The sequence below is a fragment of the Oncorhynchus nerka genome, linkage group LG16 (assembly GCF_034236695.1).
Source record: "Oncorhynchus nerka isolate Pitt River linkage group LG16, Oner_Uvic_2.0, whole genome shotgun sequence".
NCBI lineage: Eukaryota > Metazoa > Chordata > Actinopteri > Salmoniformes > Salmonidae > Oncorhynchus > Oncorhynchus nerka.
In genome coordinates this window covers 33,943,054-34,061,150 of record NC_088411.1, presented here as the reverse complement: position 1 = coordinate 34,061,150, position 118,097 = coordinate 33,943,054, and the positions used below count along the sequence as shown (strand labels likewise).

At 41.4% G+C, this 118,097-nt stretch overlaps 2 protein-coding genes across 4 annotated transcripts; both read right to left on the bottom strand.

Annotated features, from left to right (window-relative positions):
* Positions 1 to 14,822: 14,822 nt before the first annotated feature.
* LOC115144395 (bone morphogenetic protein 5-like) lies at positions 14,823 to 51,247 on the bottom strand. Its single transcript, XM_029685419.2, has 7 exons — positions 50,199 to 51,247; positions 44,823 to 45,015; positions 26,605 to 26,753; positions 18,525 to 18,722; positions 17,850 to 17,926; positions 17,331 to 17,441; positions 14,823 to 17,117 (listed from the first exon to the last, which is right to left on the bottom strand). Exons 1-7 carry the CDS (start codon positions 50,692 to 50,694, stop codon positions 16,968 to 16,970), a joined length of 1,374 nt encoding a protein of 457 aa, XP_029541279.1. The 5' UTR covers positions 50,695 to 51,247; the 3' UTR covers positions 14,823 to 16,967.
* Positions 51,248 to 55,466: 4,219 nt separating this feature from the next.
* Positions 55,467 to 103,319, bottom strand: col21a1 (collagen, type XXI, alpha 1). Of its 3 annotated transcripts, none has more exons than XM_029685416.2 (29): positions 103,090 to 103,316; positions 98,704 to 98,834; positions 97,925 to 98,485; positions 96,564 to 96,729; positions 91,876 to 92,104; positions 90,172 to 90,345; positions 89,278 to 89,355; positions 86,700 to 86,789; positions 85,402 to 85,464; positions 74,696 to 74,749; positions 74,548 to 74,601; positions 74,297 to 74,350; positions 73,662 to 73,715; positions 73,202 to 73,255; positions 73,056 to 73,109; positions 71,845 to 71,898; positions 67,623 to 67,667; positions 66,883 to 66,936; positions 66,623 to 66,676; positions 64,644 to 64,697; positions 64,281 to 64,352; positions 63,230 to 63,265; positions 62,180 to 62,224; positions 61,627 to 61,659; positions 61,372 to 61,518; positions 61,142 to 61,196; positions 60,863 to 61,057; positions 58,398 to 58,475; positions 55,467 to 57,674 (listed from the first exon to the last, which is right to left on the bottom strand). In XM_029685416.2, exons 2-29 carry the CDS (start codon positions 98,801 to 98,803, stop codon positions 57,484 to 57,486), a joined length of 2,898 nt encoding a protein of 965 aa, XP_029541276.1. In that variant the 5' UTR covers positions 98,804 to 98,834; positions 103,090 to 103,316; the 3' UTR covers positions 55,467 to 57,483. The 3 variants fall into 3 exon arrangements, with proteins under 3 accessions (XP_029541276.1, XP_064858710.1, XP_064858711.1); XM_065002638.1 differs by lacking the exon at positions 103,090 to 103,316 and adding an exon at positions 102,970 to 103,077; XM_065002639.1 differs by lacking the exons at positions 55,467 to 57,674; positions 58,398 to 58,475 and having other exon boundaries at positions 60,968 to 61,057; positions 61,372 to 61,522; positions 103,090 to 103,319.
* Positions 103,320 to 118,097: the final 14,778 nt, after the last annotated feature.

The following is a 118,097-nucleotide window of genomic DNA, read 5'->3' as shown; positions in this document are numbered from 1 at the left end:
CTTATCCAGAGCGACTTACAAATTGGTGCTTTCACCTTATGACATCCAGTGGAACAGCCACTTTACAATAGTGCATCTAGGTCTTTTAAGGGGGAGGGGAGAAGGATTACTTTATCCTATCCTAGGTATTCCTTAAAGAGGTGGGGTTTCAGGTGTCTCCGGAAGGTGGTGATTGACTCCGCTGTCCTGGCGTCGTGAGGGAGTTTGTTCCACCATTGGGGGCCAGAGCAGCGAACAGTTTTGACTGGGCTGAGCGGGAACTGTACTTCCTCAGTGGTAGGGAGGCGAGCAGGCCAGAGGTGGATGAGCACCGTGCCTTGACTGGTGAGGGCCTGATCAGAGCCTGGAGGTAGTGAGGTGCCGTTCCCTCACAGCTCCGTGAAGCAAGCACCATGGTCTTGTAGCGGATCGAGCTTCAACTGGAAAGCCAGTGGAGAGAGCGGAGGAGCGGGTGACGTGAAGGGCTTGGGAAGGTTGAACACCCAGACGGGCTGCGGCGTTCTGGATGAGTTGTAGGGGTTTAATGGCACAGGCAGGGAGCCCAGCCAACAGCGAGTTGCAGTAATCCAGACGGAGATGACAAGTGCCTGGATTAGGACCTGCGCCGCTTCCTGTGTGAGGCAATTCGTACTCTGCGGATGTTGTAGAGCATGAACCTACAGGAACGGGCCACCGCCTTGATGTTATTTGAGAACGACAGGGTGTTGTCCAGGATCACGCCAAGGTTCTTAGCGCTCTGGGACGAGGACACAATGGAGTTGTCAACCGTGATGGCGAGATCATGGAACGGGCAGTCCTTCCCGGGAGGAAGAGCAGCTCCCGTCTTGCCGAGGTTCAGCTTGAGGTGATGATCCGTCATCCACACTGATATGTCTGCCAGACATGCAGAGATGCGATTCGCCACCTGGTCATCAGAAGGGGGAAAGGAGAAGATTAATTGTGTGTCGTCTGCATAGCAATGATAGGAGAGACCATGTGAGGTTATGACAGAGCCAAGTGACTTGGTGTATAGCGAGAATAGGAGAGGGCCTAGAACAGAGCCCTGGGGGACACCAGTGGTGAGAGCACGTGGTGAGGAGACGGATTCTCGCCACGCCACCTGGTAGGAGCGACCTGTCAGGTAGGACGCAATCCAAGCGTGGGCCGCGCCGGAGATGCCCAACTCCTCGGAGAGGGTGGAGAGGAGGATCTGATGGTTCACAGTATCGAAGGCAGCCGATAGGTCTAGAAGGATGAGAGCAGAGGAGAGAGAGTTAGCTTTAGCAGTGCGGAGCGCTCCGTGATACAGAGAAGAGCAGTCTCAGTTGAATGACTAGTCTTGAAACCTGACTGATTTGGATCAAGAAGGTCATTCTGAGAGAGATAGCGGGAGAGCTGGCCAAGGACGGCACGTTCAAGAGTTTTGGAGAGAAAAGAAAGAAGGGATACTGGTCTGTAGTTGTTGACATCGGAGGGATCGAGTGTAGGTTTTTTTCAGAAGGGGTGCAACTCTCGCTCTCTTGAAGACGGGAGGGACGAGGCCAGCGGTCAGGGATGAGTTGATGAGCGAGGTGAGGTAAGGGAGAAGGTCACCGGAGATGGTCTGGAGAAGAGAGGAGGGATAGGGTCAAGCGGGCAGGTTGTTGGGCGGCCGGCCGTCACAAGACGCGAGATGTCATCTGGAGAGAGAGGGGAGAAAGAGGTCAGAGCACAGGGTAGGGCAGTGTGAGCAGAACCAGCGGTGTCGCTTGACTTAGCAAACGAGGATCGGATGTCGTCGACCTTCTTTTCAAAATGGTTGACGAAGTCATCTGCAGAGAGGGAGGAGGGGGAGGGGGAGGAGGATTCAGGAGGGAGGAGAAGGTGGCAAAGAGCTTCCTAGGGTTAGAGGCAGATGCTTGGAATTTAGAGTGGTAGAAAGTGGCTTTAGCAGCAGAGACAGAAGAGGAAAATGTAGAGAGGAGGGAGGAAAGGATGCCAGGTCCGCAGGGGAGGCGAGTTTTCCTCCATTTCCGCCGGCTGCCCGGAGCCCTGTTCTGTGAGCTCGCAATGAGTCGTCGAGCCACGGAGCGGGAGGGGAGGACCGAGCCGGCCTGGAGGATAGGGGACATAGAGAGTCAAAGGATGCAGAAAGGGAGGAGAGGAGGGTTGAGGAGGCAGAATCAGGGAGATAGGTTGGAGAAGGTTTGAGCAGAGGGAAGAGATGATAGGATGGAAGAGGAGAGAGTAGCGGGGAGAGAGAGCGAAGGTTGGGACGGCGCGATACCATCCGAGTAGGGGCAGTGGGAAGTGTTGGATGAGAGCGAGAGGGAAAGGATACAAGGTAGTGGTCGGAGACTTGGAGGGGAGTTGCAATGAGGTTAGTGGAGGAACAGCATCTAGTAAAGATGAGGTCGAGCGTATTGCCTGCCTTGTGAGTAGGGGGAAGGTGAGAGGGTGAGGTCAAAAGAGGAGAGGAGTGGAAAGAAGGAGGCAGAGAGGAATGAGTCAAAGGTAGACGTGGGGAGGTTAAAGTCGCCCAGAACTGTGAGAGGTGAGCCGTCCTCAGGAAAGGAGCTTATCAAGGCATCAAGCTCATTGATGAACTCTCCGAGGGAACCTGGAGGGCGATAAATGATAAGGATGTTAAGCTTGAAAGGGCTGGTAACTGTGACAGCATGGAATTCAAAGGAGGCGATAGACAGATGGGTAAGGGGAGAAAGAGAGAATGACCACTTGGGAGAGATGAGGATCCCGGTGCCACCACCCCGCTGACCAGAAGCTCTCGGGGTGTGCGAGAGCACGTGGGCGGACGAAGAGAGAGCAGTAGGAGTAGCGGTGTTGTCTGTGGTGATCCATGTTTCCGTCAGAGCCAAGAAGTCGAGGGACTGGAGGGAGGCATAGGCTGAGATGAACTCTGCCTTGTTGGCCGCAGATCGGCAGTTCCAGAGGCTACCGGAGACCTGGAACTCCACGTGGGTCGTGCACGCTGGGACCAATATCTATCAATTTCACAACAATACACACAATAGACACAAATCTAAAGTAAGGAATTTAATTAAGAATATATACTGTTATGTATGCCATTGCCCCAACTGTAGACCAGGCATTGTTAGAGCTGCAATCTGACCTTGTTACCTTACAGAAAGCCCTGGTTTATTAATAATGTGCACATAATGTGGCCACGACTACATATATGTTGTTCTCTAATTCTCAAGAAAATGTTTCAGATGGACTAAATATTTATTAATTGAATGGTTCTCCCATCGATCGGGTTCCCGTCTCTATAAATATCTGAGCTTCTGGTTTGGCAAGGATTTAAAAAACATACTAATGAGTTAGTTAAAAAGCTAAGATTTAAGTGGGCTTCATTTTTAGAAATTGATCTAGCCTCTCCCTAAACAGCAGGAAGCAGATCGTATAGTTCACTTTCCTGGAAGTTCTTGATTATGGTGACACAATTTACCAGAATGCAGCAACCACTACAGTTAAACCTTTGGATGCCATCTTCCATAGCACCCTTCACTTTATCACAGGTGAGAGCTTTAATACTCATCACTGTATCCTTTATGAAAAACTCTTGAGGTTCCTCGAGTCTCCACCAAATGAGGCAAATCCCCTTTCAGTTTCAGTTTCCTCACCACTGGAACAATTTCCACAAGTCATTAGAGTTAGATGTTCTGGTGTCGCTCGGACAGCTTAGGGTGTTAATTGAGGACCTGAGGACTGTGACTGTTTTTCATACATTTTGTGTGTCCTGTTGATTCCTGTTTTATTTTTAATTGTATTGGTTTTTGTATTTTTTTCCCAAGGTGGTGTAGCAGTGCAGACGTGTTTTGTTCGTCCCCTCGTGTACTTTTGTATTTTTTCATCTTTTTTGTATATATTTCAATTTTATTTTCAATCTCTTCTCCATTTTAGTTCAATTATACCTTCCAGTAACCTACCTCACCCAATGTGATACGGAACCGCTATTATTTGTCATTTTTAGACTTTTAGCAAGAACCACAGCCATCAGAAGCTAACCATTAGCTATTTAGTCATTGTTAGCCACTGCAAGCGGCCTTTACCTTCTGCACAGGTACCAGCCCCTTTAAAAAAAAATATATATATACATATATACATATATATATATATATATATATATATATATACAGTGGGGCAAAAGTTTTAAAAAATGAGATGAGAGAGGCCTGTAATTTTCATCATAGGTACACTTCAATGACAGACAAAATGAGAATGAAAAATCCAGAAAATCACATTGTAGGATTTTTAATGAATTTATCTGCAAATTATGGTGGAAAATAAGTATTTGGTCACCTACAAACAAGCAAGATTTCTGGCTCTCACAGACCTGGCTCTCACAGACCCCTTCTTTAAGAGGTTCCTCTGTCCTCCACTCGTTACCTGTATTAATGTCACCTGTTTGAACTTGTTATCAGTATAAAAGACACCTGTCCACAACCTCAAACAGTCACACTCCAAACTCCACTATGGCCAAGACCAAAGAGCTGTGAAAGGACACCAGAAACAAAATTGTAGACCTGCACCAGGCTGGGAAGACTGAATCTGCAATAGGTAAGCAGCTTGGTTTGAAGAAATCAACTATGGGAGCAATTATTAGAAAATGGAAGACATACAAGACCACTGATAATCTCCCTCGATCTGGGGCCCCACGCAAGACCCCCGTGGGGTCAAAATGATCACAAGAGCGGTGAGCAAAAATCCCAGAACCACACGGGATGACCTAGTGAATGACCTGCAGAGAGCTGGGACCAAAGTAACAAAGCCTACCATCAGTAACACACTACGCCGCCAGGGACTCAAGTCCTTCAGTGCCAGACATTTAAAAAAAATATATTTTTATTTTTTTCCACCTTTATTTAACCAGGTAGGCTAGTTGAGAACAAGTTCTCATTTGCAACTGCGACCTGGCCAAGATAAAGCATAGCAGTGTGAGCAGACAACACAGAATTACACATGGAGTAAACAATTAACAAGTCAATAACACAAAAGGAAGAAAGAAAAGGGGAGTCTATATACATTGTGTGCAAAAGGCATGAGGTAGGCGAATAATTACAATTTTGCAGATTAACACTGGAGTGATAAATGATCAGATGGTCATGTACAGGTAGAGATATTGGTGTGCAAAAGAGCAGGAAAGTAAATAAATAAAAACAGTATGGGGATGAGGTAGGTAAAAATGGGTGGGCTATTTGCCGATAGACTATGTACAGCTGCAGCGATCGGTTAGCTGCTCAGATAGCAGATGTTTGAAGTTGGTGAGGGAGATAAAAGCTTCCAACTTCAGCGATTTTTGCAATTCGTTCCAGTCACAGGCAGCAGAGAACTGGAACGAAAGGCGGCCAAATGAGGTGTTGGCTTTAGGGATGATCAGTGAGATACACCTGCTGGAGCGCGTGCTACGGATGGGTGTTGCCATCGTGACCAGTGAACTGAGGTAAGGCGGAGCTTTACCTAGCATGGACTTGTAGATGACCTGGAGCCAGTGGGTCTGGCGACGAATATGTAGTGAGGGCCAGCCGACTAGAGCGTACAAGTCGCAGTGGTGGGTGGTATAAGGTGCTTTAGTGACAAAACGGATGGCACTGTGATAAACTGCATCCAGTTTGCTGAGTAGAGTGTTGGAAGCAATTTTGTAGATGACAAGTCGAGGATCAGTAGGATAGTCAGTTTTACTAGGGTAAGTTTGGCGGCGTGAGTGAAGGAGGCTTTGTTGCGGAATAGAAAGCCGACTCTTGATTTGATTTTTGATTGGAGATGTTTGATATGAGTCTGGAAGGAGAGTTTACAGTCTAGCCAGACACCTAGGTACTTATAGATGTCCACATATTCAAGGTTGGAACCATCCAGGGTGGTGATGCTGGTCAGGCGTGCGGGTGCAGGCAGCGAACGGTTGAAAAGCATGCATTTGGTTTTACTAGCGTTTAAGAGCAGTTGGAGGCCACGGAAGGAGTGTTGTATGGCATTGAAGCTCGTTTGGAGGTTAGATAGCACAGTGTCCAAGGACGGGCCGGAAGTATATAGAATGGTGTCGTCTGCGTAGAGGTGGATCAGGGAATCGCCCGCAGCAAGAGCAACATCATTGATATATACAGAAAAAAGAGTCGGCCCGAGGATTGAACCCTGTGGCACCCCCATAGAGACTTCCAGAGGACCGGACAGCATGCCCTCCGATTTGACACACTGAACTCTGTCTGCAAAGTAATTGGTGAACCAGGCAAGGCAGTCATCCGAAAAACCGAGGCTGCTGAGTCTGCCGATAAGAATATGGTGATTGACCGAGTCGAAAGCCTTGGCAAGGTCGATGAAGACGGCTGCACAGTACTGTCTTTTATCGATGGCGGTTATGATATCGTTTAGTACCTTGGCTGAGGTGCACCCGTGACCGGCTCGGAAACCAGATTGCACAGCGGAGAAGGTACGGTGGGATTCGAGATGGTCAGTGACCTGTTTGTTGACTTGGCTTTCGAAGACCTTAGATAGGCAGGGCAGGATGGATATAGGTCTGTAACAGTTTGGGCCCAGGGTGTCTCCCCCTTTGAAGAGGGGAATGACTGCGGCAGCTTTCCAGTCCTTGGGGATCTCAGACGACATGAAAGAGAGGTTGAACAGGCTGGTAATAGGGGTTGTGACAATGGCGGCAGATAGTTTCAGAAATAGAGGGTCCAGATTGTCAAGCCCAGCTGATTTGTACGGGTCCAGGTTTTGCAGCTCTTTCAGAACATCTGCTATCTGGATTTGGGTAAAGGAGAACCTGGAGAGGCTTGGGCGAGTAGCTGCGGGGGGGGGTTGGCCGAGGTTGGAATAGCCAGGCGGAAGGCATGGCCAGCCGTTGAGAAATGCTTGTTGAAGTTTTCGATAATCATGGATTTATCGGTGGTGACCGTGTTACCTAGCCTCAGTGCAGTGGGCAGCTGGGAGGAGGTGCTCTTGTTCTCGATGGACTTCACAGTGTCCCAGAACTTTTTGGAGTTGGAGCTACAGGATGCAAACTTCTGCCTGAAGAAGCTGGCCTTAGCTTTCCTGACTGACTGCGTGTATTGGTTCCTGACTTCCCTGAACAGTTGCATATCGCAGGGACTGTTCGATGCTATTGCAGTCCGCCACAGGATGTTTTTGTGCTGGTCGAGGGCAGTCAGGTCTGGAGTGAACCAAGGGCTATATCTGTTCTTAGTTCTGCATTTTTTGAACGGAGCATGCTTATCTAAAATGGTGAGGAAGTTACTTTTAAAGAATGACCAGGCATCCTCAACTGACGGGATGAGGTCAATGTCCTTCCAGGATACCCGGGCCAGGTCGATTAGAAAGGCCTGCTCACAGAAGTGTTTTAGGGAGCGTTTGACAGTGATGAGGGGTGGTCGTTTGACTGCGGCTCCGTAGCGGATACAGGCAATGAGGCAGTGATCGCTGAGATCCTGGTTGAAGACAGCGGAGGTGTATTTGGAGGGCCAGTTGGTCAGGATGACGTCTATGAGGGTGCCTTTGTTTACAGATTTAGGGTTGTACCTGGTGGGTTCCTTGATGATTTGTGTGAGATTGAGGGCATCTAGATTAGATTGTAGGACTGCCGGGGTGTTAAGCATATCCCAGTTTAGGTCACCTAACAGAACAAACTCTGAAGCTAGATGGGGGCAATCAATTCACAAATGGTGTCCAGGGCACAGCTGCGTGCTGAGGGGGGTCGGTAGCAGGCGGCAACAGTGAGAGACTTATTTCTGGAGAGAGTCATTTTCAAAATTAGTAGTTCGAACTGTTTGGGTATGGACCTGGAAAGTATGACATTACTTTGCAGGCTATCTCTGCAGTAGACTGCAACTCCTCCCCCTTTGGCAGTTCTATCTTGACGGAAGATGTTATAGTTGGGTATGGAAATCTCAGAATTTTTGGTGGCCTTCCTGAGCCAGGATTCAGACACGGCAAGGACATCAGGGTTAGCAGAGTGTGCTAAAGCAGTGAGTAAAACAAACTTAGGGAGAAGGCTTCTGATGTTGACATGCATGAAACCAAGGCTTTTTCGATCACAGAAGTCAACATATGAGGGTGCCTGGGGACATGTAGGGCCTGCCGTAATCCCTGGACCATTCTCCTGATCTTCACAGCTAGCTAGCACCCACCGTGTTACCCAGTACTGAAGCTATCCCTGAGACCCACCTCCCGGCCGACTGAGTTGTTCACCCGGACTCCAACCAAACACGGCTAGAACACACTACTCCACCGGATCCTTGCCGTAACCTCTGGACCTTGGCACCGCTGCTACCGAGTGGCTATAGTGGCTAAAGCCTCTGCCCTGAAGCTAGCACCAGTTAGCCGTGAGCCAGGCGTATCTACCGTATAGAAAACTAAATTACTACAACTACAATACCTCTTTTGCCACCTGGCTTGGATCCTTAGTCGACACGGCGCCCCGCCGCACCACCACGACAAGTCTGCCGACGAATACTCCATCCGCTGTGCCTTCAATTGGCCTCCGTCGGAGCAGACGCTTCTACTAGCCCCAGGCTATTAACTTTAAACGCCGCGTCGCCCGCGTGCTAGCGTGGTAACGACTACTCCGCGGCCTCCCTGTTCCATCTATTGCTACCCCTGGACCCTACGATCACTTGGCTACATAGCTGATGCCCGCTGGACTGTCCATTAATCACAGTACTCCATTGTGTTTATACTGTATATACTGTATATACTGTATATATATTTATTCATTATTATTTCTTTATTTTTTTATTTCTTAATCTGCCGGCCCCAGCCGCAAACTCAGGCTCTGTGTGTAGTTAACCGACCCCCTGCCCATTCATCGCCATTTTACCTGTTGTTGTCTTAGCTAGCTCTCCAAATCAACACCTGTGATTACTTTATGCCTCGCTGTATGTCTCTCTCATACATCAATATGCCTTGCATACTGTTGTTTAGGTTAGTTATCATTGTTTTAGTTTACAATGGATCCCCTAGTTCCACTTATTATACCTCTGATACCTCCTTTGTCCCACCTCCCACACATGCGGTGACCTCACCCATTATAACCAGCTTATCCAGAGATACAACCTCTCTTATCATCACTCAGTGCCTGGGCTTACCCCCGCTGTACCCGCACCCCACCATACCCTTGTCTGCATATTATGCCCTGAATCTCTTCTACCACGCCCAGAAATCTGCTCCTTTTATTCTTTGTCCCCAACGCTCTAGGCGACCAGTTTTGATAGCCTTTAGCCGTACCCTCATCCTACTCCTCCTTTGTTCCTCGGGTGATGTGAAGGTAAACCCAGGCCCTGCGTGTCCCCAGGCACCTTCATTTGTTCGCTTCTGTGATCGAAAAAACCTTGGTTTCATGCATGTCAACATCAGAAACCCCCTCCCTAAGTTTGTTTTACTCACTGCTTTAGTACACTCCGCCAACCCTGATGTCCTTGCCGTGCAGAGAGAGAACCTGCAAAGTTCTGTCATACTTTCCAGGTCTATACCCAAACAGTTTGAACTTCTAATTTTAAAAATGAACCACTCCAGAAATAAGTCTCTCAATGTTGCTGCCTGGTATTGACCCCCCTCCGCTCCCAGCTGTGCCCTGGACACCATTTGTGAATTGATCGCCTCCCATCTTGCTTCAGAGTTCCTTCTGTTAGGTGACCTAAACTGGGATATGCTAAACAACCCGGCAGTCCTACAATCTAAGCTAGATGCCCCAAATCTCACACAAATCATCAAGGAACCCACCAGGTACAACCCTAAATCGGTAAACATGGGCACCCTCATAGACATTATCCTGACCAACTTGTCCAACTTTCAACCGTTCGCTGCCCGCACCCGCCCGCCCGACTAGCATCACCACCCTGGACGGTTCCGACCTAGAATATGTGGACAACTATAAATACCTAGGTGTCTGGCTACACTGTAAACTCTCCTTCCAGACTCATATTAAACATCTCCAATCCAAAATCATATCTAGAATCGGCTTTCTATTTCACAACAAAGCCTCCTTCACTCATGCTGCCAAACTTACCCTAGTAAAACTGATTATCCTACCGATCCTCGACTTCAGCGATGTCATCTACAAAATAGCTTCCAACACTCTACTCAGCAAACTGGATGCAGTCTATCACAGTGCCATCCATTTTGTTACCAAATCACCTTATACCACCCACCTCTGCGACCTGTATGCTCTAGTCGGCTGGCCCTCGCTACATATCCGTCGCCAGACCCACTGGCTCCAGGTCATCTATAAGTCTGTGCTAGGTAAATCTCCGCCTTATCTCAGTTCACTGGTCACGATAACAACACGTAGCACACGTTCCAGCAGGTATATCTCACTGATCATCCCCAAAGCAACACCTCATTTGACAGCCTTTCCTTCCAGTTCTCTGCTTCCAGTGACTGGAACGAATTGCAAAAATCGCTGAAGTTGGAGACTTTTATTTCCCTCACCAACTTTAAACATCAACTATCTGAGCAGCTAACTGATCACTGCAGCTGTACATAGTCCATCTGTAAATAGCCCACCCAATCTACCTACCTCATCCCCATACTGTTTTTATTTAATTTAATTTTCTGCTCTTTTGCACACCAGTATCTCTACTTGCACATCATCATCTGTTCATTTATCACTCCAGTGTTAATCTGCTAAATTGTAATTATTCACTCCTATAGCCTATTTATTGCTTACCTCCTCATGCCTTTTGCACACACTGTATATAGACTTTCTTTTCTCCACTGTGTCATTGACTTGTTTGTGTCATTGGCTTGTTTATTTTTTACTCCATGTGTAACTCTGTGTTGTTGTCTGTTTTACACTGCTTTGCTTTATCTTGGCCAGGACGCAGTTTCAAATGAGAACTTTTTCTTAACTAGCCTACCTGGTTAAATAAAGGTAAAATAAAAATAAATAAATAAAAATATTGTTGTGATGAGGGCTCCCTTTGGAAAGAGACCATGGTCTCAAGGAGTTTTCTCTGAATAAATAAAGAATAATACAAAAAAATACATAATAGTACTCGCTAAAATAAAAAATACATCTGTTCAAGGTACAAGAACTAGTAACACTCAAGCAAAGAAAGACATAAAGAATGAAAGAAAGAGAGAGAGAAAGATAAAAAGAGAGAAAGAAAGAAAAACACCCTACACAAACTTTAGCGGATTGTCATGGGTTGTTTTACTGCTGTTTTCAGAGCAGCCATTTTGTGGTGTGCCTCAGAAGTAAGGGGCTGTTGATGTGATGGGATTCAGAGCACCTCTGACTCACTGTGGGCTGTAATTCAGCAGGAGGCCCTCCCGAGGGGAAGGAGGCAGTGTATCAATCTGCCCTCAGTATTGCAACTCCTTTCATGTGGTCAGGGGGTTTACGCTAAGAGGCCTCTATACTTGCTGAGAGTTCCTGAAAGTACGAGTTTATTCATGCTAGCCCCGTACGTTATAGAGAGGGAGAAATGTAGCTGGATTGGAAAGAATCCATGATATTAAACAGTAGATGGGATTGTAAGTGCTAGAAGTAATCATGCCAGGCAACAGGCCACAGGAATGCAAATCATCCTCCACGCCAAGAGTTAAGTTAGCAGGTGGCCTCTTCTATTCATTGAACATCAACACTTTACGATGGGAGCGCACATAACATCTGGGCAGACTGGTCACTGCTTTAAATTAAGTGAAATATAGTCACTCAATGTTCTGCCATTTGGGGAAAAAAAGCTATAAAAAGGGGTGACTGAGGGAAGAAAAAGTATAACTGAATACATGTCCTGTGTTTGGTGAAGGTCAATACAGTTGTGGCAATAAATATTCATCTTTAACCTAATCCCTTTGGTTATCTACCTTTCCAAGTGTACTGTACATCCCTGGGCAACCAAAGGACTTCAGGAAGCCCTACTTGGACTGATTTGTTAGACCAGGGGTGAATGCAAGAGCTATTCATCCCAGGTCCCTGCTCTCATTTCATAAATGAGCTGCTATGGTGAGATATTGCATTAGTTAGGACAGCGCATGCTCCTGTTGATAGAACCTTCTTCTGATTCGACTTAAGCCTGCTCATTTCATAGGTAGATGCTTACAGCTTTCAGAATAGAATGTGTGTGAGAAGTAGGTTAATATCACTTTTTTCATACACATGATCACCTTATTCATACACAAGATCACTTTATTCATACACAAGATCACCTTATTCATACACAAGATCACCTTATTCATACACAAGATCACTTTATTCATACACAAGATCACCTTATTCATACACAAGATCACTTTATTCATACACAAGATCACTTTATTCATACACAAGATCACTTTATTCATACACAAGATCACCTTATTCATACACAAGATCACTTTATTCATACACAAGATCACTTTATTCATACACAAGATCACCTTATTCATACACAAGATCACTTTATTCATACACAAGATCACTTTATTCATACACAAGATCACTTTATTCATACACAAGATCACTTTATTCATACACAAGATCACCTTATTCATACACAAGATCACTGTATTTGTACACAATATTGTACACAATATTATTTATTTATTTATTTGTACACGCAAGATGCAATGGAAGAAAGACACACATACACAGGTTGGAAAGGTTGGTGCGGGGGGCTGTTGTTGTTGTCGTGGAGTAGTTGTTGTTGGTATTTAAGTGCCTTGCTCAAGGGCACAACGGCATGCAATGGCATCTATGATTTGATACCAGCAACCCTCCGGTTGCCAGCTCACTTCCCGACAGATTTTTCCCATCAGACCCGGGATTCAATCTTGCAACCCTCCGGTTGCTTGCTCGCCTCTCTAACTGCTAGGCTCCCTGTTGCTAGGCTACTCTATAAACATTTTCTTTAAACTTTATGTACAGTGGCGTTTATTCATGGATGCCAAGGGAACACAGGCTTCCCCCAAAAATGAACGTAAAAAAACTATATAAAATAATGTATATTTCGTCTCTCTGTGTTTCATAATTTTGATTCCATTCGCAAGAGACTCAATGTATCTCACCGGAGAAAGCATCTGCGCAAGCGAAACAGTGCCCCTCTCTCTGTCTCTGTATATGTAGCCCATGCTGTCTGGTCAAAAAGAGTATGACATTGTTGCCGCCCGCAGAATTGAATGCAAAGGAAGCCAGAGAGCATTTGGCCTCTGTTGATAAAAACATAAAAGTAATAAAAGCCAATCAACATTGAGCTAAACTGAGTGAGCTCAACTGTGAAATTAGCCATGGATGGAGACACGGATTTGGACTTAATTATCCATACTGGCCAATGATTATAACATCGATTCTGATCCAACCATTAATTCATATTGTGCCCATGGCCTGAGGATGGTAGTTCAATATGCTGCTATATGTAGTAGGCTAACATTAACTAACTGGCTCATCATTGCCCATGAAAGGAAGTCAGGCTAGTGAGCAAGCATTTGAGCTCGGTAGTCTAGGAAAATATATATTGTGGTAACTCTCCGTGGTTCTAAATCATCAGTTATTTAGTAGTTCGAAAATGTTGGAAACATGAACTTGCTTGACTATGCTGTAGGTGATGTAACTGTTCGTATGCTTTGTGGACTTCACAGGACACATGTTGCTCCCTGGTTTTGTAATGAAACAAAGGTGTAGTTGAATTTATTCTGCCACTGTCTTCTTATTGTCTGGGCCTTAGGCCTATATGTCACAGTGGCAAGGCATTACAGGTTATAGAGCAAACAATGCAAATATCACAACAAAAAGGTTGTAATATGGGTTTTTCCTGGCCTGGCTTCCTCAGTGATTTTACCCATGCACCGCTACTGTTTATGTATATTGCATAAACAAGAAGTTTGACTGAATCCTACTCTTGGTGTGTTAGTGGTTATTAGGGACAAATTCCTCAATGGTTAACTATCTGTTCTTCATCCCATTTGAGCCAAGTGGGAGCTGGAATAGCAACTATGGCAAATAGCATTGCTTCTCTTTTTATCTCGAAGGATAGGACGCAATGTCAGTGGTCAAAAAAGTAAGTAGAACTGTCTTGAACTGAATTGTGTCTCCAAAGTGTTTGTGTGTCACAGAGAAAACTGAATCCATTTAGATATTCTCCCTCTTGGCAGTTGTCGTTCTAATAGCGTGGATTTCCTAGCTAGTTGATTAAAAAGGTCTTTTCTCTATGGAAACCCCATGCACAACGGTGCTTTACCAACAGCTGCTTGGCGGGAATCATGATTAAGTGCTAGCAGAGATGAAAAAAGCCTTACAACCATTGTGATCACACCACCGTAATTCAAACCCTGATGCTACTCATATACTTTGCATTAAACAATAATGTAGCAGTAGAACATTTGGTCAATGTATGGTCTAACCCGTACATTTATTTTATATTCTCCAAAATAGGAGGGATGCCTCTTTGGTGCCTAGTGACTATAGATCACCGCACACAGCAACAATATGATGGTGTAATCCTCCCTGTCAGGAGTCAGGAGAGAGCTCTGCTGAAGCTCACAAAACAACTAAACACTAGCAGTCTGTCACTACGCAGCAGATGTACAGGCTCCCTGGGTGGACCCCTATGTTTATATCATACTTGTCAAACATTTATAAATCTCAGACGGTAGTCCGGCAACAGTGCATAAAACATCCATAGAATTCCAAACACTAATACACGAAGACAACTTGGATTTGAAAAACCTGAAGGCCTGCAGCTGGAGGACAAAAGAGAGTGTTTGTCAATGGAGTTTCTTTAAGGTGGGATTGGTGTTTTAAGCCTTTGGGGGTGGGGAAAATGGTTATTTTCATGTTTAAACTGAACATCTTTTAATTAAGGGATGTAAATTGTCTGTTTATTTTTTAATATGTATTGGTTGAGTTAATAATAAATTGAAAGTATTTGGAAGCAATATTTTCAACAAGATCATTTAATAATATGTAAACAACACTAACAATACAGTAACCTGTATTTTTCCCAAACATATATTACTCAAATTACTATGAAGCATAACAACATGACAATAATAATATAACATCCATAATAATACAAAAATAACAGTGATATAACCACAATTGGGCAAACAATGTATTTTCTCACACCTTGACCAAACCTGTCCCAAGCATGCATGCGTGCGCCATCGTGTGCATTTTGATTTAGTTTATCTCCGCCATATGCGTTCATGACACGCAGGTTAAAATGCCAAAACCAACTGTGAACCAACTATATTAATTTGTGGACAAGATGAAACACAAATGAAACATTCATGGACATTTAGCTAGCTTGCTGTTGCTAGATAATTTGTCCTGGGAGATAAACATTGGCTTGCTATTTTATCTGAAATGCTAATGGTCCTATTTTTTTGCTGGATCTTTGTAGAATTTTCTTTGAGTCATACAAAATTGTGTGTCCTCTACTCCGACAATTAATTTTGTTGTCAGTTTGTCAGTTTTCTTTGATTAATCTCTCCTTGTTAATTATTCAATCACCCGTGTGGTTTAGTATGGTCATGAAAACAAAAGAGTAGATGGGAGAGGCAGGACATGGAACCAAGTTCTGGCTACGCAGACGATCGTTGAAACATGCAAGCAGTTTGGATGAAATGATTGAATAACGTGTACATGATGTGTACATTTATTTTGCAACACTCGCGCACACAACGTGGCCGGTCTAGTCAGCATGTTAGGGATGTTTCATCCATTACGTATTGAATATGTAAAATATGAAAATATATACTGGCCATAAAGTACTTTTAAGAGAGCTACTGCACAACTTTTGCCTAATTTTCATATATCCCTACTATTATTGAACTATGACATTTCAAGGGTCTGAGAATATAGCAGGCCAGTCCTCATGTTTTTTCAGTGAATGACCTGGAAATATGTATTCAACAGAATGTAGCTATGGGATACTCTGGCATAGAGGAAGTACCTTTCAGCAGAACTTATTTGATATAAAACATGATATATACATATATTTTATAGCCAGAAGTCTAAGGATACCATATAAACAACCACACGTTTTTCCAAACCCATTTTCATGATAGACTGAAGCCTGTGCACAGTGTAAATATGATTAACTTCAAGCCTGGAGAAAAAACTCAGAGTGTTATTCAAGGGGACCTATTTGAAATACTTCCTTTGCTCTTTTACGGCATACCTTTAATGTGATTTATGTTGTGCCAGGCTCTTACTCAGTCAATGACATCAATACGGATTCTGCTTTAACACGTCTGATGGATAAATCAAATACATTTTTTTGCAAGTTGCATAGGCTAGTATAGGTTATAATGTGCTTCATAATACAATGTCGATGCAATAATTGACACTATTTCTAGGTAAGATACTGTAGCTACGCAAACTATTTTCAACTGCGATGTCATAAGTTTTGACCTCATTTTACTGTAGCAGCATCTTGTAAATCTTTTTTGAGTGGTTAGAATGGTTTAAAACAATGGTTTGAAAATGAAACCTAATGTAACAGTTTGAAAAACAGTGCTTTACACTCTTAGAAAACGGGTTCCAAAACGGTTCTTCCGCCGTCCCCATAGAAGCACCATTTTGGGTTCAATGTAGAACCGTATGTGGAAAGGCTTCTATATGGAACCCCAAAAGGTTCTACCTGGGAAGAAAAGGGTCTCTTCAAATGGTTCTCCTATGGGGACAGCCGAAGAACCATGTTGGTAAAATGTGTATACTTAGTTGAACCGTATTCAATAACAATACGTCCAATAGATCCATATTGGATCGAGAAGTTTCCTTTTGCGAAGATGTACAACAAAATCCTACAACTATAACAACATACCTGCTGTACCTATATGTTTGCTATGGCCTATAGGAGAGAGTGCCAAGTCATGTCTAATATACATGCACTCTAATTTCATATTCTAAGTCATATTCATTGTACAATGTTGAGTGTTTCCTCAAAAATAGGGGAAATAAATAAGTTAATACAACTAATATATACATAATACTGTACATCACACCTCCAACCTATCTAAATCGATATTGTACTTTTTCCAGCAATACCACATATGTGAAATATAACGCTGCTTGCCCGTTAATGGCAACCACATGACCTGACGACCATGTTTCTGTATTTCTTGAGGATGACATTTGAGCTGTCATCAAAGTAAAGCACAGATATAGCGTTCAGCTTGGTCGGTGCACAGCATGGCTTTGGCACATTGTCAGGGAACATCAGATGGACCTGTGGAAGTGAACAGAAAGGACCGAGTAAAATATAAATGAAAATGACTGAAAGAAAGAAAGAAAGAAAGGACTGAGTATAGAAAGGAGATAGCATCAAAGCAGCAGTTTGAGAAGCTCATAAAATCTATATGGTGAGGGAATAAATATCACCATATTGTTAAAGAAATTCAATATGAATTCAAATAAGTCACTTTTGAGGCTTTGCACTTACCAGAGTTTGCACAATGGCGTGATTTGTCGCATTCATATGTGCATTGAGTGGAAAAGAACATTCCCCATCGCAGTAAAAAGCAGCATAGCCTTCAGGTGCAATAATCCAGTCCTTCAAATAGAATTAAAAAAGACTAAATAAGCCTCAACGTGCTCCTCATTGAATATTGAAGACACTTCATTCACACTTCATGTGTTTTCTTTAGTCAGTCATCTGTCTGTTTATCGTGCACTGCATTGAATACCCTAAATAACAGTGTTGAAACTAAAATAGGTGTTTTTACAAACACACACATATTTGTAACACACATGTAACACACATGTTATGATTCTGAAATGTTGTTTTACTAATTGGTCTTTTGACCAATCAAATCAGCCATGAAAAAGAGCTGATGTTATTGGTCAGAAGACCAATTATTGGAGAAGACAAAAAATTGGGCTGTGTGCCTTCTGCTCTGACATGCTTATGACAGTGTAGAATAGACATGGTAAGGTTGAAATGGTATTCCATCTTTCTTACCTGCCATCCTAAGTCTCGGAAGCTGACGTAAAGTTCATGCTTCTTGCAGGCTTGTTTCTGTTCACTGGTGTTATGATCTGAAAACAAGAAACATTAAATGAATCTGCAAGTTTAACGGTTTTTCATGCATCATTAGGCTTTTATTTTATTTTATTGAGCACCTGTGAGCACTATTATTATTTTGGACAATAGGAAACTAGAAAATTATTAGTGAAATGTTAACAAACTGTTAACAGCAAATGGCAGCACCAACTCATTTCTAGTTATTACAGTAAAGCGGCCACTGAAAGGGTGTTGACTGGGTGTCCCTAACGCACTGAACCATATCAGTTCTAAACAGCTGTGGAGCTGAAGCAAGTGCACATAGACTTCTATAAAATGACAGCCAAATTAAACTAATTTATTGAGGGTCATTGGGGACGTTTTGTGTACTTTAGCTAGAGTATTTATTTAAGGTGAGCATTACATGTTAATATCCATGGACCATCCTGAGTTGAAGGAAGGGTAAAATATTCAGCAGGTAGGTTAATTATTTTGAAAAGCTATGTGTTTTATATGGATCTATAGTACACGTGTAACTGCCAAAACAAGGCTAATTGGCAACAAGAAGCTGCTTGAGTAGACATAACATCCTGGAGGGTAGACATAACAATTATGATCGTTTAATATGCCCACCTCCACTTTTCGGTGCCTGTGATGATTCCTGTTGACCACCTGATTTGTTACGATTGTGATTCTTTTTCTTTCCACCAGCGGCCCTGACAGAGCGCAGCAATACCTCACTGGCCTTGAAGAATGAGACTAGGAACGGCTGTTTGGATTGTGGTCCATTCCTACCAACGATGCCAGCAGACTTCATGTTGATACTCCGTCCTTTAAAACAACAAGCAGTGTGAATAGCAGCAAACAGAAGCATACTTACATTCCTATCCAATCAAATGCAATGATCGGGGCACAACATAAGAGTTTATTTCCAAAAGGCAATATCCACCAATCCTTCACATTTGTGTTTTTAGGATTGCATATGGATACTTTCATGTGTGTGTAAAATATTACTGTTCTCAGATGTTTCATTCATAGATATTAGATGTATAGTTGAAGTTAGAAGTTTACATACACCTTAGCCAAATACATTTGAACTCAGTTTTTCACATTTAATCTTAGTAAAAAATTCCCTGTCTTAGGTCAGTTAGTATCACCACTTTATTTTAAGAATGTGAAATGTCAGAATAATAGTAGAGCGAATGATTTATTTCAGATTTTATTTCTTTCGATCACATTCGAATTGGGTCAGAAGTTTACATACACTCAATTTGTATTTGGTAGCATTGCCTTTAAATAGTTTAACTTGGGTCAAATGTTTCACGTAGCCTTCCACAAGCTTCCCACAATAAGTTGGGTGAATTTTGGCCCATTCCTCCTGACAGAGCTGGTGTAACAGAATATTGTAGGCCTCCTTTCTGGCGTACGCTTTTTCAGTTCTGCCCACACATTTTCTATAGAATTGAGGTCAGGGTTTTGTGATGGCCACTCCAATACCTTGACTTTGTTGTCCTTAAGCCATTTCGCCACAACTTTGGAATTATGCTTTGGGTCATTGCCCATTTGGAAGACCCATTTGCGACCAAGCTTTAACTTCCTGACTGATGTCTTGAGATGTTACTTCAATATATCCACATAATTTTCCTACCTCATGACACCATCTATTTTGTGAAGTGCACCAGTACCTCCTGCAGCAAAGCACCCCCACAACATGACGCTGCCACCCCCTTGCTTCATGGTTAGGATGGTGTTCTTCGGCTTGCTAGCCTCTCCCTTTTTCCTCTAAACATAACAATGGTCATTATGGCCAAACAGTTCTATTTTTGCTTCATCAGACCAGAGGACATTTCTCCAAAAAGTACGATCTTTGTCCCCATGTGCAATTGCAAACCGTAGTCTGGCTTTTTTATGGTGGTTTTGGAGCAGTGGCTTCTTCCTTGCTGAGCGGCCTTTCAGGTTATGTCGATATAGGACTCGTTTTACTGTGGATATATATACTTTTGTAACTGTTTCCTCCAGCATCTTCACACGGTCCTTTGCAATTGTTCTGGGATTGATTTGCACTTTCCGCACCAAAGTACGTTCATCTCTAGGGGACAGAACGCGTCTCCTTCCTGAGCGGTATGATGGCTGCGTGGTCCCATGGTGTTTATACTTGCGTACTATTGTTTGTACAGATGAACGGGGCACCTTCAGGCATTTGGAAATTGCTCCCAAGGATGAACCAGACTTGTGGAGGTCTGCAATTTTTTTTTCTGAGTTCTCGGTTGATTTCTTTTGATTTTCCAATGATGTCAAGCAAAGAGGCACTGAGTTTGAAGGTAGGCCTTGAAATACATCCACATGTACACCTCCAATTGACTCAAATGATGTCAATTAGCCTATCAGACGCTTCTAAAGCAATGACATCATTTTCTGGATTTTTCCAAGCTGTTTAAAGGCACAGTCAATTTAGTGATCCACTGGAATTTTGAGACAGTGAATTATAAGTGAAATAATCTCTCTGTAAACACTTGTTGGGAAAATTACTTGTGTCATGCACAAAGTAAATGTCCTAACCGACTTGGCAAAACTATAGTTTGTGAACAAGAAATTTGTGGAGAGGTTGAGAAACGAGTTTTAATGACTCCAACCTAAGTGCATGTAAACTTCCAACTTCAACTGTATATTTTGATTTTGTTTTGCAAAACGCTACAAAATGTATACGTTGTTTAGCTGGAATTTTTTATTTTTTATTTTACCTTTATTTAACTAGGCAAGTCAGTTAAGAGCAAATTCTTATTTGCATTGACAGCCTACCAAAAGGCAAAAGGCCTCCTGTGGGGATGGGGACTGGAATTAAAAATAAACATGTATTAAATCAAAATATAGAACAAAACACACAACACGACAAGAGAGACAACACAGCACTATATAAAGAGAGACTTAAGACAACAACATAGTATGGCAGCAACACATAACAGCACAGCATGTTAGCAACACAATATGACAACAACATGGTTGCAACACAACATGGCAGCAGCACAACATGGTAGCAGCACAAAACAGGGTACAAACATTATTGGGCAAAGACAACAGCACAAAGGGCCGGAAGGTAGAGACAACAATACATCACTTAAAGCAGCCACATCTGTCAGTAAGAGTGTACATGATTGAGTATTTGAATGAAGAGATTGAGATAAAACTGTCCAGTTTGAGTTTTTGTTGCAGCTTGTTCCAGTCGCTAGTTGCAGTGAACTGAAAAGACGAGAAACCCAGGGATGTGTGTGCTTTGGGGACCTTTAACAGAATGTGACTGGCAGAACGGGTGTTGAAAGTGGAGGATGAGGGCTGCAGTAGATATCTCAGATAGGGGGGAGTGAGCACTAAGAGGGTTTTATAAATAAGCATCAACCAGTGGGTCTTGCGATGGGTATACAGAGTGATGTGTCCTACAAGCAGCATTGGTTGCAAATCTGATGGCCGAATGGTAAAGAACATCCAGCTGCTCGAGAGCACCCTTACCTGCCAATCTATGAATTACATCTCCGTATACTAGCATGGGTAGGATGGTCATCTGAATCAGGGTTAGTTTGGTAGCAGGGGTGAAAGAGGAGCTATTACGATAGAGGAAACCAAGTCTAGATTTAACTTTAAGCCTGTAGTTTTGATATGTGCTGAGACAAGGACAGTGTACCATCTAGCTATACTCCCAAGTACTTGTATGTGGTGACTACTTCAAGCTCTAAACCCTCAGAGGTTGTAATCACACCTGGGGGGAGAGGGGATTTCTTTTTACCAAACCACAGGACCTTTGTTTTAAGGGCAGATTAAGCTTTTTGGACACTAAGAAAGCCTTGTTGTAGAGCATTTAACACAAAATCTGGGGAGGGGCCAGCTGAGCATAAGACTGTATCCTCTGCATATAATTGGATGAGAGAGCTTCCTACTACCTGAGCTATGTTGTTGATGTAAATTGATAAGAGCATGGGGCCTAGGATCGAGCTTTGGGGTGTACCTTGGTGACAGGCAGTGGCTGAGACAGCAGATATTCTGATTTTATACACTGCACTCTTTGAGAGAGGTAGGTAGCAAACCAGGACAAAGACCTTCTTGTCTACACCCATTCAGCATAATTCACACCCTCTTCAGTTTTAGCCCCACCCAGCTCTTAAGGGTTGTTCCGAATGTACTAACAGCAGCAGTCAAGCACCCGAGCTAACTTGTTAGCTACTTAAGTGAGAGAGAACAGCTCACTGAACATTACTCACCCTAGCAGAGCTAATTAGGCTGTAATGTTATCCATAACATTGGTGACTGCAACTGTGTTGTCAGACTGTCCGTTAGTAAATTCAGAGCATTTCGCGTTCAGACTGCACATCGGAAGCTTTGGCCAATTAGTAGGGCTGATCCGAACATTCTGATGGCTCTTTCTGTCAAAATTAGACATTTGTAATATCTGAAAATATGGCTAGCTAGAATATCTTAATGTCTTATCTTACATTATTCATGGATGGAAGCGTCTCCTGTCGGATGCCATGGTTGCTCTTAGGTTGAAGATGTAATCCGGAGACATATTATATTCCACTGATTTCAAAACTCAGTCCTCCAGAAAGTGGAGAGCCACACTTATGCAGTTTTAATACACAATACACTTTAAAAAAAGCCACGCTAGACAGGATTACTTAGACATATTGACCAGCTCAAATAGACAGAAGCGCACTAAACTCAGCAAAAAAAGAAACGTCCCTTTTTCAGTCTTTCAAAGACCATTTGTAAAAATCCAAATAACTTCACAGATCTTCACTGTAAAGGGTTTAAACACTGTTTCCCATGCGTGTTCAATTAACCATAAGCACTAACAGCTTACAAACGGTAGGCAATTAAGTTCAAAGTTATTAAAATTTAGGGCACCAATGAGGCCTTTCTACTGACTCTTAAAAACACCAAAAGAAAGATGCCCAGGGTCCTTGCTCATCTGCATGAACGTGCCTTAGGCATGCTGCAAGGAGGCATGAGGACTGCAGATGTGGCCAGGGCTATAAATTGTAATGTCCGTACTGTGAGACGCCTAAGACAGCGCTACAGGGAGACAGGATGGACAGCTGATCATCCTCGCAACAACATGTAACAACATCTGCACAGGACCGGTACATCCGAACAGCACACCTGCAGGACAGGTATAGGATGGCAACAATAACTGCCTGAGTTACACGAGGAACGCACAATCCCTCCATCAGTGTTCAGACTGTCCACAGTAGGCTGAGAGAGGCTGGACTGAGGACTTGTAGGCCTGTTGTAAAGGCAGCTCCTCACCAGACATCACCGGCAACAAAGTCTCCTATGGGCACAAACCCACCGTCGCTGGACTAGACAGGATTGGCAAAAAGTGCTCTTCACTGACAAGCCACGGTTTTGTCTCATCTGGGGTGATACACTGAGGTGTTACACTGAGGTCTGCACTCTGGAGCGGAATCGATTTGGAGGTGGAGGGTCCGTCATTGTCACGTTCTGAATTTATTTCCTTTGTTTTGTCTTTTTTTAGTATGGTCAGGGCGTGAGTTGGGGTGGGCAGTCTATGTTTGTTTTTCTATGTTTGGTTTCTGTTTCGGCCTAGTATGGTTCTCAATCAGAGGCAGGTGTCGTTAGTTGTCTCTGATTGAGAATCATACTTAGGTAGCCTGGGTTTCACTGTTGGTTTGTGGGTGTTTGTTTCCGTGTTTGTGTTTGTCGCCACACGGTACTGTTTAGTTTTTGTAGATTTCACATTATCGTTTATTGTTTTTGCTCGAGTGTTCATTTGTCTTTATTAAAATATCGCCATGAACACTTACCACGCTGCATCTTGGTCCGATCCTTACTCCTGTTCAGACGAAGATCTGCCGTTACAGTCATGGTCTGGGGCGATGTGTCACAGCATCATCGGACTGAGCTTGTAGTCATTGCAGGCAATCTCAATGCTGTGCATTACAGGGAAGACATCCTCCTCCCTCATGTGGTACACTTCCTGAAAGCTCATCCTGACATGACCCTCTAGCATGACAATGCCACCAGCCATACTGCTCGTTCTGTGTGTGATTTCCTGCAAGACAGGAATGTGTCTTGCATGGCCAGCGTAGAGCCCGGAACTCAATCCCTTTGAGCACATATGGGACCTGTTGGATCGGAGGGTGAGGGCTTGGGCCATTCCCCCCAGAAATGTCCGGGAACTTGCAGGTGCCTTGGTGGAAGAGTGGGGTAACATATCACAGTAAGAACTGGCAAATATTTTGCAGTCCATGAGGAGGAGATGCACTGCGGTACTGTTGATGGAATTTATAGCTTTAAAGGAATGATTAGAATACTCCTCTCAGAAACCATATAATTGTATAAATTGACTAGAATCATAAAGTTATAATTAATGATTTAGTGTGAGCGACTTAGTTTTTCACCTTATGACCTCATTAATGATGTGTGTAGTTTTAGTCAGTCAAACAATATGTCTATTATAGCGTCTTGAGCACAGACTGTCTGAGCAATATTCGGTGCCGACCTGACTAGAGATTTGGGAGAGAATGGGACGTCTCAAGGACAAGGTCTCCCTAATCTCTGTCGGCTGGGTAGTGAGACAGTATGTGCGTCGGATACCTTCTGTTTTGTGTGGATGTATGTGTGTGCATATGTTTGCGTGAATGTGTGTGCGTATGTTTGTGTGAATGTGTGTGCATATGTTTGTGTGAAGGTGTGCGTGAAAAGCCAGTATAAAATTAATTGTTTTGTACAACAGGCTAGCGTGCTCTCGTATATACATTTTCTGACTATTGTAGCTGGGCCTCCGTCTGATTAATTTCATCCAGTTTCTTACAAATTCTGGGTTTCAGGCTGAGTAATTAATTCAATTGGGTTTATGAACATTGAGAACATAATTCTCGTGACAGGTACTTAATGCAGCTGGTGGCCACACCAGATACTGACTGTTACTTTTGATTTTTAGCCCCCCAACTTTGTTCAGGGACACATTATTCCATTTCTGTTAGTCACATGTCTGTAGAACTTGTTCAGTTTATGTCTCAGTTGTTGAATCTTGTTATGTTCATACAAATATTTACACGTTAAATTTGCTGAAAATAAATTTTGTTGAAGGTGAGAGGACGTTTCTTTTTTTGCTGAGTTCATATGGCAGAACAATCCCAACTCATCTCTCGGCAAGTCCAGCCCACTCATTATCTCAGCCAATCATGGCTAGTGGGAGGTTTGCTCACTATTTCTGTGGCTCAACCAACTAGGCTCGTAATTTAACAATTTTATTTGTATTTACAGATTGCAGACACGTTTGTTATTAAGGCAAATGAAAGCTCACATGTTCGAGAAGGTATTTCTGCCAAGAACGCATTTTGATAAAAATGTTTACGTTCAAACGGCTGTCCTGTGAAGTAGTGACCTGCGACATATGCCTAGTTTCCTGAAATGAGTCACATTTTACTGTGATATGTGGCTGTCTTACCTAGCTATCTTAAGATGAATGCACTAACTGTAAGTTGCTGTGGATAAGAGCAACTTGCGTTCTTGGCAGAAATGTCTTCTCGAACATGTGAGCTTTCATGTGCCTTAATAACAAACATGTATGCCATCTGTAAATACAAATAAAATTGTTAACCTCTAGGAGGAATGGGCTTCTCAGGATGATCACCACAAACACATGAAGAGGATCTATCCTTAACTTTTATTTATTATTAGGAAAGTCAGTTAAGAACTAATTTTTATTTACAATGACAGCCTACCCGAGCCAAACACAGACTACACTGGGCCAATTGTGCACCACCCCATGGGACTCCCAATCACAGCCAGATGTGATAGAACCTGTATTTGAACCAGGGACTGCAGTTATATCTCTTGCATTGAGACAGAGTGCCTTAGACCACTGCACCACTTGGGAGCCCATGAAGCCAAGCAACACGTGTTGGGTTAAATGCGGAAGACACATTTCAGTTAAAGGTATTCAGTTGTGCAACTGACTAGGTATCCCCCTTTCCCCTTTCCCCAGGGCTCAGTTCTCCTCCCCTGTTCTCTCTGTAGACCACGACCAAGTCACAGGGCTCAGTTCTCCTCCCCTGTTCTCTCTGTAGACCACGACCAAGTCACAGGGCTCAGTTCTCCTCCCCTGTTCTCTCTGTAGACCACGACCAAGTCACAGGGCTCAGTTCTCCTCCCCTGTTCTCTCTGTAGACCACGACCAAGTCACAGGGCTCAGTTCTCCTCCCCTGTTCTCTCTGTAGACCACGACCAAGTCACAGGGCTCAGTTCTCTCCTCCCTGTTCTCTCTGTAGACTCCCCTGTTCTCTCTGTAGACCACGACCAAGTCACAGGGCTCAGTTCTCCTCCCCTGTTCTCTCTGTAGACCACGACCAAGTCACAGGGCTCAGTTTTCTCTTCACAGGGCGTATCCTACATTTGCTATGCAGAAGGCAAACAGCTCTGTCTGTCCTTCTCTCATCTGACATACAGGTTATGATATGGTACAGTATGTATCTCTTCATGGTAAACATCAACATCAACATCACAACCTCAAACCTTGACAATAAAGACCTAAACTCTCCTCTATGAACAGCTGTGTCTACCTACAAGATGGCAAAGAACTTGGGTGTGACTTTGGAAGACCAGTTTTGGGGTAACTACAAAGTTTAACTGCCATTTGCTTTTCTATATGTAATTCCCAGCAACAACAAAGGCTGAAGAAAAGTAATGCTTCCATTACCATCCATAGTTTCAACAGAGAGCTGCAGACCCATGTTCTGCAGTGGATTCAGCACCCAGTGGTTACTGGTAGCTGTGATATCAAAGACCAGCCAACCCCCATCAGAGGCCTTGATCTTTTTGGAATCCAACAAGAACGTCTCTGCATCCCTGTTGAGGAAAAAATACATAGAAAATCAATAAGAAATAACAGGTGAATGCATGTGATCACTTGACACGCAAAGCAATGCACATATTATGTGTAATAGTTTGATTTATTGAATAAAAAAGATTTGGCACAGTGGTGATATAATTGATGGGCCTTCCTCTCCTCTTTAAGCTCTGGAACTAATCATGAAATTCCTGTCATTCCACGTTAATTTTGTTAAAACTTGCACGGGGCCACACAAAGAGAGAACATGCTTCCTCTGTGTCGTTTAGACTTGGAAGCAGAAGAACAGTTAAGGAGGCCCTGACACATCATATTGGAAATTATTATAGAAACAAAGTACCATTGAATAATCCCTACTGGATGCAATTTATTCCATCTTTCTCTCTCAGATCTGAGCCAAAAACATCCTTTGACAAACATGTATCTTGCTAGTTACATTTATTGATCCCATTTGCTCTGTCCTTTGAGCCCCTTACTTTGAAGTAAATTCTTCTGAAATACAGGCACACAACTTTCACTGGGGACTGGGGGTCATGTCGTCCCTACATTCTGAAATTACATTTCAAACTCAAATAAAATCGAATCAATTTTATTGGTCACAATCATGTGTTTAGCAGATGTTATTGCGAGTGTAGCGAAATGCTTGTGCTTCTAGTACTGACCGTGCAGCAATAACAATATCTAACAATTCCACAATAAATACCTAATGGAATCATTTACATTCTGAAATTACATCTCTGTCCCCTCCCAGTTTTATCATTGCAATATGATACAAAAAAGCGGCAACGGTGTGCTTTAGGACGACGTGGACGCCTCGGAGAAGTCCACTAGGCTGTTTGGAGTGTTCAGCAGGCTGGATTTAGGACCATCCGGACACCACAGAGGGGGCGGACAGGCTGTGTAAAAGGCAAAGGAACTGGAAAGCTGGTTGGACCAACACCAGAGAGTTGAACAGAGGCAGCTGCTGTCAGTGTGTTACACCTTTTTTCCAAGTTGTAAAAGCAAGCAAAGCAGAAACTGGCTACTCTTTAGTTGACTGATGTAGCTGGTAAAGGTAACTGCTGTTTAACTTAACAGAATAAAACAAAACTAGTGTTTATTCGCAGTGATGAGCTATTAGCTAGTGTGACTGACATATAACATTTGCTAAAGTTTCATCCTCTCTCGACTGAGGTGAATGAATTAGCTGCACTAGCTAGTAGCTATCATAGCCAGGTCAGCTCTAGCCTCTAGCTGTCTGTCAGATTGCGATATGAGGTCCCTATTATAACTATATAACAGCAGTTGCTTGTATGTACAGTATTTTTGGGCCTACCTGTAAGGAACGGGAAGATTTTCAGACCAAGAAATATATAGCAGCAAGAATGATGACAGCGACACTTGCTATTTTTTTGCAGAGTCCTATAGGATATAGCCTACCTTTTAGGAGGACCATTTGCAGGCATTGACAAATAAATGGGTAATCAATGCTTATTGAAAAAGAAAAGGCGCAACCGTCGCTCACCATAGTAGCCTAACCAATGTGCGTATTGTGCCCTTTTCTTTTCAGTGATGATTATATTTTTGGATTGCACTTCAACTCACGTTGGTGGAGCACCCTCCACTTTGTTCCATTACCAATATTTATTTACAGACACTGTGGTAAACTACAGTCTAATCATATTTAAGTTAACAGCCACGTGATTCTCTGCCCATGTATGCAGCTTAGTTTATTTCAATGAGACCACACATTCTAGATGCACTTGAACTCTCACGCCCAACTAGGAGAGGTAGGCTACTAAAGTTGAAGCACCATATTCTGAGTGTGTGAGTAATGCGGAAAAATATGTGCTTTTAAACCTCTCTTGGGTAGGGGGCAGTATTTTGACATCCGGATGAAAAGCATGCCCAAAGTAAACTACTTGTTACTCTGCCCCAGAAGCTAGGATATGCATGTAATTGGTATATTTGGATAAAAAACACTCTAAAGTTTCTGAAACTGTTAAAATAATGTCTGTGGGTATAACAGAACTGATTTGGCAGGCGAAACCCCGATGACAAACCATCCAGGGGAAAAAACAATTGAGGTCATAGGATTTTCCAATGGATTTCTATGGGATACCCTTATTATTAGGAACCTGGTTGCAGTTCCTATGGCTTCCACTAGATGTCAGCAGTCTTTAGAAATTGTTCAATGTTTTTCTTTTGAGAAATGAAGAAGTAGTCCTATTCATTGTATGTGTCACTCCAGGTGGACTCGACTGTTTTGGTGCGCGTGAACTGGAGCGCGCTTCACATTGTATTTATCCGGTATTAGAAACCGTTTATTCCGTCTTAAATTTGATTGATTATTTACATTTTAGGCTACCTGAGGTTGGATTAGGAACGTTGTTTGAAATGTTTGGACCAAGTTTACAGGTAACTTATTAGATACTGCGTAGGCATGTTGGGCGAGTTGAAACCGGTGTATTTCTGAATCAAGCGCACCAAATAAATTGACATTTTTGGGACATAAAGAAGGACATTATCGAACAAAAGGACAATTTGTGATGTTTCTGGGACATGATGTTTCTTGGAGTGCCAACAGAAGAAGATCTTCAAAGGTAAGGCATTAATTATATCGCTATTACTGACTTATGTGTCGCACATTCCTGGTTGAAAAATGATTTTCATGTGTTTCTATGTGGGGCGCTGTCCTCAGATAATCGCATGGTGTGCTTTTGCCATAAAGCCTTTTTGAAATCTGACACAGCAGCTGGAGTAACAAGAAGTTAAGCTTTTTTTTAATGTATAACATATATTTTCAAGAATGTTAAAAATGAGAATTTAGTATTTTTGAATTTCGCGCTCTGCAATTTCACCAGATGTTGGCCAGGTGGGACGGTAGCATCCCACCTGGCCAACAAGAAGTTAATACAATACAATAGGCTAACGCATAGAAAGCAGAAAGAGGACCGTTTTCAAATAATCTGTGGGACAAGAAAAATATTTTCATCATTTGTCTGACCGCCTACAGCATGAATAATGCAGACCGCACCGCAATGATCTCTGTCAGGTCCTGTAGGCATCCCCAGGGAATGCAGCCCTCTAGTGCACAGACAGTACACAATATTGCTCATCATGTCTTAGCAGGATCAGATGGTGACATGGGTCAGGGAAGACTAATCTACAGAGCTCAGGTGAATTTTGCAGTATATTAACAATATCAGTGAATGATATAAAGTTCCATCTTGAATTGATGGGTAGACCTACAGTAGCCACAGGACAGCAACTTAAAGCTACAGTCTGAGATCTGGGAATGATGGTCATTTCAATTATTGAACAATTGATTATATTCTTGGATAACATCATGTATAAATATACACCAAGGTAATTCGTTGTCATGCCTCATCCTAGGAGGATCAGATGGTGACAGGGGTCTCAGCAGAGTCAGGCAGCCTGGGAAAACCAGTCTGTGACGGAGCTGAGGTGAAGTTTTGCAGATACACCACGTTATTCTCTCTGTGCAGCAAACACTGGACAAGCCACATACGGTTTCCAAACTGTATAAAGGGTTGAAAGAGGCTTTGTCTGATGTCACAAAACATTCTGAAACAAAAATGTGAAGAAGACCCATGGGCAGGATTCACAAAACCTTCTTAAGAAGAAATTTCTTCGTAACAGCCATTTTTTCCCCTTAACGTTAGACTTAAGAATAAAGTTAAGAAAAATTGCTATTCCTCAATAAAGTTATTGGAAATGTTCTTATAGGTTTTTCCTAAATGTCTTTTTAAGAAACAAGTTGAAAAGAAATGTGATTCTTGAAAATAATGCTTTAGAATTTTTTCTTGGAAGTGTACTTAAGTGTACTTAACAGTTTAAACCCTTGAGACAAATGGATACTTTTGTAACCATAAACGTTTTCTTGCGCCACAGACACAGTTGGCTAACGGATACAAATTAAACATGCATTATCTAGCTAGCTAGTAATTAACAACATATTAAAATATTCTAGAAGTGTTAAATAGCTAGTGCTATCTCGTCAATTTTCAAAGAAGAACACGGCTAACTTAGCTAACGTTAACGTTGTTAGCTATGTTGGCTATAATGTCTTTACACGTTAGCTAGCTAACATATCTAACTAATTTACCGGTTGCGCAGTCCGTCTACCACCATCTCTATGATGGACGACACCTTCTCCTCCAGCTGGTCCACATGAATGGTCTCTCAGCTCCCTTCTTCTTAGCAGCCGACTTGATGTCGGGCCACTTCTTCTTTAAGGCGTCACTGTCCCTTGCCATACCCCCGACGGCAGAGACAGACTCGGCCACTCTCGCCCATCCTTTCTTTTTAGTCTCTGCAGTGACCACACAGTTATCAAGTCTCACCAATAGCAACCTTTTCCTGGCTGCTATTTCCTCCACCATCACTTCAATCTCTTTTTTTGGTTATCAATTTTTGATTTTGATATAGTTAGTCTGATGGCTATAATGTGTGAAAAATAACCAAATAACCAAATCTGATCATCCCTGTCACATAGACTGGTGTCAAGCACGTCACTAATGTCAAAGCCCTCAAATTAATTACTTAAAAATCATACAATGTGATTTTCTGGATTTTTGAAATTACAGACCTCTACATGCTTTGTCAGTAGGAAAACCTGCAAAATCGGCAGTGAATCAAATACTTGTTCTCCCCACTGTATATACAAAACATTAAGATCACTTGCTCTTTCTGTGACATAGGTGACCAGGTGAATCCAGGTGAAAGCTATGATCCCTTATTGACGTCACTTGTCAAAGTTAATGAGCTCTTCAGTAAGACCATTGTACTGCCAATGTTTGTCTATGGAGATTGCATGATTGTGTGCTCGAATTTATACACCTGTCAGCAACGGGTGTGGATGAAATAGCCAAATCCATTCATTTGAAGGGGTTTCGATATGCTTTTGACAGAATTAGATTACTTCCCAAAAAATGCTTTTTTTTTGTCTTTGGCAATAGCAGGTTGTAACTCAGCCTCTGAATATCAACTAAACAAAACAATGATATCAATATGCATCTGAGTAACGTCTTTCCCGGGTATTTTACACTTTGTTTCTAGCATAAAGCATCGCAGACCAAAGCGCTGTTATAGATCACTTTATATAATCGGATCAGTTTTATTTGAATCAAAATCTTAAGCTAACAAAGGGTAGGCTTTTAGACATTTTCTTTAATAAAAGGTCAGCCTATGGGATACCCTCTCATACCCCCTCAATTCAAGTCTTGGTTTAAACTTAACAGCCCTTCACTGGCACAGAGGTAGGCTTTTTAAAGAGTACAATATGGGTGGAGGAATTTACCAACAACTCTATGGATATAGCAGCATATAGCCTAATTTAGTTTGTTTCTTATTTCTTAAATAGGAAGAAATAGGGTCAACACAAAGCCCTCTTGTTGTTAGTAAAGTCTAATTTAAATGAAGACGGTTGAAATTAATTATGCTTACTTGAATTTGCCTACTTTCAGCACCCTGAGCTGTCCATTTCTGATTGATTGTGGCATGGCTGCTAATTCGAAGTTTAAGCACCACAATGTAAGTTACTCCAATCTGGCTTATTGTCAATAACTCTGATAAATACAGTACTGGTCAAAAGTTTGGGGTCACTTAGAAATGTTTTTATAAGAAAAGCATTTCTTGTCCATTAAAATAACATCAAATTGATAAGAAATACAGAGTAGACTTTGTTAATGCTACCCACCATTGCGACCTGTACGCTCTCGTTGGCTGGCCCTCGCTTCATACTCGTCGCCAAACCCACTGGCTCCATGTCATCTACAAGACCCTGCTAGGTAAAGTCCCCCCTTATCTCAGCTCGCTGGTCACCATAGCATCACCCACCTGTAGCACACGCTCCAGCAGGTATATCTCTCTAGTCACCCCCAAAACCAATTCTTTCTTTGGCCGCCTCTCCTTCCAGTTCTCTGCTGCCAATGACTGGAACGAACTACAAAAATCTCTGAAACTGGAAACACTTATCTCCCTCACTAGCATTAAGCACCAACTGTCAGAGCAGCTCACGGATTACTGCACCTGTACATAGCCCACCTATAATTTAGCCCAAACAACTACCTCTTTCCCTACTGTATTTATTTATTTATTTTGCTCCTTTGCACCCCATTATTTTTATTTCTACTTTGCACATTCTTCCACTGCAAATCTACCATTCCAGTGTTTTACTTGTTATTTTGTATTTACTTTGCCACCCTTATCTCACCTCATTTGCTCACATCGTATATAGACTTGTTTATACTGTATTATTGACTGTATGTTTGTTTTACTCCATGTGTAACTGTGTCGTTGTTTGTGTCGAACTGCTTTGCTTTATCTTGGCCAGGTCGCAATTGTAAATGAGAACTTGTTCTCAACTTGTCTACCTGGTTAAATAAAGGTGAAATAAAATAAAATAAAAAATGTTGTAGATGACTATTGTAGCTGGAAATGGCAGATTTTTTATGGAATATCTACATAGGCGTATAGAGGCACATTATCAGCAACCATCACTCCTGTGTTCCAATGACACGTTTTGTTAGCTAATCCAAGTTTATCATTTTAAAAGACTAATTTATCATTAGAAAACCCTTTTGCAATTATGTTAGCACAGCTGAAAACTGTTGTGCTTATTAAAGAAGCAATGAAACTGGCCTCCTTTAGACTAGTTGAGTATCTGGAACATCAGCATTTTTGGGTTCGATTACAGGCAAATGGCCAGAAACAAAGCACTTTCTTCTGAAACTCGTCAGTCTATTATTGTTCTGAGAAATGAAGGCTAATCCATGTGAGAAATTTCCAAGAAACTGATGATGTCGTACAACGCTGTGTACTACTCCCTTCCCAAAATAGCACAAACTGGCCCTAACCAGAATAGAAAGAGGAGTGGGAGGCTCTGAGCAAAATGACAAGTACATTAGAGTGTCTAGCTGAGAATCAGACGCCTCACAAGTCCTCAACTGGCAGCTTCATTAAATAGTACCCGCAAAACATCAGTCTCAACGTCAACAGTGAAGAGGCGACTCCGGGATGCTGACCTAGGCAGAGGTGCAAAGAAAAAGCCATATCTCAGACTGGCCAATAAAAAAAAGATTAAGATGGGCAAAAGAACACAGCATCCCGGAGTCGCCTCTTCACTGTTGACGGTGAGACTGGTGTATTGCGGGTGCTATTTAATGAAGCTGCCAGTTGAGGACTTGTGAGGTATCTTCTTCTCAAACTAGACACTCTAATGTACTTGTCCTCTTGCTCAGTTGTGCACCCGGGCCTCCCACTCCTTTTTCTATTCTGGTTAGAGCCAGTTTGCTCTGTTCTGTGAAGGGAGTAGGACACAACGTAAGGTAGTCATTTACAACATTAACAATGTCTACACTGTATTTCTGTTCAATATGATGTTATTTTAATGGATAAGAAATGTGATTTTCTTTCAAAAACAAGAACATTTCTAAGTGACCCCAAACTTCTGAACAGTAGTGTACATCATGGGCAGGAAACATACTGTTTTTTATAAAACCAACTATATTAGTAGCAAGCTGTCAAAGTTGATCTTCATTCATCCTAATCTTCACACTCTCCTTCAACTGATGAGAACATAGGCTATAGGCTAGTCCATGCGCAAGAAGTGCGTTTTTGTGACTAGCCTAATCCTTTCCCAAAAATCAGAAGAAGCCTTTGACTCTTCTTCTGAACTGCCACCTACACAGCACAGCCACTGGCCAGGCAGCACATAAACACGTTTTTGATCAGCAAGAGCAGAGCAGGCAGGGGCTCAGGGTTGGAATATCCATTGCGGTGTGTAATGCAGCCTAGTTTAATTACACCGTCACAGCAGCTATTTTCGAAATGTAACTTTACTCTGTGATTCTCCGAGCGTGCACTTCGTAGAATACAGCCTATATGGAAAATCTGATTGAGACCACAGTAAATAGCCTATAGGCGCAATTGATATTGCACGCCCAGCGGAGAATCATAGATGAGGGGTGGCATCGGGCACACATCGATATATAACCTAATAAGCAACTAATTGTAAAAATATGTTTTTTTAACCAATTACAAATTACTCTGACTAGATTTAAAAAAAGACTAAACCTTCTCATGTCTAGACTTAAAAAAGACTAAACCCTCCTCTGACTATATTCAAAAAAGACTAAACCCTCCCCTTGACTGAAATTGAAAAAGTATGGCCCTCTCCATTTTCCTCCAGGTAACCGTTCTGTAACTTTCGATTCATGCCTCATGACTCTTTGGCCAGATTAGAGACAATCTTTTTTCACAACCGCACAATGTATGGACAGGCAGGATATTAATCAACCAGTCACATACTCAAGGCCATAATTTCCAAGTAGTGAAAAAAACATTAAAGTTACAAATGTGTCTTTGTTCTACCACACATTTAAAGTCCGATGTGTCTGAGCTGTTGAGCAGTTTAGAGCCATCTTTATGAGTGCTTCTTGGGGGAGGAGCAGAGAAAGGAGGTGCTGAACTGTGAAACTCGGAATAAGTTTTATCCAGCAGAAAAATAACAGTTAGGACCTAAGAAGCTAAATGTGTGGTGTGTGATGGCTCCAGACCTGGGTGAGCTATAAAGGTGACCGTGATGACTGGGGCCCAGGGCTTCAGATGGGAGAGTTTATTGACTAGGACCTCCAGAAAAGCCCAAGAGGGCCATATCTCCCCTTCAATCACCCGCACACATATTTGGCCAGTGAATGTGGGCCCTGCTTTAAGTAGACCCCTGTGTGTTCAGCTATGTCACTGCTTCCCACTTCCAGAACAGCTTTAAGAGAAGCAGGTAGGCATAAGGGTTACCATGGGAACCCCCTAGGCAGCTCCTATTGGGCCAATATGGCTTCAACTGAACGGGAATGCAACAAGTCGCCTGATAGTTAACACAGAGCAGGAGGACTGATAACTGATGGATTTCTGAGGCTTCACAAGTGGTGAACTTGCTAATGGAAAAGCTTTATCCAAGAACTATATTTGTGAGCCCCTGGTGTGGTGAGAATGAGACAGAACAGGGTTTGAGATACAATGATGAGGTTCACAAACTGTATCTAGTCAGTCAACTGAAAGGAGAACAATGTAGAACACTTTTAGACCAGGCAAAGATCAACTGTAGAATTCATACATAACATTGACATATTTACTTAACATGCAAATGTATGTTTGTTCTAAAGTTTCAGTAACTTATTAAAACCTATTTTTCATGTCCAAATACACATAAAGTCAAAATGTATGTTTGGTCTTAATTAATTAAAAGAAAAACCTTATTGGGCCAGAATGTTTGCGTAACCATGTCCATTAAGCTGTGTTTACACAAGCAGTCCAATCAGATCTTTTGCCAATAATTGGTCATTTGAACAATCAGATCTTTAGCCCATATTTGGTCATTTTAACAATCAGATCTTTAGCCCATATTTGGTCATTTTAACAATCAGATATTTTGCCCATAATTGGGTAAAAGATCAGAATTGGTCTGCCTGTGTCAACCCAGCCTTATTGCCTCCTTTGTTGTTTGCTTCATCTTCATTGGATTGTTTCATGACTCACCACACTGTGTAGGCTACTGATTGCATTTACCACAGCTAAAACTCTCTTTCCATGGAAGACGTATAATATAAATACCACAATGGATGTTTCTAGTCAATAAAATAACCTTAATCTAGATCCTCCATTTGGAATCAAAGTTAAGATAAAACAAAAGTATAGTCAAGCACCTAATGATAATATATTTGTGACAAGCTTCATTTCGTGGCATTTCTTATTACTTTGTGCCACTTAATGCTCTGCAATATCCATCTATTGCCTAAATGTTTGTATCAGGTCATGATTTGATATTTCAAAGGAGAAAAATAAAAAGTTTGAAGATACTCAAAACAAGCTGATTAATCAAGGAAAATACCCTCTAAACTTTAGAAATGGGCTAGTGTAAACAATGCCCTTTATTTTCTGTCTGATTGCCTGACACAAGTGTTTCACAGTATCGTACAGGTGTTAAAGGGACATTTGAAAGCCTCCCTTGGAGTTGATTGATTGACTGATTAAGAGCACAAGATTGGATAGTGCTAGAGGTTCCAAGGGTGGCTTCCGATTTAAGGCCAATTTATGCTTGATCTCCAAATGCGGTTGGAGGTTCCGTATGGACGGTGTGACACAATTGTGGAGCCGCTGGAGGTCCGTACCGCATTGCCGTGCGCCTCCCAAATTTTGCAACAATGAGGAGGGCTCTGTATTGCTCCGTATAGCTCCGCATTGACATGATTGATTAAAGAATGGTAGGGGCGGGAGGTCCTGTGTCAACACAAACTCACTTCATTAACAACTTCCTTCACAACAACTCTGCTTCATAAAGCACAATACGTATGAATGCCCTGACTTCTGCGGAATCTGCATCACATTAAACGCTGTAAAGCCACTGCAGACGTCAGATTGACCATGCATAGCCTTTTAGGGAGAGCCGCTCATAGATGTTATGCTCTACAGATGTAGAATATGTTGCAAGGAAAGCTCAGGCCTGAATGCCTCGTGCCCTTTAGGGAATGTACAGCATTAGTGGGGGATGCTCTAATGGAAGATTGTGTTTGTTTTTTATGATTATGTCTTGTAATTTAGTATTTGTATTGTGTTTTGTATAGATGTGTGTGTTTGTATTGTGCAGGGCTCATTTGTAAAAGAGACTTGGTCTAAATATGACACCCTGTTAAAATAAAGGTGAAGAAAAAGTATAAAATGTGATTGATTGGATTTATTGATTCATGAATTAGTTAATTAATTAATGCATTTATTCATTCATCCATTCATTTGAAAATACATTTACATCCATATCACTGAGGTATTACATCTCACATATGATAAAGTCATGTTTTCCATTCTCAAACTTTCCAATTTAAAAACCCAAATCAGCAACCATTTTGGATCTCTAACTGGCAAAAAGACCAGGGCAGAACAAGGCAAACTGGTTTGTAAACTCACATGGCTGCATCTTTTATGTACAGTGATTCAGGATGCCTATAAACAGTAATAGGGGACATTTGAGATGGCTGTTTCCTCTCAGTTATACCGAATAAAATGTGCTTTCACTTCCCTTCGTATAGGCGTTTGATTGAGGAATCCACCACTCTAAACCATAGAATGATCAATTACATGCAGTAGCAAATTCAGTTCATAACATAGTTTGATTTAGACCAAATGTACAGTGACCGTCTAAAGAGGTATAAAACTGGATGTCAAGGATACTCTACTGTGCATAGTACTGTTTTAGAAAAAAAAGATTGTGGAACTTATTCCAAAGGTGGCATTCAATATAATCTGTTTCTGTGGAGGGACTTTTAAATGCCCATGACTGAATGTATATTCCATTTCACAAGAATTTACAAGGTAATGATATACTTCATATAAAAACATTTTTATAGGATGGATGATTTACAGAGTCAAATTGAAAAGCAGCTGGTCATGATTTGATATTTCAAAGGAGACAAATTACCTTCTTGAAGCTACTCGGAACAAGCTGATTAATCAAGAAAAAATACCCTCTAAACTTCAGCGATGTACTTCTATAAACAGGATGTCCTTTATTTTATGCCTGATTGCCTGACACAAGTGTTTCACAGAACCGTGCAGGTTTTAAAGGGCCATTTAAAATCCTCCCTTGGAGTAAGCTGTCACAAGCATGTCCCCAAACCTGGATGCTCAGCTTTAGATAATGATCTAAAGATATCCACGCCCAAAATTCCAAACTTTCAAATGCATTCACATCAAATCAAATCAAATGTTGTTTTTCACATGCGTCGAATACAACAGGTGTAAACGTTACTGTGAAATGCTTACTTGCAAGCCCTTAACCAACAATGCCATTTTAAGAAAATAGAGTTAAGAAAATGTGAAAATGTGCAGATGTGTTCTTGCCTACCCTTACCACCGGGAGACGACTCATCAGGAAGTCCAGGATCCAATTGCAGAGGGAGGTGTTTAGTACCAGGGTTCTTAGCTTAGTGATGAGCTTTGTGGGCACTATGGTGTTGAACGCTGAGCTGCAGTCAATGAACAGCATTCTCACATACTGTAGGTGTTCCTTTTGTCCAGGTGGAAAAGGGCAGTGTTGTGTGCGATTGAGATTGTGTCATCTGTGGATCTGTTAGGTTGGTATGTGATTTGGAGTGGGTCTAGGGTTTCCGGGATGATGGTGTTGATGTGAGTCATGGCTAGCCTTTCAAAGCCCTTCATAGCTTCCGTCCTGAGTGGTACAGGGAGGTAGTCATTTAGGCAGGTTACCTTCGCTTCCTTGGGCACAGGGACAATGGTGGTCTGCTTGAAACATGTAGGTATTACAGATCCGGTCAGGGAGAAGTTGAAAATGTCAGTAAAGACACTTGCCAGTTGGTCAGCGTATGCTCTGAGACAAGTCCTGGTAATCCGTCTGGCCCCGCGGTCTTGTGAATGTTGAACTGTTTAAAGGTATTGGTCACATCGGCTACGGAGAGCATGATCACTGATCACAGTGTCCGGAATAGCTGGTGCTCTCATACATGCTTCAGTTTTGCTTGCCTCGAACAGACCATAAAAGGGATTTAGACTGTTTGATAGGCTCGCGTCACTGGGCAGCTCGAGGCTGTTTTCGCTTTGTAGTCCGTAATAGTTTGCAAGCCCTGCCGAGCGTCAGAGCCGGTGTACTAGGATTCCATCTTAGTCCTGTATTGACACTTTGCCTGTTTGATGGTTCATCTGAGGGCTGTCATGACGTTGGCATGTGGGTAAGGTTTATGACCCCCCCATAAATACCTTTCTCCCTTCCCTCTCTCTTGACTCTACAGAGGGACTCTTGAATAGCCTTTGTTAAACAGAGATTCTGGGAACATCAGAAGTTGGGGGGAAATGAACCATATTTTGGTAATCCAACCAGTTGAACATATGCGTTGGTACTTAATGAATATGATGTCAGTTCAGTTGTCATCTGAGACATTCCCATCAATGATATGATGACATAAACGGTACAGTGGAAAGTCTACACATTATAGTTATCAGATTCACATGGAATTGTGTGCAATTTAAATGTTTGAATATTAAATTATTTGGGAGGGGATGAAATGTGATTTTATATTCTAAAATGTGAGAATTGGGTTTTCATGAATGAATTAGGCCCGACTCAGTGGCCCGCCCACGTGAAGAGACACTGGTTATAAACTATGAAACACGCCTCCTCTCCCTTCCTATATAAAACCTTGACAACAATATAACTTTCTGTTCCGGGTACATTAGGATGACATTCCGATGTCAGAAGGGTTCAGATAATAACTACAGAACGAAGCCAACCTCAGTGTGAGCATTGGTTGCGAATGGTATGAACTTTGAACTCTTATTCACTACAGAAGTGATACCTCCTAGCTGTTGAATTAGCAACAGCAGCTGCAAACGTGGGCTAGGAAAGAACAGACAGAGTATCCCATCTACCACATAACAACGTTATTACAATGTATCCATTTACCACCAGAGACATTCTTCAAAGGACAAAGGACTCTGTTGGGCAACACGGCCTTCTATCTACCACCAGCCTACCGAAGTGCAGCTCTGAGTAAATATTTATTGCATTTTCCTTTTCCAAATGGGCGGTAATTTAGAATGCATAAGATACTGTATTTCCGAGACATCACTTCTCCCTTTTTCTTCAGTCTTTCCGCTCTTTCACTCAAACCCAACCCCCTTTTCTTTGGATAACCAGCTGTCATATATGTTCTGTCCGCTAGGTACGCTTTCCTTTATGACATAATTTGTAATCAAGGTATGATTCATTCTGTGTATATGTAATTCTGTGTGATTAGTTAGGTATTTAGTAAATAAATAATTAAACCCAATTTTGTATTGCTGATTCAACTTGTTTGCCAGGGTGTTTGTGAAGATAACCAAGAATTTAGAACTTTCATATGAGACTGAAATAAGATGACGGTATTGATATTGACTGCTATTGATGTAAAATATTACTAGGTCTTTAAGAATTTATTCGGAATATAACTGCTCTATAAATATTATTTCGTGGTGCCTCGACTTTCTAGTTAATTACATTTACATGATTAGCTCAATCAAGTAATATTAATTACAGAGAAATTATTTTTATAGAATAGCATGTCATATCACTTAATCCGGCATAGCCAAAGACATGACAGGGCATAGCAGGATTTCTTATAAGATTAGTCTCCCGCTCCTTCAAAACGGCAGCTCTAGCCTTTAGCTCTGTGCTAATGTTGCCGGTTATCCATGGCTTCTGGTTGGGATATGAACGATCTGTGACTGTGGGGATGATGTCGTCGATACACTTATTGATGAAACCGATTACTGAGGTGGTATACTCCTCTATGCCATTGGATGAATCCCAGAACATATTCCAGTCTGTGCAAGCAAAACAGTCCTGTTGCGTAGCATCTGCGTCATCTGACCGATTCCATATTGATCGAGTCACTGGTACTTGTATAATTATTGTCAAATTTGCCAAATGGAGGTTGAGGGAGTACGTGTACGTGTCTCTTTGTGTGGAGTAAAGGTGGTCTACAGTTTTTTTCTCCCTCTGGTTGCATATGACATGCTGGTAGAAATGAGGTATAACAGATTTAAGTTTGTCTGTATTAAAGTCCCCAAACACTAGGAGCGCTGCTTCTGGATTAGCATTTTCTTGTTTTCTTATGGCCTTATACATCTTGTTGAGTGCAGTCTTTGTGCGAGCGTCGGTTTGTGGTGGTAAATAGATGGCTATGAAAAATATAGATGAAAACTCTCTTGGTAGATAGTGTTCTCTACAGCTTATCATGAGGTACTCTACCTCAGACAAGCAATACCCAGAAACTACCTTAATATTAGACATTGCACACTAGCTGTTATTGACAGGTAGACACACAACCCCGCCCATCATTTTACCGCACATACAGTGCCTTGCGAAAGTATTCGGCCCCCTTGAACCTTTGCGACCTTTTGCCACATTTCAGGCTTCAAACATAAAGATATAAAACTGTATTTTTTTGTGAAGAATCAACAACAAGTGGGACACAATCATGAAGTGGAATGACATTTATTGGATATTTCAAACTTTTTTAACAAATCATTCAGCCCCCTTAAGTTAATACTTTGTAGCGCCACCTTTTGCTGCGATTACAGCTGTAAGTCGCTTGGGGTATGTCTCTATCAGTTTTGCACATCGAGAGACTGACATTTTTTCCCATTCCTCCTTGCAAAACAGCTCGAGCTCAGTGAGGTTGGATGGAGAGCATTTGTGAACAGCAGTTTTCAGTTCTTTCCACAGATTCTCGATTGGATTCAGGTCTGGACTTTGACTTGGCCATTCTAACACCTGGATATGTTTATTTTTGAACCATTCCATTGTAGATTTTGCTTTATGTTTTGGATCATTGTCTTGTTGGAAGACAAATCTCCGTCCCAGTCTCAGGTCTTTTGCAGACTCCATCAGGTTTTCTTCCAGAATGGTCCTGTATTTGGCTCCATCCATCTTCCCATCAATTTTAACCATCTTCCCTGTCCCTGCTGAAGAAAAGCAGGCCCAAACCATGATGCTGCCACCACCATGTTTGACAGTGGGGATGGTGTGTTCAGGGTGATGAGCTGTGTTGCTTTTACGCCAAACATAACGTTTTGCATTGTTGCCAAAAAGTTCAATTTTGGTTTCATCTGACCAGAGCACCTTCTTCCACATGTTTGGTGTGTCTCCCAGGTGGCTTGTATCAAACTTTAAACGACACTTTTTATGGATATCTTTAAGAAATGGCTTTCTTCTTGCCACTCTTCCATAAAGGCCAGATTTGTGCAATATACGACTGATTGTTGTCCTATGGACAGAGTCTCCCACCTCAGCTGTAGATCTCTGCAGTTCATCCAGAGTGATCATGGGCCTCTTGGCTGCATCTCTGATCAGTCTTCTCCTTGTATGAGTTGAAAGTTTAGAGGGACGGACAGGTCTTGGTAGATTTGCAGTGGTCTGATACTCCTTCCATTTCAATATTATCGCTTGCACAGTGCTCCTTGGGATGTTTAAAGCTTGGGAAATCTTTTTGTATCCAAATCCGGCTTTAAACTTCTTCACAACAGTATCTCGGACCTGCCTGGTGTGTTCCTTGTTCTTCATGATGCTCTCTGCGCTTTTAACGGACCTCTGAGACTATCACAGTGCAGGTGAATTTATACGGAGACTTGATTACACACAGGTGGATTGTATTTATCATCATTAGTCATTTAGGTCAACATTGGATCATTCAGAGATCCTCACTGAACTTCTGGAGAGAGTTTGCTGCACTGAAAGTAAAGGGGCTGAATAATTTTGCACGCCCAATTTGTCAGTTTTTGATTTGTTAAAAAAGTTTGAAATATCCAATAAATGTCGTTCCACTTCATGATTGTGTCCCACTTGTTGTTGATTCTTCACAAAAAAATACAGTTTTATATCTTTATGTTTGAAGCCTGAAATGTGGCAAAAGGTCGCAAAGTTCAAGGGGGCCGAATACTTTCACAAGGCACTGTAGCTGTTCTGTCCTGCCGATGCATGGAAAACCCAGTCAACTGTATATATTATCTGTGACGTCGTTCAGCCACGACTCGGTGAAACCTAAGATATTACAGTTTTTAATGTCCATTGGTAGGATAGTCTCGAACGGAGCTCATCCTGTTTATTCTCCAGTAAATGCACGTTGGCTAATATAACAGATGGTAGAGGGGGCTTACACACTCATTGACAAATTCTTACAAGGCACCCTAATCTGTGCCCCCTATATTTCCGTCTTTTCTTCATAAGAATGACGGGATTTGGGATCCGCCATAAGAGATGGTAGCATCAACATTATGTACAAAAAAGTTACAAACAATGCGGAAAAAACACAAAATAGCACAATTGGTTAGGACCCCGTAAAACGGCAGCCATCCCCGTCAGCGCCATTATCAGTTTCAAAGCTGATTCAAAACTAATTTAAGCTGTGTTCAATTTCATAAAATGTTAGGTTCACTCTAAGACCAATGTGATTGGAAGATTGGGTGATTGGGTGATTGGTCGATTGGAAGATTGGAAGATTGCTGGTAGATTGGTTGATTGGTAGATTGGTAGATTGATTGACTGGTTGATTGGTAGATTGGTAGATTAGTAGATTGGAAGATTGTTTGATTGGTTGTTTGGTGGATTGGAAGATTGGTGGGTTGATTGATTGATTGATTGATTGATTGGTTGGTTGGTTGATTGGTAAATTAGAAGACTGAAATATTGACTGATCTGTTTGGAAGATTAGTTGATCGATAGATTGGATGATTGGTTGATTGATAGATTGATTGATTGGAAGATTGCTTAATTGGTAGATTAAACGATTGGTTGGTTGATTGGTAGGTTGATTGAATTATTGATTGAATGTTTAATTGATTGGATTTATCAATGAATTCATTTGAACATACATTTACAGCCATGTCACTTAGATATTACATCAGACATGTGATAAAGACAGTTCTTCCATTCTCAAAATATCCAATATAAAACCCAAATCAGCAACCATTTTGGTTCTCTAACCGGCAAAAAGGCCAAGGCAGAACAAGGCAAACTGGTTTGTAAACTCACATGGCTGCATCTTTTATGTACAGTGATTCAGGATGCCTATAAACAGTTATAGGGGACATTTGAGATGGCTGTTTCCTCTCAGTTAAACAGAATAAAATGTGCTTTCACTTCCCTTCGTATAGGCGTTTGATTGGGGAATCCACCACTCTAAACCATAGAATGATCAATTACATGCAGTAGCAAATTCAGTTCATAACATAGTTTGATTTAGACCAAATGTACAGTGACCGTCTAAAGAGGTATAAAACTGGATGTCAAGGATACTCTACTGTGCACAGTACTGTTTTAGAAAAAAAAGATTGTGGAACTTAGGAATCATAAATATACAGTTCACCCTATTCCAAAGGTAGCAGTCAATATAATCTGTTTCTGTTTCTGTTTCCATAACTGAATTTATATACCATTTCAGAAGAATTGAAAAGGTAATGATATACCTCATATTTAATTGGGATGATTTGGGGTGGTAAAATGAAGAGCAGCTGGAGCTTACTTGTTTTGATATTCCTTGATGACCTGGTGGATGGTGACCTTCAGGGTAATGTTCTCATAGCGAGGAGGACTGCCATCTTTGTAGATCCGAAACTCAGCAGCAGTCACCGCCTCCCCCTCTGGGATCTGAGTCAAGTCAAAACGGAACTCCTTGTAGTGTCTTCGCTGATGGGAGAAATCTTTGTCTTTCTCCACTGAAAAAGAAGACAGTATGGTCCATGAAGACTAAATAGAGGACTCGCATAACTGCATAACATGCTGAGAGGAAATGTATAAACCTTATTCAGATCAGTGATTATTATTACCGATATCTTCCTCCCTGATACACAATAGATCCGAAATGTGTTGCAAAGCGACAGAATGTGGTGTGACAGCAGTAACCTACCTAACTGAAAAAAAGTAATTTATCAAAACTTTTCACATTCCAAAAGCCAATCCAAACATTTTGGCTCCCAACAAAAGCACTCTCTAGTCCATTCAATCAGTCAACTGAGTACAAGTAGAAGTTTCCAGACAGGCCCTACACTGTGTGCCGCACAGCATTCTCTGCCGATGATGAATGGGCTGTCAGTTATGAAAAACAGGGTGATTTCAATAATTGAAAGTTACTTTCGTCTGCCCCTCCACGTGAGAAAAAGAGATCAGCCAGACTTTTTTTTACATGATTTGAGTGACTGCTTTGACCTCATTTACCAACCTAATATTGATCTCCTGTAGTTACTATATAACATATTGGCTATGTTTGATAAAAGAAACCCATATTAAGATACAAGGAACCCATATTAATCTTTGTCTGATATATTTGTTTAAACTTCTTTTATAGGAGGACATTAGAAAATGTGCACATTTCCAATTTACAAAAATTATAAATGCATTTAACTAATATTGTCACCACTGGCGGTCGTGCCTTTTAAGATTAGGGAGGACAAATTGTTTTAATGAGCATGGTTTTATTTCTATTACAGCATTATTGGATGATACTCTAATTTGCCCTATTCCCATCATGAGGTTGTTACAACTTAGCATGCAAATTAAAGTTTATAACGTTGGTGCACAGGTCGAGAGACAAATTGGAGTAATCAAGATGACAGACAGTGACACATTCAATACTGCCTTGCACACTCTTGACTGCATCTAGCTGATCTGGGGTGTAATCATTAGTCCAAATAGTTTCAAAATGTTTCTCCTCCTCTCAACCTTCACTCTTTGCTTGTGGACTTCAGTGCACAACACAATAGCTGTGACCAAGGGCAAAAAACTCTCCAAGCCAAACCTTCATACCATAACCGCTAACCGCTACACAGCTTACATCGTTGTCACTATATTAACATTATAGTCAACAAACTAGAACTAACGCGTTAGTAAACCCACAATCTAATCCATATATATAATTGCGAAGTAAGCAGTTTAGCAGTTACACCAGTGGGCCCTGGTGGCAATACATTTATAAAACTGAATGTTTACCTGGACTTTCAGAGTTTCAGTGTTTCATAGCCTCACAGCAGTGTTATAGAATATTGGACCTTTGACTTTCATTCTTTTCTCATTCTCAGCTCAAGCTATTTCTCCAACTGTCAATAAGTTCAAATGAACAGAGGACGCGTATCAGAGCTGCGTAGCAATGTCACAATGGGATGCCGGACTATCACGTCTCAGCATACGTGGACTATGATTTACTCTTTAGCCAGCTAGCTAACACACAATAAATAGCTATCTAGCATTCCTCAATGTTGGAGTCAGGTTGTTGAGCAGGCTAAATGAGCTGCATTACCCAAGTAAGTGAAAGGTAAAACAATAACAACAACAAAATACCATGAAATATCTCTCTCTCTCTCTCTCTCTCTCTCTCTTTGCTGCTTCTCCTTCATTTTTGAAGAAATTAATTTATTCAAAACTGTTCCAACTATTGTCTTTCTCTCTCTTCGAGTCAATTACTCACCACATTTTATGCACTGTAGTGCTAGCTAGCTATATCTTAGGCTTTCAGTAGGCTACTAGATAAATTATCTGATTCTTTGATTGGATGGCCAACGTGCCAGTTCATACTGCAAGAGCACTGCTAGGTAATTATGAAGTCGTCATAATTACTGTGTAAGTCTATGAAAGCGGGTGAGAACCATGAGCCTCCTATGTTTTATATTGAAGTCAATGTACCCAGAGGAAGAAGGAAAATAGCTGTCCTCCGGTTACAGCATGGTGCTACAGTAGAGGGTTCTGTTAAGGCCACTGTAGACCTTCATTGCAAAACTGAGTAGAATGGTCCTCGCCTTCCTCCTCTGAGGAGCCTCCACTGATACTCACAGCAAAATATTCCTGCAGCAACATGATTTGAACATTTAGTCAATAATGTTGCTTTATCAGTGGTTAGGCTATTAGCTGGCCAAATGTAAGCTACATGAAATAGCGAATTTATGTCAATCACGAAGCTCATCTGCATTTCCTGCGGTACAGGAAAATTATCAGCAACAAAATATTGATCAAATTAAGATTGTACATTTGTACTATATTATGACTGAGAGTTACACTTGACAAACAAAGAAGAGCAGACCTCATTTTGAACCCTGTCTGCAATCAAAGGCATGCCATAATGCAGTCAAGAAGACACAAAGTGACAGCTAACCATCCAACACTTGCTAAATAGCAGCAGAAAAGCATTGATGTTGAGGTGTGTTAGTGTTCTGGCACAGCAAGTGAAATCATACAGCCAGTGAGTCCATTTCACTGATAGTTTATCTACAGTGAAAGTCTGTGGTTACTTAACACAAACAGGCCAGGGGTCAGGCCGTCCTGTTATAGATTGGACTTGCTCCATGATTAGCTTTGGTCAGTAATCGGAAGCAGAAGTGAGGTTGAGTATATAGTATTTCAAGCGTCAGATAGCTGCAGATCAATTCAGAGGGTGGTTTGACTCACTAAAAAGGGTCGGCAACTTAGGCTACCAGACATGTAGCAGTTTCAGTGAATAAACTTTGATGATAATTTGGAAGAGGAACTAGGCAAATTATACATATTTTGCACAATTGCTCATCATAATGTCTCCTGAGTGGCGCAGTGGTGTGAGGCATCACTGTAGTGCATGAGGCATCACTGCAGTTCCTGGTTCGAAACCAGCTGCGTCACATCCGACTGTGATTGGGAGTCCCATAGGCCAGTGCACAATTGGCCCAGTGTTGTCTGGGGTAGGCTGTCATTGTACGTAAGAAATTGCTCTTGCCTGATAAAAATGAATGTTGACAAGAGTGAATATGCATTTTTGTGAATACCTCACTTAAATGGCCTAATAATCATTCATAGTAGTAGTATTATAATAGGCGTTAGTAGTAGCATTAGTGTAGTTAAATCCATTATAGCTGTAGTAGTAATACTTGCGTAAATAGTCTCATTGAACACTTTACCACTGACTGTCCCATGAATGAGAGCACAGAGCATTAAAGGCTGACAGTGAACATGCCATACAGCTCTAAGTGCAAACAGATGGGACTGGCCAAGGTGAGGGATTTTACATCCAACAGCGTTCACACAAATACCTTTTACATGCTTTCGCTATACCGCACTTATAAGAGCTATATCTCGTATAAGCCTCTTTGTTGTTAAATGTGTTCTCTGTAACTGTAGTTACTGTGCTGTATCGTTGTAGGATCATAATTTGACCTGTATTGTTACAGCAAAAATAATCCTGCAGCAACAGGATTTGAACTGTTTAGTCCATAATGTTGCTTAATCAGTATCTGGTCAAAAGTAGGCTACATGAAAAGTGCAGTACAGTTAATATAACCTGTGTTAGTGTGGGTTTTCAGTGAATTTCTGTAATCACAAAGCTCCTCTGTATTTCTTGCAGTCCAGGAAAATTCTCAGCAACAAAATAGTGATTTAATTAAGATCCTACATCTGTAAGTGTAGTTTGTGTTTTATCATAGTGGCACATGTGAACAAGTATAACATTTCACTAGCTCCTTTTTTGCCGCTGTTGTACTATTCCTTAAATGCGATATACATTACATTTCACTCTCCTTTGGGATGTAATGTTTAATGAAAAATGACACAAAGACGAATTAACAACGCTACTGCTTTCACATCTTACTTCCCAAATCCACTGCCACGATGAATAAGTGGCGAAAATGTGCAGCCCTCATTCGATCGCTTTCCTTTCTTTAACAACAGGACGTAATTAAGGCCAATTTAACCAAGGCCAGACAGTCATCTGATAAGTTTGTATGAACTGCGGGTATAAAGGTCAGCGCTACTGAAGAAACAGTGTTAATCATATTTACCAGAACGCCTTTCCTTAGGCTACAATGCGTTTTCACAATTTCAAAAAATACAAATATTCCAATGTGGGCCTTATGAAGTACTTTGATAAACATCTATTCATTCAAAATGTATGTGCTGGATATCTAACATGTGCTGAATGCTTTTGATGTCCCCTTGTCAAATAACCATTGTCCTAGGTTATTCAAATATGAAGGTTTAAGAGAAAAGTCATGCATTTTAAGGGAAGCAAGACTTAGAATGAAATTGCAGTTGAATATTTCAAGATCTCCATAGAGATGAGAATTTGAAGAATGTCCATACAAACAGCTTGTTTGATCAAACCTTATTCAAAGAGCATGGATAAGGTCTTTAAAATATGGGTCGTTTGTGCTTTTACCACTGTTTTACCTTGTAAATATGGTCTGACATTAATATCAGGCATCTCAAAGTCTGAAATAGAAACTGATATTGACATCGAAATAGACTTGGGACATCAACAACAGTATAATGAAAAGTACATCATTAAGACAAACAGCACAGTGACCTTGAAGAGAACTTGGGAACACTTCTAAGCAGTGTGCCACACTGTTCCTGCTACAGGTGACAAAGGGGAAATGAGTGCCTGATACTACAGGAATAGCCTATAACTTATATTAATTGGAAATCTAACTGAATATCATAATTCTCTGCAACAAAATGAATAGCATTGCATATGCTACTGTGGGAGGAACATTTGTTTAACATGTTTAGGGTTTTTATTTTCCTCTAATGAATCCAATCAAATTCAATAAAAATAAACACAGATTCGTGTTAATTTAATCAATGTTGTTAAGTTAGAATTTGTATGAATCTATGTGGTATTTTAAATGTAAAATGAAAACAGGGTTTAAAGAGTACGTTTCCAGCATGGAAGGACATATGGACAATATAAGAAAAAGAATAAGCCTATAATATATTAACAAATCTAAATATTAAAATATTAGTAGTGAGAAGGCCATGTGACATTGTTCTAAGGATTAAAAAATACTGTGGTTAATCAGTTACCGCAATATTTGCCATTATTGTGTGTTGGAGGGCACGGAACAAATCAGCAAGCTTGAAACCTTTCTCAATTCAATTCGCTTACCTAAGTTGACAAAGCTCATAACCATATCAGCATCGTTTAGAAAGTTGGTGTCGTGAGATGTAGTGAGTGGAGGGCTTTGGCTCGTCAGAGGAGCCGCGCGGTAAGGTTGCGAAACACGAGAGTGTCCCTGCGGAGAGCCGTGGTACCCTTTACGCGAGTTTCCATGAGCCTTCGCGCTGAATCCTTTCCCTGTAACCTCTTGTGTTCTCAACCCTTCTTCCTCCTCAGTAGTCATGGCATTGTACAGGTCAAGCATGAACAGGGGTGCTGAAGATGCTTGTTTTCCTGGAGAAAAGGGCCTTGGACGATGTGGTAAACCCAAAATAGAGAGAATCTCTCTCTGAATCTCTCTCCGTTCATGGTTACGCAATCTCCTGTAAATAAAACTAGAATGCACATGGTTGTCGCCTAAACCACAATGAGCGCAGTATAGAAAACTCAAGCAGCTCCAGAAAAGTCCAAACGTTGCCCGGTTCAAAGAAATGAAAGCTCTCATCTTGCACAATTATGTTTTTGATGATGATGTTACACAAGTATACAGTTGTTACCAATGTATAAAGATGATCTCCATTTCAATGCAAATATCACAATTTCTAAATGTTTTTTTTTACATCCAGCATAACATAAAGGTTATTATGTCACAAAACTTTTAAGGAGAACGTCTGCCTGCAATGATGTTCTTGTAAGTCTCACATGAACGTATGCTGTGGAGCTGTCCCTTCTCTTCGGCAAAAATAAACACGTTTTTGTTGAAGTTCTTTCCAGTGCTCCGCTTAAATCCAAAGTCCCACTGTCACATGTTTCAAAATAGGCGCATCACATGTGGAATTGTTACTTTCTATCGCACCTACACAATAACATGCAGGTACGCCCATAAAAGTCGAAAAGGCCCAACGCTTTCATTGAATAGGAACATAAAAGCCCCTTTGAGTGGAAATCAGTAGACTATATACAGTAATAGCACCCGTTGCCACTAGTTGCCACCGCGCGTAAAGTTTTGGGGAAAATGTGTTGAAGCTTGTTGTCTATCCAATGAGTCCATCCCATCCAGGAACACGTTGTTGCATCCACCTCTAGCGGCCACAATAAAACTTAACCGACATGAAGATGAATGTGACAACTCAGATGTGCAAGGGGAGACACTTGAAATCTGAAACCTGTCTTAACAAGTCAAAGAATAACGACACGGCCATTTAATTACCCCTTCAGGGTTGGCCATATCAGTGCGTTTAAGGAGAGGACATTTGGACAAATGAGTAATTATAGTTTCCAAAATCAAATCTGTACATTCATTGAATCTAGAAGTATATCAATCAACGTATATTTTTGACCACCTACAATATTATGTCGATGGTCTTTTAGGACAGGCCCATCTATATTGAACAAAAATTTGATATGAATGCAACATGTAAAGTGTTGGTCTCATGTTTTGTGAGATGAAATACAAGATCTCAGAAATGTTCCATACACTTCTTTTTCTCAAATTTTGTGGCCAAGTTTGTTTACATCCTTGTTAGCGAGCATATCTCATTTGCCAAGATAATCCCTCTACCTGACAGGTGTGGCATATCAAAAAGCTGATTAAACAGCATGATCATTACACAGGTGCACCTTGTGCTGTGGAATATAAAAGGCCACTCTAAAATGTACAGTTTTGTCACATAACACAATGCCACAGATATCTCAAGTTTTGATGGAGCGTGCAACTGGCATGCTGACTGAAGGAATTTTCACCAGAGCTGTTGCTAGTGAATTTAATGTTAATTTCTCTGCCATAGAGAATTTGGCAGTACGTCCTACCGGCCTCACAACCACAGACCACGTGTAACCACGCCAGCCCAGGACCTCCACATCTGGCTTCTTCCCCGGCGGGATCGTCTGAGACCAGCCACCTGGACAACTGATGAAACTGAGGAGCATTTCTGTCAGTAATAAAGGCCTTTTTTGAGAGAAAAAACCCTATTCTGATTGGCTGGGCTTGCCTCCCCAGTGGGGGAGGTAATGTGTAATAAATAGAGTAGGGCCTAATTAATTTATTTCAATTGGCTTTTTTCCATCTATGAACTGAAATTGTCACATGTTGAGTTTATTGTTTTTGTTAATTATTATTTCCTTTTAGCTCCACAAAGTTGCAAATAATTTTTTTCTTAATGAGCAGACTGTAGGCTGGTGAGGTGTGACATGTGCGCGAGTTACCCTCACATGGGGCTGTATGGTCATCATCATTGGACATAGTTAAATAATGGGGTTAGTGCATACATTTTCTTTCGTACTGGTGCCCTGTGGGAATCAAACATAAGACCCTGGCATTGCAGCAACTACGCTCTATCAACTGAACCACACAAGCCCCAGGCATGTGTAAGCATATGTATGTATACAGGAACGTAATATGCTATTCATATGGCTGCTAAGATCTCTTGCCAGGTTTGCAATAGTGTATTGATTGGGTATATCATGATATACATATCCTAACATTAATTTACATCAAAGGCAACACGATTACTTTTCCAATTATGTTCAGACCTACAGTATGTATACACTATTAAAATGTTAACTTTTGAAGGGATTGATAGCAATAGTTACAGGTAAGAACAACCTGTAACCATGCAGTAGGCCTACCTCAGCTTTAATATTACTGATGTACTATCATAGTGTCCAAGCTATCAGTCATTGGTTGGCTCAGGTGCAGCTTAGCAGTGCTGTCAATATTATCCCCAAGACATATACAGTAGCAGCATAAATTGTCCTTCTCCACATTTTCTCCATCAAAGTCTTGGCCTCTATTGGTTGGTTTCGCTATAGCTAGGCTACTCAGGGTGATGTATTGGTTGACCTCGCTAACTATAGCTAGGCTACTCATGGTGATGTATTGGTTGACCTCGCTAACTATAGCTAGGCTACTCATGGTGATGTATTGGTTGACCTCGCCAACTATAGTTAGCTAGGTCAACCAATACATCATCATGACTAGCCTAGCTATAGTTAGCTAGGTCAACCAATACATCACCATGAGTAGCCTAGCTATAGTTACAATGCCTTACGAAAGTATTCGGCCCCCTTGAACTTTGCGACCTTTTGCCACATTTCAGGCTTCAAACATAAAGATATAAAACTGTATTTTTTTGTGAAGAATCAACAACAAGTGGGACAGAATCATGAAGTGGAATGACATTTATTGGATATTTCAAACTTTTTTAACAAATCAAAAACTGAAAAATTGGGCGTGCAAAATTATTCAGGCCCTTTACTTTCAGTGCAGCAAACTCTCTCCAGAAGTTCAGTGAGGATCTCTGAATGATCCAATGTTGACCTAAATGACTAATGATGATAAATACAATCCACCTGTGTGTAATCAAGTCTCCGTATAAATGCACCTGCACTGTGATAGTCTCAGAGGTCCGTTAAAAGCGCAGAGAGCATCATGAAGAACAAGGAACACGTCAGGCAGGTCCGAGATACTGTTGTGAAGAAGTTTAAAGCCGGATTTGGATACAAAAAGATTTCCCAAGCTTTAAACATTCCAAGGAGCACTGTGCAAGCGATAATATTGAAATGGAAGGAGTATCAGACCACTGCAAATCTACCAAGACCTGTCCGTCCCTCTAAACTTTTAGCTCATACAAGGAGAAGACTGATCAGAGATGCAGCCAAGAGGCCCATGATCACTCTGGATGAACTGCAGAGATCTACAGCTGAGGTGGGAGACTCTGTCCATAGGACAACAATCAGTCGTATATTGCACAAATCTGGCCTTTATGGAAGAGTGGCAAGAAGAAAGCCATTTCTTAAAGATATCCATAAAAAGTGTTGTTTAAAGACTGCCACAAACCACCTGGGAGACACACCAAACATGTGGAAGAAGGTGCTCTGGTCAGATGAAACCAAAATTGAACTTTTTGGCAACAATGCAAAACGTTATGTTTGGCGTAAAAGCAACACAGCTCATCACCCTGAACACACCATCCCCACTGTCAAACATGGTGGTGGCAGCATCATGGTTTGGGCCTGATTTTCTTCAGCAGGGACAGGGAAGATGGTTAAAATTGATGGGAAGATGGATGGAGCTAAATACAGGACCATTCTGGAAGAAAACCTGATGGAGTCTGCAAAAGACCTGAGACTGGGACGGAGATTTGTCTTCCAACAAGACAATGATCCAAAACATAAAGCAAAATCTACAATGGAATGGTTCAAAAATAAACATATCCAGGTGTTAGAATGGCCAAGTCAAAGTCCAGACCTGAATCCAATCGAGAATCTGTGGAAAGAACTGAAAACTGCTGTTCACAAATGCTCTCCATCCAACCTCACTGAGCTCGAGCTGTTTTGCAAGGAGGAATGGGAAAAAATGTCAGTTTCTCGATGTGCAAAACTGATAGAGACATACCCCAAGCGACTTACAGCTGTAATCGCAGCAAAAGGTGGCGCTACAAAGTATTAACTTAAGGGGGCTGAATAATTTTGCACGCCCAATTTTTAAGTTTTCGATTTGTTAAAAAAGTTTGAAATATCCAATAAATGTCGTTCCACTTCATGATTGTGTCCCACTTGTTGTTGATTCTTCACAAAAAAATACAGTTTTATATCTTTATGTTTGAAGCCTGAAATGTGGCAAAAGGTCGCAAAGTTCAAGGGGGCCGAATACTTTCTCAAGGCACTGTAGCTAGGTCAACCAATACATCATCATGACTAGCCTAGCTATAGTTAGCTAGGTCAACCAATACATCATCATGAGTAGCCTAACTATAGTGAAGTCAACCAATACATTATCATGAGTAGCCTAGCTATAGCTAGGCTGCTCATTAAGATCTATTGGCTGTTTGTTCTATGCCTTTGAAGCTGAGTTTCTTTTGAAAAGAGATAGAAATGGTAAATTATTATTATTATTAGCAATCTATAAAGTATTTAATTTTCATTCAATTGACTAAGCATCCCCAATGATTAAGTTATTTCACAGTTTAGTTGCAGAGTTGTAATCCCATTGCGCCATCTAGTGTAGGATGTGTACGTCACCTGTTATTGCAGACAGACAGCCATAGACAGACACACAGATACACACACACATGCGAGCACACACACAACTTCAGGCTGAGTCATCTGGCAACTGTGATGTGACAGTTGATCAAGATCGTACAAAGATGTAAAAGTGTGAGAGTGTTAGGACCATCATTTATCATCCCCAATTACCACCAGTGAGAATTCTGTACTTAAAAGGAAATTCCAACTGTGATTTTGAAACAGAAGGAAATTAATAATATAAGGTAAAAGTGGTGGAATTAATTTTTTTATTTGCATAACACACACAAAACACCAAAAAAATTCACGTCATAAAAAAGTTTTAATTAATGATACCAAAAGTCAATACAAAAGTCACCATTACACATACAAAATTAGACACAGCAAAAAAACGACCATGCTCTCACAGGTAAAGCCCATCAATACACAGTAAATTAGTTCAGTTTTATAAATAACCAAAAATACTTCAACTTGATAGGCTAAGGTAAGACAAGGTACGGTAAGGTAAGGTACTCAGGCACATAAATGTCATATATGCACGAACAGTAAAACATTTGCAACAGAGCAAACTTCAGATTAAGTCAAGATGTCAACATGTTTCATTTATCCCGCACTCTTTTGGCAGAAAGTAGCTAGGATTTCCCAGGTTTACATTTGTTATAGTAGGTAGGCCTATCCTCTACTCAAGTTTAAAAAAATACTTGTTAATGTATTTTTCATACAATACATAAACTAGTTTTTGTTAAAAAAAATGTTTTAAAAGGAATATAAACTGAAATAGCATCGCTGTAATGCACACAGGTTTTTAGATTATGGCTTGTATATGTTAATTCATCAAAATGTTTCATAAACATAGCAGCCTCCATTATAGAGATAGTAAGCTCACAGATTTGCCCTGAAACTATGTAATAATTATTTAGATGTTGTTTACAACAACTTTATTTGTCAAATTACAAATTATAATACATTACAGGGTCTTTAAACATTTCATTAAAAAATACAAACAAATTTGCTAAACAAATTGAGGGGTGACCATGAAAAAGAAATGGTGCAAAAACACAATTTTTTTGGGGGTGACCAATCAGAATGTATGGTACAAAAAACAAAAACGTTTTGGGGTGACCAATCAGAAAGTCTGGTGCAAAAAATGCATAATTTTGCGGTGACCCATCAAAAAGTATAGTGCAAAAACACCAACACCAGGGGGCAGTATATGGCAAGAAAATGTACCATCAGCATTGTCCAAGTGGAGTACCAACCCTTTATTCCTGTGTACTTCTGTGAGCAATGTAGAATTCTTTACATTGGATTTTTTGTATTGCTATTTGGCTCAGAATCTAACCAATGCCAACCAAAGCCATCCAAATGTAGGAGCAATTACTATCATTCTTTTAAAGGGATAGTGAAACATTTTTTCATGCTAGCTGTTCCTGTAGACTTCCAGTCATTGTGCTAATGCTAGATAGCAATGGCTCCAGAAACTACCTTCAAACTGCCTGCAGAGACAAATGGTATCCATGAGTTCATCTGACTCTGGGCAAGTACAAAAAGGAAAAAATGTTGTACTATCCCTTTAAAGCAAAATGGAGCCCATGACATAACAAGCAGAATGTGACAAGGACAGAATGAATATGTTTTTTCCCCCTCTAAAGCCGGTTTATACCTGCTACTAATATGGGTCCCGTGTCCTGATCTTGTCCACATTGTGATTGTTCCCAAATTTTCAGAAATGTAATCTCTTATCTGTCCACTGTGCATGCATTGTGACCAGATTTCCTGGCCCACCCCTGTATGCAAATTATTTCACAGTTATTCTTTCAAAATAATCTTTATTTGTTTTAAGACACATATTGATGACATAAGTCAATGGTGCCATCTGTCCAGATTCGTCTACACAGATATTTCCAAACCCAACGTGTGCCTGACTACCTAAGAAGCTGGTCAGGAAGATTCGATCACAATCAGATCACAGATCACAATCTTATAATTGTCTACACCTGTCTAAAAATGTGGGCACAGTCAAAATGTGGACAAGATCAGGTAAAGGACCAGGTTAGAACCAGGTATAAACTGGGCTTGATAAAGGTCATGAAAGGATGCACATGAGTATCTTTGCTATATACATGTTAAGAGGTACTTCCTGTTTCCGTGACTAATGGGAAACACTGTAAAATGTGATCTTCCTGAGATTGGAAAGATTTGCTGTTTTTCTTTGAGATGTATGCATCAACTCCAGACTGTTTGATTGCCTGTCTGCTGCCATGTTGGGTCAATAGTTTGGTCCTTTACTAAAAGGATCCCTGCTCCTCATCATGACACCGTAACACATGGATAGATGACACACCCCCGGCTGGCCCGGGACCCCAGGGTTACCTCTCTTCCCCTCCTCCCCGTTTAAGCCAGGGGGTCCTGGCTTCCCTGGATGGCCTGGTTTACTGTACCCCTGGGGACCCATTTGACCTAGGAAAGTAGACAATTACAAATTAGATGTTTCTCTTGTGGTTCCAAAACATGTCTTACTGGTTTGCCAAGAATTCCTAATCCTGTTATTTGATCACTTTTGATTGAAAAAGGGTAGCTAAGGTCCCAGAAGTCTTACAATGTGTTTATCTGCAGAAGAGGGGAAAAGGGTCATAATAGATTTGAAATGAATCCCAGAAAGTACTCTCCAACAGCTTGGACTGAGGACATGATTGGACACTATGCAGTGACTCAGATGCATAAATCTTAAGAACATTCTCCTGATTCCATTTCTATCTTAACTAAATAACTGAATATACATAACTACACTGAGTGAACAAAACATACAGAACACCTTCCTAATATTGAGTTGCACCCTTCCTTTTTCCCTCAGAACTGCCTACATTTTTTGACACAAACCGGTGCACCTGGCACCTACTACCATACCCCGTTCGTTCAAAGGCACTTACATCTTTTGTTTTGCCCATTCCATTTCTCAATTGTCTCAAGGCTTAAAAATACTTCTTTAACCTGTCTCCTTGTCTTCATCTACACTGATTGAAGTGGATTTAACAGGTGACACCAATAAGGGATCTTAGTCTATGTCATGGAAAGAGTAGGTGGTCATAATGTTTTGTATACTCAGTGTATATTGTATTTATCTGGTTGGATGTACAGTAGCGTACCATACATAGTAAACATGTATTATATTCCTATTATTACCTGGAGGCCCTGGTGTTCCCGGATCTCCAATCTCTGTTCTTCCTTGACTGCCCTTCTCACCCTTTAATCCAGGATCTCCTGGAAACACAAATAGAATGCAATGTGTTCCAGACAATACAAATAGAATGCAATGTGTTCCAGACAGTACAAATATAATGCAATGTGTCCGAGACAGTACAAATAGAATGCAATGTGTTCCAGACAGTACAAATAGAATGCAATGTGTTCCAGACAGTACAAATAGAATGCAATGTGTTCCAGACAGTACAAATAGAATGCAATGTGTTCCAGACAATACAAATAAAATGCAATGTGTTCCAGACAGTACGAATAGAATGCAATGTGTTCCAGATAGAACAAATAGAATGCAATGTGTTCCAGATAGAACAAATAGAATGCAGTGTGTTCCGGACAGTACAAATAGAATGCAATGTGTTCCGGACAATACAAATAGAATGCAATGTGTTCCAGACAGTACAAATAGAATACAATGTGTTCCAGACAGTACAAATAGAATACAATGTGTTCCAGACAATACAAATAGAATGCAATGTGTTCCAGACAGTACAAATATAATGCAATGTGTTCCAGATAGAACAAATAGAATGCAATGTGTTCCAGACAATACAAATAGAATGCAATGTGTTCCAGACAGTACAAATAGAATGCAATGTGTCCCAGACAGTACAAATAGAATGCAATGTGTTCCAGACAGTACAAATAGACTGCAATGTGTTTCAGACAATACAAATAGAATGCAATGTGTTCCAGACAGTACAAACAGAATGCAATGTGTTCCGGACAGTACAAATAGAATGCAATGTGTTCCAGACAAATAGAATGCAATGTGATAGAACAAATAGAATGCAATGTGTTCCAGATAGAACAAATAGACAAAGATAGAACAAATAGCAATGTGTTCCAGACAGTACAAATAGAATACAATGTGTTCCAGACAGTACAAATAGAATACAATGTGTTCCAGACAATACAAATAGAATGCAATGTGTTCCAGACAGTACAAATAGAATGCAATGTGTTCCAGATAGAACAAATAGACTGCAATGTGTTCCAGATAGAACAAATAGAATGCAGTGTGTTCCGGACAGTACAAATAGAATGCAATGTGTTCCGGACAATACAAATAGAATGCAATGTGTTCCAGACAGTACAAATAGAATACAATGTGTTCCAGACAGTACAAGTAGAATGCAATGTGTTCCAGACAGTACAAATAGAATGCAATGTGTTCCAGATAGAACAAATAGAATGCAATGTGTTCCGGACAGTACAAATAGAATGCAATGTGTCCCATACAGTACAAATAGAATACAATGTGTTCCAGACAGTACAAATAGAATGCAATGTGTTCCAGACAGTATAAATATAATTAAATGTGTTCCAGATAGAACACATAGAATGCAATGTGTTCCAGGCAGCACAAATAGAATGCAATGTGTTCCAGACAATACAAATAGAATGCAATGTGTTCCAGACAGTACAAATAGAATGCAATGTGTTCCAGATAGAACAAATAGACTGCAATGTGTTCCAGATAGAACAAATAGAATGCAGTGTGTTCCGGACAGTACAAATAGAATGCAATGTGTTCCGGACAATACAAATAGAATGCAATGTGTTCCAGACAGTACAAATAGAATACAATGTGTTCCAGACAGTACAAATATAATTAAATGTGTTCCAGATAGAACACATAGAATGCAATGTGTTCCAGGCAGCACAAATAGAATGCAATGTGTTCCAGACAATACAAATAGAATGCAATGTGTTCCAGACAGTACAAATAGAATGCAATGTGTTCCAGATAGAACAAATAGACTGCAATGTGTTCCAGATAGAACAAATAGAATGCAGTGTGTTCCGGACAGTACAAATAGAATGCAATGTGTTCCGGACAATACAAATAGAATGCAATGTGTTCCAGACAGTACAAATAGAATACAATGTGTTCCAGACAGTACAAATAGAATGCAATGTGTTCCAGATAGAACGCATAGAATGCAATGTGTTCCAGGCAGTACAAATAGAATGCAATGTGTTCCAGACAATACACATAGAATGCAATGTGTTCCAGATAGAACACATAGAATGTAATGTGTTCCAGGCAGTACAAATAGAATGCAATGTGTTCCAGACAATACAAATAGAATGCAATGTGTTCCAGATAGAACAAATAGACTGCAATGTGTTCCAGATAGAACACATAGAATGCAATGTGTTCCAGGCAGTACAAATGGAATGCAATGTGTTCCAGGCAGTACAAATGGAATGCAATGTGTTCCAGGCAGTACAAATGGAATGCAATGTGTTCCAGACAGTACAAACACATTTTGAAATCTTATTTGAATAAAGGAAAAAGCTAGGCCTATGTTTATATTCTACTCTACTGTTTACCTGTACATGCTGCACAGATGAATTGAGTCCTCTGTAAGCCTATGTATTACCTTTCAAGCCAAGCATCCCAGGATGCCCAGGTCGACCTGGATGGCCTGGCTGTCCACTGGAACCAGGGTTCCCAGGAAAGCCTGGAGATCCTTGGGGCCCAACTGGGCCTGGTACCCCCGGAGTCCCATCCCTGGTCTGACAGTGGTCACAGTTACTCAGCTGCTGGTTACTGAGGAGTAGTGAAGGCATCTCCACTGGGATGAAAACACAATGGAGAGGGCTCAGATATAGGTGTACTACACAGAGCACAGCAATGATCAAACATAATCAATACTCACATCTAAGTACCTCTCTGCATATTTCCTGAATTATTTGCTTGGACATCTCCCTTCCCTGTGGAAATGTGACATGATTGATGGCATCATGCAAAATGTACGAGTCAATTAATACAAATGGCATAGACATTGATGGAACAGTGAACGATTGTTGTTGAAAAGTGACATGTTGGGTAGTTGTTGATGACCAAGGATGGTCAGTGTACTGGTGATTGTACTGGTGAGGTACATACAGGTCTCCCCTCTAGTCCAGGTGGCCCAAGAGGGCCAACGTCCCCGCTTTGTCCTCGAGGCCCAGGCGGGCCTGTCTGCCCAGATAGTCCTGGCTGGCCTTGGTGACCTCCCAGTCCCCTCTGACCGGGGTCTCCTGTTGTCCCTTTCTGGCTTCCACAAGAGCATAGTATAAGTACACACACACTGCTCTAGATGGGGATGTATGCTTGGCTATTAGGGCTGCAGCTACTTACAGTAGTCAATGACAAACTTACCTCTCCTTTTTGTCCCGATGAGCCATTAGAGCCCTGTCAATCAAAGTCATAATGGCTGATTATTAGTAATGTTCATTAATTATAATGTAATTGGAATTGAATGAGATGGAAATACAACTAACTTCCATATCCTCTAGATGTGGATAAAGGGAAAACATGCTGTTTAAATTGATATTGCCAATGGAAAAGTGAATGTCAGAAGTAAATTTGAGAGTTGTTCTGACACTTCCAAATTCACAATCCAATTTCTGTACATGAATGTATTAGATCAGTGCTAGTCTATGATATGAAATAAATACATTGTGACAAGAGGAAAATATTCCCATTTACAAATGATTTAGGCTATTGAAGAACCACTATAATGTGGTGAGAAAAGTTTCCCAATAGAACAAGTCTACTGCAGCACTTGCAAGCAGTAAATATTATGTAACTGGGCTTCCGAGGTTACTGGACAATCAACTGTCCAATTGGACAAAATGCTCTTGTATAGCCATTACAGAATTCATTCATTGATGTAAAAAAAATAGATGTAATCATAGGAAGGGGAACTTACATGATTCCCTGGAATTCCTATATCTCCTTTTTCACCTCTCAATCCCTGTAGAGAAAATTAAACTAGCAATTATGGTTTTTGTTTTTAGTCATTCTGTTTGTGATTAAATGTAAGGTCATCCGTAATCAAATTAGTGTCCTTCAGAGCAGAGTTAAAATTGACTGAGATTTTACAAGAAGGTTGTTGCTACGTCCATGACAGTCAGTTTAATGATATTTCCATCCAGAGACTCAGTACAAGTGACTTCTTAACCGTAGTCCTGTGGTGACATTGTCATTTGACTCGATACGCTTCCTAGTTTCCCCCCCAAAGATCATAGCTGTCCCTGTTTTCCATGACTTTTGAATTAAGCGGTTGTTCAACATGATTCCACTCTGGCTAAATGAAAGCAACCACATTTGGAAGGAGGTAGTGAGCCAAGCATCCAACTATACTTGAAGCAGTCTTTTGTACATGGAAAATGTAGCAACCTGTATATACAGTACCAGTCCAAGGTTTGGACACACCTACTCATTCAAGGGTTTTTCTTTATTTTTTACTATTTTCTACATTGTAGAATAATACTGAAGACATCAAAACTCTAAAATAACACATGTGGAATCATGTAGTAACCAAACAAGTGTTAAACAAATCAAAATATATTTTGAATTTGAGACTCTTCAAAGTAACCACCCTTTGCCTCGATGACAGCTTTGCACACTTTTGGCATACAATGTTGAAAATAGTAAAAAATAAAGAAAAACTCTTTAATGGGTAGGTTTGTCCAAACTTTTGACTGGTACTGTATGTTTCCCAAAGCAACCTCCGGTCCATACGTCAAAGGAAGGTTTCAATATGTTCATCAGTTACAGTATATTACATTTCATTTTGTTGCTGTTTACCATCATTTACTCTCTTGGACTGAACAGCATGGAAAAATATAACTCAACTCTATGCTTTACATGTATGGAATTCCATCTGAAATCCTCTGAGAGGACAGACACTCCATACAAAGAATCAAGGGCAGCTAATGGATTTGAATTATCAGGAGTTATTAAATGTCGCAAATACCTCCCCTCCTCGTTCACCTGGATCTCCCCTTTGTCCCTGGTGAGATAGAAATGACACAACAATCACGTGTTATGATATTGTTCTAATATTGTTACAATAGGAGAATACAGAGTTACAGCTACAAATGTTCAAACTTCAGCTGCATCAAGTCCATGGAACATGATATGGATATCAAGTCCATGGAACATGCTATGGATATCAAGTCCATGGAACATGCTATGGATATCAAGTCCATGGAACATGCTATGGATATCAAGTCCATGGAACATGCTATGGATATCAAGTCCATGGAACATGCTATGGATATGCCAGAGGGCAGTGTGTTAAACATTCTACAAGCCTCTTGTAGTGTTTCCCTGTTTTTTGAAAATATATTTTGTTGTAAGATTGCAAGTTGTCCTGAAGTGGTAGAAATTAAACGAAAGGCAAACTAAAAAGTGCTGTTTATGATACGGTAAGCTAGATATAATTGTCTCTAGGGTGGAGCATCAAATAATGACTGTTAAACAGTTCCTGTAAAAAAATACTGTTATTGATCAATGATGTATTTTATTGCATTTGATTAACCCTCACCTGTAAATTGCAGTCCTTGGGGAAATGTATTTATTTCATCATATGAAAGGCTTATTGGAAGCTGTGGTATAAATTATTATTCTTTATTGAAGTTAATGGAGGTAAATCTGGAAACACAGCTCACTATAAAGTAGCTTTCTGGCTCCTAATTCTTCATCAAAATGCAACGTCAGTGTTTTTCCTCGCTCATTAAATAAACAATTTGATCGGGATGGCAACACTGAAAACATTTGCAGAAAACATTCTTAATGCTTAATCCCAGCTCAATCGTACACTAAGCCTCAGAAAAATAAATAATTATACCAATTTCAAAAGAACCTATTTGAGCAGAACATTTAGTGAAAATGAGTATAATTGCTAATTCCAATAATTCCAATAATTGCTAAATAGGTTAATCCCTATTGAACAGTATAGACATAGTATTTTCACAGCAGTTAAGAGTGATTTTGTAGGAGACTGTCCTCTCCCTAATAACTACCTTAGGTCCTGTCAGGCCTGGCATTCCTGGGTGTCCTGGCTGACCTGCTCCACCATGGTCACCTGACTTGCCCTGGAATAACATTCATTCAATCAGCATTATACTGTACATGTCCATTTGAGTCATTTAGCAGACACTTATTACAGCGACTTACAGTCTTAACATAGCTGGGTGAGACAACCACATATCTGTACATAGTAAGAACCCACAGTAAGGACACTTTCTCTTTTAGACGTTCTGTAGCTTACGTCGTAAGGGTTCATCAATGACTCACACAACCTTCTTAAAACAGATCTAAATGACGTAATCAGCTTTACATTCATAATAGACAATATCAACCGATATAAAACTTTAAATGTTGACCTCCTGTCCTGGAACCCCTGGTTGACCTGGAAGTCCACTTTCACCTTTGCTGCCCTTTATTTGAGAAGAAAATATTGGTTGAAGGAGGTACTTCATAAAATACAATTCAGAAATACAATTCTGCTTTGAAATCATGAAATACTGCTGTGAAAAAAAGGCATTGTTGAAAGGCATTGTTTCCACATTGGAAGAGACCACATTCAAGGTAAGTGCTGCGTATGTCGGCTCAATCAGAAATTCCATTTAAATGTCAAGCGTGCTATTACATTATCTAGTGCTGATCGGATTTAAACCTAGCCCTAGTTTGTGTTTTTTCTTTTTCTAAACAAATATCCTCTCCCTAATAAATGCTGTTTGAAACTAGCACATTAATATGAAAACCCTGGTCATGTCTATAAACTACTATTTCACTCCTGTGCCATTAACCAATACACATTGGCTCTTGTTAAACAGATATCAGTTAATGAAAAGTGATTGGGAGACAGAGAGTCGAGACCAGAGAACCAGAGTACCAGACCGCTTTTGATTTCCATCCCAAAATTCCACTGTCGAAGGCAATAGTAGTCAACTTATATCACCATTTCATTTGGCGTCTCCAGTATAACAATGGCACTGCTCTGAACAACATACTCGCTAGAAATTATATCACTGCAGAAAATGTTAACCCAAGCACTATATGCATCTACAATAATGCAAAGTTTTGTTGCATGTCTCGGTAGGCCTATACAGTGGCACTCTAACATGACTAGAGGAACGGATTTCACACACCAATAGACAAGGGCTGATATGCACAGCGCAACTATAAACCCTTTTAAGGACAGATGAGGTAATGTAGCCGGCAATATTTTGAATTTCATAACACTGCTCAATGTCATTAAGGGTTTTAAAGTTGCAGCACTGCCTCTAGTGGTGGTGTTGCAGCGCTGCCTCTAGTGGTGGTGTTGCAGCACTGCCTCTAGTGGTGGTGTTGCAGCGCTGCCTCTAGCGGTGGTGTTGCAGCGCTGCCTCTAGTGGTGGTGTTGCAGTGCTGCCACTGGGGTGGTGTTGCAGCACTGCCTCTAGTGGTGGTGTTGCAGCACTGCCTCTAGTGGTGGTGTTGCAGCGCTGCCTCTAGTGGTGGTGTTGCAGCACTGCCTCTAGTGGTGGTGTTGCAGCACTGCCTCTAGTGGTGGTGTTGCAGCGCTGCCTCTAGTGGTGGTGTTGCAGCACTGCCTCTAGTGGTGGTGTTGCAGCGCTGCCTCTAGTGGTGGTGTTGCAGCACTGCCTCTAGTGGTGGTGTTGCAGCACTGCCTCTAGTGGTGGTGTTGCAGCGCTGCCTCTAGTGGTGGTGTTGCAGCGCTGCCTCTAGTGGTGGTGTTGCAGCACTGCCTCTAGTGGTGGTGTTGCAGGAGATAGGAGTAATTGAGATCTTCAACAGGACACTGTACCAGTACCAGTAAATGGCCAGAACACTGAAATTCGTCCAACACATTACAGATGTAGGGTCTTAATTTGTACCAGTTTGCTGCAGCAGGGAAATACTTATTAAACCAATTATAATTCATGGACATTATTGTATGAGGTGATGGATTTTTTGTTAGATCAAGTCTGAAATGTATAGGTGGAAATGACAAACTTTAGAAGCCTTTTTAAAACTCAAATACACTCAAAGTTAGCATTTCCTGCTGTGCAGGAACATTCTCAGCAACAAAACAGTGATCAAATTAAGATCCTACATTTGTACCTGTATTGGTTCACATCATTTCAATGCTAATATGGTGTATTAAGGTATGTGTTCGAGCAATCTTTACTAATACTATTGACTATATTTACACAAGTTATTGAGATGTTCTCAGCCCCCCATGAAAAGTGCATTTTACTACTTCTGCAAATAGTATTCACATGGACATTGGGCAAAAGAAAATCGACATAATCCATGATTGACATAATCCCATTGACAAGATGTTACATTTCTGGAAGAGAACAGAAACCACTAGTACCTTAGGTCCAGGTTGTCCTGATGATCCAGATTCACCAGGCAATCCATTGTCCCCCTAAATAAGAAAAACAAGAAAACAACATCAGTTTCAATGTTCCCGGTATCTCTGCACATCTGTATTTGTATTTATTATGGATCATTGAGTATGTGTGAAAATGACTTAGAACTTTCCTCCATGCATATGTAAAATATACTACTGTAAGTGTGACTGAATACATTTGGACAAATTGAAACTGGATCTATTGGTGGCAGCCAACTTACAGATAGTCCAATGGAACCTTTGGCTCCCTTCGGTCCTGGTAAACCATCTTCACCCTGTAATTATAGAATCATATAATTAATAACACTGGTAGTCACTTTTCTATACAGTGGTTGTTCAATTTGGAAATATTTTTAGCTAAGAAATACAAGTTTAACAACTTCCCTGATTATTTGCATGTGTGCTCTTTCTCTCTGTCACTTATGACGTCTTTATTAAAGATTATTTATGTATTTCAATATCAAAACTTGAACCATAGTTTATAAAAGTCTAATGTTATGGGGATAGGGTACTGGGTCTCAGAGGACTTTTGAAATTGTACTTATTTGTGGGCAAGACTGAAGTCTTCAATTTTTGTAATCCCAAAATCATTTGTGGATTTTCCAAAATCCATCACCTGCACTTATATTTTTGTCATTTAGCAGATGCTAAAATCTTATCCAGAGCGACTTACAAGAGCAATTAGAGTTCAGTGCCTTGCTCAAGGGCACATAGGCAGATTTTTCACCTAGTCGACTCGGGATTCAAACCAGCATTTTTGGGGGGTTACTGGCCCAACACTTTAACGAATGCCAAATAAAGTACAATAACATTATAGCCTTTCTTGCACAAAAGTTTGCTATAAAAAATTGTCGGGAAGGAGATTGTGACTTTGAATCAATATTTAATGAAAATGTAATAGACAGTATGGGTACGTCCTGATATAAGGGCAGAGACGTTTATGAGAATAACAGGAGCTCACCTTAGTTCCACTCTGGCCCTCATTTCCAGGCTCGCCAGGCATACCCTGGAAACAAAAGAGTATGTAGCTTACTCTATATGACAGAACACGATCACAATACCCCGTGTGTTATGCATTACAATTGTTTTCAATATATTGATGAAAGACAGACAGGTAAGTGCCCTCCCCATCTAACACAGCTAACATACTGTATATGGTTCACGGATAGTTTTCTTTTCTTTCTTCTGAGAGGTCTGGATTATTCACAGATCAAATGTCTTTCCCCTGAGCTTCGCTGGCTGTATCAGACAGTGGGTTTAATAGCTTTCACAGGATGTTGTAAAAACAAACACAAATACCGCCCTAATGAAGAGAACAGTAGTACTAGATAGCATTGGGTAACACTATGAATGGACAGGTCGAATGCGGCTTGAAACCTCATTGCATTTATAATTCATCAGAGAGATTGTTGTACCAATCTATATAACATACAATGTGTGTGTTAACCCTTGGCAATCTCTTCATAACATGTTCATTGATTTTATATGAATAACTAGTTGACCCCTAACAAGGATAGACCTAGTAGTACAAATAAGTTTGTTGTCCAACTAAAGTAATGGTGTTTTCTAATGCAAGAAATAGACCTCTGAACCTTTCACCTATTACTACCTGTCAGGGCAAGGAGATTGAGGTTGTAACCTCATATAAATATCTTGGAATTTTAACTGATGATGCCTGTCTTTTAAATTGCATATTCAACAATTTACAAAAAAATTGAAGCTGAAATTGGGATTTTATTTTAGGAATAAGGCCTGTTTTTCTTTTGAAGCCAGAAGGAGGCTAGTAATCAGCTACATTTATGCTTTTACTAGACTATGGGGATATTTTATATATGCATGCTTTCGCTCAGTGTTTGAGATCAATTGACACTCTTTACCATGGCACTTTGAGATTTATTTTAAACTGCAAAACCCTTACGTACCACTGCACTTTGTATACCAGGGTTGGCTGGCCTTCTCTAGTCACTCGTAGGCTCAGTCACTGGTATACTTTTATTTACAAAGCCATTTTGGGTTTACTACCTTTTTATTTGTGCATTTTATTGTTCAGAAATGTGGTGGGTACTCTCTTCGTTCGCTGGACTTTATCCTGCTAACTGTTCCAAATGTCCGAACTGAATTTGGTAAAAGGGCTTTTATGTACTCTGCACCATCGTCTTGGAACACCTTACAAAATACTTTTAAACTGGAAGAACTTGTCCCGATTGGTGTTTTTAAATCACCGATGAAGGATTTTGAGGCTGATTCCCTGACCTGTCAATGTTTTTAATTTGCTGTTTTATACTCTTGTGAATTCAATGGTTTTTACTAGATTACTTGTAGTTTTTCATGTTGTTTGTCTGTAAATTATTTTGTAATGACTTGTGCTGCCGATCTTGGCCAGGGCGCTCTTGAAAAATAGATTTTAATCTCAATGAGCCCTTCCTGGTTAAATAAAGGTTCATTTAAATAAAAAAATAGACTTTCGTATAAGTTTGTATAGAAGAATATACACAACTTTATGTGGACCTATAAGGGTTCTCTGCACACAATAGTTTTCCCACTAATCAGTCATTTCAACATGGAAAATGTATCTGGGACACCTCCAGAGTCTCATTCCGACAAAGCCTCAGACCTCAAAGCTCTTAAAGCCACAGTGTATATCTTGGTTTAAATGAATAGCAACACAGTCCCAAAAATATTACTCATTAAAAACAGCAATAGGTGTTTCAAATGCTTGACGATATGTTCCATGAAGTGGAACGGATGCATTCCATTTCCATGAAAGCTTGCCCATTTTGTCTGACCACTCAGTGTCAGAAATCAGGAGTTTAAAAGAAGAAGCATGTATGTAGTGAATACTATGCCATGTTTATGGAAGTACTAAATAAGGACTACTGCATTTAGTGATACCAAATATCTCTGAAAATACACTGTGGTGTAACCCTGTGAACGATGAGACCAAAAGGAGACTATTGCGTACAGGCCAAAGGTCAGTTGATACATCATATTTAAGTTGTAGTATGGTCTACATTCATGACTGTACGCATATTATCTATTGAAAACATTTCCTCCTCTTCAAAGACTTTCAACAGACACATCTCTGTCACACTTCAAACAAAGACTGACGTTGAAGGTTAAGGATATGGATGACATAGCAGGTCACCCAAGTAGTGGTTGGCGGCAAATGTAGAATAACCAACAATGTCAAATCCCAAGCAGGGATTGTCACATCCTAAACCAAATTCTGCATATTCCATTACACCTCACAGCATAATCTGATATATGTTTGGTAGATGAGAGACAATATTTGTTGTTAATGGACAAATGTGAAAAGTGCCTGGCGTTTAAAACCCTCCTGGGGACATAAATGGTCGTAAATAGTAAATCTGTTAGTTTGTGAATGTTTAGTTGAGTAAATAAACAGTTTATAATTGTTGAGCACATCCAACAAAACTACCTTGAAATGCCTCTTTAGTCAGTTTTTCATGATAAACGGGTACAGATGTTTGGAAAACGGCAGAGACTTTATCTTGAGGGGATTGTAAAGGAACATGGAAACATGGAAAATAACTCATCAAAAATCCTCCGATGCTGCAAATATATTAAAAGCTGTTCCCCAGACGAGGCTATTGACAATTAGCCACTTCAGTTAAGACACCATGAAAATCTATGTATGTGTCATATAGATAAGCCAAAGCGTATTTATGTGTTAAACAGCAGAGATGTTCTTGGAATAGGCAGAGTAGTACATCATGGTCAACTATAGTTTGTTACATGTATTCTTGGATCATTGATGGGAGTATGGGGGAGATGAATGGAGTTAATCCATGAACAAGTTGTGACTGTGAGGCTTATTATGGCTCATTGGAGGCACAAATGTTTCATATCATTTTCTTCCAATGGAATTCATAGAAAATGTTGCACATCAAAGAGTTGCCTAGCTATGGAAGTGTCCAAGAACAGCCTTTGTTTCCTTCTCTTTACATTGTGTTCTACTAATTAGAAATGTGACGACAAAGAACCCTTTCAATTCCAAACACTAAATACCTAAATAAGGACCTCTAACCAATTTTGGGCAAGAACACCGCATGAGCTATGTTTTTCATTATGTGCAATGCTAACATGCAGTACTGTATCTATCTGCTGCAGAGGAGGCTGGTAGGAGGAGCTATAGGAGGACAGGCTCATTGTAATGGCTGGAATGGAATACATGGAACGGTATCAAACACATCAAACATATGGAAACCACATGTTTTACTCCATTCCATATATGCCATTCCAGCCATGACAATAAGCCTGTCCTTCTATAGATCCTCCAAACAGCCTTCTCTAATCTGTTGGCATCTATCTGTTGGCTTTGGATAGGGCCTAAAAGTGGTTTTGGAGGGCCAATAGTGTGTGCTCTTCCATCTAATCTAAAAAACCCAATGACTCAAGGTGATGTCTTTCGGATACAACACTCCTGACTCTCATTGGTTATTCAAAATCACATGACACTTGTCTCAAGAGTAAGGCTGATAAACCCAATCCTTTTCCCCATGCAATTCAACACGTCATGTAAAATAAGTACCTAAATAGAACAAATATAGAAAAAAGTCTCACAATACAATAATTTTTAGACACTAGCTTTGAGGGGGTTACAGGCAGATACAAATTTTGTGTTATTTAGTCCATAAAGACATTGGATCATTGGATGTTCTGGCAAACCAAATGGCTTACAGCCCTGTGGAGCAACTGACTCATCTAGAACATTGTAGTTCCACCACTCGGCTTGTGCGGCCAAATCTGCAGAACTTCCAAGACTAATGGGGATGCACTTGTGTAAAACTCTTTTTCAGATGTATTATTCTGTCCCCAAATGACTACAAAATGACTACATGAAGTCACCAAAGTATTGCCATAATAGGGTTTATATCCTGGGATGAACTAGAGGGAAACCACTCCAAATTTACTAGCTGTCAGAAATACTGTCATGATCCATGATGTCGGCTGTGATTCAAGTAGCTCCAGATGACTGAGTCTGTTTTGGATATCCCCTGCTAAAGTCAAGGAACTCATTTTATTTGAGGGGGCGGAGGGCATTCTGGCATTGTTCATATTTCATAGAAACCTAAGCATACAAGAAAGTAGACCGTCTAGAGTGCATAGAATGTAGATTATAATCCATGGTTATAGAAAGAATAGAAATGTCCATGACTTACAGGATGGCCCTCCCTTCCGTCTAGACCAGGGATGCCAGCTGCTCCAACCTCTCCCTATTGATGAAAATAATGCATCAGAATATCATTTACACAGTCATCATGCTTGATGATTCAGTGAACCGGCTACAGGTACAGTTCAAAGAGATAGCAGCACCCACCATGAATTTGCTAATTGGATACTGTTGAATCTATCTTTGTTAGATTAAAGTTAACAGCAGAGGCGGCAGGTAGCCCAGCAGTTAACAGTGTTGGGCCAGTAACCGAAAGGTCGCCGGTTTGGATCCCCAAGCCAACTGGGTGAAAAATCTGCCGATGTGCCCCTGAGCAAGGCACTTAGCTGTAAGTCACTCTGGATAAGAGTATCTGTCAAATTAGGTGTTAAATAAGGTGTATGTACAGTGTCAGCTCTACATGTGACCCAGCTTGTCAAGCCATGATGAGGTTAAAAAGGTACAGTGTCTGTACAGTATCAGCTCTACATGTGACCCAGCTTGTCAAGCCGGGCGGCAGCGTAGCCTAGTGGTTAGAGTGTTAGACTAGTAACCAAAAGGTTGCAAGTTCAAATCCCTGAGCTGACAAGGTACAAATCTGTTGTTCTACCCCTGAACAAGGCAGTTAACCCACTAGGCCATCATTGAAAATAAGAATTTGTTCTTAACGGACTTGCCTAGTTAAATAAAGGTTAAAAAAAGCCATAATAAGGTTTCTGTACAGTATCAGCTCTACATGTACAGTAACCCAGCTTGTCAAGCCATTATTTTCAACCAACTGGCATTCTAAAAACATCCAATGAGACACTACTTGTTCTATTTTCCACAGCGTAGAAGGGAAGAAACCAACTGTGAACATTTTTGGAAGGTTCTACATGTGGAAGAAAAAAATCATATAAATCCAGAAGTTATAACGCAGACACAACCACCTAGATGGTGATGAACTGCCATTAAGATAATGGAAACCATGTGTCAGAAAAGCCTGAGCTGAGTAAGAACACAAGGAAACAATGGTGCTAACCCCCTTATAGATCACAATGTGTTCTAACAGCAATAATATATTTCCACTGTTGGGGAAGTGCCAGACAATAGCAGCGTAACCCTTTGGTGGTTCAGTTCAGACCGACTACGACAAGTCAACTTTATGGTCAATTTTGTCAAACGACAATCCCATCCATCAGTGAGTTAACTTTCCTTTGTTTAGTCACATTGAAAACCAACCTTTTGACCAATTTGTCCTGGGACTCCGTTCTTTCCATCGCTTCCAGGTAAACCCTGAGTTGAAGAATGGGAGAAAGATATATTTTTTCAAACTTAAAGCCATGTCAGTTCCTGGTTTGAGACCAGAGTATCTATATTGTACATACTGGTACTCCTGGATGTCCGGCTGGCCCAGAGAATCCCCTGGCTCCTTTTTCTCCCTGAAATCGTTAAATTGATATATAGTATTTAGTATTTTATTAGGATCCCCTTTAGCTGCTGCTAAGGCAGCCGCTACTCTTCCTGGGGTCCATACGGGAACCAAACAACACATCACACCAAAACGGTCTACATCATCAATAAAACAATACATCACACAATACCTTGTGTACTAAACAAATTCACCCTTATCCATCATTACAAATGTACAATATAAAATGTACAATATTACAACAATATAATACTGCAGTATATTGGCCAGAGGTCAATATACTGTATACATTTGTCAATATGTTTGTCATCTTGAAAGCATAAGCAAGTGGCCAGTTAACTACTACCTAACCTTTGTTGTTTACTTGGCAACTAATGTACATAACCGTGTGGTTAACAGTATTGGGATATTCTTACCACTAGGCCATCTTTGCCGGCAAGTCCTGATCCCCCTGAAAGACCCATAGAGCCCTGGGAAAGAAATTAAAGAAATGAAAGATGAATTTAATAACGCCCCTTGCCCACCGTTCCCTGAAAACATTTGATTAAGATGAACAGTGAAATGCTTACTTACGAGCCCTTCCAAACAAAAAAAAGTAATAACACATAATAATAACAACAGTAACAATAAATAATGTACAGAGTCAATGTCTATGTTCCTTATAACCTACAAATGTTTCATGTTCTTTTTAATTTCCTTTGGCTTGCTCTCATAGAATACAAGGTGTATTGTTTTATTAGATGTGGGGTTCATGACATTCAGTTCACCAGCTGTTTATTTCCATTTAAGACGGATCTATTAGGATAGTTCAGAGAGTTTATTACTATGGATTACCAATAGCTTCCTTTTCTGTTCATAATTTGACCAAAATAATTCATCAATGCAACATATGTCATCTTCCCAGGATGTAAGACATTTAGGGAGATGGATTACTGATTATATACAGATTAATTGAATAACTTGGCTGATAATGTGCATGCAAAGAGTTGATATTATATAGAGATGTTTACATTTGATAACCTTATTCAGTGAAACCAGTGTTATGGTGTACCTTTTCACCTGCTTGACCCAATGGCCCAGGTAATCCCGGAACCCCTCTTTCACCCTGAAAAGACAAGAGATTTATACATAAAATGTGTGTCTGATAAAAGTGATTGTAGATTATTAGAAGTAGCTTTGATCAGTTGGTTGGAATACAAGCATTGGTTATAATGCATGAAAGTGGGTCTCCTACAGTGTCATAAAATAAATAATGCAGAATCGATAAAAAGTCATACTAATGCTTTTTTTTGACCTTCCTACCGAATCACCGGGCCGTCCTTGTTCTCCCTTGTTGCCATCAACCCCGCGTCGCCCCTGAAAGAGAGAACAGAAAGAGTAGCTCCATTGATTTTACATCAAAAACACTACTCTGATCAAAACATAATTTGTTTTAAAATTCAGCTGATACCTCTGTCCCAGTTGGACCCTGTGGTCCAGGAATCCCTCGGTTACCAGGCACACCCTTCAATTTAAAAAGAGGAGAGATGAGAATTCATGAGATATTTACCCTTTTTATTAATGTTGCTCATAGATAAAACACATGAATCAGCTGTGTTCAACTAAATTAGTCTCACTTAATGTGGCAATCAGCAGTTAAACATTAACAAGGCGTGCTCCCAGCCTGTGTTTCGCTAAAAATTTGAGGGATGGGGCTGGAGAAACGTAACCCCGCTCAAATTCGTAGACAGAGCTATGGATGCAAGGACTGACCATCCATTATATCAAAATTAAGGGTAACAATTTACTTTGACAACACAGCCATAAAGCATTCTTTATACATCTATAAGCATTTCATGAACGTGTTATAACAGGCCCCAAATGCATTATTAATTAAAGGTTAATGAAATATATCCATAGCATATCTACAGAGCATATCTATAGCGCCTTCATGTCTTCCTAGTCTGGTGTGGATCACTTGGTAGAGCACAGCACTTTACAACACCAGGGTTGTGGGTTCAACTCCCATAGGAGACCAGTATGAAAATCTATGTACTTAGTACTGTAAGTCTCTTTGGATAAGAGAGTCTTCTGAATGTAAAAAACTGTAAATGCTATGCAAGAGCTCATGTTTAGGTATCTTTATAGATGTGTCATATGGTGTACTTTATCCTTCATAGTTACATTTTCATTGACCTAGGCATGCTCTCACAAATGATTTACCTTAATTGATGACATGTGTGTGCTGTAACTTTCTGTACTTAATTAACCACCCTCCTCCTGTGATTGGAGCATCCTTTAAACTACTGACTCTCTTTCATTGTGGTCCACACGCTCTGCCTCCTTTATAACCTGTGGTGCACCTGTGTTTGAGGTCAAGCGTGGTGAAGAAAAGACGCAAATTGTTGGTCCAAACTACAAAGGTTTGAGCTGCGTAGGTGTGGTTGAAGCTAGCTCAGAGTGGCGTTTGTCCTAAAAATAGTTCAGGGTTGTCGTCTATCGTTAGTTATTTTGTAGTTGTTGGTCCAAGTGCCACACCCCGTGCTCCCCCATGCCCGTGGTGATGGTGGCTTCGCCAGGTAGATTTATTGTGATTCAATAATTGAAAACGTCATTTATTTGCTCTTATGGACAGTAATGTGGTTGTAGTCCTGTGCATTATTATTGTCTAAGTAGTGTGCAAGCCACCATCTCGGTATCTATTGACTGATGATCGTTGTGATACTGGCTTGGAGAAAGAAGATTGTAATAAAATTGATTTTTTTTAATGGTGTTGTCTGGTCAATTGCATTGTTATTGACCCAACTCATAAGATTTGGGCTCCCGAGTGGCGCAGCGGTCTAAGGCACTGCGTCTCAGTGCAAGAGGCATCACCTGCAGTCACTTTTTCCACATTTTGTCACATTACAGCTTTATATCGTTTTTTCCCCCTCATCAATCCAACAATACCATATTATGACAAAGCAAATACAGGTTTTAAAAAATGTTTGTACATTTATAATAAATGTAAAACAGAAATAAACGTCCCTTTTTCAGGACCCTGTCTTTCAAAGATAATTAGTAAAAATACAAATAACTTCACAGATCTTCATTATAAAGGGTTTAAACACTGTTTCTCATGCTTGTTCAATGAACCATACACAATTAATGAACATGCACCTGTGTAGTTAAGACACTAACACCTTACAAACGGTAGGCAATTAAGTTCAAAGTTATTAAAACGTAGGGCACTAAAGAGGTATTTCTACTGACTCTGAAAAACACCAAAAGAAAGATGCCCAGGGTCCCTGATCATCTGCGTGAATGTGCCTTAGGCATGCTGCAAGGAGGCATGAGGACTGCAGATGTGGCCAGGGCAATAAATTGCAATGTCCGTACTGTGAGACGCCTAAGACAGCGCTACAGGGAGACAGGACGGACAGCTGATTGTCCCCGTAGTGGCAGACCACGTGTAACAACACCTGCACAGGATTGGTACATCCGAACATCACACCTGCAGGATGGCAACAACAACTGCCCAAGTTACACCAGGAACGCACAATCCCTCCATCAGTGCTCAGAATGTCCGCAATAGGCTGAGAGAGGCTGGACTGAGGGCTGTTGTAAGGCAGGTCCTCACCAGACATCACCGGCAACAACGTTGCCTATGGGCACAAACCCACCAGAAAGGACTGGCAAAAAGTGCTCTTCACGGAAAAGTCAGGTTTTGTTTCACCAGGGGTGATGGTCGGATTCGCGTTTATCTTGAAAGAATGAGCGTTACAACGAGTCCTGTACTCTGGAGTGGGATCAATTTGGAGGTGGCGCGTCCGTCATGGTCTGGGGCGGTGTGTAACACTCATTCCTTCACGAAGGAGAGTTACACACAGCATCATCGGACTGAGCTTGTTGACATTGCAGGGAATCTCATTGCTGTTCATTACAGGGAAGACATCCTACTCCCTCATCTGATACCCTTCCTGCAGGCTCATCCTGACATGACCCTCCAGCATGACAAAGCCACCAGCCATACTGCTCATTCTGTGCGTGATTTGCTGCAAGACAGGAATGGTAGTGATCTGCCATGGCCAGCGAAGAGCCCGGATCTCAATCCCATTGAGCACGTCTGGGACCTGTTGGATCGGAGGGTGAGGGTGAGGGCCATTCCCCCCAGAAATGTCCGGGAACTTGCAGGTGCCATGGTGGAAGAGTGGGGTAACATCTCACAGCAAGAACTGGCAAATCTGGTGCACTCCATAAGGAGGAGATGAGCTGCAGTACTTAATGCAGCTGGTGGCCACACCAGATACTGACTGTTACTTTTGATTTTGACGCTCCCTTTGTTCAGGGACACATTATTCGATTTCTGTTAGTCACATGTCTGTGGAACTTGTTCAGTTTATGTCTCAGTTGTTGAATCTTATTATGTTCATACAAATATTTACACATGTTAAGTTTGCTGAAAATAAACGCAGTTGACAGTGAGAGGACGTTTACTTTATTTACGTACGTATTCAGACCCTTTGCTATGAGACTCGAAATTGAGTTCAGGCGCATCCTGTTCCCATTGATCATCCTTAAGATGTTTCTTCAACTTGATTGAAGACTTGATTGATCCACCTGTGATAAATTCAATTGATTGGACATGATTTGGAAAGGCACACACCAGTCTATATAAGGTCCCAAAGTTGACAGTGCTTGTCAGACCAAAAACCAAGCTATGAGATAGAAGGAATTGTACATAGAGCTCAGAGACAGGATTGTGTCTAGGCACAGATCTGGGAAAGGGTAACAAAAAATGTCTGCTGCATTTAAGGTCCCCAAGAACACAGTTGCCTCCATCATTCTTAAATGGAAGAAGTTTGGAACCACCAAAACTTTTCATGGAGCTGGCCGCCTGGCCAAACTGAGCAATCGGTGGAGAAGGGCCTTGCTCAGGGAGGTGACTAAGAACCTGATGGTCACTCTGACAGAGCTCCAGAGTTCCTCTGCGGAGATGGGAGAACCTTCCAGAAAGAAAACCATCTCTGCAGCACTCACCAATCAGGCCTTTATGGTAGAGTTGCCAGACGGAAGCCACTCCTCAGTAAAAGGCACATGAAAGGCTTTCTTGGAGTTTGCCAAAAGGCATTCACAGACCATGAAAAACAAGATTCTCTGGTCTGATGAAACCAAGATTGAACCCTTTGGACTGAATGCCAAGCGTCAGATCTGGAGGAAACCAGGTAGCATTCATCACCTGGCCAATACCATCCCTACGGTTAAGCATGGTGGTGGCAGTATTATGCTGTGAGAATGTTTTTCAGTGGCCGGGACTGGGAGACTAGTTAGGATTGAGGAAAAGGTGAACGAAGCAAAGAGATCCTTAATGAAAACCTGCACCAGAGCGCTCAGGACCTCAGACTGGGGCGAAGGTTCACCTTCCAACAGGACAACGAGCCTAAGCACAATGCAGTCAAGACAACGCAAGAAAGTCTTTGGGACAGTCTCTGAATGTCCTTGAGTGGCCCAACCAGAGCCCGGACTTGAACCTGATCAAACATCTCTGAAAATAGCTGTGCAGCAACACTCCCCATCCAACCTGACAGAGCTTGAGAGGATCTGCAGAGAAGAATGGGAGAAACTCCCCAAATACAGGTGTACCAAGCTTGTAGCGTCATACCCAAGAAGACTGTTGGTGGTTGAGGATATCCCTCTAGTGGTGTGGGGGCTCATCTTTGGCAAAGTGGGTGGGGATATGTATCCTGCCTGTTTGGCTCTGTCCGGGGGTATCTTCGGACAGGGTAACAGTGTCTCCGAACCCCTCCTGTCTCAGCCTCCAGTATTTATGCTGCAATAGTTTATGTGTCGGGGGTCTAGGGTCAGTCTGTTATATCTGGAGTATTTCTCCTGTTTTCCTGTGTGAATTTAAGTATGTCCCCTATAATTCTCTCTCTCTTTCTCTTTCTTTCTCTTTCTTTCGGAGGAAAGAAGTGTCTCCTGACCCCTCCTGTCTCAGCCTCCAGTATTGATGCTGCAATAATTTATGTGTTGGGGGGCTAGGGTCAGTCTGTTATATCTGGAGTATTTCTCCTGTCTTCCTGTGTGAATTTAAGTATGCCCCCTCTAATTCTCTCTCTTTATCTCTTTCTTTCTCTTTCTTTCGGAGGACCTGAGCACTAGGACCATGCCTCAGGACTACCTGGCCTGATGACTCCTTGCTTTCCCCAGTCCACCTGATCATGCTGATGCTCCAGTTTCAACTGTTCTGCCTGTGGCTATGGAACCCTGACCTGTTCACTGGAAGTGCTACCTTGTCCCGGACATGCTATATTGGACTCTCTCTCCACCGCACCTTCTGTCTCTGACTCTGAATGATTAGCTATGTGATAGGTGAGAATTGTCTGTTAATTGAATGATTAGAATATTCCGCCCTGAAACATATAATTGTATGGAATTGATTAGAATGTATGAAATCATAATCAATTCATGTGTAGTCCTAGTCAGAAATAGGGTAAAACAATATGCCTTTATGGTATTCTAAACACAGACTGTCTGAGCTTGGTGCTGACCTGACTAGAGATTTGTGAGAGAACGGGGAGTACGTCTCAAGGACAAAGTCACTATCTCTGTCGGCTGGGAAGTGAGACAGACAGTGTGCGCGTAGCAGGACATGTGTGTGCGTATGTTTGTGTGTACGTGTGTGCGAATGTTTGTGTGTATGTGTGTGCGTATGTTTGTGTGTATGTGTGGGCGTATGTTTGTGTGTATGTGTGGGCGTATGTTTGTGTGTATGTGTGGGCGTATGTTTGTGTGTATGTGTGGGCGTGAGAAGTCAGTATAAAATGAATTGATTTGTATTCTTGACTTCAGAACGTTCCCGTGAATAAACATTTAACTTTGGTAGACTGGGCCTCTGTCTGTTTCCTGTTCTATCAGTATCTTACTAATCCTGATATAACAGACTATGGGTAACTTAATTGGTAAATGAACAGGAGTATAGAATTCTCCTGACACTATGAAAAGCCAACTGACATTTACTCTTGAGGTGCTGACCTGCTGCACCCTCTACTACCACTGTGATTATTATTATCTGACCCTGCTGGTCATCTATGAACGTTTGAACATCTTGGCAATGTTCATTTATAATCTCCACCCGGCACAGCCAGAAGAGAACTGAACACCCCTCAGAGCCTGGTCCTTCTCTGGATAAGAGCGTCTGATAAATGACTTAAATGTAAATGTAAATGTAGGTTTCGTCCTAGGTTCCGGCCTTTCTAGGGAGTTTTTCCTAGCCACCGTACTTCTACGCTGCGCAAAGGATTTCTTGACTTGTGAAATCATGAAATCTACTTATTCATGTCACTGAGGGAGAGAGTGGAATGTATCATGTTTACATTGTGTCAGGATGTGTTATCGTTAGCCTTCAGGGATCCTAGTCACCATGACAGAAGTGATTTTGGTAGGATTGAGCACTTTGGGGCAGAGGTCAGGTCAGATGAAGTGAGGAAGAACAGATATCACTAAGGTTCTGTCTAGCACCAGGGATGCATTGGCTGTTCAGATGTGTAGGAGGAGACTCAGCCTGGGAGAAAGAGTTCAATATCAGTGCTTGTGTGAATAAGTTTTTTGTCTAATGCAGTTGTATTGACCCAATGGGAGAATAAACTTGGTGTAAGGTTTCATAGTGTCCGTCGAGTTCTTACTCTGATAATTAGAACATAACACTAGTCAAATTATAGTTTTAGCTATACAGTGTTTGTTTACAAACATTGGTGTAAAACAAGGTCATATTTTGGGTTCTGATGGGGTACGACAGTTGAACTAAGCTCATGAGGCATTTATAAGTTATATTCTTCAAGAACCAATGTGTGCATATCATTCCTTTCTATGTCCAAAAATGGATGTAGCTACTGCAATTGCCCCTTCAAAATTTTAAAACAACTTTTAAAACCTTCATTCATACACACGTTATAAGCCTTCATTAGCCCTTTATAAGGCCTATATAGATGCTTCAGAAGTCATTCATAATCAAATGCCATATGAAGGGTGCCAAAGGGGTTTTGATAGATTTGACAAAACAGATGTAAGGACCTTTTATATCACTCTTTTTGTAGTATGACTTTGCTTATAAAGGATTCATAAGACCTCTATGTAGGGATCATTAAAGCTCTAAAAAGCCTTTATCAGTTGAAACATGTTGCTGGTATAGTTAAGACAAGGTTTTTGGTATCCTGTAAAAGTCAAGGTTATAAGGTTATGGGTAAACTATGCCTTTGTCCTCACAGCAGGACAACCACAATCTATATGAGGACATGACCTCCAGCCAGCTTTCAATTGGAATCTGTTGAAAAATGCTAATCAGTTTAATCAAACATCAGGCAATTTATTTTCTCCAAATCTTGTTCCTACATGGCCATGAAAGAGGGTGAACCCCTTTTTCCATTGCTTTTAGGAGACGTACTTTTATCCTCGTGAGAGTGGTGAGCACCACCGCCAAGCACTATACACTTCATAATTTTACGTCAAGAGAGCATATGAAACTCATTAATGAATTAGCGCTCATACTGCTGCTCTGCAGCTGTTATGGAAAACTTGAGCCTCTGCCCTAGATATGAAGTACTACATAGGTAGCAATTTACAGTTCACACTACCTGTTAGCTACAATATAGTTCCATGCTGCATTTTACTTGATTTTAATATCATAAACTGGCACAGGAATGGTATGTTCTTTTTTTGTTTTTTGACATCTGCATGTCTATATTCAACATAAGGAAAAATAGTCAGGAGAAAAGTACGCTTTCTGAGTGTAGATAAGTTTCTGCATTGATCATAGATCTTTGCTCTTAGTATGATGGTAAACTTGATTACTGTACAGAATACGTTCCAGTTCTGTAAGTTCTTTCATACTTCCACACCCATACTTGATTATACTACAAGTGGGTACCATTTGTTTATTCAACTAAGTGTGTCGACAAATTCATTGGGGAAAATTTGAGGACTGTTCAATTAAGATAATTATTCAATTCTATTTAATGACTCAAACCACTAGAGGATGTTTACTGGGAACTAAAATATTCTCAGTTGCTACAGACATTAGCATTTGCAATAAAACAGCCCTCATATTTTGGGATAAACCCAAATGTAACATCTGCCCCAACTTCAGTGGGAGGATGAAATGTAGGAGGATGATATGTACTGCTTTCATTGTTATGTCGTGTAGGGTTTGAACCAAACTAATATCTTTCCTCTGGTTACAAAGGAAAGACTTCACAAGATATTTATGAAAGACACTCTCTCATCCCTTTATGGCACTTTGGAGGAAGATTTGCTCCAATAATGCATTGCCAGTATTTAAAGGCCACAACATGTTCACGAAGAATTCATCTTTGTATTGTAAACTGGTCTACAATTCTCGTGACCTCAGTCATCAGTAGAGATTAGTATCGAGTGCAAGTTGAACACCCCACACAGACCAATGTACTGTCCTTCCAACCATACAGCATTTCAAAGCCTCTAATGGAAAAAGCTAGGAAAATATAGGACTTCAAAATGTCATCCGAACAGTGAGTTGATAAAGAGTTCATTGATAGATAACAATGAACAAATTGAGTTCATAAAAATTAGTGCAACAATGGTTATTTTGTCCCTGATATAGTTTAGGCAGAAAATGACACAATAGTCTTTGTTACATGACTATTTACAAGAATAATGATGATATTCAAAATTGACTTTATATGCCACTTTGGGCAAACATTACTGAGTCATTACAGGGTAGTTTTCCGGACACAGATTCAGACTAGTCCAGAATTAAAAATAACTTTTAATGTAGATTCTCCATTGAGCTTAATTTTTAGTCCAATACTAGGTTTAATCTGTGTCCAGGAAATCACCCTTCAAGTTCAAAGTGATGGTAGAGCTGGTACAAGCAAACAAGCAATATCAGTCAAAGTGATGGTAGAGCTGGTACAATCAAACAAGCAATATCAGTCAAAGTGATGGTAGAGCTGGTACAAGCAAACAAGCAATATCAGTCAAAGTGATGGTAGAGCTGGTACAAGCAAACAAGCAATATCAGTCAAAGTGATGGTAGAGCTGGTACAAGCAAACAAGCAATATCAGTCAAAGTGATGGTAGAGCTGGTACAAGCAAACAAGCAATATCAGTCAAAGTGATGGTAGAGCTGGTACAATCAAACAAGCAATATCAGTCAAAGTGATGGTAGAGCTGGTACAATCAAACAAGCAATATCAGTCAAAGTGATGGTAGAGCTGGTACAAGCAAACAAGCAATATCAGTCAAAGTGATGGTAGAGCTGGTACAAGCAAACAAGCAATATCAGTCAAAGTGATGGTAGAGCTGGTACAAGCAAACAAGCAATATCAGTCAAAGTGATGGTAGAGCTGGTACAAGCAAACAAGCAATATCAGTCAAAGTGATGGTAGAGCTGGTACAAGCAAACAAGCAATATCAGCAAACGTGCCACATGTTTTCAGTTAGTCAATTTCCAGGTTCTTATGTAAGTATTCATACAGACACTCTTACCTCCTTCAGTGAAATCTGAGTCATACCACAAAAAACAACAAATGCCAAACCGCTAATGCACAAACGCCTACTAAAAAATCTACTGCTTCTGTAAGATTTATCTTGTTACAGTGACAGTCCCCTGCGAGGTAACATGTGCTGTACTGTTTCATGGAAACAATGACCATGAGTCCTCTTAAAACATTTGTCAGATTTCCAAAAACATTTGCTTCATGGCATGAAGTCTAGCCCTTAGAAATGAACAGTCCCCTAAAGGTCATGATCCAATCCACTAAGGGTCTATTCAATCAATTCTGGTAAGAAAATTCTGCTCTAACTCAAAGAAATCAAACACCAACATGGAACGAAGATATGTAGGGACTTTATCATTAAGCTAGACACTAGGTTAGAGAGACATTCACCTTTACAAATTACAGGACAGATTATTCTGTTTTCCTTTCTGCTTGATGTTAGAGAGCATCTCAGGGAGGACTTGCTCCTTGACTATCTTCATGATCTGTTTCATAATCGTTATGTTCTGACTATCAGCCACTTAACATGTAATCAGGTGAAGATACAATATGCTTTAGCATCTTCAGTGGCAACCAGATCATTCTATCAAATCTAAAATGGTTCTTTGGCTGTCCACATAGGATAACCCTTTTTGGTTCCAGGAATAACTTTTAGGGTTTCATGTAGAACCCTCTGTGGAAAGGGTCCTACATGGAACCAGAAAGAGTTCTACGTGGAACCAAAAAGGGTTATCAAAGGATTATCCTATAGGGAAAGCCGAAGAACCCTTTTTGGTTCTAGATAGCACCTTTTTTTCTACTCTCTGCAGATTTATGTATGTTAGAAACTGTGGCAGCGGTGATTACTTACGTTTGAGTACAGTCTAGTCTAGAAATAGTAGATCTGGGCCCGTATCCACAAAGCATCTCAAAGCAGGAGTGCTGATCTAGGATATGTCCATATAATCTTAATCTTTGTGATCAACACTCCTACTCTGAGACACTTTGTGGATACGGGCCCTGGACTTATTAATCATATTTAACACAAAGCTTTTCTGCAAATAATGAAATTTGATCTCCATCTGGCCCGCCTCCATCTGGCCCGCCTCCATCTGGCCCGCCTCGTGTGCCTAGTTATCACACTGGCAGGAGTCATAAAGTTTCTCCTGCCACCCAGTAGGGAGAAAAAGCCTTTAGAGTTAAGTACCAGATACTGTACTTAACACTCAGACATGAACCTCTTTTCCCTTTCCTTTTAAGCATGTGAAAAATGCCCTGAAATCCCTAGAAGGTAAATCCTGTTGGAGAAAGGGTACTATTAGCACCACTATGTACTCTACCCCGGGTGCCGATGGCATGGGCGTCAATTAAGGCAGCCTGATTCAGAGGGTTTGGGTTAAACGTAGAAGACACGTTTTGGTTGAATGCATTCAGTTGTGCAACTGACTAGGTATCCCCTTTCACCCTCTCTCTCCAAGTGTGCTCTTTAACCGTTACAACATTAAAGGGAATTCTCTTCACATCCAAAACATCCAACTGGCATCCAACTGATTTGAATGCCCATTCAGCAATGTCCCGAATAGCAATTAATCCATTTTCAATGCATTTATTTTCTCCAAAAGTGTTGGATTCTGATGGGTGTTGAATAAGTAGATGTTTGTATATTAAACTATGTAGTACTCACAGGCTTACCATCAGCACCAGCAGGACCAGCTTGACCTGGGTTCCCCGTTGTTCCTGCTTCCCCCTGACAGAGAACACAGCATGTTATTGACTGGACCATTTTGATCTTTAAAACAACACAATTGCACCACTCATGAAACCGCTGAACTACTCAGAAACTGTTTGTCTATTGCATGCTGCACAGCTGCACCGATTTGGTTTTAAAACATGTTCTTTGTGAGGAGCATCAAACAGAAATGCTTTTTACCTTTCCTGGAAAAGACCTTTCAAGGTTTTACAGACTTTATCAGTACGAAAGATCATTCTGAGTTCATGTCTCAGCAGGACATGTTGAGCTTTACTTGATTCAAGATGCCCTTTGCTACAATTCCTGTTAATATATCAGCCCCATAGGAGGCTTGTGGGAGGATATATAGGAGGACGGGCTCATTGTAATGTAATGGATAATTGTAAACAATTATGGAAACATGTTTAACTCCATTCCATTGATACCATTCCAGCCATTACAATGAGCCCATCCTCCTGTAGCTCCTCCCACCAGTTTCCTCTGATTCAGCCCAAAAGATCCATCTGCGAACCAGCCATGCTTGTAGCCTTTTGGATGTATTATTAAAACCTTTAAGAGCAATCTTTTCCTTTTGAAAAACTGGATTTGTACCCATGCGTGACTGTGGCCTTATAAACACAAACATGCCTGCAACCTTGTGCACTTTTACAGAATAAAAGGACCTGTTGCTGTGGTAATATTGCTTAAAGGTGAAACGTTTTAGTTTAACTTTTAACATCTTGTAAATTCTTTGGCATATGCTCTGTGAACAATTAAATGTGTCACACAGCACTTTATTTTGTGGCCCATTTAAGGAAACTTTATTTTGCCTAGGAGCCAGTCTGTTTGTACTTTTAGTCAACTTGTCATTCTCTTGCCAAACAATCCGTAACTAGTCCCTTTTTCAATGGTTCATTATTTCCATCAATAAAGACGTTGGACAGTAGGGCAGGTCTTATTGATAACATCTTCCAACCACAACCCAATCACATGCATTGCTGTCACAGTGACGTACTGTAGGCACAAAGCCACATCCGTTTGAACCGCATCTTTCTATTTGGCTGTACGTTCACGTCTTGGATGAATTGGTCATGCAAGTTGTGGGTAGACAAAACCATTTATGTCAGAAAACTGTTCAAAAGTGAAATGCTTTCAGAGGTGTATTTGATTTGCACAGCATCATGTCCTGATGGAAGGAGTTGACACCTGATTTAGAAACTGGCAAGCGCGGTGATGTAACCCTTCTGACTGACCTTCATTCCTTGAAGACCAGGAGGTCCGGGAGGACAGGTACATGGTTCTGGAGTCGGGTCCACGTCTATGTCACCAGGGCCATTGGCGCACTGGAATAAACAAGAAACACGCACACCATTCACTAATGGCACATAGCCCTTTCCAGCGGTCAAACCACCAAATCGCCCTCTAGTGGCCTCATGGGTGGAAAGTTATTCATATTTTTCATAATTTCATAATTAATCAAGATGATTAAAAAAAACAGCCAAAAATCCAGTGTTTCAATGTCAAACTTGTTTTCCCTCTTATTTCTTCTGTTACGTATATAAAGTGTAATATTGGGATGCAAACTCAAAATTGAATATATTTCAACTCTATATCTGACATGGTACAGGTGTCTTTTTTTTAAGCCCATAGCCATGTGTGTGAGGTGTGTACTTTTCTTTCAAAGTAGACTACCAAGAAACACTCTGCCTACTGCAGTAAAAGGTTTGAACATAGTGATCACTAAGCCATACTCTTGTCATATGGAAGACATACGAGCAATTAATCAATGATATGTCTGATTTCCTGCTAACAGACACTCAGACAACTGAAGCCAAGGGAGTGCATTCAGTTCAGGTCTCTTAGCAGTCGTATCATTTAGCATTTGGCAGCCTAGTAGCATTCACACAGCAGACACTTCCAGCAAAATGACTTTGCAAACATAGTTCTAAAGACAAAGGGCTATATTACATGGTTATAGCAAGAGACAAAAAACCTTGACTGCATATTAGTACAAATATGTTTGCTTGCTTGACGCAAGGGAAAAATATTACTTTGAACTTACCCTGAAATTCATCAAATGTAACTATAGGTATGTTCAACATAACGTTATTACCATGTGATTACTTTTGTATTACCGGTAGCCTAGCGGTTAAGAGTGTTGGGCCAGTAACTGAAAGGACGCTGGTGCAAATTGTCAAGCCGGCAAGGTGGTAAAAATCTGACGTTTTGCCCTTGAGCAAGGCAGTTAACCCCCAACAACAACTGCTCCCCGGGCACCTATGATGTGGACGTCGATTACAGAAGACCCCCGCACTTCGCTGATTCAGAGGGGTTTGGATAAATGCGAAAGACACATTCCGATTGAATGCATTCAGTTGTGCAATTGACTAGGTATCCCCTTTCCCTTCCCTATTACAATGTTGTAACTATAGTTAGTGCTGTGTAAGTTACCTGGGTATAAGGGAAGTTTAAAAGAAAACTCCACCCAAAAACCCTATTTTTTGTTTGTTTCCCTTGTTGATATAGTCCCAAAATCTGTTGCATGTCAGCAACCACATTTTGAATATACTGTATATAACTTTCAAAATACAGTAATACAGTCAGTATTTTGCATTATATGATGGTGTGTATTGCATCATATAATTGCTGGCATGCAAAACAAGTTGGGATTATATCAACAATGGACTAATAAAACCAATACCAAAAGATAGAATTTTGGGTGGAATTTTCCCTTAAGGTAAAGTGTTACCTATACATTGCACAACCCCTAGCAGATTAGTGATGGCAGGTAGCCTAGTGGGCCAGTAACCGAAAGGTTGCTAGATCGAATCCCTGAGCTCACAAGGTAAAACTCTATTGTTCTGCACCTGAACAAGGCAGTTTACCCACTGTTCCTAGGCTGTCATTGTAAATAAGAATTTGTTCCTAACTGACTTGCCTAGTTGAATAAAGGTTAAATAAAAAAATTATAAATTAAAAAAGTGACACTGCAAAAGACCATAAAATGAAGTATAGTCTTACCTCTGGCGATGAAAATTAAACTAGGGTTTACTTTGTAAGCGAGCAAAGCCATCAGCCAAAATACATACCTCGCCGTCCTGGAAATAAAAGGAGCGAGATTATGTCATGGAAGCGCCTGGAACCTGTAATCTCACACTAATAGACCAATTCATTTAGACAATAACACTGGTTGAAGGTAAATGAGACAATGCAAGACATGCAGGGAGAGAGAGAGAGAGAGAGAGAGATGCTGGCATGCGGTTGTGTTTTCAGTGCCTCTCTGTCCCTCTCTTTTTGTTTCTCCCAAACTGATATCCAGAAACCACATATGCAAAACAATGGTCTGGCATCGTGGGTTAGTAGTGAAAGCAATAGCCAAGCCAATGCAGCATTTGGCCACTGCTTCACAAACAGATTTGCTGTCAGACGGTAAAATAACAGTGAGAGCAATGTGCATGTGGCAAGCAGAGGTAAAGGCGCTCCACCACAGCACAATAGAAAGCAGGATGAGGTCAAACAAGTGATATGTGTAATAATCTATAAAACACGGGTCATATATCGTGAATCATATTCCTAGTACCATATGATTCAATGCATAACTGAAAGAGGAGAAAGAAGAAAGACGTTTTTTGATCAATTTCAACAGATTTCAAGATGAACATTGTATGGATTTTCCCCGATACTAAGTCATGGTGGTGGTATGGTGGTATACAGTATAGTGGTGCATTGTGATCACAAACAGGAAAATATGAGATCCCTTAAAAAATGTGGTTTGGTTTTAATGTGCCACATTAATTACAAGGACACATCCAAAAAGTTGTTTGTACTCACAACTCCAGGTATTTCACAGGCAGTCTCACGGTTGTTCTGCTCGGGGTCGCAGTAGATCCTCAGTTTCATGATCTCAAACTGTTAAAGATAAAGGAATTATCGTACGGTCGGGGGAAAAGCATTTCAACACTAACAAGTGGCTACTTTATCTTGATAAGAGTTTTATAACGATTCATGAAAAGTCCCTCTCATCACCATACCAGGAAGTTATTTCTCTAGACTTAAGTGACACCTTCATTATATTTACCATAACTTGTAAGGATTTACTTGCAGGTAATTTTCAAGTTTTATGGGTTGAAAACAAATCCAGCAACATTCTGGTTGCACGTCTCAAATGAGCTTGGCCAAAAGTTGTTCATTTTAACACAAATCATTATGATTGATTGCAGGTTGAGGATGTTTGGCACAGCACACCAAGTATCAACATGGCCTAATAAAGCAAAGACTAAATAAGACGTAGAGGGCAGAGAGGTTCTTCGTGGCAAGATTTTCTAATCCACTGAGGTCAGTATGTTTTAGAGGAAAATGCAGAATATTGACTCTTCACATCCTACTGTTAAACAGTTAGACCAATAGCCGCTTAAATGCGATCCAATGTAGGATGTTAATTCGATCACAATGTTGAAGGAGAACTTTGCAAACTTGTGATGTATTTTAGGTTTTAAAAGGCTTCTAAAATGTGTAATTTCCCTTGCAAAGAATTCATCAACCCCTACAAAAATGCCCATTAATTGTAATTAATTGTAATTCACATTTCCTGTTGCAGAAGGATTATTTTCTTGTTGTAGCAAACTGGCTCAAATTAAGATCCTACATCTGTAAACGACGGTTGTCTTGCTCAAAGAAGCACAAATGCACGTTATTGGTTCTAAAATGTTGTCTCCGGATACTTACTGGTACAGTCGTCTCTTTGCTGACATACTTTCCGATCTGGGTCTTCCCATTAATGAAGATACCAACAGGAGGTTCCAATGGCATGGTTTCAATTTCCAGGTCATCAACATACAGGGTAACATCCTGCTCAGTGACCAGTAGGCGAAGCTGGTGCCAGTTCTCATCAAATAGTTTCTATTTGACAAGAAAAGAGGATAAGGAATGATTATATATACAAAGGTCAACAAGGTCAAGGAGAATGTAGCAACCTGCCTACTAGAGAGTGCAATGGATATGAAATTGTTGGGCAATCACAAAACACTGATAGAAAGAACAATGGAAAAACAAAGAATAAAGACAGCCTCAGCTTTAGAAGATCAGTTTATTTTCTTTTTTGTTAAAATCACTAATCCATATGGTCAAAACGTAAGAAATCAAAGGCTGCGTTTAGATAGGCACCTCAATACAGATATTTTTTAACTAATTGGTATTTTGACCAATAACATCATATATTTTTTACATCAGATATCTTTTAGAGCTGATCTGATTGGTCAAAAGAACAACTAGTGAAAACAATATCAGAATTGGTCTGCCTGTCTAAAGGCAGACCATGACATTTAACTTAGGCATGTCAAGAAGCCATTGTAAAGTAGGCCTCGGCTAGCACAAGGCCAGTAGGAAAACGTTGGATTATTTGAAATAGTCTGATAAGGTGACTGATCTCCAAGAAGTTATTATCTAACCATATTGAATCATTCCTTCAATTCACTACATCCCATTCTCCTCAAATGTCACAGTCTTCAATCCCCCCACATCCAAGTCCTTAGAAAGCTAGTTATTTTCCCGAAAATGCTTCTTCGGAATATAATGTAGCTTGTTGTCATATCATTAGTGTGTGTAGTAATAAACCCTATCACTGTTTTATGAGAACTCTCTGTGTTTCATGGACTGTAGAGACTGTACATCTGCCTCAGAGATTTTCATGATGATTGCCAGTTCTGGAGAGAAATGAATTAATGACTTAGCCAGACTATTTTTGTTTCTCTTTTTCAAATTTGATGTTTTATAAATGCCACAAACAGATCATGATTTTACATTTGTTGGGGCTCGGTACAGATTTATCATCTTAATCACTCTTTTGTTGCTGAGAATTTCACTGTTTCACAGGAAATGCACATGAGCTTCGTGATTTACAAAAATGAATTAAAAACCTGCACTAACAGATGGTTATAGTAACAGTATCCCACTTTACAAGTAGCCTCATTTTGACCCGCTAAAAGCCTAACCACCGCTCAAACAACATTATGGATTAAACGTTGAAATCCTGTTGCTGCAGGATTATTTTGCTGTGACTATACTCATTCAAGGGGTTTTCTTTGCCTTGATGCAAAGCTGTCATCTTCGAAGAATATCAAATATAAAATCTATTTTAATTTGTTTAACACATTTTCTGGTTACTACATGATTTCATATGTGTTATTTCATACTTTTGATGTATTCACTATTACTAGAAAATAGTAAAAATAAAGAAAAACCCTTGAATGAGTAGGTGTATCCAAACCTTTGACTGGTACTGTAGGTAGGGGTAAAAGTGACTAGGCAATCAGGATAGATAATAAAAAGAGTACCAATAAACAGAGGTCAAATAAAGATCCAACATCTGTAAAGTACTATCATGTCATGTGTCTGTTTTGGTGGTTTGGAAGACTCATGGTGTTGAGGTACCTTGGAAGGCTCTTGTTGGAAGACCACTGTCTGAGTATCACCTGGTGCTACACTGGTTGTAGTGAACTTGACATTGCGTTCAAATCCGTTAAGTGTGACAGCCATTTGTGGTTTCCCGTTGTTGGTCTGTACCCTCCATAAGTCCCACTCTTCCCTGAGCAGAGACCCCTTGTACCTCAGTGTGGACACAAAGACGTAGGACGGAGGCAGGCCGTCTGGAAACAAGTTCCTGTTGGCCAAAATTAAACAACCAGTCAATCACATCACCATGAAACAACCAGTCAATCACATCACTATGAAACCAGAGTGATAAAGTAGACATGGCAACAGTGACACTCGTAGGAAAGGTTACCATCTTTACCTCACAATCTGTGGATACTACACGATTAGAAATGTAAAAAAAATGATGTAAAACATCACAGCACAATTGAAAAACATATGGCACATGGAAACTAAACAAGGGTGGTCTACGGTGATAGGTGGGATAGGCTGAGAGTGGCTGAGGTTTGGGATTAAAGAGCTGAGGTCTATGGTGATAGGTGGGATGGGCTGAGGGTTGGGATTAAAGAGCTAAAGTCTATGGTGATAGGTGGGATGGGCTGAGGGTTGGGATTAAAGAGCTGAGGTCTATGGTGATAGGTGGGATGGGCTGAGGGTTGGGATTAAAGAGTTTATGTTTGGTATTGTATTATTGTTATGTGAATGCTTTATATAAAAGTACCATGTATGTCAAATGTGCATGTAAAATGTGTATGCAAAATGTATATGAAAATGTATTTATAAAATGTATGTACACTACCATTCAAAGTTTGGGGTCACTTAGACATTTCCTTATTTTTGAAAGAAAAGCTAATTTTGTCTATTAAAAGAACATCAAATTGATCAGAAATACAGTGTAGACATTGTTAATGTTGTAAATTACTATTGTAGCTGGAAACGGCTAAAGGAATATGTACATAGGCGTACAGAGGCCCATTATCAGCAACCATCACTCCTGTGTTCCAATGGCATGTTGTGTTAGCTAATCCAAGTTTATAATTTTAAAAGGCTAATTGGGGTGGCAGGGTAGCCTAGTGGTTAGAATGTCGGACTAATAACCAAAAGGTTGCAAGTTCAAATCCCCAAGCTGACAAGATACAAATCTGTCCTTCTGCCCCTGAACAGGCAGTTAACCCACTGTTCCTAGGCCGTCATTGAAAATAAGAATTTGTTCTTAACTGACTTGCCAACTTAAATAAAGATAAAATAAACCCATTTTGCAATTATGTTAACACAGCTGAAAACTGTTGTACTGATTGAAGAAGCAATAAGTAAGTAAGTAAGTAGGATGGCAGATGTTTATTTGTGTTATTTGTAACTTTTTTAAAATCTTTTTTTGTACATAATGTTGCCGCTACCGTCTCTTATTACCGAAAATAACTTCTAGACATCAGGACTGCGATTACTCACGACGGACTAGCAGAATCCTCTTTTTCCTTTCACAACTATGATGAGCCCAACACGAAGGATACACTGCTTCCTCAAGAATAGGCCCCGATCCCATGATCTGCGTGAAGAGGAGGCGGAAAAAGAGGGGGTGAAGGTCAGGCTGCCTTCTAAGAATTCATAGGCGATCGAATAAACCCCCACTTCCCTCCATTCTGGTGGCAAAGTGCAATCTTTGGAGAATAAACTCGATGAGTTACGAGGAAGATTAAACCACCAACAGGACATTAAAAACTGTAACATCTTATGTTTCACAGAGTCGTGGCTGAACGACTACAACATCAACATACAGCTGGCTGGTTATTTGCTGTACCGGCAGGATAGAACAGCGGCGTCTGGTAAGACAAGGGGCGGCGGTCTATGTATTTTTGTAAACAACAGCTGGTGCACGATATCTAAGGAAGTCTTGAGCTATTGCTCGCCTGAGGTAGAGTATTTCATGATAAGCTGTAGACCACACTACTTACTGAGATAGTTGTCATCTGTATTCTTTGTAGCTGTTTACATACCACCACAGTCAGAGGCTGGCACTAAGACAGCATTGAATGAGCTATATTCCACCATAAGAAAACAAGAAAACGCTCACCCAGAGATGGCGCTCCTAGTTACTGGGGACTTTAATGCAGGGAACCTTAAATCCATTTTACCAAATTTCTATCAGCATGTTAAATGTGCAACCAGGGGGAAAATAACTCTGGACCACCTATACTCCACACACAGAGACACATACAAAGCTCTCCCTCACTCTCCATTTGGCAAATCTGACCATAGTTTTATCCTCCTGACTCCTGATACCAAGCAAAAATTAAAGCAGGAAGCACCGGTGACTAGATCAATAAAAAAAGTGGTCAGAGGAAGCAGATTCTAAGCAACAGGACTGTTTTGCTAGCACAGACTGGAATATGTTCCGGGATTCCTCCTCTGATCAGTCATTGGCTTCATCAATAAGTGCATTGATGATGTCGTCCCCACAGTGGCTGTACTTACACACCCCAACCAGAAGCCATGGATTAGAGGCAGCATCCACACGGAGCTAAAGGCAAGAGCTGCCGCATTCAAGGAGCGGGACTCTAACCCGGAAGCTTATAAGAAATCCCGCTATGCCCTCCAAGGAACCATCAAACAGGCAAAGCGTCAATACAGGGCTAAGGTCGAATCGTACTACACCGGCTCTGACGCTCGTCGGATGTGGCAGGGCTTACAAACCATTACAGACTACAAAGGGATGCACAGCCGAGAGCTGCCCAGTGACACAAGCCTACCAGACGAGCTAAACTACTTCTATGCTCGCTTCTCACATGGAATAGCCTTCATTTCTCAGAACAAGAATAGACTGACGAGTTTCAGAAGAAAGTTATTTGTTTCTGGCCATTTTGAGCCTGTAATCGAAACCACAAATGCTGATGCTCCAGATACTCAACTTGTCTAAAGAAGGCCACTTTTATTGCTTCTTTAATCAGTACGACAGTTTTCAGCTGTGCTAACATAATTGTAAAAGGGTTTTCTAATGATCAATTAAAAAATGATGAACATGGATTAGCTAACACAACATGCCATCTGTACACCTATATAGATATTCCATTAAAAATCAGCCATTTCCAACTACAATAGTCAATTACAGCATTAACAATGTCAACACTGTATTTCTGATCAATTTGAAGCTATTTTAATTGACAATTTTTTTGGCTTTTCATTCAAAAACAAGAACATTTCTAAGTGACCCCAAACCTTTCAACGGTAGTGTATATGTAGCAGAAAGGCTGTAAAAATAAATAAATAAAGACATTTGTCCTCCGAAGAGGGATGGTTAATAAAAAATACAAATAAAAAATAAAATATTGACACAGCCACTGGTGTTGCACATACTGAGGTACGGGGCGGGGGGGTCCCCCAGCCCCCCAAAAAAAGCATCATACCATGAAAGAAGTGTTCAGAATTATAGGAAATTAGCTTTATAACTACAACATTTTCTCTCAGCAATATGTAGAATGTCAGGAAATTAGCTCAGAGACTCTTGAAAGTCAGGACAATTGTTGTCCGACAGGGACATTTTATTTTTATAGTTAAAAAATATGATTTTGTTGTGTTATTTTTATTTGAGCCCTAAAATGTACATTCATGAGAATCTTAGAAGGGACGAGATTTGTTTGAGGAATTCTCTAAACTTTCAAAATGCCTTTGTCCGGAGCAAAGGAACCCAATTTCAAACTTTCCAAAAAAGTGTTTAAAATTTAAAAAACTGGCAATGATGTTTATTACCTAGAAAATTATCTTATTGAGTTTCATGAAATAGCCATCTCTGACTTTAAAACCCCCTAGATTTGATTGACACACCCACACCCACAAGGTGATGTCATTTTGGATATTGAGTAGCTCCCTGTGTGTTTAAGTTAGAGACATACAGTACAATTTATTGTATTGGCTGCAGTTCAATCCCCTCTTTCCGGATATATCAAGTTTTCACTTAATCCATACAACGGGGCTTTTGAAAGTGGCCTTTTTATACACATGAGAGAATCCAGACAAGACATTCGCAACAAATCTGTCTGTAAAACCCAAACAGTGTGAGTTACAAACTAATAAGCTTCAGGGAAGTTGTCTGAAGGTAATCCAGTACCAGGCTGCAAAAAATGTATAGGTAAAATGTGCCAAAAATAACGTGACCAAACATGGGTCTAAGTTTTCTCATTCAAAACCTTGTACCTTATTATTTATTTTTTGCCATTTATTAATGTGTAGTTCAATGTGTTTCTATGGGCTGTAGCAATAAAGGTCTAATTCAATATTATATCAAATATGTTTTTTTATATAGGCCTTTAAACACCTGTTCGATAATAATTGTAAAAATAAAATGCCTTTTATGGTGTCTGATGGGGTTGGCAGGAATCCAGTTAGTTGCATTTTATGAAAACATATAGAAATTGGAGGTTGTTCCTTTACATGCTGTTATACTGTAGCTGATACTTTGGTCTATCAAAATATATGTTTCCTTTTTTTTTGTATTTTTATTAAGATTGTCCTGTCTTTCAAGAATCCCTGAGCTATAAAATAGCAAAAAATATATATACCTCATAGCCAAAATGTGTAAAATAGCATGAGATTAGCTATAAATCTGCACATGTTTCTCTCTGCCCACATGAAAAACAGGGGGCCCAGTGAAACTGTGCTACGCCCCTGGACATGGCATGGTGTTTAAAGCTTACGTCGTGCTTTCACTCAGGTCAACGCGAGATGTCACCTGGAAGGCTTTGGAGCCATAGAAAGACCCTTGAGTTTTTTTGACCTTTTTGGCCAAATTAAGAGACTGTAGAATATCGAAGCCCTTCACATCACCGTTATCGACTGAGATACTGCTTGGACAAACAGTCTCTGAAATAAAGAGAATGAGAGAATTTAGAACACAGCAGAGTACGTATTTTTGTGTGACTGGTTGAACATCACAAACACACTTTCATACCACCATCCTTTTTTCTGGTCGTGCTGCATGTTAATTTTGAGTTAAATCCATTTAATTTGACCTGGAAACCGAAGTGTCAGATAATCTGTTGTAAAAGGCATTGGAAAGGATCACTGGACATTTTGCAAATATGCAGGCTGTCTAAAGAACACCCCTCCCATTGTGAAAACTAGACAGAATTTGACCATTACACCCACCCCTTAATCACGCATGTTAATTATTACAGTAGGCTATTCATTTACATGGGATCAGGCATCCTTATTGTTTTTAAGTGGATACAACCACTCAAATAGGTCTGATTTTCCTAACTATTGTTTTATGCGTGGTTCTGGGAGTTTTTTCTGCTCTTGTTCTTGATGAAACCATTTTGTTTTAAATAGCTTCACTAACCTTCACTTCACTCTGAAGCATGAACCAGTATCTGGGCAAAGGAGATGATGAATATGACGAGATCGCCTCTCTGCACAAACCGCTACCATTCAAGCTACCATTCACCAGCTCTGCAAGCGTCAAAATTTCAGAATTACTAACCAAATATGCCTGCGCTGCCAGCAACTATTGTAATTTACTGCCGTTAAGCCATGTATGTTCCTTCAAAAAAGATTGAAATAAAAATCTACAAGCAAACCAAAAAAATCACTATGTATTGTTTCTTACCAGAAGGTGCCCGTTCCGGTCAAAAGCAATTGATAGCTGTTTTGTTGTTGTTGCTTGTTCATTTTTATTTAGGCCTTGGGCAGAGAGCAGATCACATCATATCATCCTCTCCTTTGCCCAGATATTGGGTCACCTGAAGCACTAACATCACATTGACATTACTCTCTAGGCACAGTTTGGCTCGTCATCCATAGTCATCAGCTTTAGAAAACATTTACATTAACAATCATTAGATCTTGAGAAAAAATTTGATTTCAAGACAGTTCTTGGTTTTAAAGAGCTTCAATGTTTGGCAATGTGCAAACATGTTAAATGAACCGAAGAGTCCTTAAAGGCCCTCTCCTTCATTTTAACGAACAACAACAAAAATGATTGCCCCACTTGGTTTGTTATAAAGCTGAGGGATAGGGCTTATGACTGTCCCCATTTTGTCATCACAACAATGCCTACCTTCACACAATTTCTGCCTTATGGTCTCACGGATCTTGGAAATAGCTTTATAGTCATCAACGTAAAACACGTAGTTGGAGGAAGGCTTGTTTCCAATAGCATTCAACTCTGCCTCTTCTGTCTCAGATCCCACACCAATGGCAAAGATGATTATTCCTCTTCTCCTGGCTGCCTCTGCTGCAGCTTTCACCTCATCTTGTGACTTCCCGTCTGTTAGGACCACAGCGATTCTAGCAACGCCCTTTGGGCCTCTCTCAGACAGGTTAAACAGTTTGTCGCTAGCAAACTGTATGGCCGTCCCAGTCCTTGTATTTCCTCCCATGTAGTCAATGGATTCCATGGCTCTAATGAGATCCTTGATATGAAGGTGCTTCCCTAGTGGAATATTTATGATTGGATCATCACTGTATTGGACCACTCCGATCTGGGAGAACTTCTGTCCGATGTTAAAGCTTGTGGTAATGTTGACGAGCCATCGCTTGACTAGTTCAAAGTTCACATCAGCTACACTCCATGAGCCGTCTAGGATAAAGACCAGATCACTTGCAACAGTCTTACAACCTGTAAGAGACATGAGACACATGAGTTGTGGTACACAGCCTTGAGAAAAAACATTAATGCTGAGTATTCACTTCTTCTAAAGGAATGGCCTTTACCAATACGGTTCATAGAGAGCTTTCCTGAACATCCATTCTGTTTTTATAGTAAACCTGAGAGATAACGGACACCATGCAATGGAAATGTGTCACACATAACGATGAAGACAGAAGCACTCTTACTGAATCTCATGTCCTCATCTTGTGCTGTACAAGACAAGTGAAGGAGCATGAAGCACACACACCGCAAGACACAATGCATGGATCTTGTTTTGCAACCCATGATGCTGAAGTACCAAACTCCAATTGTGCCCCTATAGGGAAAGGGAAACAACACATGCATTGCTGAGATTGTCGTTACAATTTCTCATATCAGTTAACCAATCAAGACTGTTTTTCTTACTTGTCACTACTGTTACTTGAATTGCATGCAATGCATATCTTAATATTGAAAGTAGACATATCTGTGACAAAAGATGGAGGGTCAGTATATTGTATTTGTTGTAAACAAGATAAAGCAAATGAAGTATGTGTTAGTGGCAATGAAACATGGAAGAGCATTCTGAGGTCTCTCTCTCACACACACACTCGCTCTCTCTCACACACTCGCTCTCTCTCACACACTCGCTCTCTCTCACACACACTCGCTCTCTCTCACACACTCGCTCTCTCTCACACACTCGCTCTCACACTCGCTCTCTCTCACACACTCGCTCTCTCTCACACACTCGCTCTCTCTCACACACTCGCTCTCTCTCACACACTCGCTCTCTCACACACACTCGCTCTCTCTCACACACTCTCTCTCTCACACACACTCGCTCTCTCTCACACACACTCGCTCTCTCTCACACACTCGCTCTCTCTCACACACTCGCTCTCTCTCACACACTCGCTCTCTCACACACACTCGCTCTCTCTCACACACTCGCTCTCTCTCACACACACTCGCTCTCTCTCACACACTCGCTCTCTCTCACACACTCGCTCTCTCACACACACTCGCTCTCTCTCACACACTCGCTCTCTCTCACACACTCGCTCTCTCTCACACACTCTCTCTCTCTCACACACTCGCTCTCTCACACACACTCGCTCTCTCTCCGTGTGTGTGAGTACTCAGAATTGTTTTGATCATACTTCGTTGTTTCCCTCTGGCTTCTTTAGGAAATGGTATATTTTATTGCAGTTTCCAGCCCGTGAAAGTTAGAAACTGCAGACATTATAAAAAGAAGCAGCTATAAATGAGGAACAGATATGTTCCATAGAAAGCATTTGTGGAAGGAAGGAAGGAAGGAAGGAAGGAAGGAAGACCTTTAGTCAGCTCAGTCAATCCATCCGATCAACCTTAAGCAGTGGGTTTTCCTGAGACAATGACCAGACTTGGATAGATCAATTCTGCAATGACCGAAATCTAACCCTGATCCACCATATGTAACTGTGCAGTCGGTTTGTTGTCACAGCCATAACATGACTGTGTTTTTCCACTCCCTGACCGGGGATTTGCGGCACAGCTCAGTGAGGCTCCAAACTGCCATGGTAGAGCCGTCCATTTTGTTCCGGTCTTTCCCCCCAAATCCGTCCAGAGCACTAGGGGAGGTCGCTGGAGCAGCAGCGTGACATGGGCAATTTGGTATGGTCAGTGCTATCCTGTATCCTTGGGACATCCCTACCATAAACCTTAACCTTAACCCCTACCCTTACCCTAACCCTAACCCTTACTGTTTTACATTTCAACTTCAATGATGTGACGTCAGAGTTGGGACTTCCCAATGATCCCAGAAAGCAAAGACCCATTCGCTAGTACCCCAAACTGGATATTTCTACATTTCTGCTAAAGCCACATGGAATTCATTTATGGCGTCAGACAGTGAAATTCCAGCTCTGGACAGTGACCAAACACATGTAGTCATGACGAATGGATGGCAACCATTGTCCAAGACACAAAGAGACCTGGTTGTGATTGGACTACACAGTTAAAGGAACACATTCCTGAATGGGCTACATTAAAGTTTGATGGAGTAGGCACCAGCTGAGAATGCATGCCACAAAATTCTCTCAAATAACCCATGCACTTTGCAGGTCAGTGCAGTGCCGTCAACCATATGTTTATTTTTATTTTGTATGACCCAGTCATTGACCTCTGACGTTATTGGAGCAGTGCAGACACTTAATAGCTCTCCATCTTGGTCAAGATGACGGGTCGCTGGTATGCAGTTTATTATAACCCCCCCCCTCCCCGACTAGAAAAACACAAAACAATATCCATCATAAAGATTTTTTTAAATCTGACATGTTGCCTAAAACCCGTAACATGACTTCCAAATTCTATTCCAGACACCTTATTTATTATTATCGAGTCTGAGTTATTCATCTAGTTTGCAGCAATACTTTGTAAAATATTTATGTCATGCCTGGTGGATTGCATCCAGCTGGACATGGGAGTCAGGAAGCTCATGTTGAACAGCTGATTCCTCCCACTTTTCCAGAAAAGGTGCTACCAACAGAGTTAACCTGTTCGTGGTTCGAGCCGAAAGCACAAACTTATATAGATGATCACTTACGGATTTTCTGGTTCCTTCATCTGGTTCTTACCCTAACCTTTTTGGTTGCTATGGTCTTCTGATTGATAGAGTTGTTGTTAGGGATACATTTGAGATGTTGTTTTCACAACTCCAAAGCTAATTGGGGAAGTTAATGTGCACCTACTAGAATAGCTATTTAAACATTAGCACCTGCTGTCTTAAATTACTGTTTAATATGTCAACCATTGCATTTTGGACTGAACTCCTTTAAATAATGCAATTAAAAGTTATTCCATCCCAAAATCAACAGCTGCTGTTCAGCATGTACTACAACCAATGATTTATACACTAGTTGACTGACTAGCTGTCTCTAAGCCACCGCGCCTCAATTGTGACACTCCGCCACCATTGTAAAAACTATTTTGGAAGCTATATAAATACATTTATTTTTATACCTTCATTTGTTTTTGCTAGCTTTATTCTATTATAAGCTCCTTATTTTATTACAGACACATACATTTGATTATGTTAGCTAAACAGAAAAATATATATATTTAGAAATATTCCTTAAAGTATAGTTTGTTACTTTCCCCACTACAAAAACAAAAATACTTACTGCCCAGTGCAGTAAAATATGTATATATTTCCACACTGAGGTTGGAATAATAATTTGAAATGCAGAAAATGATGATAATGCCCTTTTAGTGTAAGAGCTGTTTGAAAATACCGCCTGAAATGTCTGCCTGTTTTGATGGGAATTCCAACGCTCTCTGCCAATAACAGTTCGTTTTTCAGTTATCCCTCCCCTCTCAGACCACTCCCAGACAGTCCAAGCAAAATTCTTGTTTGAGAAATTGCTCTTTGCTAAGAAGCAATTTTTTTGTTCATGACCATATTAATAGAAAACAATCACAGTAAGTTATTAATTGTTACCCAGAAATGATTTGATATTGAGATACAAATGGCTGCTTTGGACCTTTAAATAGATGTCATTTTGTTCTTAACATTTTTAATTGAAATAGTGTAGAATTCCATTCATTCATGTGGAGGCCTGCTTCTTCTGGGGAGTGCCAATATGGCTGACTGGTGGTTTCAAAGACTCTCTTTGGCCAATACATAGCATCAGCAATCCAGGGTTTATATACATAATTGATTACAACTTTGCCAAGGTAAGGGGAACGGTAATTACTGCCAAGTTCCTCAGGCACCAAGGGAAAAGCCAAAACATTATATTAGCTCTCCCTTGAAATCAAATCAAATAAGCAAAACTATGAACCCATATCATCACAGTAGACTAAACCACTTGGAGCCTGGGAGGGGTATATTATCATCCAATATGTTCCTATTTTAGAATGAGCTACAGGCTAGGGGTTTACTTTTGGGAATGCCTAACTTTTGTTTTATATAAATCTGTCACACTCACAGAAACCCATGAAAGCAATTTATGCAAACCCCTGATCTTGGTATTTCTATGGTTTTTGTTCCCTCAACTTTCTTTTTCTGTTTATGAGAGGAGACTGAGTCGAGCGCCAAGCAGAGTTCAGTTAAATAATTCCATTCATTCTTTGCATATGACAGAGGCACAAACAAGGGACTGATAACTGCTCCTAATGTCTTCAGTATGCTACCTGCTGTCTGCTGCTGCAGCCGCTCAGATCATAGAAATATAAACACTAGTAGATTATCACATCTATTGAGACATTGATAAAGCACAAAGCTTCAGTGAAAGCTACAACACACTAAAACACACTCAAAAAACAGAATGATCTGAAATTGTACTGAAAGTTCATACTCAGTTTAAATCCCAAAAGGATCAAACAGGTACAACTTGCTTTACAATGCATTAAACAATTGAATAATAAACACATTTCAAACAAGAAACAATCTGTTTCCTAATTTAAACATGAAACATTCTTTAGCATACCGTAGATTAAAGTATTGGCATCAAAGGCCCTTGCAGACCCAAAATCAACAAGTGTACAAAATGTAGTTTTCCAAAAATGGCAAAAGCAAACCCCCCAACCCCCCCCCCAAAAAAAGTTACCAGAGGTTAGTGTAGTCCGAGTGTCAGTGTCCCCTGTCACCTTCTCATATGTGCCCTGTGGCCATAACCGTGGCAAGGTCTAGGTAGAGGAAGAAGAAGAAGCTGTGTTTGGGGAAGAAGTTTCAGCACTGCACCAAATGTTCCTCCTGTGACTGAAAGCCTGCCCTCTCCATTCACTTTCCAGTTCTCTCTCTCTCTCTCTCTCTCTCTGCCTCTCTCTTCCCCTCTCTCCCCCTGTCTCCCCTTCTCACTTTCTTCCCCTCTCTCTTGCTCTCCCCCTCTTCCCTTTCACTTTCTTCACCTCCCTCCCTCCCCCTTCTCTCTACCCCTCTTATTCTCCTCTTTCTCTCTCTGCCTCTCTCCCTCTCTCTCTCTCTTTTCTCTGGGCCTTCTCCAACTTTTACTGACCAACAGCCACTCTTAATTATCCAGGCTAAAAGAGAGAGAGACAGATAAGAAATACTGAGAGAGACAGCCTCTTTCTGTCAGTGCCAGGAGAAAAATAGTAGTCAAAAGGACAGGATTGTGTGTGGGGGCTGAGGGTATACACATGAAGTCCTGAGGGTTCCAGGAACCAGGGTGGGTCCTAGATAAGGCTACAGGCTTTCACATGCTGGGACCAAACCTCGGGCTTGGTAACTGACATTCTGTTCCGTTGTTTTTCATATTCCATTGTTCTCCATATCTCCATCTGCCCATTGTCATTTTCCTATTGTGTGCTCATGGAAAGGGCTTACCAAGGTGGACAGCCGGAGATCATGTTGTACAAGTGAGCAATGAACAAGGGGCATAAAATGACTGTGATATGGTACCGTTCCTAGTAGCCTCGTCTTACAGCTGAAACTCGTCAAAAATGTCCAACCAAATCTGATATCAGTTGAGAATGTTGTTGTAGACTTCAGTTTGTCATATTTCTTTGAGTTTCATAGCTCTGCAGCATCCTGCATCAACTAATGACTCCATTTTGGCTTTCTCCACCTCAGTATTGCAATGATTAACGGGGGCAGTTTCAGCATACAGGCTGAAATACTCCCAGGGTAGCCCAGAATACACAATGTTAGGCCTTCACAATGTAAATCTCATGAGAATAAAAACACACATTGTACACATCAAGATGATTTCACAACCTGACCTAAGGGAACAAAAAATTCAGTGTAATAACTAAGATACACATGAAATGCTGTCCAGATGCTGTAGGACAGGGTTTCCCAATAGGCGGCACACGGGCCGAATTTGGCCCGCTGGTGATTCTATTTGGCCTCCCAAGTTTTCTGAGCAATTTCTTTATATATTTTTGGACATAAAATACTGTAACAACACCAGCAAATCAGATCCAAGTGATTTTGATTTGGGAAGCCTGTTCCAAGGTATTCCCATGTATAATAGCAGCCACTTTACAATAGTGCATCTAAATCTTTTAAGGGGGGGGGGGGGGGGTGAGAAGGATTACTTTATCCTATCCTAGGTATTCCTTAAAGAGGTGGGGTTTCAGGTGTCTCCGGAAGGTGGTGATTGACTCCGCTGTCCTGGCGTCGTGAGGGAGTTTGTTCCACCATTGGGGGGCCAGAGCAGCGAACAGTTTTGACTGGGCTGAGCGGGAACTGTACTTCCTCAGTGGTAGGGAGGCGAGCAGGCCAGAGGTGGATGAACGCAGTGCCCTTGTTTGGGTGTAGGGCCTGATCAGAGCCTGGAGGTACTGAGGTGCCGTTCCCCTCACAGCTCCGTAGGCAAGCACCATGGTCTTGTAGCGGATGCGAGCTTCAACTGGAAGCCAGTGGAGAGAGCGGAGGAGCGGGGTGACGTGAGAGAACTTGGGAAGGTTGAACACCAGACGGGCTGCGGCGTTCTGGATGAGTTGTAGGGGTTTAATGGCACAGGCAGGGAGCCCAGCCAACAGCGAGTTGCAGTAATCCAGACGGGAGATGACAAGTGCCTGGATTAGGACCTGCGCCGCTTCCTGTGTGAGGCAGGGTCGTACTCTGCGGATGTTGTAGAGCATGAACCTACAGGAACGGGCCACCGCCTTGATGTTAGTTGAGAACGACAGGGTGTTGTCCAGGATCACGCCAAGGTTCTTAGCGCTCTGGGAGGAGGACACAGTGGAGTTGTCAACCGTGATGGCGAGATCATGGAACGGGCAGTCCTTCCCCGGGAGGAAGAGCAGCTCCGTCTTGCCGAGGTTCAGCTTGAGGTGGTGATCCGTCATCCACACTGATATGTCTGCCAGACATGCAGAGATGCGATTCGCCACCTGGTCATCAGAAGGGGGAAAGGAGAAGATGAATTATGTGTCGTCTGCATAGCAATGATAGGAGAGACCATGTGAGGTTATGACAGAGCCAAGTGACTTGGTGTATAGCGAGAATAGGAGAGGGCCTAGAACAGAGCCCTGGGGGACACCAGTGGTGAGAGCACGTGGTGAGGAGACAGATTCTCGCCACGCCACCTGGTAGGAGCGACCTGTCAGGTAGGACGCAATCCAAGCGTGGGCCGCGCCGGTAATGCCCAACTCGGAGAGGGTGGAGAGGAGGATCTGATGGTTCACAGTATCGAAGGCAGCCGATAGGTCTAGAAGGATGAGAGCAGAGGAGAGAGAGTTAGCTTTAGCAGTGCGGAGCGCCTCCGTTATACAGAGAAGAGCAGTCTCAGTTGAATGACTAGTCTTGAAACCTGACTGATTTGGATCAAGAAGGTCATTCTGAGAGAGATAGCGGGAGAGCTGGCCAAGGACGGCACGTTCAAGGGTTTTGGAGAGAAAAGAAAGAAGGGATACTGGTCTGTAGTTGTTGACATCGGAGGGATCGAGTGTAGGTTTTTTCAGAAGGGGTGCAACTCTCGCTCTCTTGAAGACGGAAGGGACGTAGCCAGCGGTCAGGGATGAGTTGATGAGCGAGGTGAGGTAAGGGAGAAGGTCTCCGGAAATGGTCTGGAGAAGAGAGGAGGGGATAGGGTCAAGCGGGCAGGTTGTTGGGCGACCGGCCGTCACAAGACGCGAGATTTCATCTGGAGAGAGAGGGGAGAAAGAGGTCAGAGCACAGGGTAGGGCAGTGTGAGCAGAACCAGCGGTGTCGTTTGACTTAGCAAACGAGGATCGGATGTCGTCGACCTTCTTTTCAAAATGGTTGACGAAGTCATCTGCAGAGAGGGAGGGGGAGGGGGATTCAGGAGGGAGGAGAAGGTGGCAAAGAGCTTCCTAGGGTTAGAGGCAGATGCTTGGAATTTAGAGTGGTAGAAAGTGGCTTTAGCAGCAGCGACAGAAGAGGAAAATGTAGAGAGGAGGGAGTGAAAGGATGCCAGGTCCGCAGGGAGGCGAGTTTTCCTCCATTTCCGCTCGGCTGCCCGGAGCCCTGTTCTGTGAGCTCGCAATGAGTCGTCGAGCCACGGAGCGGGAGGGAGGACCGAGCCGGCCTGGAGGATAGGGGACATAGAGAGTCAAAGGATGCAGAAAGGGAGGAGAGGAGGGTTGAGGAGGCAGAATCAGGAGATAGGTTGGAGAAGGTTTGAGCAGAGGGAAGAGATGATAGGATGGAAGAGGAGAGAGTAGCGGGGAGAGAGAGCGAAGGTTGGGACGGCGCGATACCATCCGAGTAGGGGCAGTGTGGGAAGTGTTGGATGAGAGCGAGAGGGAAAAGGATACAAGGTAGTGGTCGGAGACTTGGAGGGGAGTTGCAATGAGGTTAGTGGAAGAACAGCATCTAGTAAAGATGAGGTCGAGCGTATTGCCTGCCTTGTGAGTAGGGGGAAGGTGAGAGGGAGAGGTCAAAAGAGGAGAGGAGTGGAAAGAAGGAGGCAGAGAGGAATGAGTCAAAGGTAGACGTGGGGAGGTTAAAGTCGCCCAGAACTGTGAGAGGTGAGCCGTCCTCAGGAAAGGAGTTTATCAAGGCATCAAGCTCATTGATGAACTCTCCGAGGGAACCTGGAGGGCGATAAATGATAAGGATGTTAAGCTTGAAAGGGCTGGTAACTGTGACAGCATGGAATTCAAAGGAGGCGATAGACAGATGGGTAAGGGGAGAAAGAGAGAATGACCACTTGGGAGAGATGAGGATCCCGGTGCCACCACCCCGCTGACCAGAAGCTCTTGGGGTGTGCGAGAACACGTGGGCGGACGAAGAGAGAGCAGTAGGAGTAGCAGTGTTATCTGTGGTGATCCATGTTTCCGTCAGTGCCAAGAAGTCGAGGGACTGGAGGGAGGCATAGGCTGAGATGAACTCTGCCTTGTTGGCCGCAGATCGGCAGTTCCAGAGGCTACCGCAGACCTGGAACTCCACGTGGGTCGTGCGCGCTGGAGACCACCAGATTAGGGTGGCCGCGGCCACGCGGTGTGGAGCGTTTGTATGGTCTGTGCAGAGAGGAGAGAACAGGGATAGACAGACACATAGTTGACAGGCTACAGAAGAGGCTACGCTAATGCAAAGGAGATTGGAATGACAAGTGGACTACACGTCTCGAATGTTCAGAAAGTTGAGCTTACGTAGCAAGAATCTTATTGACTAATATGTAAGCTGGGTTTGAAATTATTACCTTTAGTCAAATATTACATTATTTTTGGGCTTCTTGCGGTCAATTTGCAGTCTACAAATGATGTGTAATTATGTTCTGGCCCCGTGACCATCCGCTCAATAAAAACTCTAGTTGACGATGCCTGCTGTAGGAGAATGCATTGAGTCAAGCATGATCGTCATCTGTTCGAGGAAAAAAGGGGTTTACGCTACTGATACAAATAAAATAAAATTACATATGTCACATACGCCGAATGCAACAGGTGTATATCTTACAGTGAAATGCTTACTTATAAGCCCTTAACCAACAATGCAGTGTTAAGAAAAATACCCCCCCCCCCACACAAAAAAATGAAAGTAACAAATAATTAAAGAGCAGGAGTAAAATAACAATACCAAGGCTATATAGAGGGGTTACCAGTACAGAGTCCATGTGTGGGGGCACCGGTTAGCCAAGGTAATTGAGGTAATATGTACATTTAGGTAGAATTGACTATGCATAGATAATAACAGAGAATAGCAGCAGCGTAAAAGAGGGTGTGGGGGGCGACAATGCAAAGAGTCTGGGTAGCCATTTGATTATATGTTCAGGAGTCTTATGGCTTCGGGGTAGAAGCTGTTTAGAAGCCTCTTGGACCTAGACTTGGTGCTCCGGTACCACTTGCCGTGTGATAGCAGAGAGAACAGTATATGACTAGGGTGCCTGGAGTCTTTGACAATTTTTAGGGCTTTCCTCTGACACCATCTGGTATAGAGGTCCTGGATGGCAGGAAGTTTGGCCCCTGTGATGTACTGGGGCATTCGCACTACTACCCTGCCTTGCGGTCGGATGCTGAGCAGTTGCCAGACCAGGCAGTGATGCAACCCGTCAGGATGCTCTCGATGGTGCAGCTGTAGAAACTTTAGAGGATATGAGGACCCATGCCAAATCTTTTCAGTCTTCTGAGGGGGAATAGATTTTGTCGTTCCCTCTTCATGACTGTGTTGGTGTGCTTGGACAATGTTAGTTTGTTGGTGATGTGGACGCCAAGGAATTTGAAGCTCTCAACCTGCTCCACCACAGCCCCGTCGATGAGAGTGGGGCGTGCTCAGTCCTCCTTTTCCTGTAGTCCTCAATTATGTCCCTTGTCTTGAACACATTGAGGGAGAGGTTGTTGTCCTAGCACCACACGGTCAGTTCTCTGACCTCCTCCCTATAGGCTGTCTCGTTATTGTCGGTGATCAAGCCTACCACTGTTGTGTTATCTGCAAACTTGTGACCTGATGTAATGAAACACTGTTTACATTTTTGACATGATTGTGCTGTGATAGGGGGCATCTAGAGCCTAATTATTTGATTTGGCCAGCATTTTCAGAAATACAGTGGGGCAAAAAAGTATTTAGTCAGCCACCATTTGTGCAAGTTCTCCCACTTAAAAAGATGAGAGAGGCCTGTAATTTTCATCATAGGTACACTTCAACTATGACAGACAAAATGAGAAAACAAAATCCAGAAAATCACATTGTAGGATTTTTTAAAAATGTATTTGCAAATGATGGTGGAAAATAAGTATTTGGTCACCTACAAACAAGCAAGATTTCTGGCTCTCGCAGACCTGTAACTTCTTCTTTAAGAGGCTCCTCTGTCCTCCACTCGTTACCTGTATTAATGGCACCTGTTTGAACTTGTTATCAGTATAAAAGACACCTGTCCACAACTTCAAACAGTCACACTCCAAACTCCACTATGGCCAAGACCAAAGAGCTGTCAAGGACACCAGAAACAAAATTGTAGACCTGCACCAGGCTGGGAAGACTGAATATGCAATAGGTAAGCAGCTTGGTTTGAAGAAATCAACTGTGGGAGCAATTATTAGGAAATGGAAGACATACAAGACCACTGATAATCTCCCTCGATCTGGGGCTCCACGCAAGATCTCACCCCGTGGGGTCAAAATGATCACAAGAACGGTGAGCAAAAATCCCAGCACCACACGGGGGGACCTAGTGAATGACCTGCAGAGAGCTGGGACCAAAGTAACAAAGCCTACCATAAGTAACACACTACGCCGCCAGGGACTCAAATCCTGCAGTTCCAGACGTGTCCCCCTGCTTAAGCCAGTACATGTCCAGGCCCGTCTGAAGTTTGCTAGAGAGCATTTGGATGATCCAGAAGAAGATTGGGAGAATGTCATAAGGTCAGATGAAACCAAAATATAACTTTTTGGTAAAAACTCAACTCGTCGTGTTTGGAGGACAAAGAATGCTGAGTTGCATCCAAAGAACACCATACCTACTGTGAAGCATGGGGGTGGAAACATCATGCTTTGGGGCTGTTTGTCTGCAAAGGGACCAGGACGACTGATCTGTGTAAAGGAAAGAATGAATGGGGCCATGTAAAATCGTGAGATTTTGAGTGAAAACCTCTTTCCATCAGCAAGGGCATTGAAGATGAAACGTGGCTGGGTCTTTCAGCATGACAATGATCCCAAACACACCGCCCGGACAACGAAGGAGTGGCTTCGATAAGAAGCATTTCAAGGTCCTGGAGTGGCCTAGGCAGTCTCCAGATCTCAACCCCATAGAAAATCTTTGGAGGGAGTTGAAAGTCCGTGTTGCCCAGCAACAGCCCCAAAACTTCACTGCTCTAGAGGAGATCTGCATGGAGGAATGGGCCAAAATACCAGCAACAGTGTGTGAAAACCTTGTGAAGACTTACAGAAAACATTTGACCTCTGTCCATTGCCAACAAAGGGTATATAACAAAGTAATTGAGAAACTTTTGTTATTGACCAAATACTTATTTTCCACCATAATTTGCAAATAAATTCATAAAAAATCCTACAATGTGATTTTCTGGATTTTTTTTTCTCATTTTGTCTGTCATAGGTGAAGTGTACCCATGATGAAAATGACAGGCCTCTCTCATCTTTTTAAGTGGGAGAACTTTCACAATTGGTGGCTGACTAAATACTTTTTTGCCCCACTGTATGTCTACACATGGTATTAAAATGTCACTTATTCGTCCACTGTGTCTGCATTGTGACCAGATTTCCTTGCATCTGTTTGCAAATTATTTGACAGCCATACTTTCAAAATAATATGTATTTATACATTTTAAGACAAATATTGATGCCATAAGTCAATGGTGCCACCTGTCAATGTTAGAAGGCGGGATAATGATGATTTAAATGGATCCACTGTCCAGATCCGCCTACACTTGTAAGATATCCAGATACAATGCATGCCTGACTACCTCCGGGGGTGATCAGGAAGATCTGACCGCAATCAGCTAATCAGTTTTTAATCCTCTAAACCTGTCTGAAAATGCAGGCACAATCAGAATGTGGAAATGATCAGGACAAAGGATGCATGTTAGAACCAGGTATAAATGTCTTACATAAGCCTATGAAGACAGCATACTGATACATAATGTCAGAAACATGGTTGTTTTGTTGAAATGTTTATGATGGAATTGTAGATAAAGTATCTAGTAGCAGTGGAAGAAGGGGTGGACAATCCTCCTCAGTGAATTTCATAAAAGTAAAAATAATGAAACATTAAAAAAGTGATCGTTTTTAGACAAAACTATACTAAATGTATTCACGTCACCAAAGAATTGATTAAAGCACACTGATTTGCAATGGCTTACAGTAGCCTCAGCAGCACTCTGTAGGGTAGCACCATGGTATACCCGGAGGACAGCTGGTCCTTCCTCCTCTCGAGACATTGACTTCAATAAAAAAAAAATAGGAGGCTCGTATTTCTCACCGCTTTCCATAGTAATTATGACAACTTCCATCCTCCAACCGATCAAAGCTTTTGCAGCATGAACTAACATGTTGTCCACCCAATCAAAGGATCAGGTAATGAATCTAGTACTAAAAGTATAGGCTACAGTACAGCTAGCTAGCACAAAATCTGGTGAGTAGTTGACTCAAAGAGAGAGAAAGGCAATAGTTTAACAAATTTGAAAATGTGTATTTTGTTTAACTGAAGGAGAAGCAAAAGAGAGAGAGAGCGAGAGAGAAATAGCTATATTTCATATTTTTTCCACTATCACTTTCACTTAGTTAGCTAGCAAATATAGCTAGCTATTTTAGCCTACTCAAACACCCAGCTCAAACAGAGAGGGATGCTATGTGACCTAGTTGGCTATGGCTATCTAACATTGGGACCCTTCCAAGTCAAGGTAAGCTTTTGGTTTTATTAATTTATTGCCACTGCGGCTCGCCGATCGATGTAACTGCTAAACAGCTTGCTAACTATACAGTGTACTACATGATTGTAGCGGGTTTAGTAATGGGTTAGCTCTAGTAGCTATGTTTTTGACTTGACATTAGCTAATGAGGTGACAACAATATAGTCTGTGTGTAACGGTTAGCGGTTATGATATGAAGGTTTGGCTTAGAAAGTTTTTTTTGCCTGGTCACAGACCACTGATGTGTTGTGCACTGAAGTCCACAAGGGAGTGGAAAGGTGAGAGGAGGAGAGTGCATAGATGCAAGAAGGAATTATACAACGATCTGGCTGTATTGAAAGTGAACTGTTTGAATGTGATCAGGAGTGTATTGATTCTACCGAAAAACAGGCATAAACATACCTGAATTTGTCCAATAGAAACTCTTGTTTGCAACTGTTGGACTAATGATTACACCCTAGATCAGCTAGATGCAGGCAAGTGTGTGCAAGGCTGTATTGAATGTGTCAATGTCTGTCACCTTGATTACTCAAATTTCTCTCAATCTGTGCACCTACAGTACATTGTAAACTTTAATTCATAGGCTAGGTTGTAGCAACCTTGATGGGTATAGGGAAAATGTGAGTATCATGTAGTAAGTAGCCTAAACCTATCTATGTTACATTGAGCTGGATGAATGGAATATGAATGACAGTCATCCAATATGCTGTAATAGAAATAAATCCATGCTCATAAAACACGTAATCGTCCTCCCTCATCTTAAACGGCACCTAAATCAAATCAAATCAAATGTATTTATATAGCCCTTCGTACATCAGCTGATATCTCAAAGTGCTGTACAGAAACCCAGCCTAAAACCCCAAACAGCAAGCAATGCAGGTGTAGAAGCACGGTGGCTAGGAAAGGCCAAAACCTAGGATGAAACCTAGAGAGGAACCAGGCTATGTGGGGTGGCCAGTCCTCTTCTGGCTGTGCCGGTGGAGATTATAACAGAACATGGCCAAGATGTTCAAATGTTCATAAATGACCAGCATGGTCGAATAATAATAAGGCAGAACAGTTGAAACTGGAGCAGCAGCACGGTCAGGTGGACTGGGGACAGCAAGGAGTCATCATGTCAGGTAGTCCTGGGGCATGGTCCTAGGGCTCAGGTCCTCCGAGAGAGAGAAAGAAAGAGAGAATTAGAGAGAGCATATGTGGGGTGGCCAGTCCTCTTCTGGCTGTGCCGGGTGGAGATTATAACAGAACATGGCAAAGATGTTCAAATGTTCATAAATGACCAGCATGGTCGAATAATAATAAGGCAGAACAGTTGAAACTGGAGCAGCAGCACGGCCAGGTGGACTGGGGACAGCAAGGAGTCATCATGTCAGGTAGTCCTGGGGCATAGTCCTAGGGCTCAGGTCCTCCGAGAGAGAGAAAGAAAGAGAGAAGAAGAGAATTAGAGAACGCACACTTAGATTCATACAGGACACCGAATAGGACAGGAGAAGTACTCCAGATATAACAAACTGACCCTAGCCCCCCGACACATAAACTACTGCAGCATAAATACTGGAGGCTGTGACAGGAGGGGTCAGGAGACACTGCGGCCCCATCCAAGGACACCCCCGGACAGGGCCAAACAGGAAGGATATATCCCCACCCACTTTGCCAAAGCACAGCCCCCACACCACTAGAGGGATAACTTCAACCACCAACTTGAGACAAGCCTGAGTATAGCCCACAAAGATCTCCGCCATGGCACAACCCAAGGGGGGGGCGCCAACCCAGACAGGATGACCACATCAGTGAATCAACCCACTCAGGTGACGCACCCCTTCCAGGGACGGCATGAGAGAGCCCCAGTAGGCCAGTGACTCAGCCCCTGTAACAGGCTTAGAGGCAGAGAATCCCAGTGGAAAGAGGGGAACCGGCCAGGCAGAGACAGCAAGGGCGGTTCGTTGCTCCAGAGCCTTTCCGTTCACCTTCCCACTCCTGGGCCAGACTACACTCAATCATATGACCCACTGAAGAGATGAGTCTTCAGTAAAGACTTAAAGGTTGAGACCGAGTTTGCGTCTCTGACATGGGTAGGCAGACCGTTCCATAAAAATGGAGCTCTATAGGAGAAAGCCCTGCCTCCAGCTGTTTGCTTAGAAATTCTAGGGACAATTAGGAGGCCTGCGTCTTGTGACCGTAGCGTACGTGTAGGTATGTACGGCAGGACCAAATCAGAGAGATAGGTAGGAGCAAGCCCATGTAATGCTTTGTAGGTTAGCAGTAAAACCTTGAAATCAGCCCTTGCTTTGACATGAAGCCAGTGTAGAGAGGCTAGCACTGGAATAATATGATCAATTTTTTTGGTTCTAGTCAGGATTCTAGCAGCCGTATTTAGCACTAACTGAAGTTTATTTAGTGCTTTATCCGGGTAGCCGGAAAGTAGAGCATTGCAGTAGTCTAACCTAGAAGTGACAAAAGCATGGATAGATTTTTCTGCATCATTTTTGGACAGAAAGTTTCTGATTTTTGCAATGTTACGTAGATGGAAAAAAGCTGTCCTTGAAATGGGCTTGATATGTTCTTCAAAAGAGAGATCAGGGTCCAGAATAAAGCAGAGGTCCTTCACAGTTTTATTTGAGACGACTGTACAACCATTAAGATTAATTGTCAGATTCAACAGAAGATCTCTTTGTTTCTTGGGTCCTAGAACAAGCATCTCTGTTAAGTCCGAGTTTAAAAGTAGAACGTTTGCAGCCATCCACTTCCTTATGTCTGAAACACATGCTTCTAGCAAGGGCAATTTTGGGGCTTCACCATGTTTCATTGAAATGTACAGCTGTGTGTCATAGCAGTGAAAGTTAACATTATGTTTTCGAATAACATCCCCAAGAGGTAAAATATATAGTGAAAACAATAGCGGTCCTAAAACGGAACCTTGAGGAACACCGAAATTTACAGTTGATTTGTCAGAGGACAAACCATTCACAGAGACAAACTGATATCTTTCCGACAGATAAGATCTAAACCAGGCCAGAACTTGTCCGTGTAGACCAATTTGGGTTTCCAATCTCTCCAAAAGAATGTGGTGATCGATGGTATCAAAAGCAGCACTAAGGTCTAGGAGCACGAGGACAGATGCAGAGCCTCGGTCCGATGCCATTAAAATGTAATTTACCACCATCACAAGTGCCGTCTCAGTGCTATGATAGGGTCTAAAACCAGACTGAAGCATTTCGTATACATTGTTTGTCTTCAGGAAGGCAGTGAGTTGCTGCGCAACAGCCTTTTCTAAAAATGTTGAGAGGAATGGAAGATTCGATATAGGCCGATAGTTTTTTATATTTTCTGGGTCAAGGTTTGGCTTTTTCAAGAGAGGCTTTATTACTGCCACTTTTAGTGAGTTTGGAACACATCCGGTGGATAGAGAGCCGTTTATTATGTTCAACATAGGAGGGCCAAGCACAGGAAGCAGTTCTTTCAGTAGTTTAGTTGGAATAGGGTCCAGTATGCAGCTTGAAGGTTTAGAGGCCATGATTAGTTTCATCATTGTGTCAAGAGATATAGTACTAAAACACTTGAGCGTCTCTCTTGATCCTAGGTCCTGGCAGAGTTGTGCAGACTCAGGACAACTGAGCTTTGAAGGAATACGCAGATTTAAAGAGGAGTCCGCAATTTGCTTTCTAATAATCATAATCTTTTCCTCAAAGAAGTTCATGAATTTATCACTGATAAAGTGAAAGTCATCCTCTCTTGGGGAATGCTGCTTTTTAGTTAGCTTTGCGACCGTATCAAAAAGGAATTTCGGATTGTTATTATTTTCCTCAATTAAGTTAGAAAAATAGGATGATCGAGCAGCATTAAGAGCTCTTCGATACTGCACGGTACTGTCTTTCCAAGCTAGTCGGAAGACTTCCAGTTTGGTGTGGCGCCATTTCCGTTCCAATTTTCTGGAAGCTTGCTTCAGAGCTCGGGTATTTTCTGTGTACCAGGGAGCTAGTTTCTTATGAGAAATGTTTTTAGTTTTTAGGGGTGCAACTGCATCTAGGGTATTGCGCAAGGTTAAATTGAGTTCCTCAGTTAGGTGGTTAACTGATTTTTGTCCTCTGGCATCCTTGGGTAGACAGAGGGAATCTGGAAGGACATCAAGGAATCTTTGTGTTGTCTGTGAATTTATAGCACGACTTTTGATGTTCCTTGGTTGGGGTCTGAGCAGATTGTTTGTTGCAATTGCAAACGTAATAAAATGGTGGTCCGATAGTCCAGGATTATGAGGAAAAACATTAATATCCACAACATTTATTCCATGGGACAAAATTAGGTCCAGCGTATGACTGTGACAGTGAGTGGGTCCAGAGACATGTTGGACAAAACACACTGAGTCGATGATGGCTCCGAAAGCCTTTTGGAGTGGGTCTGTGGACTTTTCCATGTGAATATTAAAGTCACCAAAGATTAGAATATTATCTGCTATGACTACAAGGTCCGATAGGAATTCAGAGAACTCAGTGAGGAACGCTGTATATGGCCCAGGAGGCCTGTAAACAGTAGCTATAAAAAGTGATTGAGTAGGCTGCATAGAACGTCATTTTTTTTTTTGTAAATTGAAATTTGCTATCGTAAATGTTAGCAACACCTCCGCCTTTGCGGGATGCACAGGGTATATGGTCACTAGTGTAGCCAGGAGGTGAGGCCTCATTAAACACAGTAAATTCATCAGGCTTAAGCCATGTTTCAGTGATTAGTTCATTGACTATAATTGCCTTTGAAGTAAGGGATCTAACATTAAGTAGCCCTATTTTGAGAAGTGAGGTATCACTTCATATCCCTTCTGATGACCAGGTGGCGAATCGCATCTCTGCATGTCTGGCAGACATATCCGTGTGGATGACGGATCACCACCTCAAGCTGAACCTCGGCAAGACGGAGCTGCTCTTCCTCCCGGGGAAGGACTGCCCGTTCCATGATCTCGCCATCACGGTTGACAACTCCATTGTGTCCTCCTCCCAGAGCGCTAAGAACCTTGGCGTGATCCTGGACAACACCCTGTCGTTCTCAACTAACATCAAGGCGGTGGCCCGTTCCTGTAGGTTCATGCTCTACAACATCCGCAGAGTACGACCCTGCCTCACACAGGAAGCGGCGCAGGTCCTAATCCAGGCACTTGTCATCTCCCGTCTGGATTACTGCAACTCGCTGTTGGCTGGGCTCCCTGCCTGTGCCATTAAACCCCTACAACTCATCCAGAACGCCGCAGCCCGTCTGGTGTTCAACCTTCCCAAGTTCTCTCACGTCACCCCGCTCCTCCGCTCCCTCCACTGGCTTCCAGTTGAAGCTCGCATCCGCTACAAGACCATGGTGCTTGCCTACGGAGCTGTGAGGGGAACGGCACCTCAGTACCTCCAGGCTCTGATCAGGCCCTACACCCAAACAAGGGCACTGCGTTCATCCACCTCTGGCCTGCTCGCCTCCCTACCACTGAGGAAGTACAGTTCCCGCTCAGCCCAGTCAAAACTGTTCGCTGCTCTGGCCCCCCAATGGTGGAACAAACTCCCTCACGACGCCAGGACAGCGGAGTCAATCACCACCTTCCGGAGACACCTGAAACCCCACCTCTTTAAGGAATACCTAGGATAGGATAAAGTAATCCCTCTCACCCCCCCTCCCCCTGAAAAGATTTAGATGCACTACTGTTCCACTGGAGGTCATAAGGTGAATGCACCAATTTGTAAGTCGCTCTGGATAAGAGCGTCTGCTAAATGACTTAAATGTAAATGTAAATGATCTCTTTCAGTAATGACAGGAATGGAGGTGGTCTTTATCCTAGTGAGATTGCTAAGGCGAACACCGCCATGTTTAGTTTTGCCCAACCTTGGTCGAGGCACAGACACGGTCTCAATGGTGATAGCTGAGCTGACTACACTGACTGTGCTAGTGGCAGACTCCACTATGCTGACAGGCTGGCTAACAGCCTGCTGCCTGGCCTGCACCCTATTTCATTGTGGCGCTAGAGGAGTTAGAGCCCTGTCTATGTTGGTAGATGAGATGAGAGAACCCTTCCAGCTAGGATGGAGTCCGTCACTACTCAGCAGGTCAGGCTTGGTCCTGTTTGTGGGTGAGTCCCAGAAAGAGGGCCAATTATCTACAAATTCTATCTTTTGGGAGGGGCAGAAAACAGTTTTCAACCAGCGATTGAGTTGTGAGACTCTGCTGTAGAGCTCATCACTCCCCCTAACTGGGAGGGGGCCAGAGACAATTACTCGATGCCGACACATCTTTCTAGCTGATTTACACGCAGAAGCTATGTTGCGCTTGGTGATCTCTGACTGTTTCATCCTAACATCGTT

Coding starts and splice junctions, on each gene's coding strand:
- LOC115144395 (XM_029685419.2), bottom strand. CDS start 50,694: ATGAGAGCTTTCATTTCTTTGAACCGGGCAACGTTTGGACTTTTCTGG. Junction 17,442..17,849: donor TCCGAGACTTAGGATGGCAG/GTAAGAAAGATG, acceptor TTCTATTTGAAG/GACTGGATTATTGCACCTGA. Junction 17,118..17,330: donor ACGCCATTGTGCAAACTCTG/GTAAGTGCAAAG, acceptor TCACTTCCACAG/GTCCATCTGATGTTCCCTGA.
- col21a1 (XM_029685416.2), bottom strand. CDS start 98,803: ATGGGTTGCAAAACAAGATCCATGCATTGTGTCTTGCGGTGTGTGTGC. Junction 96,730..97,924: donor AAGGCAGAAATTGTGTGAAG/GTAGGCATTGTT, acceptor TCTTTATTTCAG/AGACTGTTTGTCCAAGCAGT. Junction 74,750..85,401: donor CTGGTGCTGATGGTAAGCCT/GTGAGTACTACA, acceptor TTTAAATTGAAG/GGTGTGCCTGGTAACCGAGG.